The sequence below is a fragment of the Diceros bicornis genome, chromosome 31 (genome assembly GCF_020826845.1).
Source record: "Diceros bicornis minor isolate mBicDic1 chromosome 31, mDicBic1.mat.cur, whole genome shotgun sequence".
Lineage (NCBI taxonomy): Eukaryota > Metazoa > Chordata > Mammalia > Perissodactyla > Rhinocerotidae > Diceros > Diceros bicornis.
The window spans coordinates 21,201,461-21,345,639 of NC_080770.1; the positions used below are offsets into that span (position 1 = coordinate 21,201,461).

Here is a 144,179-nt window from a genome sequence, read left to right on the forward strand (position 1 = left end):
CTGGGACTTGTGTCTGGTTATAGGTCTAGAACAAAGGAGAGTGGTGGGGTGGGTCCTGAGGAGAATCGGCATTGTCTTTCATGGCAACTGCCTCAGGGGAGGCCATTGCAGTTTCCTCAGGCAATGCAAGGTTGATCCTTCAGAAACAGGGGGAGAAGTCACTTCCACTGGGAGTGGAAAGGCCTCTTCCACTAACAGAGACTCATCTTCTCTCTCTTCCATCTTCTCAATTTCCTCATCCACTCAGTCATCTAAGCCAGAACCTGGGTTTTGTTTAGTACTCTTCTTTCTCAAATCTTCATCCTATATCAAGTTCTTTTGTTTATAATTCCTAAATATTTCTTGAATCTTTCTCTATCTCTCCATGTTAGTTTGGGTTTCTTAGATGCAGACCCTGAGATGGCATTTTAGTGAAAGTGATTTATAAGGAGAAGAGTTGAGGGAAGCTGACTGTGGTAGTGTCGGGAGGAAGAGGGAGAATCTCCCTCTGCCGTTTTCCTTAAGGTTCTTATGGCTGGCCAAATAATTAACAAGACAGGCTAGCAGGAGAAAATAATACCAAGTTTAATAACATGTATACATGGGAGAAAGCAGGGACACTGCGTTGCTCAACACAATAGCAGAAATTCTCGTCTTAAATACCATGTTCAACCAAAGACAAGGAGGATGTTGGCAGTGGGGGGTGTCAGTTACAGGAGATGATCACTAAAGCACTGTAAACAAGAGTGAGGTTTATTATGCAGTTTTAAGGCCTCGCCTTCCACATTGATAAGTTTCTAGAAATGAGGTCATCCTCCCTCTTCCCAATACAGAGAGGGAGATACCTTTACAAATGGAGACTTCCCTTGTAAATGATTGTCTGGCAACTCCTCGCAGGGCCATCCAGAGAATGTGGCCAGAGAGACAGAACTTCTGATAAGATGGGCTTGTTGGTGGCTTTTCTATTGTAACCTCTATCCTACATTATCTTTATAGCCGTCATGATAATAACTCCTTCCTGAAACAGATCTTTTGTTTTAAATTCTTTAGGCAGTTTGGGAGGGGAAACTCAAATATTCTTCCTGAGTTCTCTGAGTCCTTATTGTCTTCAGCTCAAAATAATCCACATATCAGAGTGGTGCCTCCTAGGGTAGCTTGCCCTGAGCTCCATCAGTTGGAAAGGAAGGATGTGGTCTCAACTGGAGTCTGGCTTCAGCCTGGAGCCATGGGAACTCTGGAGGACACATTACACTACTGAGCTGATTCCACCTTGAGGCAAGGGCACCAGCCTTTTTTGCCCCTGCTCTGGTCATTCATTGGCTATTTTTGGGCCCTAAGATAGTGGGCATGTAGCTGGAAAAACCCGGGACCCTGTCACCATAGCCAAATCGATGAAGACAATGACAAGGGATCAAGGAGAAGAAAAATGGTTTAATTTTACTAGCAAAATGAGGCCGCGGTGGGCTCATGTCCCAAAATCCACAGTCCTCCTGAGGCATTAGGAGATGGCATTTTCAAAGGGGAATCCGTGGGAAAGAATGTACCCTTGGTGACTGTGATTATTTGTTGGAGGAGGGATCCCAGCTCTCTGGAGCCAAGCCAGCTGTTATCTCTATCTATAGCAGGAGATCTAGGGCTTCATCAATCAATCTTTCAGCATCACCCAAAATTAGGCCCTGGAAAGTGGAAGGAAACCGCTGCCAATAAATGCTTTGCAGTCCGGTGTCCTCCCATTAGCCTGCGTTTAGCCCAGATAAAGGCAGCTGGAAGTGTCCTCCATTTGTCTGTCCCTGTGATGAATGGTGGATTTGGCACCAGGAATCAGGAGTTGGGGAGCTTCGGCTTCTTGATAATTTCAAGATATCAGTCTACTTGTAACAAACCTCAAGAACTGGTAATTAGCCAGAATTTCAGTTTGTAGCCCCCAGGGCTTTTAACAATTTATTACCTCCATTGTCTGGTGGAATTCAGGGACACAAAGGCTAAAACAACCAATACCTACATGTGAATGTAACTTAGAGAAGCAGGGAAGAGGGAATGAGTGCTTTTGGTTTTAACCCCATCTATGCTGGGTTTAACGTAGGGGAACTGATATGGGGCGGCATCAAGAGAGAAGCTCCAAGGCTTTTTAGTTTTTCCCCTGTTACAGGCGTCATACCCCAGGTGAAGCAGCTTCAATTTTCCCTGGTGCAATTGTCCAGAGGAGATGAGCCTGTAAGCTGTTAGCAGCCCAAACACACAGCAGCTGGGGCCTAGGCGCCCTGGCCCAGTGAAGGGGATTTGTGCTGGATGCAGCAGTCTCCACCACACACTGCACCCTCACTGGCACCACCAGAGTTTAGGCCTCCATCTTTTCACATCAGATCATTACAAAACATCCTAACAGCTCTCCCGCTCCCTGTCCTGTCCTCTTCAATTCATTTCCCACACCATAGCTAGAGTCATCATTTTAAAACTCAAATCTAACTGCATCATTCACTAGCTTAAAAGACATTCCAATATTTTCCTCATGGTGTTTAGCATTAAGCCTTACCATGACTATGAGACCCTTCTTGATCTTCCCTGTTCCTGTCTCTCCAGCTTCATATCTTGCTATTTACCCTTTATAAGGTCAGTGTTCAGCACGTTGCCTGGCACACAGTGGGCATTCAATAAAGAACTGTTGAATGAATAGGTGAATTAACAACCACAGCTATATTGAATTGATTAGGTTTCCTGCATGCTTATTTTCACCTTCTGGCCTCTGTTATGTATTCTTTCTCCTAGGAATGCTCTCACACCAACGATGCCTATTCAGTCTGCTGGCTCTTTTTCATGCTTTGGATCCCAGTTTTTATGTCTTATCCCGGAATCTTTCCTGAACCCCTAGGGCTTTGTTGTGTGTCCCTCAAACATGCTTTCATACCACCCTCTGCCGCCTCTATCTTATCACTTATGACACTGTATTGTATCTTTAAGCTCTCTTCTGGGTGTCTCTCAATGGATATTAAGCTCTGTGAAGCCAAAACCCAGGTTCCTCTTTATTCACCACTGAAGCAGCAGCAACCGTCAAGGTGCCTGATACATTTCTTATGTTCAAAAATATTTATTGGTTAGTGAATGAAGGATGGAAGAAATAAATGGAATATATTTACCCTGACATTGTTTTTTGTGTAGATGGAGCTACACATTTTTAAAAAGAGCTTTTCATAATGAAATGTTACCAGAAAGTAAACCAATTAACAGAGAAATATAACAAAAACAGCCCACATGTATAAGATGATGCAATCTTGCTGAGCAGAGAGAATATCAAGGTAAACTATTCGCTTATTCACTGAGAATCCCAGTTTCAATTTCTTTCTCATGACACAGTTTAAGCAGAAGTAAAAACAAATTCTGGTTTCTCTAAGAGATCTGCCTAGAATTCTCCTCACAGCCTGGATCAGATAAAGCTAGGAAAAAAATTCCCTGGTCTCCAGTTGTTGGATTCCCAAGGGGAAGGGGAGGGAAATCCCAACTCACCAGGTCTCGGGATGACGCGGGCCCACAGACACAGAAGACCGAACTTGATGCAAACGCAAGAGGTTTATTGAACGGAGCTCCGGGTCGACTCGTGTCCCTCGCAGGAGACAGAGGGGTCGACCCCGAGCCTTAGGGGGCAAGTTCTTTTATAGGATTTGGGAGCATAAAGCGGGAAAAGGTTGGCGCGGTTTTACATGATTGGTTAATTCAAAACATTCAGACAGTTACATTTTATGGCGCGAATTGCTACGGCGCGAAACAGCTATCAAGGTGCACACACATGTCCCCATCTGGCCCCCCTCCACCCCGACCCTCCCAAACTTATCCCTCTGTAGCACTCCCTTGTTCTCAATTTTCTCTGAACAGTTTAGGGTGAGTCTTCCGCGAACAGAGTCAGTTGGGATCGATAGACTCTATTCATAGAAGACTCGCCCCAACTGCCCCTTAAGGTGTTAACATATTAAATTTTTAACATAATTTACATTCTTCATTCCCCACTTCTTCTTTTGTCCCTAGTTCTAATCTTAGAACTTAGTTTTCGGTGTCTACTATTAGTGGCTCATGGCGTGGGAGAGCTTGGTAATGGCGTTGGAGCATCATAGCATGCACTGCATTGACTCTTTTTCTTATGAAAGCAGTAATTCTATTGAAAACACACGGTCCAAAAACCAAAAGTAGAAAAAGAATTAACAAAGGCCCTGCTAGGGAGGATAGTAAGGACGTCACCCAGGGGGACTTAGTGAACCAGGATTCAAACCAGCTTTGTTGGGCCTCCCTGCTTCGCTGCCTCATGTCCAATCTCTTCTTTAATTTTTGCATTGAATCTCGGACTACTCCTGTGTGATCTGGGAGACGACTTGCCACGTGAGCAGTTGAGGAGCGTGGGGGTTAGGATTGGACGGTCTGTCTGCCGTCCCCACGACGCAAACGCAGCTTAAGAGGGTTATCAGTCTTTTCCACCTTCCAAAGATCTGCTGCATTCTGGGGTGCCTTCTTCACGTGTGTGGCGTGAACCCAAGAAGTTATACCGTCCACCTTGACTGCTGTGGGTGTAGTGAGGAGCACCACGTAGGGCCCCTTCCAACGTGGTTCTAGCGACCCCGTCCGATGTCGTCTCACAAGGACAGAGTCCCCAACCTGGAACTGGTGCGGTATGAGCAGATCACCAGGCTGGTAAGCCTCTTTTAGCTGGTTCCAGATGTCGCGCCTGACAGCCTCGAGTGCTTTCAAGCGGGCTGACAAAGGTATAGAAGGTACAATGTCAGGGTCATGTATCCCTATTTGTGCCAAAGGGGGAGGGGTTCCATAGAGGATCTCAAAGGGTGTAAGTTTTAAGGGTCCCTGTGGGGTGTTCCGGACGCGGAACAGGGCAAAGGGCAGGAGGGCTGTCCAGTCACTACCGCCGGTCTCCATAGACAATTTAGTTAGGGTCTCTTTAATTGTTCTATTCATCCTCTCTACCTGGCCTGAACTCTGGGGTCTATAAGCACAATGTAATTTCCAATTGATCCCCAGTTAACTGGCCAGTCCCTGACTTACCTGGGCAACGAATGCAGGACCGTTGTCAGATCCAATTACCTTTGGGATCCCGAATCTCGGGAGGATTTCTTCCAATATCTTCTTGGCTACTACAGAGGCAGTCTCTTTTCGGGTGGGGAAAGCCTCTACCCATCCCGAGAAGGTATCTACAAATACTAGAAGATATTTATTTCCATACCGGGCCGGTCTGATTTCAGTAAAGTCTATCTCCCAAAAGGCTCCTGGCCTATTTCCCCGGAGTCTGTGTCCCGTGCTGCATTTGGAAACTGCAGCGTTTGTGAGAGCGCAGGCTCTACAATTTTTATAAACTTCTTCAGCCGTTTTTTTCAAATCTGGTACCTGGTACGGGGAGGCCTCAATAATTTTAATTAGTTTCTGAGGGCTCAAGTGGGTTAGCCGGTGTAGATGTGATAGATATTCTCGCCCTTCTGCAACGGAAAGGACTTTCTCTTCTTTAGTTAGTTCCCCACCGGAGGCAGCTTTGCTGACCTTAGCTCCCTGGAGAGTCAGGACCATAGGTCCTAGTGCCGCCCGCTTGGCTAGGCGGTTCCCTTGAGCTATGGGGTCGGTGCCTTTCTGATGACCTGGGCCACAGTCTTATTTTCAGCTAACCTTAACGCCTGTGTCAGGGCGATAAGCTCAGCCTTTTGTGCAGAAGTCCCTTCCGGCAAGCGGCTTGCCCACAGAGTCTTTTTCCCGTCTACCACAGCCGCCCCAGCCATCCTCTTACCTTCTGCCATGAAGCTGCTGCCGCCGGTGTACCAATTAGGGGCTCCAGCCCATGGCTCATCTGGCAGATCGGGTCGGGTCATCTGCTTCGGGCAGTAGTGTGGCCGGGTTTAAGATGGCCGGTGGGGCGAAGGTAATTCTCTCAGTTAGGAGCAGACTTTGGTAGTGAGTCATCCGGGCGTTAGTCATCCATCGATCTGGAGGCTGTCTGATAATGCTTTCTAAGGCATGGGGGGCTACTACGGTTATCTGTTGGCCCAGAGTTAACTTATCTGTATCTTTTACCAGCTGGGCAGTGGCGGCGATTGCCCTTAAGCAGGAGGGCCATCCACTGGCTACCGGATCCAGTTTTTTTGATAGATATGCGACTGGGCGCTTCCAGGGCCCAAGGGCTTGAGTTAGGACTCCCCGGGCGATTCCCTTTCTTTCATCTACATACAAGGTGAAGGGCTTGGTCAAATCTGGTAGGGCCAACGCGGGTGCCTCTAATAATGCCCGTTTTAGAGTCTCAAAAGCCTTCTGGTGCTCTAGAGTCCAGACAAAGTTCCCACTTTCCTTAGTCAATGGGTACAGTGGAGCAGCCAGGGTAGCAAACCCTGGGATCCACAACCGGCAGAAACCGGCCATCCCCAGGAATTCCCTTACCTGGCGAGCGGAGGTTGGGGCCGGGATCTGAGTCACAGTCTTTTTCCGGGCGTCGGTTAACCACCTTTGGCCGTCTTTTAGTGTGTAGCCTAAGTAGACTACTTTCTCCTGGCACAATTGTGCCTTCTTCTTTGACGTCCGGTACCCCAACTCACCCAACTCGGCCAGGAGGCGCTTGGTTCCTTCCTCACAGTCTCCCGGGGTTTCCGCCGCCAACAGTAGATCATCTACATACTGTAAAAGAGTCACTTGAGGGTTTTTAACCCTATTGTCAGTCAAATCCCTGTGGAGGGCCTCATCGAACAGGGTGGGGGAGTTTTTAAACCCTTGAGGCAGTCTTGTCCAAGTCAGTTGTCCAGCGATCCCCATATCAGGGTCGCGCCACTCAAAAGCAAAAAGTAATTGGCTCTTTGGGTGCAGCCGCAGACAGAAGAATGCATCTTTGAGGTCCAGGACAGTATACCATTTCCGTGATGGGGGGAGGGAGCTGAGTAGGCTATATGGGTTTGGCACAGTAGGGTGTAAGTCCTGCACTCTCTTGTTCACTTCCCTCAAATCCTGGACCGGCCTATAATCAGCAGTTCCAGGCTTTTTTTACAGGCAGGAGAGGGGTGTTCCAAGGAGACCGGCAAGGAACCAGGCATTCTCTTGCCCAGTGTCCTCTCTCCTTACAATAGGCACATTGGTCCTTGTCTTAGGGCTGTCGTCTGCGCGAGCCTGGTCGTGGGGCGTTGCCCAGGTTCCCTGACTGCCTATGATCTGGCCCTGTCGCCTTTATCACTGCGGCCAGTATTTTGGTCAGTTTCTTCTCTTGTCTCCTATCTCTCTTATCTTCCCTCTCTTCAGCCTCCCTTCTCTCTCTCTCTCGCTTTTCCTCCTCACCCTCTCTTTTATGATACACCTTTTCAGCCTCCTTTACCACATCCCGCAAGTTGTAGTCCTGCAGCCCTTCTAGCCTTTGTAATCTCCTTTTTATATCTGGGGCAGACTGTCCAATAAAGGCCATAATGACAGAGGCCTTTTGCCCTTCCGAGGATGGGTCGAAGGGCGTATACCTGCGGTAAGCCTCCATCAATCGTTCTAGGAAAACGGAGGGAGGTTCAGTGGGCCCCTGCTGGATCTCTCTTACCTTAGCCAAATTGGTGGGCCGCCTTGCGGCCCCTCGGAGACCCGCCACTAGAGCCCGGCGATAAACGGACAGCGCCTCCCTACCTTCAGCCGTGTTATAGTCCCAATTGGGCCGGTTGTGCGGAAACCCTTCTTCCGCCTCAGCTATCGTTGCCGGCTGCCCGTTGGTGCCTCGGATATTCTTTCTTGCTTCCTGTGTGATTCTTTCTCTCTCCTCCGTGGTAAAGAGTGCCTGTAAGAGCTGTTGACAATCATCCCAAGTGGGCTGATGGGACTCTATCAGGGCGGTTAATCCGGCGGGGTTTTCTGAAAAGGGGGAATGGTTATTTTTCCAGTTATACAGGTCTGAGAAAGAGAAAGGCCAGTACTGGAGGGGTGACAGCTGGTTGGGCCCCGCAGGAGCTCCATACTCTCTTAGCGGGAGCGCCACCGTGGTATCAGGCCCGTCCGGAGTGGCTCCGCGGCGGCTTCGGGTTCCAGCGGAGGGACCCGAGCCAGTCGCCCTCCGTCCTGATTGCGATCCTGGAGCGGGGGAGGCGTAAGGGGGAGGCGAGAAAGGGGGCCATTCGGGAGGAGGCTCAATCTCAGGGTAGACCCCGGGGGGGGGGGGGGCCGAAGGGGTCTCCGACTCCGCTGTTCGAGTTGATTTCGATTTTTGCCGTGTCTCCGCATCCTGCAGCGCCAGGACTCGGGGGCTTAGTTTTTCTGCTTTTATTCATGGCTTAACCCACGGGAGTGGGTTCTGCACCAGATCCTGCCACACTGTAATATATGGTCGTTGGTCAGGATGGGACCCCGGTCTCTCCTGGAAAACAATAGCCCTCACCGCGAGGATAACAGTTAGATTAAACGTCCCCTCAGGGGGCCAACCCACATTGAGGGAGGGCCATTCAGAGGTGCAAAAAGTCTGCCAGCGCCCTTTCTTTATTTCTACCAATAAGTCGTGCGCTCTCGCTCGCACTTCAGTCCAGTGGTCTAGGGTCAAGGAAAGGGGGGTCGTCACAGTCTGTCCCATCCCGTCAAAGGAAGTCCACGTAACGAACAAAAACAGAACAATAAACACTAAAGACACACTAAAACACAGACAACCCTGCCCGGAAGGCGTCTCTACAAGCCAGCCGAAGGCGGCTTCAGACGGGAGGGGTTTCCGAGTCCTCCCCGGGAAAAGGTATCGCTCCTTTTCCCACCTGGAAGGGGGGTTGGTCAGGCTTTCCTGACTCCCCTTATCCCTTGGGGCGTCCCCCAGGGTTGCAGCCTGCAGTCCCTAGCACGTCTGCCACTGCAGCCGTTCGGTCCTCACGGCCCGAAGCGGCGGCTGCCCGATACTGAAACCAAAACAATAAAACAATACTTTGCGGCGCCGCACACACTCACCCACTCAGTCACTCAGGCCTACCTCCAAGGGGTCTTCGGAGTCTGGGGTTACCGCGTGGATCCCGGGCGAGCCCCCAAATGTTGGATTCCCAAGGGGAAGGGGAGGGAAATCCCAACTCACCAGGTCTCGGGATGACGCGGGCCCACAGACACAGAAGACCGAACTTGATGCAAACGCAAGAGGTTTATTGAACGGAGCTCCGGGTCGACTCGTGTCCCTCGCAGGAGACAGAGGGGTCGACCCCGAGCCTTAGGGGGCAAGTTCTTTTATAGGATTTGGGAGCATAAAGCGGGAAAAGGTTGGCGCGGTTTTACATGATTGGTTAATTCAAAACATTCAGACAGTTACATTTTATGGCGCGAATTGCTACGGCGCGAAACAGCTATCAAGGTGCACACACATGTCCCCATCTGGCCCCCCTCCACCCCGACCCTCCCAAACTTATCCCTCTGTAGCACTCCCTTGTTCTCAATTTTCTCTGAACAATTTAGGGTGAGTCTTCCGCGAACAGAGTCAGTTGGGATCGATAGACTCTATTCATAGAAGACTCGCCCCAACTGCCCCTTAAGGTGTTAACATATTAAATTTTTAACATAATTTACATTCTTCACAGTATTATTATTATTATTATTTTCTTTTTTTGTTGAGGAAGATTGGCCCTGAGCTAACATCTGTTGCCAATCTTCCTCTTTTATGCTTCAGGAAGGGTGTCCCTGAACTAACATCTGTGCCAATCTTCCACTATGTTGTATGTCGGACACTGCCACAGCATGGCTTGATGAGCAGTGTGTCAGTTCACTCCAGGGATCCGAACCCGCGAACCCCAGGCAGCCAAAGCAGAGTGCGTGAACTTAACCACTACACCACTGGGCCAGCCCCCAGAATTATTTATTGCTCTGTATTTTATTGACTTTTTTCATCATCCTTTATACTTGTATTTATTCTTTCAATTTTTATCATGTACCAGATGTTCTACTTGTAGAAACTATTGTTAGTTATCAGGGAAGTACTTATGGAGTATGAATGTATATTCAATAAAAGGAAATTCCTCTCTGACAGTAAGTTTTTTTTTTTATTTGAGTCATCACTTTTTCGGACAGGGGATCAGTGTAAGATGATGACAAGAGCAACACAAATGATTCTGAACCCTACATGGAAATTTGGAACATGATGTAACGTTTGTCACTTGCCTCTTAGAAGTTAAATGGCACATTGCTTTTAAATTGCTAAAGTATTTACATACCACAATATTCCATTCAACATGTTATTATCAATTATGATATATAAAAATGAGCAGAGTTATTAACAAAAATATTATTTTTATAGGTGATTAATATATATTATGCTATATAACATACATAGTATAATATATATTTTGTATATATGTGTGTGTGTCTATATATATATATATATATATATATAGTGCCATCAGCTCCGTCCCTAGCTGAATAAATGGTAACAATTATAGTTACCTTACCTTTCTATCACCATTGCCTGCTGGTGTGTCATAGCAGTGAAGAGCGTGTCTGAGAAAAATCAGTTAGATCCTGTTACTGGCTCTTCTGTGTGTCTGTTTTGATACCTTCCCCTTTCTGTATGCCTCCTCACCTGTAAAACGGGGATAATAGCAGTGCCTACCTCTTTGGATTGTCATAGAGATTACTGCTTGATACCCACGTACTTTGTTATATTTTGTTTTCTTTTTATCAGAATGAAAGCTTAGGAATCCATATACATGGATGAACCGGTAAAACTGAGCCCCATTTTGGTAGAATTTTCCAAATATGCAGAGGAACACTGGCTTAGATTTCTTTCCCTTTTCTTGCACTCATTTCTGCTCCTTTCAATGCAGAAGCCTGATTCAAAGCAGTCAATTTTTTTCTTTATCTCATAGGTATTCTTTGCTGAGATCATCTAAAATGTCATTTTGACCATTACCTCAGTTTAATCAAAGTTGGGCTTCAAACACATTTAACTGTCACCTGGAATAGCTTCCTTACTACAGAGTTTCCTAATGGCATTTTTCATCTGGGCATTTCTCAAGGTATAGATTAAGGGATTTAACATGGGGGTTATCATAGTATAGAATACAGCAACTGCTTTATCTATTGATAAAGTAGCTGCAGGTCTCATGTACACAAATATGCAGGGCACAAAGAATAAGGCAACCACTGTGATGTGGGAGACACAGGTGGAGAGTGCTTTGCGCCTCGCCTCCAAGCTGTGCGTCCTTAGAGAGCGCAGGATGACCACATAGGAGACCAACAAGAGGAGGAAGTTTAACACACAGATGAATCCACTATTAGCAGCAACGAAGAGCCCTAGAGTGTGGGTGTCAGTGCAGGCAAGATTGAGTAAAGGATTCAGATCACACATAAAGTGATCTATGATGTTAGGGCCACAGAAGGGTAGTTGGAAGATGAAGAGGATCTGTATGGTTGCATGAAGAAAGCCTCCGACCCACACTACTCCCATTAGCAAGCCACACACCTGCCGATTCATGATGATTGTGTAGTGCAAGGGCTTGCAGATGGCCACATAGCGGTCATAGGCCATCACAGTGAGCAGGATGACATCAGCACCTCCAAAGAAATGTTCCCCAAAGATTTGGGTCATACAACCGTTAAATAAGATGGTCTTCTTTTCATGGAGTGAATCTATGATCAGTTTGGGGGTATTGACAGTGGAATAGCAGGCATCAATAAAGGAGAGATAGGCCAAGAAAAAGTACATGGGGGACCCCAGTAATGGGGTGGCAGTGATGGTGACCACGATGAGCACATTTCCTACCACAGAAATGGTGTAGATGATAAAAAACACAACAAATATGATTTTCTGCATTTTTGGATTCTCTGTGAGCCCCAGTAGAACAAATTCTGTCACATTTGTATTCTCCATGGATTTTGTTATGGTTAATTATATTACCTGAAAAAAATCACTTTTTATTAATGCAACCTTGAATTTATTAAACTTGACCATCTAATAAATAATAAATTAATAGATTTTATTGAGTTGTGAATTCTTATAAGATTTTTTGACATAGGAAAATGTTCTGAGTTCTTGAAGATTACTTAAATTATATTCTGGGTAAAGATTCTCTTAAGAGTATAGACATGAGGATATTTGGAAAGTCAGAGGCAGGAGACCATGTGTGTGCACTTAATCTTCTGAGATGACTGAGAGCTTCACGTGAAATAGGAGATTGCACAGCCACTGGCAGTTAAGCTTGAAAAGGGAGGAAGAACATGGATGTAAATGCTATGAATGCAGAGCTGAGGAATTTTCCCTTTATTCTTAGGAAATGGGGAACCATGGAAGGTAATTGATAATATGAATGGAAGGATGCATCTCAATAATTTGAGAAAGGAGGAATCATGAATGTAACTCTAGTAAAAATGTTGGTGTATCTTGGATGAAGTAGACTGAGGTTTAGTAAGAGGATGGAAGCCAGAGAAAGGAACCCCAATATCAGACTATTTATAATAGTTGACATTAAGCGTGACAGGGCATTGGTGAAGAGACTATAATGAAAAGATACAGGAGAACTGTAAAAGAACTGATAACGCATATTGTCTCGTTGAACAACATTATAATAGCTAACAAATATACTTTTTAATGATTGATTGCTATGTGCATGGTTTGTGATTGCTGTGTGGTTGGTATTATTTCATCCATTTTGCAAATGACGAAACAATCTCAGAGACTAATGTTAATAACGATAATAGTAACTAAAATTTACCGAACACTTACTATGCTCTAAGTGTTTTTGCAGACATTTGGTTATTTAATCCTCACTAGAAACCTGTGAGTTTCTAGTGAGGAACCTTATTTTACACATTAGGAAATAAAAGCATAGAGAAGTTATGGATTCTGCCCAAGTTCAAGCAGATAATAAAGGGCAGAGCCAAGATTGGGCAGGTCAGATTATGCTTGTTAACTTCTCTTCCTGCAAATTCTTAATCCATGCCCTACATTGTTATGTTATAATAAACAATGTTGAAATAGTAATCTCTTTTTGATATGATCATGATAATTATAATTACTTTAATACTACTCAGAGGCAAGTGTATATGAAGCTATTACATCAACGCATACACACACACAGTAACATATTGGAATCCCCAAATATTAATAAAAATGTGGTATTGCTTTCATTGAAGGTCTCTTTTATCTTGGCCTCTCCCTCAGCCCCATTTCCTTTCTTCCCAATCTCTCTTCAGAGCATGCATCCCCAGACTCTTCTGCAAAATATTGAAAATGACTACCACATCGGTTAAGTGTGTTGGTTTGAGAATCAGAAAGACTGGACTGGAATCTAGCCTTTTCCACTTTCAACTTATTTTGCGTGAGGTATGTTACTTTGGCAACTTACATCCTTGCTTCCTCATCTATAAAGTGAAAATAATGATAACGACCTCACAGGTTATCACAATTGTTTGAAGAAATAATATGAACATATTCTCCACACTACTATGGACACACAAAGATTTTCATCTATTATTGTGATTGTGTATGTGCCTAGGAAAGAGGAAGAATTGGCATTTTGAAGATAGTATAGAGATATATTTCAGCATGCAATAAATTCAGGAAGATCCATCTCCAACTTCACTTTTAAAGAAGCCACAGAGACTCATCTTATCCATAGCAGTCAATCCTAGGAAAGGTGCTCCATGTTTGTGCTTGGACTAAATAGCGTATGATTTATGTCATTTAAAATTCATATTTATGTTTTTTCTGTGTGTGAAGTGTAGTTAAATTTTGTTTTCATTCTCAAAATTACTCTTGATTATTAAAAGAGGTGTCTCATGGCAAAAGAAGGGTGCCCGGTGTCAGAGAGCTGGATCCCACAATATGCTTAATCTATATGAGCCTCAAATTTTTCACCTGTCAAATTAGGTTAATGATATTTACCAATTAAATTTGAAGAATTGGAGTGAGGATGAAATTCTCTATTACTATAGTTGCAAAGTGTTGAAACATAATGATTACTATATACAAGAAGTAACAACCTTTAAGATGCATTAGCACTGTTGAAAACTCACCTTACAGTCTTAGATGGTCTTAATGATATTTGGTGATGTTCGGAAAAAATTCCGTCTTCAAACTGACCTCCTCTTGGGATAAGAAACTTTCAATATGAAAGATATGATACACTAGGAAAGACTTTTCAGATATTTCAATTTCAAATCAATAATTGTTAAGAAAGTGTTTTTACTAGTCTAAATCTTTCCGTCTAGCCTAAAGCCTCAAAAAGTTTTTACAGAACCCCTGGATTTGAATTTAGAGTAGATTCATTTGAAATACTATGAACAAATGGTCTTCTATGGATGGCTCTGGTCCCATAAGCAAAAGGCAGAAAGTGTGCAGGAAGTACATTCAAATGGGTCATTCCATCCATGATGAATCTTGCTCTGGAGATATAAACAATAAAAGATATTTTCACCTTGCACTACATGGATATTTAAAGAGGTTTTCATAAATTTTCAAGGACCTAGTCTTTTACTTGCTACTTTCTCTCTCAGGAATTCATTATCTCCTCTGATGGAAAGGCTTTGTCTTAGAAGCAGGTATTCTGGAGAGACCTGCTTGAGAAACACCCATTCATGAATGGGGAATTGTATTCCCTGCACTTGGAACCTAAACACGTGAAAATCCCCTTCCTCTATCTGAACCTGGGTTTCTAAGAAAGCTGAATGTCATGTGAATAGCAAGATGACATAATTCCACTGTGGAGTCTTGTGATGTAGTTAACCTATAGGCTTATGTCACAGACAGAACTTCTGTCTTATCAATATTGAACTTTTTCTGTAAACCCACTTTTGATTGCTTGAGAGCTAGAGCAGCAAGGGCATAAAGTTAATGATAGCCATTTTAAAGTACTTGCCTTCAAAAGCTGATTTTCACATTCATCAGAGAGCTATGGAAGTATAGAGAAACTCTAAATGGTTCCCAATGACTTATCTCTGGGGACTCATGTGATGGTCAGTATGGAATACCAGGCAGCATTAAAAATGTGGAGAGGTTTCTAAAACACAGGAAGAGAGTTCTAATTTCAAATGCAAAAATTATTCTACACTTACCATTTGGTATTGTTAGCTGTTTTCCTTTAAGTCGTTCTAGTAGGTGTATAGTGATAAATTGTTGTGGTTTTAGTTTGCTTTCCCTGATGACTAATGATGTTGAACATGTTTTTTATTGTTATTATTGGTCATTTGTATATTTTTTTTGAAATTTCTTTTCAAATTCTTTTCATAATTTAAAAATAGGAGTTCTGGCTTTCTTATTTCTAAACTGTGAGTGTTCTTCGTATATTCTGGATATAGGTCTTTGTCATATATATGTTTCATATATATAAATAAATATAAAATATACGTATATGACATCTGATGAGCAGAAGATTTAAAATAATAATAAGGTTCATTTTTCCAGTTTTTCTTATAGTTTATACTTATTGTACTGTGGGAGATCAAAATTGACCACCCTGAAATATCTCTCTTTATCTTGATTATTTTCTCTGACGGACATTTGACCTCCCCCACTAACTGCCTAAAGGAAATTAACTCTGGATATGGACAGACTGGCAGGGTCCTCACTAAGCCCATTCTTTTCAAAGTTCTGTTTACCAAATATTTACATTTGTAAGGGTATCTCCCTCTGTGTAGTAACAAGAGGGGGGGACGACCTTATCTGTGAAAACTCTTATCAGGACGGAAGGAGAGAACTTAAATCTACATACTCTTGATTACTGTGATTTCTGTGTCTCTGGCCACATTCTCTATTGGTGGCCCTGCAAAGCATTGTCTGACAAACATTTACATTTCCCTCTCCATGTGAATTGTCTTCTTCCCCTCTTAAATCCCAAACCCCCCGACCCCCAACATCCTCCTTTGTCTTTAGCTGAAGATAGTATTTAAGATGAGAATCTCTGCTATTGTGTTGAGAAACTCAGTTTCCCTGGTCTCTCCTTTGTATACATGTTATTGAACTTGGGATTATTTTCTCCTGCTAACCTCTCTTTTAATTATTTGGCCAGCCATAAGAACCTTAAGGGAAAGGACGGAGGGGGATTCTCTCTCTTCCCAGACAGTATCATATCTAATAAATATTGGTCTACCCCAGGATCAAAAAGATTTCTTCTGGAATTTCTATAGATGTAGATTTAGGATGAAGGCCTCTGACTCATTTTAAGTTAATTTTTTATACAATGCGAGAGAGTGGTTGAGAGTCATTTTTTCTCATATGGATATATAACTGATCCAGCATAATTTGTTGCAAATCCTATTCTTTTCCCATTGAATTACTTTGACATTTTTGTAAAAAAGTTATACAATTAGGTCTATTTCTGAACATTCTATTATGTTTCAATGATCTATATGTTTATCCTTATGTCAATACCACTCAGCACTGCTTATGGGAGCTTTATAGTAAGACAGGAATTTAGGTAGAGGTAGTACTCCGATTGTGTTTTTTTTTTTTTAGAGTGATTTGCTATTCCAAGTTCCTTTAAAATTGTCTATTTCTTTTTTTTCTTCATGGGGCATCATTCCTTTGTTTTTACTTCCAGGCTCCAAATCTTCAATTTTTACTTGCAGTGATGTCAGTGTTTCCCAGCCCAGTATTCACCCCCATGTGTTCCTTCAGTCTGAGAGATGACAAATATTTAATATATATTTTGCTTCAGATGGTAACCAGCCACTGCTGATCATATCCAAAATATGAGAAGGCATTTTTTGTAGTATATCAATAACATAAAAATGATTTAAGGATGAATAGCCATATCTTTACCAAAATAGCTTTTGGTATTTCTTCAAGTCATCTTTTAGTTGAATAGATAATATGCCTCACTTAGTATATTTCTATTTCTAGCAATATTTATTTATTTATTTGTAGCTTCATTTATTTATTTTTAAATAAATATTTTTTTAATGAGAGTAACATTGGTTTTTAACACTATATAAATTTCAGGTGTACATGATTATATTTCAATTTCCTTGTAGATACCTCATCTTCACCACCGAAAGACTAATTACCATCTGTCACCATACACGTGTGCCCTATTACCCCTTTTGCCCTTCTCACTCCTCTTTCCCCTCTGGTTCCAACCAATCTAATCTCTGTATCTAAGTGTTTGTTTGTTGTTGTTGTTTTATCTTTTACGAATGAGTGAAATCATAGGATATTTGACTTTCTTCCTCTGACTTATTTCACTTAGTATAATACCCACATGGTCCATCCATGTTGTCACAAATGACAGGATTTCACAATTTTTATGGCTGAGTGTTATTCCATTATGTATATATACCACATCTTCTTTATCCATTCATTCATTGATGCGGACTTAAGTTCTTTCCAAGTCTCGGCTATGTGAATAATGCTGCAGTGAGCATAGGGGTGCAAATATCTTCTTCACATTCATGTTTCCATGTTTTTTCGATAAATACCCAGAATTGGAATAGTTGGATCATATGGTACTTCTATTCTCAATTTTTTGAGCAATCTCCATACTCTTTTCCAAGTGGCTGCACCATGTTACATTCTGATCAGCAGGGTATGAAGTTTCCCTTTCTCCACATCTTCTCAAACACTTTTTTCATGTCTTCTTAATTATAACCATTCTAATGGGCATGAGGTGATATCTCATTGTAGTTTTGATTTGTATTTCTCTAATAATTAGTGACATTGAACATCTTTTCATGTGCCCATTGGTCATTTGTATATCTCCTTTGGAGAACTGTCTGTTCACATCCTTTGCCCTTTTTTTGTGTATGTGTGAGAAAGATTAGCCCTGAGCTAACATCCATCACCAATCTTCCTCTTTTTGCTGAGGAAGATTGGCCCTGGGCTAACATTTGTGCCCATCTTCCTCTACTTTATATATGGGACACTTGCCACAGCATGGCTTGATGAGCAGTGTATAGATCTGCATCCAGGATCAGAACGTGTGAACTCTGGGATGCCAAAGCAGGCGTTTTGGACATGCCTTTCTCAGTAAGCTTAATCATTTCTGGCTTTTGACTTAAAATGAATGACTTACGACTCTTTCTTTCACTTTAACACTTAGAGGCCATTGTATGGTTGTTAATTGGCCTAATTTCACTATTATTGTGTCTCAGGGAATAGGGGGGCCTGAGGTGAGGGAGAGAGATGGGGAAATGAGTGATTGGTGGAGGAGTCAGAACACATAGAACATTTATAGATTGTTTGCCATCTTACATGGGCAGAGTTTGTGGCACCTCCAAATAATTATGATAATAATATCAAAGATCACTGATCATAGATCACCATAATAAATATAACAATAATGAAAAAGTCTGAAATATTGTGACAATTACCAAATGTGACACAGAGACACAAAGTGAGCAAATGTTGTTGGAAAAATGGTGCCGATAGACATGCTCGATGTAGAATTGCCACAAATATTCAATTTGTAAAAAATGCAATATCTGCAAGTTCAATAAAACGAAGTGCAGTAAAATGAGGCGTGCCTGTACACATAGGAGAGTGGACATCCTTGTATTGCTCTGATTTTATGAGTGATGTTTTTTGTGGAGTGTAGCTGTTTGTTTGTTTAGTGACTTTTCTAAATTATATTTGCAAAAAACTGTATTCTCTGCCATGTGTGGTTTTTGAAGTGTCTTTTCTATTAACCTGGCGGTTAGCTAGTTATTTGACAGAGATATCCTTAAACAAGTTGACCAAGGAAAATAATAATAACATAGATATAGATCTGTCTGTTGTTGTGCTCAGCATTTTGTATAATGTCACTTCCTTAAAATATGTTGGCACTTTTTTAATGGTCTAATACATAATTTTGTAAATTTTCCATTTATAGATGCAAATCATGTGTCCTTTATTAGATATATAATTTTATGCATGCCTCTGTTTACTTTTAAATTGTTTTTTTCAGATCTTTTATATCTTTCTTGACTTATTGCCTGCATTACTGATTAATAATGAAAAAGGCGCATTGACATCTTCTGCTGTGGAAGTGGATTGATATTTCTCTTCATGTGGATTTACCTAACCTTGTTTCCTGCATTTTGAGTCTGTATTAGTAAGTGCATGTATGAGTCAAGGTCATGGAGCAAGGAGAAGACCGAGTAAAATGTCATCACTGAGAAGGAGTATTGTAAGAGACTATTTTCAAGATGTGGGGAGCTGTAGGAAAACCACAAGGTGTGCAGTACTCTGGGACAGGTAAGAGTTGAATATGTTAGGATACAGTGGGTGCACAAAAGGTGCAAGGAGCAGTGGAAATGAGCAATGCCAAAGGAAGAATATATCATAAAGTAAAATAAAACTTTGGAGGGAGCTTGCATGGACCCATGAGGGTCATCTGCTATGAACTAAGGACTATGATTTACTCAATCTGTTCTCTTTAGTTTCTACTGGCACTCCTCTCCCTCTCACTCAAGTGAGGACAGATGCAAAATAAATACAAACTAAAATAAGAGGAAAAAATGATAAAGCATTGTGGCATTTACCAATCCTAACCAGTACCCTAATACTAGACAACACCCAGTAACACAAAATAATGTAGAATTAGATTATAAAGAATTCAATATTTATTAAATACATCTTGTATTATGATAATTTCAGTCTTTGGGGAAATTATTCTACGAGAGGGGAGAGAGAGAAGAACAAATATCCAAAGTATTTCATCAGTGCTATCACATTACAGAAGTATTGAATCATTCCTGGGATAACCCTCAAGAGATAAATAATACAAGTCTCAAACCTGTCTACATCACCACTGTAATAGTATTGGCTTTATTTTTACGATTACAACTACACACATTGGCCGCTATAAAATGCCTGTGGGAGTTTTTCCCTCTGGTCCCACTTTTAATTCAAAGTATTCTCACCAATGCTTTCCTAAAAGTTTCCTTTGGATGGAAGATTCATTGGAGAGTCAGAGGTATTCCACATCTATTTATGGTTTCACAGCACAGTCACAGAAAACAAAAGGAATCAGCCTGAAATATCACCTTGACATTTCAAAGAAATACAAAATCTTGCAGAAGTGAGCATCCTGATGAGCATATGTATATATGTATTATATGTATACGTATGTATTAAAATTGGAAGAAAACAATTTGGATTTTGAGGAGTACTTTATTTTTTCTGAAATTTGAACTTCGTAAATTCAAATTATAAAGTTTAAATTCTTCTGAAATAAATTTCTTGGTGGTTATTTTCAAGAGAGGGTATTCAGGAAAATCAGAATGATAATTTGAGGACAAATTGAGGGTTTTAAGCCTTTTTTTGTATGTGTGAGAAGGCATTTAAACATAATGAAAAAAGTATGAGCTTTCGAATCAGACAGAAAAGGTTTGGATATAGTCCTTCCCCTTCATGCTTACTTTGTTCTTATTTGCAAAACAGAGACCATAACACAGTAATGCACACCTCACCAGGTCATGGTGAAGGCGAAATGCTTGGTAGATGAAAAGTATCTAGAAAAAGTGTCCAGAACATATTATTGCTTACTATGTGGTATCTAAATATTTTGCCCTAAACACATCAAATAATGAAGCACATAACTTTCAATTTCACAATGTTTCTTTATTATAGATGTGATAAATACTTAAAGAAACAGAAAAGTCATATCAACTTGCCCTGGATGAATTTTTATGCTATCCATATACTCTTATGTCCTTAGTCATAATTCCCACTTCCCAATAGTCTTATTTAAAAGTTTTTTTGTCCTTTGAAACTGTTGTTGAAATATCTTTTCAAACAGTCCTTTGCAGACTTTTCTCAAAGAATTTAAAGTTTAAAGGAGAGATTTTTGGAAGAAGCTCTTTAATTGAAAGGTATGTAAAAATGTGGACTCCAAATTCTTTACTCCAGAAACCCTCTGTATCTAAGCATATATATGGGTGAGTTGTGGGTATGTGAGTGTTAAGAGAAAGAGATTAGATGAGATAGAGAGAGATGGGACAGGGAGAGAAAAAGAAAGGAAAGAGGCACAGAGGTTTTTTTATGGATTAAACAAAAACCAGGAGGAAAATGATTTGAGGATGGGACAGCGGATATTTCCACAGGCAGTAGCTTTTTCAGAGGATTCTACGGGCACTGTGTTGAAGAACGGTTTTCTATATGGACCTGTGTTTTCCCAACTGATATTCAATCATTGTAAGGCAAGCAGCACTGGCCCAAATCCTAAGAGATGCTGAACTGTGCACCAATGTTCAGGAAACATTCTACACTAAGGTTGCACTTTTACAGTTTTGATTCTCTAGTTTTTCTACAGTTTTGTTACACAATTTTAATGAAAAGTTATTAGTTTTATTTATTCTTTAACTGATCAAATTCTTCCACATAAAAGAGACTAGGTTTGGATAGTCTTAATTTATACAAAAAGATGTTCATTGCTAGGCTCCATTTTGAACCCATAACAGACTTATACCAACACCCATGTTTCTTCCTTGTACTTACTGTATGTCTAATATGAGTTCTTCAACCTATTCCTTTGGCAAGAACATAAAATCCGCAGATAAAACAAATTAACTGATAAAAATGCTCATATCTATTTTCTTATACAACAGTTTGTTCCTCTCCAAACATTTTTGGGAGTACTGTTTTGTAGACTTGGCAAGTTAGAATTATAAGCCCTTTACATTGTATATTCTTTACATGAAGTTCATTTATTTTTCTCTTGGCATAAGGCAAAAAGATCCATATTATCAGTTCCACTTACCAGTTGAAGAAGGAGGATCAGCGAGAATGAATTGTTAGTGCTAACAGCAACAAAAAAAATTAACAGGACATGTGAGACTGGATGTTCATCTTCAATCATTAGGTGAGGGATCTGTTCACTGTATCATATTGTCCTCTCACTGATATCACTAAACAACAATTCATTGAAATTAACAATCTTTTAGGAAAACCATGACTTTGCTGTGGAGGACATTTGGCTAAAATGTCAACACATTCACCCTCTGCTCCTAGGTATATTACATCAACATGGTGGCACTATTCTAAACATGTGTTTACATAAGCAGGTCATTCTTTAATCACACAGCGTTCTTCAATATGTCAACAGAAAACAATCAGCTCTCTGAAGTGTTTCTAATGTTTCAACAGCAGCCTCTAATGTATCTTTAGAATAGTTAGAAGAAAGATGAAGTGTTTATATAATAGTAACCTCTGTTACTTTGCATATAGGAATATTCAGAGGCCCAGCACGTGTGCCTTCAGTTGCCCATTTCCTGCTCTCCATGTTCTGAATTTTGGCAAAATATGCCAAGAAGGAGAGTCATTGAAACTATTATCAACTAATCAAAACTATTTTTCTGCTATTATTCAAAGCCTTGATTTTGTTTTTATTTAAAAAATAAATGTTTAGTTTCACTGGATATATGGAATGTAGGTGTGTGATTGGGACTTTATACATAAATTATATGTAGCATAGTGGAGGGCAGCAACTTGCCTAACATTATACAGGTAGTTAATGGCAGAGATGGAGCAAGACCCCATATCTTTTCTAGAAGTGGAAAACAGCTGGAAGGCCATTTGATTAATGGATAATGTGGCATTGCTGTTAAGAGCATGGAAAACGGCATCAGATACAGGCTCATATCTTAGAGTGCTACTTAATATCTTAATGATTTGGTGGAATGAAGTGAGCCCACCCATTTTTCTTTCTCATATATGAAATGAGTATCAGAATTGTAACTAATGGGTTGTTATTAGTTAAATGCATACAAAATGTTTACAAAAGTTTCAGACATAAAATATGCTCTCATTGAATGTCATTTGAAATATAATGATGCTGTTAATCAGAAAAGGATTTAAAAGACTAAGTCTGTAATAAATCCTTTATGACCTAAATCTTTTTTTCAATTTTATTTATTTATTTATTTTGAGGAAGATCAGCCCTGAGCTAACATCCATGCTAATCTTCCTCTTTTTGCCGAGGAAGACCAGCTCTGAGCTAACATCTATTGCCAATCCTCCTCGTTTTTTTTTCCCCCAAAGCCCCAGTAGATAGTTGTATGTCATAGTTGCACATCCTTCTAGTTGCTGTATGTGGAACATGGCCTCAGCATGGCCGGAGAAGCGGTGCGTCGGTGCGCGCCCGGGATCCAAACCAGGGCCGCCAATAGCAGAGCACGCGCACTTAACCGCTAAGCCACGGGGCCGGCTCCTTTTTAAATTTTTTTTTTTATTTACTTTTTTTGTGTGTGTGTGAGGAAGAGCAGCCCTGAGCTCACCTCCATGCCAATTCTCCTCTTTTTGCTGAGGAAGACTGGCTCTCTAACATCCGTGACCATCTTCCTCCACTTTATGTGGGACACCGCCACAGCATGGCCTGACAAGTGGTGCATTGGTGCGTGCCGGGGATCCAAACCCCCGCCGCCAGCAGCAGAGTGCGCGCACTTAACCACTTAACCACTACGCCACTGGCCGGCCCCTTCAATGTTTAAATACTCCAAAACTTAAAAAACATTATCGAAAATGTACTGTGTTCTGTCCATTTCAGATGAGTTGAGTTTCTGCTGTCTACTCTAGACTCATCTCAACCTCATGGAAAACCAGAACAATGTCACAGAATTTGTTTTCATAGGGCTATGGGGAAATAAGCAAATAGAGCTACTGTTCTTTTTCTTTTTCCTGCTCTGTTACATGGCTGTCTTAATGGGGAACTTCATCATCTTACTCACGATCACCTGCAGCCATCTAATCCAACAACCAATGTACTACTTTCTCTGCCACCTTTCCCTCATGGACCTCTGCTACACCTCTACTGTGGTCCCTCGGCTGATCAGGGACTTAGCTGCAGCAAGAAAAAATATTTCCTATAACAACTGTATGACCCAGCTCTTCACTGCCCACTTGCTGGCTGCTGTGGAAATATTCATCTTGGTGTCCATGGCCTTTGACACCCCTGCAGTACATGGTCATCATGAACCGGCAGAGGTGTAACATGCTGATCATCATGGCCTGGATTGTGGGTTTTTGGCACTCTATTGCTCTACTTCTCATAATACTCAGTTTACCTTTCTGTGGTCCTAATCAGATAGACCATTACTTATGTGATGTGAAGCCTCTTTTGAAACTGGTTTGCAAAGATATTCATGTTGTTAATATCTTAATGATCGCAAATTCAGGGATGGTGGTGGTTGTAGTTTTTCTTGTCTTAGTAACTTCTTACATACTCATATTATATAATCTTAGGACACGCTCCTCTGCAGGGCGACGCAAAGCTCTCTCAACCTGTAGCTCTCACATAACGGTTGTAGTTTTGTTCTTTGTGCCCTGTATCTATATTTATGTTCTACCTGCTGGGAGTGAGAACAAGGATAAGGAAATCTCTGTGTTTTACACTGTGATTGCTCCCATGCTGAATCCTCTCATCTATACCTTGAGAAATATGGAGATGAAAATCGCCATGCAGAAGGTATGGTCTCAAATGGCACATTCAAAATTAAAGTAACTAAGATGATATTCATTGTGCTTTCAATCCTGTGTCCTCAGGGCGTTTATCATTCGAGATGTTATAGAAAGCATATAAACTTTCTTTGGGGAGTTAGATTAAATGACCTCTGACAAAATATGAGCCAAAGAAGCAAGTCACTGTTATTCAGAATGCAATCTGCACTTTGAAGTGTCCAACTAGTTCGGGGTGTGATTACATGAATTTGAGTAACACAGATGCCCCTCTAAAGCGGTAACTCCTCCTTTGTTTATCAGATATCTCCCAAAATAGGTCTGAGTTGAATTTGCTAATGTCAAAAGTCACTACACTGGAAGAAAATATGGTGTTATGGGGTCAGGGAGACCTGGGTGACTACCGACTCTGTACCATTTTATCTCTGTGTCTTGGCAATTTGCTTTAATTATATGAGCTTTCATTTTTAAAATATCTATGAAATGGGGTAAGATTATACTTCATAAAGATGTCATATTACTTTGGCTAACCCATGTGACGTTTCAGTATATGGCATACAGGAAACCCATGTTATGTCATTGTCCTTTTTCCTTACCTTGCTTCCTGTTTCCCTTTGCTTGGATTCTTTCATCCAGCTACACTGGACCCCACTACATTCTCCGAACATTCTTTAAAATCTCTCATCTCTGTGGTTTTCTTTCTGCTATCTCCTCTGCTTATACTGCACCCACCCTTAATTCACACTTCTGATGTTTTCTTATTCAGGAAGATTTTGCAGATCCATTAACAGAACAGAAGTATTTCTGATATCTATTCTGTATTTTTTATCGCTATGCAGCTAAACATTTACTGTATTTCAAATAAGCTTATGCCTGATACTAATGTTTCTTCTTCTATGCGTGAACTGTGTTTCTCCAGTTTGACTGAGCCAGAGGGTAATGTCCTGTATCTTTATTTTCCTTTTTATGTCTTTATTTTTTCACAATAACTCTGTACAAATTAAGATGGAAATAAACAGTTACTGAATTAAATTCAAAGGCACTATCTTTTCTTTTTATTTGACTATATACATTGTTCTCATATATCTAGAACTTCCTCTTATGCCATTAACAATCATGCATTAATAATAAGATAAGAAATATCAGAAAGGCTAAAATTTTAACATACATCCTTATGTAACTATCAGGGAGAGAATGAAATCCAGTAGACTCTCAGCCCTTTATAATGTCTTTTTCCTTGTTTATTTTATGCGATAAGGAGATACTACTATTTTTATTATTGTTTATCCCCATCTCCTATGAATCACCTAATCCAATCTTGGGAGTCTTCAGGAAAAATCCACCCCATCAGAAAGAATGCTATGCAACAAAACCAAAAAACCTTTTATTATCATTTGTTTTCTTTTCTCAGGGTCCATAAGATTTTATTAACAAAAAATATGAGGATATTATATAATAATCACACAAAAAAATATATTGAACTAAGATTAATTATCTGCTGCTAGGTGTTTTTTTCCAGGGGTCACTTTCCAGCCTGTGGCACAACGCCTCCTATCCTCAAAAATATCTGCAGGTAAATGTATAGAAGTATTTGATAAAATGTTTTGCTCAGCATGTGAGTGTAAACAGAGTATTTAATAGTAAGTTCTGGTTGTAAATGTGTAATTTAATAAATTCTATCCATTTATATAGAAATTTATTGGTGATTAAAAAATCCACCATTACTAAATTTTATTCGCTTTAACCTGCTAATGAACACTTATATTACACATGCACACTATTTTAGCCCCAGGACTGCCGGAAATTACCAGCTTGGAAGAAGCTTGGATGTCTTGGGTGAGGCCTAAGTGAACACTGGAGGCCAAAACCAGTTGTGAGGACACAGTGCTGTTTGACTTCCTGTCTCAGTCGCACTGTCCCAGTCTCTCACTCTCATCCTCAATCTTATGTCTTTCTCTAGGCATCCATTGAGGGGGCTGATTTAGTGCTTGGAGACTACTCTAGCATTCTCTTCAACAACTGCGAGACGCCTGTAACTATGGTGTCACATATCCTAGATATTTCAAAGCAATCTCTTTCTCTTTTAATTGTGAAAGAATTCCTCACATCCTGTTATTCAATGCATCCAACACCTCACATATTTATCTTTTTTTTTTTTTCTGGTGAGGTCAGTTAAGTTCTACACTCTTAGCAAATTTCAATTATATAATAGTGTTATCAACTATAGTCACCATGTTATACATTAGATCCTCAGACCTTATTCATCTTATAGCTGAACGTTTATACCTTTTACCAACCTCTCCCCATTTCCCTCAAACTCCCAGCCTCTGGCAACCAACCACCTTTCTACTTTCTGTTTCTTTGAGATTGACTTTTTTTCTTTTTTTTTTTAAGATTCCACATATAAGTGATTCATTATGCTGTTTTTCTTGCTCTATCTGCCTTATTTCACTTAGCATGATGCCCTCAAGGTGTATACTTGTTGTTGAAAATAGCAGCATTTTCTTCTTTCTCATGGGTGAATAATATTCATACATATATATAATACAGATCACGTCTTCTTTATCCATTCGTCCACTTAGGCTGTTTCTGTATTGTGGCTATTGTGCATAATGCTGCATAGAGATATCTTAATTTCAAATAGTTCCTTTCCTCTGTACCCAAATAATCATATTTCCCAAATCTTTTCGATTTTATTAAATATCTCTTAGACTAGCTGCTTCATCTGAAAGTGCACAAAATAGTCTTATCTTACTTCACATTCAGATGCTTTTACTGTAACGTGAGCTAAAGTCTGAATTGGGTCTGTAGCCGCAGGCCCTGCAGGACCAGTTCAACTGACCACGTCTCTTATCAACAGAGTGATTCAGAATTGCCTTTCAGAAAATCTGCAAAGTTAAGTAGCCAGGGCATGCACAAAAGAAGAAATCTTGACCTGAAATGACCACAGGACCAGTGATCCTCCTTCCCATGGAAGCCAAGGACCGGAACATGACTGGAATTTGAAATACAGACTCTTATCGGAAGAGAAGGGTCCTGCATTCAGGAAGATCTGGTGTTAAAATTCCTTCCCCACCTTATGAAAAATGTTTAGAACCTATCATAAAAGTTTAGAATCTCATCATAAATGTTTAGAACCCTGTCATAAATGTTTAAAACCTTACCATAAATGTTTGAATCCCACCAATCAAAACCTGTCCCATCAGCATTTCTCCATGCTAGCCTGTTCTCCCTGAGCTCTTAAATTTCACCCCAAATCCTGAGTCAGGGAGACAGATCTGAGGGTCCATGCTCCCTGTTCTCCCTGCAGATTGATCTCACACGATAAAGCTGGTCTCTTTTCCCAATGGCTGATGCCATAATTAATTTGCTTGTTTATGCACATTGGGCAAGTGAACCTCAGTTTTGTGCAGTAACAGGTCCATCATAAGGAAAATTTGACTATCAGCTAAATATAACAGAGGAAGTTGGAGGGTCTTTCTTAGGTATGGGCCTCAACATTTCAGTCCAGTTCTATGTTAGAGCCACAATGATTAGCATAGGTTCTCACATGCAGGTGGTTCTGAGGGGATGTGGTATGCTGATGCATTATGGTGAAGGAATTTAAGCTCTTGAGTCAGTAAGACCTGGTTATGACAGGTGTAGGGGACGAAGACAATTCCTCTATCCTCCTTTTCTATTCAGAAAAGGCCCTTCTGGCTGGTCTAAGAATTAAATTGACATGAGACAGAAAAAATAAAAGAACATAAAACAAAGTTTAATAACATGTAGACACGGGAGAAACCCAGGAAAGCTGAGTAACTTGCCAAAATGGCCAAAGCCACAACCTTAAATACCATCTTTAGCTAAAGACAAAGGAGGATGTTGGGAGTAGTTAGTTGGGACTTCAAATGGAAGACAATTTACATGGAGATGGAAATGCAAATGTTTGTTAAACAAGTGTTTGCCGGGCCACCTATAGACAATGTGACCAAAGAGACAGAACTTTGATAAAAATGGGCTTGCTGGTGCCTTTCTATCACACCTATTTTACATTATACTATAGTTATCTTATGGTATTAGCTCCTCCCTGGAACAGGCCTTCTATCTTAAATTCTTTTAGGCAGTTAGGAGGAAGGCCAAAGTTTATTTCAGAGTCTTTTGTTCTTAAAAATAATTAAGGCAAAGAGACACATTTTGGGGGTGGCCAATTCTGATCCCCCACATAGGCTATCTGCATGACTTTGAACAGAGTTCACACAAAGATTCTAGTTTAATTCTTGATATATAGTAAGTATCCTGTATGTGCTTGTAGCAGTTGCTTTTGTTTTTAGGCTTCTAGAGAATTTAAGTACCTTGTCCAGAGATGTTAAGTGGCATGGCTAGCAAGAGGTAATCAGGATCTATGACTTTCAAGTTTTTAAAAACTGTGCCACCTACCTGTCAATTAGCAACAGCAACAGTTCTGTTCTTAATAGTAACTTTAGAACGAAACTCAGGTGTTTTGTTCCCTCCCGAGCTGGAGCCACATACTGATAAGGAAATGGAGACGGAGATGTTGGTGATTTTCTCTCTGAAGGCAACTACGGGCTTAAATGGAACTTCTTTCCTGAGGAGCAGGGGTGTGCCTTGACTTCCCTTTTTCCTTAGAAAGAGGAAAAACCTTGGAAGCCCCTATTTGCCCTGCGCAGTGGCCCGGGTCCATTCACTGAATGTTCTCAAAATCTGCCAGTGGTCCCTTCCTTCACGTGAGCAAGTTCTTTCAGATTGTGTTGCCAAGCACTTTTAGCATTTTATTTTCCCTAAGTTCTTTAACTTTCCTTAACGTTTTGCTTACACTAATCTTATTTAGTTGTGCCTCCTCAAAATGTAAATTCTATGATAAATTTATGAAATACCCTATGTACAATGATATCACTGCACCACAATTGCACCTAAAACATGAGGATGGGCAAGACACCATATGTTTTCTTTAAACGTATTTCTTTTCTTCCAACTGCAAAAGCTTTGTTACTGTGTTGTCTTTCTTGAGGGCTCCTTCTTTGCTTGCAATTAGTTATTTATCAAATGCCTTCTTATTTCTCATGCAAATATGCTTTCTTCCATCTCTCCAGTTCATCCAAATAATGAAGCTACAACTGAATTCAGCTCTGAATCTAATTGGAGAGGGTTCACATAGAATCTTTAGGCCCATTGCAAGGAAGCTTCTGGTATGTGAGACTCTGCAGAAAGCCTGACTTGTCCAGTTTAATGAGATTCCTTCCCCATGTGCCTCATTCAAGTGGGTATGTCATAAGAAGACTGGCCTTAGAGATTTTGGTTTCTGATCCTGAAATAGCTATATAATCTCACATTAAGTCCAAGAATATTGGACTTAAATGTTGCACAATCTTTCCCTATTTGAGTCTAATTTGGTTATCTGCTTTTTGAAATTTATTGCAAACAAGGTCTGGAATGCTCTAAGTGCAAGTCATATGCTCACACAACATATTATTTCTCTAAAACCCTGTATGAATCCACATCTAATGATGCTAACTCTACGCCTAATTGGTGATACCTTGGGGCTAATAATACAATTTTATGGTATCATAAGTAAATACCTAAAAGTAGAATTGATGGAACATAGCTTATTGTGGCTTGAGTCAATATTGTCCAACTATATCTCAGTGTTTCTGTATATTTTTCAGACCACTACCAGCAATATAAGAGGTCCATTCTTCATATTGATAATTTGTTGTTCTTTTCCTCTCTCTCTTTTCTCTTAAATGATCTTGATAAAATTTTCTGAGTTTTATTAATCCTTTTAGAGAACCAAGCTTTGCGTTTTTTTATTCTCTGTTAAAGAATATTAGTTATGCCATCGATTCCTTTCCTTAATTTCTTATATTCTTATTTCCATGTTATTTGGATTGAATTTGCTTTTGTATTCCTAGACCTTGATTCCTGGGATACTTATAGATCATTGATTACCAAATTTATTTATTTATTTATTTATTTATTTATTTATTTATTTATTTATTTATGAGGAAGTTTGGCCCTGAGCTAACATCTGTGCCAGTCTTCCTCTATTTTGCATGTGGGAGGCCACCACAGCATGGCTTGATGAGCAGTGTGCAGGTCCATGCCTGGGATCTGAACCAGTGACTCCAGGTTGCTGAAATGGAACACACAAACTTAACCACTATGCTGTCAGCTGGCCTCCAAACATACTTATTTTTTAATGATAGAGGTGATAGCCTTACACGTTCTACAGATTTTAGAAGAATAATAAGAGATTATAATGAGCATATTAAGGCCAATATATTCAACAACTTAGATAGAGTAGACAAATTCTTTGAATTATATAAGCTGCCCAAGCACGTTAAAAATAAATAATAGACATTTCCAAAAGTCCCTTCTATTTTAAATAAATTTAATATATTATTTTGTCTCCTTACCCCCTGTCTAATTAGCTTCAATGGTGAAGTCTACCAAACATTAAAGAAAAATATTTATTCTACACAAACTCTTCTAAAGAAAATAGAAACAAAGATTTCTGAACTCATTCTATCAGTCCAACATTTCTCTGAGACTTACCATTTATGCTAGCTTATCTGTACATTCCTTAGAAATTTCTAATATAGACAATCACTTCACTGTGAATACAGACAGTCTTACTACTCCTACGCAACATGAGTGACTTTCATTTTAATGTGAGTTTAGCATGGTTTCAAGACATAAGATCAATATATAAAAATCAATCGCATAGTTTGTACCAGTAACTAACAAACAAAAATTGGATTGTTAAAATTCCATTCATAATAATATTAAAAATATAAAATACTTAAGAATAAATTAAACAAGATATAAGGAAGACATGTACACTGAAAACAAAATATTTGTTCGAAGAATATGTAACTGCAGGCCCTCCAGGACCAGTTCAACACACCCCAGCTTATCAACACAGTATTAATAGTTGTCTTTCAGGAACTGAGACCCCTTGTCCGATTCAGTCTGGTTGAGACCACCAACCCATCAACTGGGCCTGTGAAAATGCTCAATAAGTGACCTTTTGATGTCAAGGAGCTAAAATCTCCACCCTTAGATCTTGGTAATGCTACTATTTTGTGAACATGTGTCCTAGGAAAAGACATGAAGCTTGACCACACTTGCACAGATCATCAACTACCTCACTTCTCCTTACCTTCAATCATCTATCTTCACACGTCAGGCAGCCTTGCCCTTCATCCCATAAATTGTGCCCCAAGCCCTGGCTCAGGGAGACAGATCTGAGGGCACATACACTTGTCTCCTTGTAGATCAATCTTGCAAAATAAAGCTACATTTCTTTTCCCAAAATCTGATGTTACAATAATTGGCTTTTTCTGTATGCATGAGGCAAGAGAACCCCAATTTTGTGTGGTAACAAATATGAATGCCTTAATAAATAAAGAAAAACTGTGTTCACGGACAGACAACACAACATTATTAAAGTATGAATTCTCCACAACAGCATTTCTGGATTCAAGAATTCCCAAACAAAATATAAAAAGGCACATTTTTAGGATTTTTCAAGACTGATCTAAAATTTATATGGAAATGCAAAAGACCTATACTATTTTCTACAACTCTAAAAAACAAAGTTGGAGAACTTATACTATATGATTTCAAGTTATATTGTAAAGTTTCTGTGTTCAAAATGGTGTGCTATTTTCATAAAGACAGACAATAAGATCAATGAAGCAGACTGGAGAGTCTGGTAGTACATCTGCACATATAAGGTCAGCTAATCTCAACAACATCTGTAGTCAATTCACTGGAGAAAAAATTCATCTTTGCAACAAATTGTCATGGAAGTATTGGACATCTATACGTACCAAAACACAACAAAAAAGAAAAAACCTTTCATCTATATGTCACACATTGGACAATTTTATTAAAAGTGGATCTCACACTTACATGTAATATATAAAAGTATAAAACATTTAGAGTAAAACATAGGAGAAAATCTTTGTGACCTTGGATTAGAAAAAGAATTTAAAAATAGTACTGAAATTGTAGTTCATAACAAAAAATAAATGATAATTTGCAATTCACAAAAATTAAAACTATGCAGCAGAACTAGTATATGACCAAGGATGAATTCAAGAAACGTGGATGTAAATGCAAAACTTGTGTCTGCATCTAAGGGATGTCCTAGAGTGTGTTTGGCTAGGGAGATTAGAGATACAATCAGCTATCTCCTTCCTGTATCTCCTGTATCTCCTGTGGATTGATACAGGCTAACTTGAGTCAAGTTTGGTCAACATTGGATATAATATTGAAGTGGACAACCAGTAAAACACTGGGTTATGATATCCTTTAATGCCGAAGTGCTAAAATCTTTTCTCTACTCAGGGTTATTAAACTTTCAGAGCCTAGACGCAAGTACTAAATTTAGAGTAATCCATTTTTCTTGCTTCTGTTGCTTACTGGCTATTTGAGCTAATTACTTAACCTCTAGAATCTTCTGTGTTTTTATCTGCATAGTAAAGCTGATAACATTTGTCAAGATATGCATTATTATGAGTATTAAATAGTGTAAAGAACTTAAAACACCCAGTAGTGTCTCAATAAATTATTTTATTATTGTTTTGCTAAGTAGTATGATCCAAATCAGATTAGATACTATAAAATTTAATTCCTTGATGTTTTAAATGCATGAGAAAACTCTGTGTGGATTTGTACATAGTAGAGAGAGAGTAACTGAACTTTCAGTGTGTGCAGTTGAGGCTGAGTTCAAACAACCTGTGAATATCCAGTGACAGGAGAAAGAACCAAATGGTAAACACAATACACGATTTTTGATACTTTGAATCCTTCCATTTTGTGATTTTTCTTATATTTTAATTTTTCCTACCTGCCCAGATTACGGGAAAAAAGCGTTTATTCTTTTACCTTTTCTTTTTTTTTGTCTCTCATTACCCAACCATCTATTCCATCAATGTTAGCCCCTAACTACAAGTAACCTTGTACCAACTTTGATTTCACTTATCTATCTGCTATACGCACTAAGAATCCTGATAATTGCCCATGTAGGACTGTAAATGACAAGGTGTGGTTCTCTTTGTTCTACCTCGTCTGTGATTTTGCTGAAACCTAACTAATACTATTACAGGCTACATTAGATTCTGTCCTATTCTTCAGAAATCTGGATGAACACAGAGCACTCAGAGTTTCCTGAGCTGCTCAGACTATGGCCATTTGAGCCTCCAAGGAAATAGGGTCAGTTTTTTTCCAAATAGGCAAATGTGGAAAGTAAATACCCAGGAGCACCAAGTACATTATTGCGGACACTGGCTTAGCAACATTTGGCCAGGATTGGTTTAGAAATGCCTTTGGGAACATATTACTTAGAGCTTTCAAAGACCTACTAATTCTTGCATTGTCACTTAAGCTTATATTCTGTTCTACTGAACCAAATTTTCTTCGGACATAGGCATAAAATAGATGTTCTTAGGACCTAAATACTTGTGTTAACTTTTGCAGGAATTTAAAAATACTTTTGGTTTCTTTTTTATTTTGAGCTTTTACTAGGGTGTTAATTGGTGTTCAAAATTCCTTGCCTGCTTTCCTGAGGAATGAAGATCCACTTCTCCCTGCATCTCTGATAGTTTTAGTGAATATTTGAAGTCTACTTCCCTTGTAAATCTGTAGAAGGTTTAAAGTATCTTGAGATTTTTAAAACATTTTCAGAGAATTTACCTGGTTGTATTTGAGTTACTGGTTTGTAATTCTCTGCATTTTATTCCAGATTTTGGTACTGGGGGCGAAGTGGCAGAGCGAGTATCTGAGGGTGGAATGCTTCCTGATGCAGCCCAAAGTTAACCTGACAGCCGCTCAGATCTGACGGTTAGTCAATGAGTCATGTCATCTTGGTTTGGGACGGGTCCCGCCAACCATGTGCTGGCTTAATTTTCTGTTCTGTATATTTATTTTATATAGTTTCATTCTAAAGGCTATAACTTCTCTTGCAACATATGATAATTTGATTACTATAAAATGTTTTAGCAGATTTTAGTTTTAATTGTGCATTTTTTATAAGCAAAATTCCTATTAAGAACAATAGAGCTAATTAAAGAATTTTCAACTTGGCAGTGAATTTCATTGTGTCCCATTCTTGTGCTTATATACAATCCTCCATATTACAATTAAGAAATAGACCAGTTTATTCTTGAATATCTACAATAATGAAGAATTTCCTAAATTTCAGAACACCTGCCATCCTAAACTAGTTTTATTGGAATCAACTAAGATAAGTTTATAGTATGCTACATTCTGTTACACTAACAGAAAATTTGAATATGTGGTAAAAATTGTATTTAAATATGAGTGTCTATTCTTATACAGACAACATAACACAAAAAGCACACATAATTTTTACTCAATACTACTAGAGAAATAAAATAATTGTTTGAGTATATTTTTGTAATAAAAAAAGACTAATGATTAGTGTTAAGAAATGCCCTATGGTAACCAGTCTATCACCAAACTTACAGACTTTCACTAATAGATTGTTGAAATTGAAGTTTACATGATCACACTTACTAAATTCATGTCACAAATTTTTTTCTTTATTTTTCCATTGGATTTGTTGTATGTGTGTGCATGACAATTTGTGTAGTTGCTAAACAATTCGCTCAAGCAGGAAAAACTGTGAAAGGAAAATGACCACCTGTCTTGAACCACACATGTCACTGGGGTATTTCACATTGCTTCATGCATTCCTCATTCAATTTCTGAATTGCGCAATGATATCTTAACTGTATACTAAAGGAAAATGAGGCTTAAAGAGATTGAACGATTAGCTCAAGGATCACATTCGTCAGTTTATTTAGCATTCCTCAATGTTTCTACCTCTTTCTGTGTTGCCAACTGTTCTAACGACTTGTTCAACTGTTGCCTGGTATTCTTTATTTCATCAATTGTGACTACAACTTTTACATAGGAGGTTTCCTTAATATCACCATGTTGTTTTACGACCATAGTTCTCCTCAATTGACTTCCTTTCTACCTTTGCTAATAGCACTGATTATGTAACATGTTCCCTCAGATTACAGGATGGAGTGTGAGCTATTGTAGATCAAATGCCAATCATGATCTAGAAAACAAGAAAGAATCTTGACTTGAGGAATTTACTGTAGGAAAATTATTTCAAATGTTTTAGAATCAGAGAATTCTAATTCTAGAATTCTCTAGAATTCATGTTTATATTAAAAAATCCACTATTCTTTATGTACATAAATACTCAGAAGCACAAACTGGGTGTCTGGTAACCCATCATCTTGCATATTCTTTTCTACTCAGATGAGGATTCAAAGTAGTCTTTTCGTTACTGTCCTTCATGACATACTTCTGCCATCCTGTCAGCTCTCACGCATTAAATATTGCCCCCAATTAAAGGAGAAACAAAATGTGTGTCTTCTAACATTCACACAGAATTATTTTCCAATCCTGAGAAATTACTTAGAATCTCTTGATCTGCATCTCTTCTATTTAAAATCAGAGATTTGGATTAGTCAAGTGATTTCCACTTTTATATTGTTCAAAGTCTACTTATATAATAATTCTCTGTAAATCAATTTGTTTTATGTAAATAAGTGTTTCTGAATAGATATCATTATTTATACTTTATAAACAAACAATGAGTATCAGTTGCAATAAGTATATGACTGGTCATTGATCCTAGACTCCTAAAACATATCACCACTCTTTAGTTACATTTAACTGCTGGACACTGTCACTGATTTTGTTTTGTTATATGAAGCAGGATAGGAAGTCTTGCAGTGATACTGAAGCAAAGTAGGAACAAATTGAAAATTTCGAATTACTAATTTGGAAATTTGAATAGTAGTTTAAAATAGAATTGATGCCCTACAGGATGGACCATTTTTTAATGCCATATTTGTCAACTATTTGTCACCTAAAATCCTCTAAAAGACTGTAAATAACATAGATATTGAATTTGTGAGTCACTAGAGTTGATGGTTTCTAAATAATCTTGCAACAAAATAGTTTTTTTTTTTTAATAGACATCCGGGGCCCAGATATGACTGTCACATCAGATCCAGACTAAGGGAGAAGCTGTGCCAGCTTTTGCAAACCCACTAGGGTCAGATAATTCCTCATCAGTGGGTAAAACAGCTCCTGGATGTGGCTTCTCTCTGTGCTGCACTCATTTTGCTTGATTAAGTAATGTCTTAAGATTTACATTAGATACAAGAGATCCAAATTCCTGAATTTTTGATTTATTCATTATTGTGACAAATACCACTGAGTGCCAATTAACCACAAAGTTTGTTTTCAAGTTACCTTCTGTATCATCTCCTTTTGTTGACGATCATTCTTCAGATTGTATGTAAAATATGAAATTTTTGGCAAAAGCCATGACACATGCACAATTCAAATATACTTGCGAAATTTAACAATCTTATCTTTCCTTTATCAATTGCCATCACAAACTTCAATGCCAGTATATATTTTTAAATTGTCTTTAATAAATAAAAGGTAAATATGAGAAATGAATGAATTTATTGATTATTTTTCACAATTTCAGTCATGAATTGACATTCTTTCTTAATGTGTAGCTTTCACATTAATCCAACAGCAATTCCATTGGTTTAACATGACCCATTGACAACGTTTGATCATATAGCAAGAAGAGTATGCTCTACACAAATTAAAGTTCCGCAGTCCAAACTCTAGTGTTGAAACACGTTTGTATTTCTTCAGGATTTGTTCCCAGCTAAATCAGGGAATTTGATCGGATAATCTTAAAAGAAGAAAATTTTCCCTTATGTATAAGGCAAGCGCACTGAAAAATATACAAAAAAAACTTTTCTTATTTTAGGTCAATTAGACTAAATAGTATAATTTACTGTTGTTATCTAAATAACATAGTTAACAGTAATTGCTTTTTATTTTCAAGATGATATTTAAATATTTTAAGTAACTACCAATATGATTGAGTAAAATATATAATTATTCTCATTATTACCATTATAAAATTATTCCATGATAGATTTATAAAATGAGACATAATACTAAGAAAAAGCAGCTTAAAAATTGAGTGATTAATATTAATATTATATTCATGTAAATCTATTTTTTAGTAAATTTTATATTTTTGTGTTCATACTATTAATTTTTCACCTAAAGTTTTCTTTCTTTCTTTCAGAAACACAAGTCATTTGTGTGTAAGATACACCAAACTCAAATATATGGAAATCCAGAGAAACATCTCAGAATTCATTCTTCTAGGACTTTCTCATGACCATAACATAAAAATATTTTGCTTTGTGCTCTTCTTATTCTGTTATGTTGCCCTGTTGGTAGGAAACTTTCTGATCCTTATCTCTATTCGATGCAGTCCTCTTTATAACCAACCAATGTACTATTTCCTCAGCCACTTGTCCTTTATAGACATCTGCTATACCTCTACTGTTACACCCAAATTAATTGCTGACCTGCTAGTGGAAAGAAAAACCATTTCCTATGGTAATTGCATGTTACAGGTCTTTACCATGCACTTCTTTGGAGGTACAGAGATCTTTATTCTTACTGCCATGGCTTTTGATCGCTACGTTGCCATCTGCAAACCTCTCCACTACGTGGTTATCATGAACAAGACAAGATGTAATCTCCTAGTCTTGGCTGCTTGGGTTGGTGGGGCTGTTCATTCCTTTCCTCTATTTTCCATAGCAATGGTTTTGCCCTTCTATGGTCCTAATGAAATTGATCACTATTTTTGTGATATTTTTCCTTTGCTAAAAGTTGCCTGTACAGATACCTACGTCGCTGGTGTCCTTGTGATTACCTTTTCAGGTATGGTTGCCTTGGTTACCTTTGTTGTCTTATTTGTTTCTTATGGCATTATATTATTCACTTTAAGAAATCATTCAGCTGAGGGAAGACACAAAGCCCTCTCTACCTGCTGGTCTCATACCACTGTGGTTGTCTTATTTTTGGGGCCTATGGTCTTTATCTATCTTAGACCTCCCACCACTTTCCCTGAGGATAAAGTATTTGCACTATTTTACACCATCATTGCTCCTATGTTCAACCCTTTAATTTATACACTGAGAAATGCAGATATGAAAACTGTCATGAGAAAAGTTTGGTGTCAAACGTTGTTTTCAAAGGAAGGACACAATTAATTTGAAAAAGCTTACTGAATGAGTGACTTTGTGAAAGAAAAGGAGTAAACATGAAGAAAAAAAACAGGAACTATCTCGTAGATTTTATATACCATCACTGTCTTGAATGGAATGAATGAGAGAACTAGGACTACGAGTTTAAATAATAACTAAAATTCTAATTCTTGCAAACCAAAATTAAGTGGAAACTAAGTTAATTTTGTGGAGTATTAAGATGGTATATATAGGGTTACCTGCATGAAAAAATAATTGGGTCAAATCAAATAGGCAATGCTATATTGATCAGTGAATTATAAAAGAAAATATTTTTTAGCAATAAGTTTATTAAAAACTTTGGACTTAGGGGCCCGAGGTGATAGACATTCTGTGGTAGTGGAGAAGTTGAAATCTAAAATTAAAATAAATTTAAATTTCTGATAGAACATTCACACATACAACCTCTAGCGTCATTCAGAACTCAGTTGTGCAACAAAGAAATATTTAGAGTAGAATCTGTGTTAAAGTGGTTTCTGGAGGTCAACTCTCCTGACACCCCACTGAAATAAATAATAATAACTAGTGAAGACAGAGTAAGAATCTGTAATTCAGAATGCTGAAAATAAACTTAATGGTAATCCACCTATTGGCCAGAATTCAATAAATTTAAGTGTAGACAAACCCCTATCTGCCTAAAATTGATAAATAAATCGGTAGTCATTGGATCCAGAACCAAAAACCTTTCCTGATGCAATGAGAAAAAAACAAAAACAAAACAAAACAAAAAAGTACTAACATAAGACAAACAAGATGTGGTCTAAAAACACAGTAACAAACTCAAAAGCAAAATGCATTTTGGCTACACATAGATGTTTATAGCAGCTTTATTCTTAATTGCCATACCTTAGAAGCAACCAAGCTGCCCTTCAATAAGTGAATAGATAAAGTATCGTTCATCCATACTATGGAATATTATTCATCACAAAGAAATGAGCTATCAAGCTTTGAAAAGACATGAGGGAAGCTTAAATGCATGTTACAAAGTGAAAGAAGCCGATCTGAAAGGTCTACCTACTGTATAATTTCAGCTATCTGACATTCTGGAAAGGGCAAAACTATAGAGACAACAAAAAGATCAGCACATGCCAAGGGTTACGGAGGGAGGAGGGATGAATAGGCGGAGCACAGAGGACTTGTATGGCAGTGAAACTGTTCTGTATGTTACAAAAATTTTGGATACTGTTTTTATACACATCAAACCCCATAGATTGTACAACACCAAGAATGAATCCTAATGTAAATTATGAACTTGGAATATTAAAGATGTGTCAACGTAGATTCATTTGGTTGTTACAAGTGTACCACTTTGGAGAGGGAGGTTGTCTCTGTGTGGGGACAGGGGATGTATAAGGACTCGTACTTTTCACTCAATTTTGCTGTGAACCTAAAAATACTCTTAAAAATAAAGTTTATTAAATAAAAATGTTGTGGCAAAATGCATAAAGCAAATCATCTTGTAACTATAATTAAGAAGAGAAATCTGAGAAATATTTTCTAGAGAAACCAGAAGAAACTTTTATGGAAGGACTTTTGTGCATTAAGATCTCTTAAGATACACAACAAATATTACAATAGAGAAGGTATAGGTTGATGGAATTTTATAAGAAGGAAAATAAAATATTGAAAGAGTTTTAGAATATGAAAATGCAATGCAAGAGTTAAAAGTTCTGGAGGCACTGTGCAAAGAAGGATAAAGAGTAGAAAAAATAACGAAGGAGATAAAATCACGTAGAATTGTTACAGCAGAGAAGAATTGGACAAATTATTATCTCAACAGTTACTAATAAAGAAATGAAAATCTAGCCAAATTTAAATTTATCTTTTGAAAAACTATCACAAAGTATCAGTCTAAAAAAGGGAAGGTGTGCAAAATGATCAATTTTATTACCAGAAAATTTACCTTCCATTGTTTATGAAAGAGAAAAGTAAATTTTTCCCTTTTAAATAGGCTCAAAGCATAAAAAACATATGTAATTTTCTTGAAAAAATTTAAATATTGTTAATAAGAATTCAACATAATATCTCCTCTCTTTACTTGACTATCTGTACTGTTCTCACATATCTAGATCATCCCTCCATGTCATTCACAGTCGTGCATTAATAACAAAACAAGCGATGCCTGAAAGCCCCCAAAATTAACATGTATTCCTATGTAACTATGGGGAGGGCATGAAATCCAGCAGACAGCCCCATAATATCTTTTTTTAAGACTTTATTTTTTTTTGTAGCGGTTCTAGGTTCACCCTAAGTAGAGGAGAACGTAAAGAGATTCCCCCTACATTCCCTGCTCCTACACAAGCATAGCCTCCTCCATTATCAACCTCCCTCCCCAGAGTAGGACATTTATTACAAATGATGAATCTACGTTTGCACACCATAACCACCCAAAGTCTATAGTTACATCATGATTCACTTTTGTTGTTGTGTATTCTGTGGGTTTGGACAAATTTATGACACGTATCCACAACTATGGTATTGTACAGAGTGTTTTCGCTGCCCTAAAAATCACCTGTGCTCCTCCTATTCGTCCCTGCTCCCCATAGAATGTCTTTTTACTTATTTATTTTCTTCATTAAGGAGACACTACTATTCTAATTATCCTTTACCCCCCCCCCATTTTATAAATCACATAAACCAATCTCAGCTTTGTGTCTTGGCTCCCATTCCCAGGGTCCCTGCCCAGGCCCTGATGCAGAAGGGCTGAGTTGCATCCACACAGTACCTCTGAATGAGTCACTGCTGCCTCATATCCCGGGAGAGATCCAGGGAAAACCACAGATACAACACCGTTTGTCTTTAGTGTCGGGAACACTCTTTGATGTTTTACCTCTTAGAGCCTTTACACAGCTATCAATTTTTTTCTCCTGGAGCCATGGAATACCAGGGAAATACATTCTGTCCATTCTTAAGGAAATTAGCTCTGACCGGTTATACAGTGCTCTGTTTAATTTGGTTTAATGTACTATTTTTCCATGGAGTATTTAGATTTTATTTAGATAAAGAAAAATGTTCATGTATATATGTGCCTGTGTGTGTCAGATGTGGGTGTCTGTATGTGTATTGTATGAGGAGTGTGCTTCTGAGGAGGGCTCACAGGAAAGACACTTTCCATCAGAAGGTGTGCAATGAAACAAAACCATGAAACCTATTATCATTAGTTTTTTCCCCAAGGGGCCAAAAACTTTATTAGCTGAACATATGACTAAGTTATATTTAGGTCCACACCCATAATCTATTAAAGAAGATTAATTTTCTATTTGCTAGTCGTTATTTTTATTTTTTGTGTTTCTATTTATATTTTACATATCTGTTTTCTAGCATGTAGCACAATGTCTGACATCTGCAAAAATATCTGCCAAATAAATGTATGGTGAACTTAATCAGTTGTTTTATTCCACATATGATTAAAAGCACAGAATATTTTACAAATATTTATGTTGTAAATGCGTCATTAAAGAAATGTTACCCATTGCTATATCACTTTATTCAATATTTAAAAGTCTACCATTACTAAAACATATTAAAGGAATACTTTAACCTGCAGAGAAACTGGAGTTAAGTCCCAGAGTTGCAGAAATCGTCAGACTTGAAGAGCTTAGAAGTCTTCCATGCGGCCTGAAAGAAAGATCGGGAATCAAATGGGTTTGTGGTTTGTCATATATGGTCTTTATTATGTTGAGGTATTTTCCTTCTATACCCATTTTATTCAGAGTTTTTATCATAAATGGATACTGTATCTTGTCAAATGCTTTCTCTGCATCTATTGAGATGATCATGTGATTTTTATTCTTTATTTTGTTAATGTGGTGTATTACGTTGATTGATTTGCGAATGTTAAACCATCCCCGCATACCTGGAATAAATCCCACTTGATCATGGTGTATAATCTTTTTAACGTATTGTTGTATGCGATTTGCTCGTATTTTGTTGAGGATTTTTGCATCGATGTTCATCAGTGATATTGGCCTGTAATTTTCTTTTTTTTTTGTGTTGTCCTTGTCTGGTTTTGGTATCAGGTAATGTCAGCTTCGTAGAATGAGTTAGGGAGCTTCCCCTGCCTCCTCAATTTTTTGGAAGAGTTTGAGAAGGATAGGTATTAAGTCTTCTTTGAATGTTTGGTAGAATTCACCAGGGAAGCCGTCTGGTCCTGGACTTTTATTTTGGGGAGGTTTGTGATTACTGTTTCGATCTCCTTACTGGTGATTGGTCTATTCAAATTCTCTACTTCTTCTTGATCCAGTTTTGGAAGGTTGTATGATTCTAAGCATTTATCCATTTCTTCCAGATTGTCTAATTGGTTGGCATATAGCTTTTCATAGTATTCTCTTATAATCTTTTGTATTTCTGAGGTGTCTGTTGTAATTTCTTCTCTTTCATTTCTGATTTTACTTATTTGTGCCTTCTCTCTTTTTTTCTTGGTGAGTCTAGCTAAAGGTTTGTCAATTTTGTTGATCTTTTCAAGGAACCAGCTCTTGGTTTTATTAATTTTTTCTATTGTTTTTTTGGTCTCTATTTCATTTATTTCTGCTCTGATTTTTATGATTTCTCTTCTTCTACTGATTTGGGGCTTTGTTTGTTCTTCTTTTTTCAGTTCCTTTAGGTGCATTGTTAGATTGTTTATTTGAGATTTTTCTTGTTTGTTGAGATAGGCCTGTATCGCTATAAACTTCCCTCTTAGAACCGCTTTTGCTGTATCCCATAAATTCTGGCATTTTGTATTTTCATTTTCATTTGTCTCCAGGTATTTTTTGATTTCTTCTTTGATTTCTCCGTTAACCCAGTCGTTGTTCAGTAGCATTTTGTTTAATCTCCATGTATTTGTGGCTTTTCTGATTTTCTTCCTATAGTTGATTTCTAGTTTCATACCGTTGTGGTCAGAAAAGATGCTTGGTGTTATTTCAATCTTCTTAAATTTATGGAGACTTGTTTTGTGGCCTAATATGTGATCAATCCTGGAGAATGTTCCATGTGCATTTGAAAAGAACGTGTATTCTTCGGTTTTTGGATGGAATGCTCTGTATATATCTACTACGTCCATCTCTTCTAGTGTGTCTTTTAAGGCCAATGTTTCCTTATTGATCTTCTGTTTGGATGATCTGTCCGTTGGTGTAAGTGGAGTGTTAAATTCCCCTACTATTATTGTGTTACCGTCTATTTCTGTTTTTATGTCTGTTAAGAATTGCTTTATATATTTAGGTGCACCTACATTGGGTGCGTAGATATTTACAAGTGTTATATCCTCTTGTTGGATTGTTCCCTTGATCATTATGTAATGCCCTTCTTTGTCTTTTTTTACAGTTTTTGTTTTAAAGTCCATTTTGTCTGATATGAGTACTGCTACCCCAGCTTTCTTTTCATTGCCATTTGCGTGGCATATCTTTTTCCATCCCTTCACTTTCAGTTTGTGAGTGTCTTTAGGTCTGAAGTGTGTCTCTTGTATGCAGCGTATATATGGGTCTTGTTTTTTTATCCAGTCAGCCACCTTACGCCTTTTAATTGGAGCATTTAGTCCATTGACGTTTAAAGTAGCTATTGATAAGTATGTACTTACTGTCATTTTTTAACTTTTTTTTTTTCCTCAGTGTTTTAGTAGTCCTTCTCTGTTCCTTTCTTCTTCTATACAGAATTGATGGTCACTTTAGTTTGACCTCTGTCTGAAAGCTGTACTCTTTAACTACCCTCCTCCCTCCTTTTATGTTTTTGATATCATATGTAACCTCTTTTTTGTGCATTTGTATCCATTACGTTCTTATCATGGAAATAGATAATTTTTCCTATTTGTGGTCTTGTCTTTTCCCCTTAAATCAGTCCCTTTAACATTTCTTGTAGCACTGGTTGCTTGGTGACAAACTCCTTTAATTCTTGCTTGTCTGGGAAAATTTTGATCTCTCCTTCCATTTTGAATGATAACCTTGCTGGGTAGAGTATTCTTGGCTGTAAATTTCTTCCTTTTAGCACTTTAAATATATCATGCCATTCTCTTCTAGCCTGTAAGGTTTCTGCTGAGAAGTCAGCTGATAGCCTTATGGGGTTTCCTTTGTATGTAACTTGACATTCTCTTGCGGCTTTTAGGATTCTCTCCTTATCTTTAATTCTGGACATTTTGATTATGATGTGGCTTGGTGTGGGCCTCTTTGGGTTTATCTTGGTTGGGGCTCTCTGTGCTTCCTGTACCTGGATGTCTGTTTCCCTCCTTAGGTTAGGGAAGTTTTCATCTATTATTTCTTGAAATAGATTCTCTGCCCCCTTGTCTCGCTCTACTCCTTCCGGGACACCTATAACACGGATGTTAGTGCGCTTGATGTTGTCCCAGAGGTCCCTTAGACTGTCCTCACTCTTTTTAATTCTTTTCTCTTTTACCTGTTCACCTTGGGTAATTTCTTCTAGTCTTTCGTCCAGCTCACAGATCCATTCTTCTGTATCCTCTACTCTGCTTTTGAGTCCCTCTAATGAATTTTTCATTTCCAGTATTATATTCTTCATTTCTGATTGGTTCTTTTTTATATCTTCCATTTCTTTGTTGACATTCTCACTGAGTTCATCTATTCTTTTCCCCAGATCAGTGAGCATCCTTAACACTCTTAGTTTGAACTCTCTGTCGGGTAGGTTGCTCATTTCTGTTTCACTTAGTTCCTTTGCTGGGGTTTTGTCCTGTTCCGTTACTTGGAATGTATTCTTTTGCCTCCTCATTTTGCCTCTTTCCCTGTGCTTGTGTCTACGTATTAGGTAGGTCAGCTACGTCTCCTGCTCTTGGATAGGCGACCTTATGTAAGTGATGCCTTAGGAGACTTCCAGTGTGCTTCCCTCAGTTCTCGATGTTCCAGGAGTGACCCCTATGTGGGCTACGTGTGTCCTTCTGTTGTGGCCTGTTTGCTCTCCCTGTAGGCACCCAGGGAGTCCGAGTTATGCTCCTGGCCAGCTGTTGTAATGCTCAGCTGCTTGTAGTTGTTATGGGCCCTTCAGTCTCTTTATCAGGTGTGGGGAGCCCCAGCACAGTTGGCTGCAAGTTCTAATACCACATCTGTGTTGCAGTATTTCTTTTAAGTGAGTAGGCCTCCAGTGGGCAGGTTGTTAGGCTCTGGGCCTTACAATTGCTGTAAGCCTCTAGTCTATCAGGTCTCTTGTCAGCTCTCTGAGGATTGCAGCTGAGTGGGGCTGGCCTCAGGCACAGGAGCACCCAATTGTTTCAGTCTTTGGAAGGTGGGGCAAACCCCCATGTGGGTCTTTGAGAAGACAAGTCTTCTGCAGCTGACAAGCCCTGCCCCCCACAGGTCCACACACACAGTCAACACAGTCCTGCCCTGTGTGCACGCCCCGACCTCCCCAAGCGGAACCAGTCTCTCCACGGCTGGAGCCCCACACACTCAGCCACCACCCCACACTCTCCACCCGCTCCTTGTTCACACCCTGCCCCCCTCAAGTCGGCTCAGTTGCCAGGCTGCAGAGAGTCCAGTCACCAATCTATACAGGCCCACAAGTTGCCTGAGGGCTTGGTGTTGGGTGGGGCCAGTCTCTAGGGTGGGCTGCCTGCCCTGGCTGAGCTGGATTAAATCGGTGCTCTAGCGGGTGGGGCAGACCCTGGGCTAGCAGGCCTCAGGGAGAACTCCAATGGCGTCTGTGTCAGCACGCCCACACCAGGCCACAACAATGGCCGCCGCCAATGTCCCAGTCCCTGGAGAGGTCTCACCCCTCACTGAGATGCACTCAGGGCCTATTAGGTGAGTTTCTTTTCACCACAGCACTGTGCACCTTTCTTTCTGGTGAGTTTAGGATGCTTTCTGAAACGAGTGAGTTTGCGGGCGGGCCCTTTAAGGGCCAGTTTTAGTTTCTTTGTTAACCGGTTTTCTGGGGGTGCTCCCCAATGCTTTAGTAGCAGGCAAAGTCAGATATTATGCCGCTGGTGTCGATTGTGCTGGGTCCACAATATGCCCACAGCGGGGGCGCTCCCCGGCTCAGGGCCCCGCGCCTCCAGGGAGGCTGCGCACCTGTGGGCTGCTCCCCGGTGGCAGTGAAGCTGGCAGCTTGTGAAGGCGTTGTTTTTCCTCTCCAGAAGGGAGTCTCTGCCTCTTCCACCTCACTTAGGATTGTCCGTTGTTGCAGGAGTTCCTCTCATCCAGTTTCCAGTTCTGTCTCAGGGGTAATTTTTCCACCAGTAGTTGCAAATTGGCTGTGTCCACGGGAGGAGGTGAGTTCCGAGTCTGCTTATGCCGCCATCTTGACTTGAGATCCTGACTGTTCATTTTGGATGACAATGTTAAGTTAATCAGAAATAGGGAAAGTTGAAGAGGAAATTTAAGTAGGTATCCATTGAGAAGCCACGTATATGGTTATGGCAGAAAATGTATAACACGACAGTGCAGACATTATGAAGACATCTGGTCAAGGTTAATCATAAAAATTTTGACTCACAATTAAATAAGAATTTGATGGAACACATTGTTAATCATTCCGTGTCATTTTTCAGCAGGATCGAGACTCTAACAGCTTAAGTGAACACCGCATTGGGTTACCATCTACTGCAATGGTTCTGATATATGAAATCAAATAGTATCGGCTTGTTATCATTTTTGTTGATTGATGAAGAGATTCACACTATTCATACGCAGATACTTTTCCTTGACTTGCAGTTCAAGTCCTCTGTTGGTGGAGGAAAGAGATTCGATTAGTGAATTAAGAAACTTTGGGCTCAGAATACTTTTTAAGATTCTAAAATTTATTTTATTTGCTCAAAGTCAGTTTACTGAATTGCTTTTACTGATATTTAGATAATCATATCCACAGAATTTACAAAGAATCTTCACATTCCATTACTCTTTGAATATCTCAAAGATTGTATTTCTAAGACATGGTAGATTTCCCATTTTACTTCCAACAGATAAAATTTTTGGCACCCAACATAAATGCATATTGTAGTATAATGCAAAGAATACAGCTGATGTCCTAACTCTCCTCCTCATGAACCACATTTCTCAATGGAAGAGTCCTATCTAAACAATTCATGAGTTTAGGCAAAAGTATTTTCCTGGCAAAACATTAAAAAAAGAAATACATAACCCCCCAAAAAACAAAGGCTAAAGGAAACTTGACTTGCCAAATATAATATACTGAGTTGAGTGCAAAACGCTAATACAACGCTGCCTTCTACTCAGTCTTTTAATAAATGTGTCCCAGGTTTATTTGGTGCTTCATTAAAGTGTCTTGTTTTCATTGAATTAATTATAGGACTAAACATTCTTGTGTTTTAGAACATCAGCATATAAATTTCTCTAAATCACTGGAAATAGATAAACAGGAAGCAAATAACATTAAAATATTTCAAATTTTTACCTCAGGCTCTTGAAGACAGAGTCTTTCATTTTAAAATATTTGTCTATAAATGGATTTAAGGTAAAATATATTTGACTAATAAGAACAGCTTAAACTACACATTTGCATGTACACAATTAAACAATAATTAGCTAGGTGACTTACATTTATTTCTTTAATAAATTTTGAGTCTAAGAGAGTAAGAATGGTATCCTTCGCAAGGAATTATTGTATATATTACACTAGGCTTGGAAATGGGCATTACATAAATTTAAATATTTAATATTGTTGACTGATCAAAGGAATTCATATCTACTGAGGCAGACATTGATCACAATTTGCTGGAGAGTTAATGGAACTCACGTAGCATATGTTCACACAGTCTTATTAGAGAGTCATTTTATTTGTACACCTGATTTTTATTCTTTGAAACACTTGGATGATGTCAACAAAACCTAGTTAGTTCCCTGAATAGAGTATGACCATCACTCTTCTCAAGAAACACTTCTAAATATGGGCTTATGAATTATATCAGTTCAGGTGATTTATGTATTCTATCTACACTGGACCATGGTAAAAAGCCATAATGCCACTGTATTTATTCTCTTGGTACTTTCCCAAAACAAGATCATTGAAATCCTCTGCTTCGTATTATTTTTATTTCGACAAATTATTGTTTGGATAAGAAACTTGCTCATAATGATTTCTATCACAAGCAGTCAACTGTTTGAGCAACCTTTGTATTTCTGTCTTAAATCTCTCATTCGTTGAACTTTGCTACATATCCTCTATGACACCCAAACTAATGACTGACTTATTAGCAGAAAGGAAGACCACTTCCTATAGTAACTACATGACACAGCTATTTACCACCCTTTTCTTTGGAGGCTTTGACATCTTTATCCTCACAGGGATGGCCTATGACTGCTATGTGGCCATCTGCAAGCCCCTGCCCTACAGCATCATCATGAGCAGACAAAGGTGTAATGCAATCATCATAGCCTGCTGTACTGGGGGATTTATACACTCCATCAGTCAGTTTCTTCTCACCATCTTCTTACCGTTCTGTGGCCACAATGAGCTAGATCACTATTTCTGCAATGTGTTCATCCTTTGCTGAAATTGGCCTATTCTAATACACACATAATAGGTCTCTTAGTCATTGCTAATTCAGGCCTAATTGCTTTGGTGAATTTTGCTGTCTTGATGTTGTCTTATTTTATTATATTGTACAACATCAGGGCATATTCTTTGGAAAGTTGCAGCAAAGCTCTTTCCACTTGCAGTTCTCATGTAACAGTCGTAGTCCTGTTTTTTCACCTGCGTTGTTCATTTGCATTAGACTAGCCACCACTTTCCCAGAAGATACAGTGTTTTCTCTTTTCTACACCATAATTGCCCCCATATTCAACCTTCTGATCTATACTCTGAGAAATATGGAGATGAAGGATGCCTTGAGGAAAGTCTTGTATCATCATATACTCTTGGAAGAAAAATAACTTTTCTGAAGCTTTTCTGATTTTCATGCCATGGTTCAATGAAACCATCACTTGAATAAGATCCATTCTCATCATCTCCTGGCCTTACTGCTTGGGGAAATTAAGCTGGCAAGCGGGAAGTATATCCCTTCTTTTTTTAATGCTTCTGCATTGACACCTCATCAAAAGATTGAGTGTTATTCTTATTCATACTCTCCTCCACCTGATTTAATCATTATGAATTGTGCTCACATGATATGAAATAACCAGATGATATTTTAAATATAAAGGATTATATCACCTATTTGGCATTGTATTGAAAAAAGATAAAATAGTTAAGGCATTCTTCATGCCATAAAATGCTAAGAAGCAGAATAAAATATTACCTTCAATTTTTAAGCTTTTTACTCAACTATAAATACAGAAAATTGCACATATCATGCATATACAGCTCATGCCTGGTCACAAACTGAGGAATATCCTGTAATTAGCAACCAGATTAGGACACACAAATCACCATGACACCGGAAGTCCTCCTCACATCTCCTTATAATAACTACCTTCCAAAGTGAATCAGTATGTTCATCTCTACAAGTGATTAAATTTACCTATTTTTGGATTTTGTGGAAAAACAGCAATGCAGATTGTACCCTTGACTGTCTGTCTTCTCGTTATTATGTTTGTGAGATTCATTCCTCATGTTTTATCTATTTTCTGATTGTTTTCATTGATCTATAGCATCTCATTTTGTGAACATGTGACAATTGATCCATTCTCTTGTTGGTAGACATTTAGGTGCTTTCCCATTTAGGGCTAGTATGAGTAGCAGATCTTCAAACGTTTTGAAACATGTCTTTTGGTAAATATATATCATCTATTGATATGCGCCTTTTACAAAAGATGCACCTAATCCCTAGGACATGAAAAAATTGAAACTAAAAGGATAAAAAAGAGCAGGCAAATGCATTAGCATTTGAAGCAGTGATACATGTATATATATATCACTGGTATATAAGTGATAACTTGCTTCAACTCCATGAGCCTTCTTTTATTATTTAAGCTTCAAATTTTAGATAAGTGAATGGTTCAAAAGGATATTTTACCACAATACACCTCTTAGAATTGCCAAAATATGGACACTGACACCAACAAATGCTGGTGAGGATGTGGAGCAACAGGAACTCTCATTCACGGCTGGTGGGAATGCAAAATGGTACAGCCTCTTTGGAAGACAGTTTGGCAGTTTCTCACAAAACCAAACATACTCTTACCATACAATCCAGCAGTCTTGCTCCTTGGTATTTACCCAAAGGAGTTGAACACTTATGTCCACACAAAAACTGGCACACGGATATTTACAGCAGCTTTATTCACAATTGTCAAAACCTGGAAGCAGCCAAGATGTCCTTCAGTAGGTTAAAGGACAGATAAACTTTGCTACATCAGACAATGGAGTATGCTTCAGTGCTAAAAAGAAATGAGCTATCAGGCCACGAAAAGAAATGGAAGAACATTTCAGTGTTTTCCCCATGGTACTTAGCATTAAGCTTTAACACAATTGAGAGACCCTTATTGATGTTCCCAGTTCCTACCTTTCCAGTTTCATATCTTACTAATTAGCCTTCTACAAGCCCAGTGTCCAGCTTGTAACCTGACACACAGTGGGGACTCAATATATAATTACTGCATGAAAGGATGAATTCATAGCCACAGCCATATTGAATTGGTTAGGTTTCCTGCATGCTCTTTTTCACCTCTTGGCCTTTGTATGTAGTCCCCCTCCTAGGAATGCTTTCATTTCAACATACGCCTATTCACACTGATGATTCGTTTTCATCCTTTGTGCCCCATTTTTGATGCCTTTCCATCTAGGAAGCATTCTTGATCCTCCAGGTTTTCATTGTGTGTCCCACAAACACGCTTTCATAGCACCCTGTGCTTCCAGTATCTTACCATTTATAACAATGTGTTGTAATTTTCTGTTCTCTTCTTGGAGTCTCTCAATGGATCTTAAACTCTCTGAAGGCATGACCTGGTGTCTTTTTATTCACCACCTCAGCGACTGTCAATGTGCCTGATCTATTCTTTGGGATCAAGATGTATGTTGATTACTGAATGAAGGATGAAAGGAATGAATAGAATATATTTATCCTAAAATTGCTTTGTGTGTAGACAGACCTACATATTTTTAAATACAGCTTCTCATAATGAAATGTTACCAAATACTAAAGTGTTTAACATAGAAATATAACATAAACTGCCCACATTCATAAGATGATGTGACCTTGTTGAAAGCAAGGGCAATATCAAAGTAAACTATTTGCTCATACAGTAAGAATCTGTTTCAATTTCTTTCTCATTCCCTAGCTTAAGCAAGACTAAAAACAAATTCTGGCTTCCATAAGAAATCTGCCTAGAATTCTTCTCAGAGCCTGAATCCATAAGGGTAGAGAAAAAATCTCTTTTCTCCAGTACTATTTTTTCATCCTATATTTTAGTGACTTTATTCATCTTCTTTTCTGCATTTATACATTCATTAAATATTTCTTATGTAGCAAACATTTTCCTGCTTGGAGAAACTATTGTTAGCAAGTAGGCAAGTACTTTATGGAGTATGACAGTTTATTTAATAGAAACTCCTGTCTGACATTAAATTTTTCTTTATTTGAGTCATCACACTTTCTGATGGGTTATCATCCCAAGATGGTGCCATGAGCAAAGTCAAATGATTCTGAAGCCTACATGTATGTGGAAACATGGTGTAATCTTTGTTACTTACCCCACAGAAGTTCAATGACCCATTACTTTTATAACTCTAAAGTATTTAGATACTAAAATGTCGCAGGGAACATATTACTATCAATTAGGATAAGTAAAAATGAGCAGAGTTATTAATGTAAAATTATTAGAATTTAGTGATAGATAATATACATATATAGTGTGCCCAGCATAGTCCCTGCCTCAATAAATGATAACTAGTTTAATTATCTTACTTTTCTATCATCATTACCTAGCAGTGAATTATGGCAATTAAGAGCATGGTCTAAGAAATCAGTTAGATTCTGGTTACTGGCTCTTCAGGATACCAATTTTGATGAGTTCCTCTTTCTGTCTGTTTCCTCACTTGTAAAAAAGGGGTAATAGCAGTGCCTGCTACTGGATTGTTATACAATTACTGCATAACACTTTATTATTTCTTATATTTTTATTAGAAGGAAATCGTATGGGTCCATATACATGGACAAACTAATAAAATTAAGTCCCAATTTGGTAGATTTTTCTAAATATGCAAAGATAGCTCCTGGGTTGGATTTCCTCATATTCTGGCAACTGTTTTTGCTCTGCTCAATGTAGAATATAAGATTCATAGCAGTTAATTTTCTTCTTTATCCCATAAGTATTCTTGCTGAGGTAATCCAAAGTGTCCTTTTGACCATTGACACAGTTGACTCAATTTTGGGCTGCAAACATATTTATTTGTCACCTGAAATAGTTTTCCTACTACACAATTTCTTCATGGCATTTTTCATCTGGTCATTTCTCAGGGTATAGATTAAGGGATTTAACATGGGGGTTATCACAGTGTAAAATACAGCAACTGTTTTGTCAACAGATAAAGTATCTGGGGGTCTCAGGTACTCAAATATGCAGGGCACAAAGACCAAGACGACCAGTGTGATGTGAGAGACACAGGTAGAGAGGGCTTTGCGTCTCACCTCCAAGCTGTGGGTCCTTAGGGAGCGCAGGATGACCACATAGGAGATCAACACGATGAGGAAGTTTAACACACAGATGAATCCACTGTTGGCAGCAACAAAGAGCCCTAGAGTGTGAGTATCAGTGCAGGCAAGATTGAGCAAAGGATTCAGATCACACATGAAGTGATCTATGATGTTAGGGCCACAGAAGGGTAATCGAAAGATGAAGAGGATCTGTATGATTGCATGAAGATATCCTCCCACCCATGCCACTCCCATTAGTAGGCCACACACCCACGCATTCATGATGGTTGTGTAGTGTAAGGGCTTGCAGATGGCCACATAGCGGTCATAGGCCATCACAGTGAGCAGGATGACATGAGCACCTCCAAAGAAATGTTCCCCAAAGATTTGGGTCATACACCCATTAAATAAGATGGTCTTCTTTTCATGGAGTGAATCTATGATCAGTTTTGGGGTATTGACAGAGGAATAGCAGGCATCAATAAAGGAGAGACAGGCCAGGAAAAAGTACAAGGGGGACCTCAATGACGGACTGGCAGTGATGGTCACCACGGCGAGCACATTTCCTACCATAGAAATGATGTAGATGACAAGAAACACAGCCAATATGATTTTCTGTATCTTTGAATTCTCTGTGAGCCCCAGTAGAACAAACTCTGTCACGTTGTTCATATTCTCTATGTATTTCATATTGTGTTAATTACATTATCTGAAAAGATCTTTTTATTAATGTAATCATGAATTCATTAAACTTATCCAATCTAATAAATATTAAATGTGACAATTCTTTTGAGTTGTAAATTCTTGTGAGGTTTTTTTGAAATAAAAAAAGGGTTCTGAGTTCTTGAAGGATACTCAAATTACCTCTTGGTTCAAGATTCTGTTAAAGATATAGACATGGAGATATTTTGGAAACACATAGGAGACCATGTGTACACACTTAATCATCTGAGATGACTAAGAACTTAACTTAAAGGAGTAGATCACACACATTGTCGCAACTAGGCTAGAGAAGGGAGGTAGAATACGGATATAAAGAATATGATTGCATAGCTAAGGGGTTTTCCTTTTATCCTCAGGAAAAGGCGAACCGTGGAAGGTAAGTGAGAACACAAGTGGGAGGATAAAGAGGAATTTGAGGAGGAGGCAATTGTGGATATTGCTCTAATAAAGATCTTTGTGTGTCTTGGATGAAGTGGGCTGAGGTTCAGTGAGGGGGTTGAAGGCAGACACAGGAACCTCAGTAAGGAAATTACACATGAAGTTAACATAAATAGAGTATTGCTGATGGGAATGTAAAGAAAGTATACTTGAGCTTCTACAAAAGAATTTGTATGCTTGTTGACTAAATCTAATAACTTTACAATAGCTAAAATATATACTTTTTAGTGATTGGTTGCTATGTACATGACATAGTAGCAAGTGCATTGCACACCTGATGCCATTTAATACTGATAACAACCTGTGTGGTTGGTATTAACTCATCCATTTTGCATATGAGGAAACAATCTCAGAGACTTATGTTGAGATTAAGTATAATGATGATAATATTAACAGAACTGAACACTTAGTGTGCTATAAGTGTTTTTGAGGACATTTGCTGATTTAATCCCCACTACAAACCTCTGAGATGATTACCATTACCATTTTTATGCTTATTTTACACATTAAGCAATAGAAGCATAGTGAAGTAAGGATCCTGCCCAAGATCAAGCAGCTATTAAAGGGTAGGGCTAGGATTAGATTTATTTTTTCTTTTTTCTCTCCAAATTCTAAAACTATGCCCTATATTGTTATAAATAACAATATTGAACTTTTATCTCCTTTTCATATGATTCTAATAATTATAATTACTTTACTACTCCTTCAGAGGCAAGAACTGATGAAGACTTTTCATCAGCCGATATACACACATGCACAAACATACCACACACCACACACAAACACCCTGCACATAGCGATGTGTTTGACCTTCCAAATATCAAGTAAAATGTGGCTGCATTCATAGAAAGTATTTTTGTCTCGACTTTCCCTCAGATACAGTTCACCGTTATCCAATCCCCCTGCAGACATGGGCCCCCAGATTCTTCCTCAGTTTTTAAAATGACTACCGCAGTGGTTAAGTGTTTGGTTTAAGAATCAGAAAGACCAGACCAGAATCCTAATTCTTCCACTTGCAACTTGCTCTATCTGGGGTATATTTTTTGGCACCTAACGTGGTTGTTTCCTCATCTATAAAGCCAGAATAATAATATCCACCTCTTGAGATTTTATGAGAATTAATCAAGGAAACAAGTGTCAACATATTCTCCACCCTGCTGTAGACACACATAAGACTTTCATCTATTTTTGTGACAGTGTGTGCACCAACGAGATAGGAAGAATTGACGTTTTGAGCACTAATACAGAGAAATATTTAACCATGCAATAAGCTCAGCAAGAATTATCTCCAACATTACTTTTAAAGAAGCCTCAGAGACTCATCTTATCCACAGCAGTTGAGCCCAGAAAGGGTGCTCCATGTTCGTGCTTAAACTAAATAGCTGAAGATTTATGTCATTTAATATTCATATTTATGTCTTTTCTGTATTTAAATTTTGTTTTCGTCTTCACGATTAGTCTTGATTATTAAAGGAGGTGTCTCATGGCAAAAGGGTGCCCGGTGTCAGAGAGCTGGGTCCTACAATATGCTTAATTTCTATGAGCCTCAAATTTTTTGCCTCTCAAATTAGGTTAATGATATTTACCAACTATCTTTTGAAGAATGGATTAGGATAAAATGCTCTATTACTATATTATGAAAGTGTTGAAATATAGCCATTACTATATAGGGAGTAACAATCTTTAATAAGTATCAGTGCTATTGAAAAACTTACCTGATACTCTTAGAGATTTCAGTGATATTACGGGGGTGTTTGAAACAATTCCATAGTCAAATTGACCTCCTCTTGTAATAAGTTCTCTTTCAATACATAAGATAAGACACATTTGGAAGGAAACTAGTCAGATAATTCAATATCAAATCAACAGTTGTTAAGAAACTAATTTTATAAGTCTAAATCTTTCCTTCTAGATTGAAGCCTCAAAACATTTTCACACAAAACTTGGGACTGAATTTAGAATAGATTCATTTGAAACTCTATGGAAAAATGCTCTTCTATAGATGGCTCTGGTCCCATAGGCAAGTGGCAGAAAGAGTGGAGGAAACATTCAAATTGGTTATTCTACCTGTGATGAATCTTGCTCTGGAGATACAAACAACAAAAGACACTGCATGGATATTTAAAGAGGTTCCTATAAAGGTCCAAAGACCTTATCTTGTAGTTGCTGTTTTCTCTCCCAGGAATTAATTATCTCTGTTGATCGAAAGGCTTTGTCATAGAAGCAGGTATTCTGGAGAGACATGTTTGAGAAACAACCATTCATGAATGAGGAATTGTATTCCCTGTGCTTTGAACCTAAACATGTGAAAGTCTCCTTTCTCTATCTGAACCTGGGTTTCTAAGAAAGCTGAATTTCACATGAATAGCAAGTTGGCAGAATTCCAGTGTGAAATATTGAACCTGTGAATTCATGTCACAGAGAGAACTTTTGTCTTCTCATCAATATTAAACCTTTTCTGGGACCCACTACTGATTGCTCAAGAACTAAAGCAGTAAGGGCATAAAAATAATGACATCTATTTTAAGTACTTGACTCCAAAAGCAATTTTTCACATTCATCAGAGGGTTATGAAAGTAGACAGAAAATCTAAAATGCTCCCAATTAGCTGTCTCTGGTACTGTGTGATGATCAGTATGGAATACTAGGCAGCACTAAAAATTTGAGGTGATATCTAAAACACAACCATGGGGTTCCACGTGTTTTACATCCTTATCACTTGGTTTTGTTAGCTATTTTCCTTTTAGTCATTCTAGGAGGTATATAACGGTAAATTATTGTGGTTTGAATTTGCTTTCCCTGATCATTAATCATGTTGAGTATTTTTAAATTTTCATGTTATTGTTGGCCATTTGCATTTCTTCTTTTGTGAAATTCTTATTTGATTCCTTTACACAATTTCAAAATAGTCCTGAGTTTCTTATTACTAAGTTTTAAGTGTTCTTTACATATTCTAGATATAGATCTTTTGTCATATCAATGTTTTATAAATATATATAATATGTTGTATAAAGTTGTATATATAAATGTATACATATACATGTATTCATATACATGTATTCATATACATGTATTCGTATACATTTATATATAAATTTTTTAAGTACTTTAAAATTTTATATGTAAAATTTTTCCTGGTCCGTGGATTGTCTTTTCATATTTAAAATTGTGACATCTGAGAAACAGAAATTTTAAAATTTTGAAAAGGTCTAATTTTTTAAAATCTTTTGTATTATTCATGCTTAATGTGTCATGTCTAATGAGCACTGGTCTACCCCAAGGTCCAAAAAAGTTTCTTCTGGAATTTTTATAGATTTAACTTTAACATGCAGATTTTTGGGTCTCTGCCTCATTTTGCGTTATTTGTTATATATGGTGTGACATAGTGATTGAGGTTCTTGTTTTTCTCATAGGGACATCCAAGTGATCCAGCATAATTTGTTGAAAAGTCTGTTCTTTACCCATTGAATTACCTTGACATCCTTATAACAATTCATATATATTTAGGTCTTTCTGGATGTCTATTATTTTTCAATAATGTATATGTTTATCCTTATGTCAACGCCACACGACATTGACTATGGGAGCTTTACAGTAATTCTTGAATTTAGCTAAAGTATGTACTCAAAATGTGTTCTATTTTTGAGAGTGATTTCTTTTCCGTGTTCCTTATATGCAAGATTAAATTTGAATATAATTTTCAGAATAAGATTGTCAATTTCTCCAAATATCCTGTTGGGATTTTTATTGGAATTGCATTGAAATGGTAAAAATTTGAATCATTTAATCCATCCACATGGCATATTTTTCCATTTTTTTATACATTTAATTTCTCTCAGCAATATTTTCTGATTCTATATATAGTTTTTGAACACATTTTTAAAATTTATCCCTCAAATTTCATTTTCTAAATAGTATTTTAAATAGCATTATGTTTCTTTTTATTTATTTAATTTTTACTGTGGTAATATTGGTTTATAACATTATATAAATTTTGGGTGTACATCATTATATTTCAATTTCTGTGTAGCTTACATCATGTTCATCACCAAAGACTAATTACAATCTATTGCTGCACACATGTGCCTAATGATCCCTTTCACCCTCCTCCCTCCCCCTTCCCCTCCGGTAACCACCAAACCAATCTCGGTCTCTATGTGTTTGTTTGTTGTTCTTTTTATCTTCTATTTATGAGTGAGATCATATGGTGTTTGATTTTCTTCCTATGACTTATTTTGCTTAGCATAATACCCTCAAGGTCCACCAACATTATGTTTCTATTTTCAATTTCTAATTGTTGCTATTATAGAAATACATTTGATTTTGTATTTACATTTTATCCTGTGATCTTGCTAAATTAACTGATTAGTCCTTAGATTTTTTTGTAGAGCATTTAACATTTTCTACATATACAATCGTGCCATCTGCCTAAAAATCAATTTTTTGCAATTTTACTTCTTCCTTTATAGTCTATTTCCCGTATCTCTTTTCCTTACCTTATTGCAATGTGTGGAACCTAGGGTACAATGCAGAACAGGAATGGTGGGTGGACAAGTCTTGTCTTATTTCTAATCATTGAGAAAGAGTATTCACCATTAAGTGTGATGCTAGTTGTAGTTTTATACAGATGTTCTTTATCAGGTTGAGCAAGTTCCTTTATATTCTTCACTTGCTAAAAGATATTTTAAATATCACATATCTAAATTGAAATTTATCAGTGTTCATGCGTCTATTGAAGTTATTGTGTGATTTCTCCTCTAGTTTGTTATTTTAGTGAATTACATTGATTGAGTTTTCAATGTTAAACCAGACTTTCATTCCTGGAATAAACTGTACATGGGCATGGTGAATTACTATTTTTTTTAAAGATTGATGGATTTCATTTACTGCTATTTTGTTTAATATCTTTGTGCATATGTTCATAAGGGATATTTGTCATTTTCTTTCTTATAATGTGACGGCTAATAGGCAATGCTGTTTTCATATAGTGAATTGTGTAGTCTTTGCTTTTGTCTGAAAGAATTTGTGTAGAATTTGTATTATTTACTTTATATTTTTTAGAATTCAAAAGTAAATTCACTGGACCTGGATTTATTTTGGGGATGGATTTAACTACAAATTTAATTTCTTTAACTGATATGAGACTTCAGTTTTTCTTTTCTTTTTCCCTCAGATTTTAAATATTTTTACAAGCAATTGGTTTGTAAGTTGTAGAATTTATTGGCCTTACCTCTTCATAAAATTTCTTACTAGCCCATTAATATGTAGAATCTATAGTGCTGTATGCTCTTTCATTCTTGGTGTGAGTAATTGGTCTCTTCTCTCTCTCTTTTCCTCCCTCCCTCTCCCCCTCCTCATTATTCTAGCTAAGTTCTATCACCTTTCTGGATCTTTTCAAAGAACGAGCTTTTGTTTCATTGATTTTTGTGTTTTTGTTTGTTGTTTGTTTTCTTTTCTATTTCATTTATTCTTTTATCCTTATTATTTACTATCTTCTACTTACTTTCTGTTTAATTTTCTAGGTTGATAGGTCAAAACCTTTATAATTGAGCGTAGACGTTATTCCTTTTTCTCCAAATTTTCCTGTAAGGAATTTTACTGCTTCCCAGAAATTCAAATACGTTATGAATTCCATTTCATTTATTTCAAAAATTTTTATTAGTTATGTGATTTTTTTTAAATTGAGGTAAATTCACATAACATACAATTCATCATTTTAACCATTTATTAATGTAAAACCAGTTGGCTTTTAGTACATTCACCATGTTGTGTAATTATTGCAACTATCTAACTGCAGAACATTTCATTCATTCTTAAAAAACACACATCTTGGTTAGAGAATGCACAAGATGAACTGAAGCATCTTGTAGTGCTGGAAAGCAAGGAAGTTCTAAAACACACACAAACTCACACATTGATGAGTACGTGCCAAAAGGACACAGGAGCCAACTGAAAGAACCTCCAATGGCAAAGGTGAGAAAAACTTGAGCAACAAGTTAAATAACACAGAATTGAAATGTAATTCAAAGTATAAAATAAATATCCTTGAGTTCATACTGATGTCAATAATTAAATAAATAGATAATAAGTAGGAGAGAATAGACAAACCTCCCATGAAACATAATTCCAAATGATTATGTAGATACTTTGCACTCAAAGAGTTATGAAATAACTCTTCACCTCTTAGTGTAGGCTGTACATAGTGACTACCTTACAAAGAATACAGTGTGGAATGGGGGAAAAATAGTAACTTTACAGAGGAGAAATATGACAAGGATTACCTTAGCCAGGTGATCAAGGTTAACATCAAAAATGATGTCATATTGATAGTATATACACTGATACGATGTGTTCAAATGGCACTTTACCTCTGTGGTCTTTCCTGCAGAAACTCATAATCCCAGTCTAATCATGAGTAAAATAACATAAGAACTCAAACTGAGGGCTTTTGTGCAAAATGTCTGACTACTACTCCTCAAAACTATCAAGGTCATCAAAAACAAGGAAAATGAGTCTTTCTTTGACTTGATGACAGTCATCACTGTCTGGAGCTGCCAAAGAAAACATGACAATTAAATGTAACGCAGTATCTAGGATAAGATTCTGGAAAACTAAAAAGGCATTAGGTAAAAACTAAGGAAGCTGAGTAAAGTATGGCTTTTAGTTCAAAATAATGTTTTAACATTGATTAATTAGCAGACAAATGTACCATACTAATGTAAGATGATTACAGGGGAAACTGAGTGAGAGGTATGTGGAAACTCTGTGTATTATTTTCACAACTTCCCTGTAAATATACACCTGTTATAAATTATAGAGATAATTAAAAATGAATGACTCATTTCACTTAAAGCAATGTCCTCAAAGTTCGTCTCTGTTGTAGCATGTGAAATAATTTCCTTCATATTAATGCTGAAAAGTATTCCATTGCATGCATGTATCACATTTTTTTATCTATTCATGTATCAATGGACACTGTGTTTCTTATATGTTTTGGTTAATGTGAATAATCCTGTTATTAACATGAGTATACAAATATCTCTATGATTCCCTGCTTTCAATTATTTGTGGTATATAACCAGAAGTGGAATGCTGGATCATACGGTAATTCTTTTGTAATGTTTTAAAGAATTTCATACTGTTTTTGATAGTGGCTGCAGCATTTGATGATTCCATGAGCTGTGCACAAGAGTGATTAGTGATTCTGGGCGTCTTTCCATGTGCTTATTGACCATTTGTATATCTTCTTTGCAGAAATTGTATTCAAGCCCTTTGCCCATTTTTGAAACTGGTTATTTGTTGTTGACTTGTAACAGTTCTTTATATATTCTGGATATTAACCAGTTAGATATTTATTTGCAAATGTTTCCTCCCATTCTGTGAGTTGCCTTTTCACCTTGTGGGTTACATCCTTTGATGCTTAGAAATTTTTAAGTTTGAGGTAGTCCAATTTATCTATTTTTTCTTCTGTTACTTGTGCTTCTGGTACGGTGTTCAAGAAACCGTTGCCTAATCTAATGTTATGAATGTTTTCCTCGATATTTTCTTCTCAGCTTTTTATCAGTTTAGCTATTTCATTTAGGTATTTGATCCATTTTGAGTTAATTTTTATACATGGCGTAAGTTGAGTATCCAAGTTCACTCTTTCACATGTGGACATCCAGTTTTCCCAAAGCCATTTTTTGTAAAAACTGTCTTTTCTCTCATTGGATGGTCTTGGAACCTTTGTATAAATAGGCATCACATGACAATGTATGTGATGCTTTATTTCTGGACTCTATTGTATTCTATTGATATATATGCTTGTCTTCATGCCAGTACCACACTGTTTTGATTAGTGTGGTGTTACAGTAAGTTTTGAAATCAGGAAGTTTAAGACCTCCAAATTTGTTCTTTTTCAGGATTGTATTGTCTATGGGGTCTTTCGAGATTTCTTATGAATTTTGGGATGGAATTTTCTGTATCTGCAAAAAATGCCATTTGGGTTTTTATAGGGATTATGTTGAATGTGTGTCTCTTTGGGTAGCAGTATTGAGATCGTAACTATGTTAAGTCTTTCAATCTCTCAACACATGATAACATGTTATCTTTCCATTTACTGATGTTAGAGTTCTCCAGAGGAACGGAATCAATAGTATGTGTGTGCATGTGTCTATGCATATATATATGAAGAGATTTAATATAAGAATTGCCTCATGAGATTATTGAAGCTGGAAAGTGCAAAATCTGTAGAGTCAACGTCCAAGTTTGAATCCAAGGGCCAGAAACAACTGTAAAAGCAGAATATTTGCTTGTTTATTAAAATCCTCCTCTTCTTGTCACCCTTTGGTGAACATTCACATGGGACACACATATCTTCATGTTTTCTGCCTATCCTGAGGGTTATATCCACATACTTCTTTCCCAAATTTTCTTGTCACCGATCTTTAAATCAAGTTCCTTGCAGTCCATGACCATTCAACAAACCATTGGCCACAACCCATGAATATAAGCATACATCTGGCAATTTCTCCTTCCAGCAAAGTGCACAACCGGGTGCATTAGCCACTGGAAGAATTCCTCTTCAACACTTTCCTTCAGGGACATTCCAGAAAGAAGCTATAGTGCTGTGGCTATCCACATTCTGGTCATGACTGAATATCATCTAAGAACTATCTGGAAACCAGTCCTAAGTCTTTTCTTCCTCTGTCAACTGACCGTAGGGAACTCCCATGAGGTCATAGATGCAGCCTGGGAGAGGGATGGCGTTGTGGTAGGAGTGGATTCCTTGGGCATTAGGGCCACTTCTGCATGTAATTTTCCTTCAAGGACTACTTGAGTCCGATCAAGCATATATGTTCCCATTTGATGATGGGAAGTTGTGCACACGCAACTTTATCACTTTATGAGTCAGATGATACCAATTCATGAAAGGCAGCTCAGGCTGCCTAGTAACTCAGTGGTCCATGGTTAAGCATTTAGTCTCTACTAAGGCCCACTAGCAGGCCAAGAGCTGATTCTCAAAAAGGAGAAGAGTAATCTGTAGAGGATAGGAGGACTTTCCTCTGAAATCCTAAGGGCCTGCTTAGAATTCACCTATAGGTGACCGTCCAAAGTCTCCAACAGCATCCCTAACTGACACTAACACTTCAAGTAACATTGATTCTGATGTATCATGTTTCCCAAGTGACAGTGCAGCTTGCACAGAAGCCTTGTTCTGTTGTAGAGCCTTCTCTTTTTCTGGGCCCCACTCACAACTAGCAGCTTTTCAGGTCACTTGAAAAAATGGGCTAGAGTAACACACCCAAGTGAAGAATATGTTGCCACCAAACCCTGAGGCCCACTAGGCATTGTATTTCTTTTTTGGTTGTAGAAGGGGTCAAATTGAACAAGTAATACTTCACATTAAAAGCATTATCTTGACATGACCCACACCACTGGAACATAGAAATTCACTGAGAAAGAAGTCCCCTGAATTTTAGTTGGATTTATATCTTATCCTATGACACAAAAATGTATTACCAGGAAGTTTACAGTAATTGTTACTTCTTGCTCACTAGGTTCAGTCAGCATAAATGCTTCGGTGTAATAGATCAGTGTGTTATCTCGTGGAATGGAAAGGCAATCAGGATCCTTATGAACAAAATTATAACATAAGGCTGTAGAGTTGATATACCGCTGAGTTAGGACAGTGAAGGTGGACTACTGGCCTTGCCAGCTATAAGCAAACTGTTTCTGGTGGTCCTTATTAACAGGTATGGAAAAGAAAAAGCACTTTCCAAATCACTAGCTACATGCCAGGTCCCAGAAGATGTGTGAATTTGCTCAAGGAATGAAATCACATCTGGTACGGCAGCTGCAATTGGAGTCTCCATCTGTTTAATATTATAGTAATTCACCATCATTCTCCAAAATCCATCTAAATTCTGCACAGGCCAAATAGAAGAGCTGAATGTATATGTGGTGGGAATCACCACTCTTGCATCTTTCAAGCTCTTGATGGTGGCTCTAATCTCTGTAATTCTTCCAGGAATGTGGTACTGCTTTTGGTTTACTATTTTCCTAGGTAGAGACAGTACCAGTGGCTTCCACTTGGCCTTTCCCTGCATAATAGCCCTCACTCCACAGGTCAGAGAACCAATGTGGGGATTTGGTCAGGTACTAAGTATGTCTATTCCAATTATACTTTCCGGAACTGGGGAAATAATCACTGGTTGGTTTTGGGGACCAATTGCCCCCACTGTGGAATAGACTTAGCTAGAACTTCATTAACCACCTGACCTCTGTAAGCTCCTACTCTGACTGGTGAACCATAGAGATGTTTTGGGTCTCCTGGAATCTGTTTCACTTCAGAGCCAGTGTCCAGTAGTTCTTGAAAGGTTTAATTATTTCCTTTTCCTTAATGCAGTTACTCTGGTAAAGGCTGTAGATCCCTTTGGGGAAAACTTGGAGGAAGATTATTAATATTTAAACTTTTGGCAGTGTACCAGTGTCCTTCCTCAAGGTTACCTGTCTTCCCCTTCATTCAATGAGTTCTGAGTCTGTAAACTGGCTCATGTCTGGAAATTTATTGAGAGGGCATGACTTTCCATTTTTCTGATTGAAGTTAGTCTTTTGTTTATCTAACCTTGAACTTTTCAGCTGATATAGATTAAGTAAGAATCCAGTAGACTTCCTCTCTATTTCCCTTCTAGGAAAACCATGATCAACTAGTCAATGCCAAAGGGCTGCTGGAATCAAATTATTATGCTTGCTGTGTTGACTCTGCTGTCCATTATGATAATCATGCCCACCTTGCTCTTGGGGGTTGAGTGCCACCACTTGGCCCATGTTACATGGGATTAAATTGTTCCCATTGCATTTAGGTTTCCCAGTTTAGTGACCATAGTTCCCAATATAAGTTCTGGTCTACAGAAGACAGTGATCACAGAGTTCTTCAATGATGCCAGAGATTCCTTCACAAATTCATTTCTCGCAGTCTTCCTGAAAAGTACTTCTTCTGGACCCTCCCAGTGAGAGTGAGCAGGTCTTAAATGAGGAATCCACTCTAACATTCCAATCTCCATAAGCCTTTGAATCCCTTCATTTACATTAAACCAAGGCAGGTCTGGCTTTTTAATTTACTCATCGTGGACCACCTTTTCGGTTCATGTTTCAGCCAACCAATCAAGCACACTATTAGAGTTTTACCTAACTCCCCAAGGGGCAGCATTAAGTGAAGAGTCTCTGCTTAGTGAGCCCATACCAATAAATTCAGCCTGATCCAACTTCACCTTCCTTCAACCATTATTCCATACCTTAATATCCATCCCCACACATTTTGCCCAGTTTTCTGTCTAGATGAATTAGCTCAAATCGTTCTTTTGGAGTGTAGTGCATCAATTTGTAGGTTCCACTTTGTACTTCACTTTAGAGGCCTGCTGAGACATGAATTCAGTAATAGGTCTAGAAGTAAAGAGGGTGGTGGGGGTGAGTCCTGAGGAGAATCAGCATTGCCTTTTATGGCAACTGCCTCAGGGAAGGTCATTACAGTTTCCTCAGGCTGTGCAGTGTTAATCCTTCAGATAGTTGAGGAGAGGCTGCTTCCACAGGGGATGGAGAAGTTTCTTCCACTAACAAAGAAGACTCATCCTTTGCTTCTTCTTCTCAGTTTCCTCATCTATTTAGTGATCTAAGCCATACCTGAGTTCTATTCATGACTCTTCTCTCTCTAATCTTCATCCACTATCAAGTTCTTTTGTTGATAATTCCTAAATAACTCTTGAATCTTTCTCTATCTCTCCATGTTTGTGTACCCTAGATGCAAACTCTGAGATCGAGATTTTTGTGAAAGTGATTTATAATGAGAAGGAGTTGAGAGAAGCTGACTGTGGTAGGGGGAAAAAGGATGTGGTCTCAGCTGGAGTCTGGTTTCAGGCTGGATCCATGAGAGCTCTGGAGTATACATTATACTACAGAACTGGTTCCACCTTGAGGCAAGGGGACTGGCCTTTTTTACCACTATGCCAGTCAGACATTTATCTGTGGTGGGCACTGGGGTGGTGGGCATAATACTTGAGGTGAGACAGCTTCTTTTTCTCAGGCATGATTGTCAAGAGAAGGGTGGTGCTGTGAGCTGTTAGCTGACTAGACACACAGCAGCTGTGGCCTGTGTGCACTAGACCAGTGAAAGGAATTTGTGCTGGATGCAGCAGTGTCCACCATATACTGCATCCTCACTGGCAACACCAGAGTTCAGGCCTCTATCTTGTCACATCCAAATCATTACAGTAACTCGTTACTGCTCTTCTGCTATCAATCTTGTCCCCTTCAATGCATTTCCCATACTGTAGCTAGAGTTATCATTCTAAAACTCAAATATAACTGCATGACTCACTAGTTTGAGAAATATTTCAATGTTTTCCCCATGGAACTTAGCATTAAGCTTTAAAATACTTATGAGACACTCTTGATCTTTCCTGTTCCTATCTCTCCAGTTTCATATCTTACTATTTAGTCTTTGGAAACTCAGTGCCAAGAATGTTGCCTGGCATACAGTGGAGATTCAATAAATAATAACTGAATGAAAGGATGGATTGATACCCACAGCCATACTGAATTGATTTGGTTTCCTGCATGCTCTTTTTTACCTCTGGGACTCTGCTATGTATTCCCTCTGCTAGAAATACTCTCAACTCAATTCATGCCTACGAGCTGTGCTGATTCATTTTCATCCTTTGGGTCCCATTTTTGATGCCGTTTCATGTAGGAAGCCTTTCCTGATACCTCATGTTTGTTATTTGTCCCACAAACATGCTTTCATACCACCCTTGCTTCCACTATCTTATTGCTTATAACACTGTGTTGTAATTTTCTGCTCTTTTCTGGGAGTCTCTCAGTGGATCTCAAGCTCTGCAAAAGCATGACCTGGTGTCTCTTTATTCATCACTGAAGCAATGTACCTGATATATTCCTAGGGCTCAAAAATGTTGATTAATGGATGAAGGACGGAAGGAATGAATGGAATACACTTATCTTGAAATTCCTTTGTGTGCAGGTGTAGCTACATTTTTTTAAAAACACCTTTTCATAATGAAATATTACCAAAATTAAACTGATGAACAGAGAAATATAACACAAACAATCCACATTCATAAGCTGATGAAATCTTGCTGAGAGCAAGGAGAATATCAAGGTAAATTATTTGTTCATTAGATGACAATATCAATTTCAGTTGTTTTCTCATTCTTCAGTTGAAGCAAGAATAAAAACAAATCATTGTTTCCCAAGGATCTATAAAGAATTATCAGAGTCTAAAACAGGTACAGGTAGAAAGAAAAATTCCCTAGTCTCCGGTACTATTCAGCTCTACATTTTATTGACTTTATTCATCTTTTGTTATATCTTTATTCATTTACTAACTACTGTGAGTGCACCAGACATTAAGCTGCCTTGTAAAAACTATTTTTGGTAATTAGGCAAGTACCTTATAGAGGATGACTGTTCAATAAATAGAAATTCCCATCTGAAAGTAAAATGTTCTTTTATTTGTTCATCACTCGGATGGGTTAGCATCCTAATAATGGCGACATGAACAAACAAAATGATTCTGAAGCCTACAAGGAAATCTGGAAACATGGTGTAATCTTTGTTACTTACTACTCAGAGACTAAATGGCCCATTGCTTTTATAGCCCTACAGTAGTTATGTAACATAATGGTATATGAAACATATTACTATCAACTATGATGTATAAAAATGAGCAGAATTATTAATGAAAAATTATTATCTTTTAGTTATATATAATGAACTAATATATACAGTGTGCCCATCACAGTCTGTGGCACAATAAGTAGTAGCTAGTTTAATTATCTTACCTTTCTATCCACATTACCTGGCAGTGTATCTGCAGTTAAGGGCATGGTCTGAGAAATCAGTTAGATCTGGCTACTGGTTTTTCCATACGTCTCTTTTGATGCCTTCCCCTATCAGTCAGTTTCCTCACTTATAAGGTGGGGATAGTAACAGTGCCTACCTCTATGGGTTGTTATAGATTACTGTTTAGTACCAAAATATTTTCTTATTTCTTATTTTTTCATTAGAAGGAAAGCCTGTGGATCAATATGTGTGGACGAAGCTAGTAAAACTGAAGTCCCAATTTGTTAGACTTTTCCAAGCATGCCAACAGTTACCCTGGGTTGGTTTTCTCTCTTTTCTTGAACCATTTCTGCTCCCCTCAATGCAGAATCTGTGATTCATAGCAGTTAACTATCTTCTTTATCCTATAAGTGTTGCTTGCTGAGATCATCCAAAATGACCTTTTGACCACTGACTCAGTTGAATCAATGTCGGTCTCCAAACACATTTATTTCTCATCTGAAACAGCTTCCCGACTACACAATTTCCTAATGGCATTTTTCATCTGGCCATTTCTCAAGGTATAGATTAAGGCATTTACATGGGGGTTATCATAGTATAGAATACAGCAACTGCTTTGTCAATCGATAAATTAGCTGCAGGTCTCATGTATATAAATATGCAGGGCACAAAGAATAAAATGACCACGGTGATGTGGGAGACACAGGTGGAGAGTGCTTTGTGCCTTGCTTCCAAGCTGTAGGTCCTTAGGGAGTGCAGGATAACCACATAGGAGACCATCAAGAGTAAGAAGTTTAACACACAGATTAATCCACTGTTGGCAGCGAAAATGAGCCCTAGAGTGTGGGTATCAGTGCAGGCAAGATTGAGCAAAGGATTCAGATCACACATAAAGTGATCTATGACATTGGGACCACAGAAGGGTAATTGAAAGTTGAAGAGCATCTGTATGTTTGAGTGAACAAAGGCTCCCACCCACACCACTCTCATTAGCAGGCCACACATCCTCCAGTTCATGATGGCTGTGTAGTGCAAGGGCTTGCAGATGGCCACATAGCGGTCATAGGCCATCACAGTGAGCAGGATGATCTCAGCACCTCCAAAGAAATGTTCTCCAAAGATTTGTGTCATACATCCATGAAATAGGATGGTCTTCTTTTCACAGAGTGAATCCACGATCAGTTTGGGGGTACTGACAGAAGAATAGCAGGTATCAATAAATGAGAGATAGGAGAGGAAAAAGTACATGGGGGACCCTGATAATGGGCTGGCGGTGATGGTGACCACGATGAGCACATTTCCTACCATAGAAATGATGTAGATGACAAGAAACACAGCAAATATGATTTTCTGCATCTTTGGATTCTCTGTGAGCCCCAGTAGAACAAACTCTGTCACGTTGTTCATATTCTGCATTTATTTCATATCGTGTTAATTATGTTACCTGAAAAAAATGACTTTTTATTAATGTAACCTTAAATTCATTAAACTTATCCTTTCTAATAAATATTAAATGTGTGAATTCTATTGAGTTGTAAATTTTTATGTGTTTTTTTTGAGATAAAAGAAAAGTTTCTGAGTTCTTGACTGTTACTCAACTTGTCTCCCAGGTGAAGATTCTGTTAAGTGTATGGACATGAGGATCTTTTTTAAACACACGGACATAATTTGCATGTACTTAATCATCTAGATGACTAAGAATCTAGTGTGGAGTAGTGGATCCCACACAGAGTGGCAGCAAAGCAAGAAAAGAGAGGTGAAACATGGATGTAAATGATATGACTGCAGAGCTGAGGGGATTTCCCTTTATCCTCAGGAAATAGGGAGGCACGGAAGGTAACTGAGAATGTGAAGGAAGGACAAGGAGGGATTTGAGGAGGGGGATCACGGATATTGCTCTGGTAAAGATCTCTGTGTGCTTGGATGAAGTGGGCTGAGGTTCAGGAGGGGATGAAAGCAGGTAGGAGATATTTATAATAGTTGACATGAGCAGGAACATCACATTGCTGATGGGAACGCAAAGTCTACAGGAGCTACTATAAGAGAACCCATATGCTTGTTGAGCAAATCTAATCACTTTATAATAGCTAAAAATACACGCTTTTTAATGATTGACTGCTATGTACATGACACAGTAGCAGTGCTTCGCACACATGATTTAATACTGACAACAACCTGTGTGGTTGGTATTTATTTCCTCGATTTTACAGATGAGAAAGTAGTCCCAGAGACATGTTGAGATTAATTATAATAGTTAGAGTGATAATAAACCTGAACACTCAGTGTTTTCAAAGACATTTGCTGATTTAATCCCCGCTGCAAACCTGCGAGATGATTACCATTATCATTTTTATGCTTATTTTACACCCCAGGAAATAGAAGCACAGAGAAGTTAAGGATCCTGCACATGATCAAGCAGTTCATAAAGGGCAGGGCCAGGATTAGTTTAACATATTTTCCCTTCAAATTCTAAATCCATGCCTTATATTGTTATAACTAATAATATTGAACTACTGATCTCCTTTTTATATCATTCTAGTAATTATAATGACTTTAATATCACTACAGAGGCAAGCATATATGAAGCATTTTTATCAGCATAAACACACGCATAGACACACACACACCACACACACACACACGTAGACACAGTGATGTTTTGTCTTCCAAGTATCAAGTACAATGTGGTACTGCATTCATTGAAAGTATTTTTATCTCAACTTCTCCCTCAAATACAGTTCACCCTTCTCCAATCCCTCTGCAGATATGGGCCCCCAGACTCTTCTGCAAAATGCTGAAAATGACTACCACTATGGTTAAGTGTTTCTGTTTAAGAATCAGAAAGAACAGACCAGAATCCTAATTCTTCCAATTACATCTTCTTTCATCTGGAGTACATTTTTTGACAACTTACGTGTTTGTTTCCTAATCTATACAGCGAGAGTAATAATGTCCAACTCATGAGTTTTTATGAGAATTAATTAGGGAAACATGTGTGAACATATTCTCCTCAGTGCTGTAGACACATAAGACTTTCATCAATTTTTGTGACTGTGTATGCACCTAGGAGATAAAAAAAATTGACATTTTGAGCAATAATACAGAGAAATATTTAACCATGCAATACGCTCAGCAAGAATCCTCGCTAATTTTGCTTTTAAAGAAGCCACAGAGACTCATATTGTCTACAGCAGTTGATCCCACGAAGGGTGATCCATGTTCGTGCTCAGACTAAAAAGCTGACGATTTATGCCATTCAAAATTCTTATTTATGTAATATCTTTTGAGAAGTGTATTTAAATTTCATTTTCATTCTCATAATTAGTCTTGATTGGGAGGTGTCTCATGGCAAAAGCATGGTGTCTCATGTTAGAGCTCGGTCCTACCATCTGCTTAATTTCTATGAGCCTCAAATTTTCCACCTGTCAAATTAGGTTAATGATATTTACAAGCTATCTTTTGAGGAAAACGTTGAGGATGAAATACTCTATTACTATATTTGAAAAGTGTTGAAACATACAATCACTATATATGTAAAGTAACAATCTTTAATATCTTATTAAAGCTTATTGATAATAAGTGCTTACTTATTATCAGCACTATTTAAAAACTTACCTTATAGTGTTAGATGATCCTAATGATATTTGGAGTTGTTCAAAATAGTCCCATATTCAAACTGACCTCTTCTTGCACTAAGTCCTCTTTCAATATGAAAGAGAGGACACACTTGGAAAGAGACTTTTCAGATAATTAAATAACAAATCAACAGGTGTTTAAAAAATGTTTTTATAATTCTAAATCTTTCTATCTAGATTAAAGCCTCAAAATATTTTCACACAAAACTGGGGACTGAATTTAGAGTGGATTCATTTGAAACATTATGGAGAATTGGTCCTCTATAGATGGCTCTGGTCCATTGGCAAGAAGCAGAAAGTGTGGAGGTAACACGTCCAAATGGGTCATTCGAGCCATCAAGAATCTTACTCTGGAGATGTAAACAACAAAAGACACTTTCACCCTGCACTGCATGGATATTTAAAGAGGTTTCCATAAAGATTCACGGACGTTTTCTTGTATCTGCTACTTTTTCTCCCAGGAATTAATTATTTCCTTTGATGGAAAGGCTTTGTCTTAGAAGCAGGTATTCTGGAGAGAAATGTTTGAGGAACACTCATTCATGAATGGGAAATTGTATTCCCTGCCCTTAGAAACTCAACATGTGAAAGTCTCCTTTCTCTATCTGAACCTGGGTTTCTAAGAAAGCTGAATGCCATGTGAATATCAAGGTGGCATAATTCCAGTGTGGGGACCTGTGATGTAGTTTCCTTGGTGACTCATGTCAGAGGTTGAATATCTGTCTTCTCATCAATATTAAACCTTTTCTGGAAACCTGCTCTTGATTGCTTGAGAGCTAGAGCAATGAAGGCATAAGATCAATGGCATCTAGTTTAAAGTACTTGACTCTAAAAGCTGTTTTTGATACTCCTCAGAGGGTTATGGAAGTAGACAGAAACTCTAAAAGGCTCCTGATTAGTTACCTCTGGGACTCATGTGATGGTTATTGTGGAATACCAGGCAGCATCGAAATGAGGGGAGAAATCTAAAACACAAGAAGGGTGTTCAGTTGTTCCACATCTTTGTCACTTGGTATAGTTAGTTATTTTCTTTTTGGTCGTTCTAAGATGTATGTAGTGATAAATTATGGTAGTTCTAATTTGCTTTCTGTGGTCACTAGTGATGTTGTGTTTTATTTCTTAATTTTCACGTTATTATTGGCCATTTGTATATCTTCTTTTGTGAACCCGTTCAATTCCTTTGCACATATAAAAATAGTCCTGAGTTTCTTATTACTAAGTTGTAAGTGTTCTTTAAATATTATAGATGCAGGTCTTTTGTCATATATATGTTTTATAAATACATATAAATATAAAATATATTTTATGAAATTTTATACATAAATGTGTATATAATACACATTTTTATGTATACAAATATATAATTTTTATATACTTTAAAATTTTATATCTAAAATATTCTCATAACCCACAAATTGTCTTTTCATTTAAAAAAAAATTGTGATGTCTGAGGAGCAGAAGTTTTAAAAATTGGAAAAGGTCCAATTGTTTATTTTTCTTATTGTTCATGCTTAATGTGTCACATCAAATGAACACTGATCTACCTCAAGGTCAAAAAATGATTCTTCTAGAATTCTTATAGATTTAGCTTTAAATGTAGGTTTTTAGGTCTCTGACTCATTTTGACTTAATTTTGGTATATCATGTGATATAGTGGTTGATGTTCATTTTTTTTTTGTCACATGGATGTTCAATTGATTGAGCCTAATTTGTTGAAAAGTCTATTTTTTAGCCACTGAATTACTTTGACATTTTTGTAAGAAATTCATATAGTTAGGTCTTTCTAGATGCTCTATTATTTTTCAATGTTTATGTTTATCTTTATGTCAATGCCATACAGCATTGATTATGGAAGGTTTATAGTAAGAGTTAAATTTAGGTAGAGGAAGTACTCAAACTGTTTTTTTTTTTTTTTGAGAATGATTTTCTTCTCCATGTTCCTTTAAATTTTCATACAAATTTTAGAATTAGGTTGTCAATTTCTCCAACTATCCTGTTGGGATTTTTATTGGAATTTAATTGACATTCTAAACTTGAAATGGTACAAATATTGAGTGATTTAATCCATCGAAATGTCATATCTGTCCATTTCTTTATAGATTTAATTTCTCTCAGCAATATCTTCTTTTTTCATATATAGATTGTGAACATGTTTTTAAAATTTATCCCTCAAATTTCATTTTTTCAATAGTATTTTAAATAGCATTATGTTTCTATTTTTAATTTCTAATTGTGGCTCTTATAGAAATATATTTGATTTTTTGTATCTACATTGTATCCTGTGGCCTTGCTAAATTAACTGATTAGTTCTATTAGATTTTTTTGTAGAGCACTTAACATTTTCTACCTATATAATCATGCCATCTGCATACAAATATAGTCTTATAATTTTGCTTCTTCCTTTATAATCTGTATTTTTCTTATTTCTTTTTCTTAGCTTATTGCAATGTCTACAATCTAGGGTACAATGCAGAACAGAAATGGCGAGTGGACCAGCCTTGTCTTGTTTCTAATAATTGAGAGATAATATTTACCATTATGTATGATGGTAGTTTTAGGTTTTATACAGATTTTCTTTATCAGATTGAGCAAATTCCTTTATATTCTCCATTTGCTAAAGATTTATCTAAAATATCATATATCTAACTTAATTTTTTTAAAATTTTTATGCATCTCTTGAAATGATTGTGTGATTCTTCTCCTTTATTCTGTTAATTTAGTGAATTACATTGATTTTTGAATGTTGAACCAGACTTTTATTCCTGGAATAAAATGCAAAAGGTCATGGTGAATTATTATTTAAAAAAAAAAAAATTGGCGGATTTCATTTACTGGTATTTTATGTTCATAAGGGATATTTGTCATTTTCTTCCTTGTAATGTGACTTGGCCTTTAGGCAATGCTGGCTTCATGTAACGAATGGTATACTGTTCTCGGCTCTTTCCTCAGAAAGCATTTGTATTATTTACTTTTAAAATATTTTGTGGAATTCAAAAGTAAATTCATTGGGCCTGGATTTATTTTTGGAAGGATTTACCTATAAATTTAATTTCTTTAACTGTTATAAGATTATTCAGGTTTTCTTTTCTTTTTCTGTCAGAATTTTTAATATTTTTATAAAAATTGGTTTGTAAGTTGCAAAATTTATTGGCTTTAATTTGTTCACAATATTTCTTACTGTCCTGCTAATATGTAGAATATGTAAGTTTATGTTCTTTCCTTCTTGATACTCATAATTTGTCTCTTTTCTCTCTCTCCCCCCTCTTTCTTTTCCTCCCTCCTTCTCCACCTCCTCATTATTCTAGCCACGGCTCTATCAATTTTATGGATCTTTTAAAAAAATCAGCTTTTTGTTTCATTAATTTTTCCACTGTATTTTTCATTTTATATTTCACTGATTTGTTTCTTATCCTTACGATTTCCTGTCTTCTACTTACTTTCTGATAAATTTCATCTCATTTTTCTAGCTCTAGAGATCAAAACATTTATCATTGATTTTAGACATCATTTCTTCTTAGAATATGAATATATGTCCCCAAATTTTCCTCTAAAGCTTTTACTGCTTCCCAGAAATTCAGACATGTTATGAATTCAATTTCATTTATTTCAAAATTTATTATTAATTTTGTGATTTTTTAAAAATTGAGGTAAATTTGCATAACACACTTATTATTTTAACTATTTAGTAACGTACAATCCGTTAGCATTTAGTACATTCACCATATTGTGAAATCATTGCAACTATCTAATGCATGATATTTTCACAACAATTAAGTAGTCGTTTACCATTTTCCCCTCCCTCTAGCACCAGGAAAATACTAATCTGATTTCTCTTTCTATGGATTTGCTTATTCTGAGCATTTCATATACATAGAACCATACAATGCATGGACTTTTAAGTCTTCTTTCACTTAGCTTGTTTTAAAGTTTCATTCTTATTGTAGCATGTATCAGTACTTCATTTCTTTTTATGGTGGAATAGCATTCTGTTATATGGATATACTGCATTTTGGTTACCCATTCATCACAACAGAAATTTGTGTTGTTTGGGCTATTGTGAATAGTGCTTCTAGGAACATTTGTATACAAGTTTGTTTGAACATCTGTTTGTGTCTTTTGGGTAAATATCCAGGAGATGAATTGCTGGGTCATATGGTAATTCTTTAACTTTTTGAGGAACTCAACTGCTTACCCAAAACTCACCTCATTTTACATTCCCATTGGCAATGTATGAGTTTTCCAGTTACTCCACATCTTGCAAACCTCTGTTAATTTCTTTCTTTCTTTTCTTATAAAGACCTTCCAGTGGATGTGAAGAGGTATGTTATTTTCATTTTGATTTGCATTTCCCTACATACTGCTGATGTTAAGCATATTTTCATATGCTTGAGAGCCATCTATATATCTTATTTGGAGAAATGTCTATTAAAATCCTTTACATGTTTTTTAATTGTGTTGTTTGTTTTTGTTGTTGAGTTGTAGTTGTTCTTTATATATTCTGAATATGTGACCCTTATCAGGTATATGATTTGCAGATATTTTTTCCCTTTCCTTGGGTTGACTTCCATTTTCTTGATAGTATCCTTTGATGCACAGCAGTTTCTAATTTTGATGGAGTCCAATTTTTCTTTTGCGTGTGTGTGTGTGAGGAAGACTGGCCCTGAGCTAACGTAAGTTGCCAGTCCTCCTCTTTTTGCTTGAGGATGATTGTCCCTGAGCTAACATCTGTGCCAATCTTCCTCTACTTTGTATAAAGGATGCAGCTGCAGCACAGCTTGATGAGCAGTGTGCAGGTCCATGCCCAGGATCCAAACCCATGAACCCCGGGCTAACGAAGTGGAGCATGTGAACTTAGCCACTATGGCACCAGGCCAGCCCCAATTTATCTTTTTTGTTGTTGTTGTCACTCATGTTTTGCTGCTATATTTAAGTAACCATTGCCTAATATAAAGCCATGAAGATTTTCCCCTAGGTTTTCTTCTAAGAAACTTAGGCTTAACCTTCACTTTCTGCTTTCACTGAGCCTAAAGTTCAATGGTGGTAAAAATTTAGTGTTTTCTTGAACTTTTCTGAGCACGTACCCAGCCCTGAGCAGACGCATGGTTTTCTAGAGTCCCTGTATACACAAGAGATTTTCAAAGTCCTTACTTTCCTATATATCTCCTTCCCCAGCCTCTCTCTTTCCAGATTTTTTAATCTCGCTGTTGCTTTCCTTATTTTATCCCTTGCATTAGACAGTTGTGGCCAGTATATTTCCTTTAGATTATTTTGACAGAAATTTCTCTGGAGAGCACTCCAGCCCTGAGAAGTTTCCAAAGCAGATGAAGCAAAGTCAAGCCCCTGAAACAATTTTTCAGGGAGCCACCACAAAATTAAAAACACACAATCACAACTCTTTGAGATGAAGGTCTGGCACGAGCAAGCTGCATGAGGAATGTGTTCCACCATCTCTGTGGCTGCCACTGAACTGGGAAATGGGAAATGGTAGGTGAGCAAATTAAAATGCCACAATATTCTCTTTCCAAAATTTATCAGCCTCTTTCTTCATTAAGCATTCCCCTGGTTGTTGCAGCTTCTTGATAGGTTCCATAGTCTTGTAACTTTGGAAAAAGTTTAGCAATAATTTACATAACTAAACATACACCTACCGTATAACCTAGACATTCCATTTTTAGCCATTTACCCAAGAATAATAAAAGCATATGTATATAGAAAGACTTGTACATGAATGTTAATAATAACTTTATCAGTAATAGCCAAAAATTGTAAATAATCCAAAAGTCTACTAGTAGGTAAATTAGTAAGCGAATTGTGGCATAGCCACTCAATGGAACACTACACAACAAATTATTAAAAAGTCTTAGTTACTTGATATTTTATTCTCTAATACTAGTGAAAATTGTGTCTATTTTAGTTACATTTCTTATTGTTTGTTGATGGTATATGAACATATAGTTGACTTTTGTATCTTAATCTTGTGGTCAGACACTATGCTGCTCTACTATTTTTAATAATATCTTTAAATCTTCAATTTTTTTAAGTGAATTGTCACTTCATCAGCGAATAATGACAGCTCTATTTCCTTCTCCCATTTATTATGTATCAGATTTTTGTCTCATTGTGCTGGGTAAGACTTGCTTTACAATGTTGAATGAAAGTGGTGATAGGAACGAATATTATTTTCTCATTCCTGATTTTAAAGAGAATGTGTCTAATTTAATCTCTTGAGGATAATGTTTTAAGTAGGGTTCTTAATAAATACTTCTTTTAGTGTTAAGCAAGTTCCTGCATATTTTAGAGTTTTAATATTGATAAACATTTAACATGATAAACATCTATATTTATCACATACTTCTGCACATATTGAAATAATTATTTGCTTTTCACTATTTATTTCTAATTTGGTAGATATATTTATCAAGTTTCTAATAATAAACCATTCTAGAATATCTGAGATAAAACTAATTTGGTAATGGAACATTGATTTTTTTATGCAAAGTTAAAGTACATTTGCTAATATAATGTTAAGGCTTTTTATAGTCTCAATTTCAGAGAGAAAAGAGTCAGTGATTAATTATATTTCCTTTTAACAATAGTCTTGCAAAATGAAGTAATGATGGTTTACTTATTACTCTTCAATGGGAGACTTTATATAAGAGTACGATTACCTATTTTGGAAAAATATGGTAAAATTTAATAAATTCATTTGGACTTGGTACTTCTTTTATGGAATTATTTTGTTTAATTCTGTTTCTTACCAGTTACAGACTGGATAGGTTTTGTAATTCTTCTTGTGTCAGTTTTGGTACCATTTTTTCTAGAAACATCTTTTTTATCTACATTTTCAAAATTATTGACATTTAGTTGTTGATAATATTGTATAGTTTTCTCTTTATCTCTATATTTATCAGTAGTTATGTCTCCCTTCATTAATATTGTCTGTGTTTCTGTTTTATTTTTTGTGACCCAAAATATTTAAAATTTATCTATTTAATATGTTTTTATCAAAGTTTTACCCAACTTTTGCCTTTGTTGCTCTTGTGTATTTTTTGTATTTTTTTCATAATTTCTACTATAGTTTTCCTTATGTCTTTACTTCTTAGTTCTCTACTCTCTTTTCTTCTAAAGATGGAACCTCTTTCAGCTTTTCTTCATTTCTACTGTATATATTAAGGTTATAATTTTCTTTAAAAGGACTACTATTGCTTTCTTCCAGAAGATTTGACAGGTAGTATATTCCTTATAGTTCAATTACTGGTAGTTTTTAAAATTCCCAGTACAATTTATTTCTGAACACATTAGATATTTAGTAGATACAATTTTAATTTCCAAATGTTGTGTATTTGTGTATATCCATATCTATATATATCTCTTTATCTGTATATCAGCATATGGAGAGAAACAATAAGTATAAATTTTTATGAATGAGCACTCAACCAGTGGCCCAGTCCATCATAAGACCTGTTTTAATCTGTTGCCGTGACTAAGTTTATTTCTTTTTACAGTACCTCTCAAATCTTCTTAGTTTTTTACAGGTCTAAATTCAGCATCTATCATGAAATTTTTTACTTTTTTTTATTATATTATGTGTCCAAATTTAATTTATTTGCTTTATTCATTATTTTTATGAGTGTTTCAATATGTTTGCTTAAGGCACAAGGAGACATTGAGACATAAATAAATAAAAAATGGAGGGTAAACATTTGCCACAAATTAGAAATTATTTCAAATTTCATGTTTACTATTAAATACCAGGGATTTAGAAAGTGAGCTCAGGAAGCTCCAAGTCATAGCTGAAACTTTCAACAGAATTCTTGTGATATATATTCTTGAGTGTCCTTTACCCTGTTTTCAAGTAACAAAAGAGAGAAATAAATGACTGTTAACATTTATTGTATCTAGCCTTCTGCCAAACAGTGGACAGATTGTTTTATGTACCTTATCACATATATTCAAGTAATAGCAAAGTCAATAGCAAAAGTTAAGTACCAAAATGATAAAATGTGTTTATGATGCATATGCCAGACAAAAGCACAATTTCATCAAATACAAATATATTTCATTCTTCAGTCTTGAACAACACAGGTGTGGCGTAGGGAATGTATAAGATGAGCTGGAGGATCTAGTAGTGCTGTAAAGTAAGTTCTAAAAGACACATACACACACACACAAACACACACACATGTAGTGATGAAGATGTAACAAAGGGACACAGGAACAAAATGAAAGAAACGCTAATGGCACAGGTGGAAAAAATCTGAGCATCAAATTAAATAACACAGAATTGAAATATAACTCAAAGAATAAAATAAATATCCATGAGTCCATAATGATGTAAATAATTGAATAAATAAATAATATATAGGAAAGAATAGACAAACCTCCCATGAGAAATAATTCCAAATGATTATGTAGATATTTTGCCTTCAAAGAGTTATAGAATAACATCTACCTCTTAAGTGTGGTCTGTACATAGTGACTTCATTACAAAGAATAAATTGTAGAGTGCAGGAGAAACAGTAACTTTACAGAGGAGAAATGTGACAAACATTACCTTAGCTCCGTGATCAAAGTTAATATCAAATGTAATAAGTCATGTTGATAGTATGTACCTTCTGATACGATGTGTTGAAATGGCACTTTACCTCTGTGGTCTTTCTATCAAAAATCCATATTCTCAGTCTAATCATGAGTAAAATAGCAGAAGAACCCAAATTGAGGGCTTTTGTGCAAAATGTCTGTCTACTATTCCTCAAAACTATCAAAGTCATCAAAAACAAGGATAATGAGATAAATTGTCACTGCCTGGAGCTGCCAGAGAAAACATGATGATTAGATACAATGTAGTATCCTGAATAGGATTACTGGAGAAGGAAAATGCTTTAGGTAAAAACAGAAACCTCAAAAAAGTATGGGTTTTAATTCAAAATAGTGTATTAACATTGATCAATTAGCTGTCACAAATGTACCATAGATAAACCTGCTTTAAAATATGAAGTTAATTAAAAATGAATGGTTTATTTCACTTAAAGCAATGTCCTCAAAGTTCATCCCTGTTGTAGCATGTGAAAGAATTTCCTTCATGTTAACACTGAATAATATTCCATTGCATGTATATATCACTTATTGCTTATTCATGTGTTGATGGACAATGGGATTTTTTAAATGTTTTGGCTAATGTGAATAGTGTTGTTATTAGCATGAGTGTACAAGTATGTCTATGACTTCCTGCTTTAAACTCTTTTGGGTATATAACCAGAAGTGGAAATACTGGATCATTTCATATTTCTGTATTTAATTATTAAAGAATGCCATACTGTCTTTCATAGTGGCTGCACCATTTTGCATTTTGATGATCAGTGTTTAAGTGTGATTAGTGATTCTGGGCATCTTGTCATGTGCCATTGTTATATCTTCTATTGAATATAAATGTCTATTCAGGTCCTTTGCCCATTTTTTAATCAGGTTATTTGTTATTGAGTTGTAGCAGCTCTTTATATATTCTGGTTATTACCATCTTATCAGATATTTCTTTGCAAGTGTTTCCTCTCGTTCCATGGGTTGCCTTTTCACTTTATGTCCTTTGATACATAAAAGTTTTTAATTTTGATGTAGTCCAATAAACCTATTTTTTTTCTTCTGTTGCCTGTGCTTCTGGCATCATAATCAAGACATCATTGCCTAATCTAATATTCTGAATCTTTTCCTTTGTGTTTTCTTCTAAGATTTTTATTGTTTTAGGTGTTTCATTTAGTTATTTGATCCATTTTGAGTTATTTTTGGTATATGGCGAAAACTGAGTATCCAAATTCATCCTTTTGCATGTGGACATTTTGTTTTCCCACAATCGTTTGTTGAAAAAACTGTCCTTTCTTCCATTAAACTGTCTTGGCCTCTTTGTAGAAAGTCATGTGACCATATACATGATAGTTTATTTCTGGATTCTATTCTATTCCATTGGTCTATATCCCTGTTTTCATGCCAGTACCACATTGTTTTGATTGCTGTATTCTTACAGTAAGTTTTGAAATCAGGAAATGTGAGATCTCCAAATTTGTTCTTTTTCATCAGACAGGAAGAGCTGATGTTCCAGTTCAAAGGCTCTCGGGCAAGAGAATTTTCTCCTTTTCAGGGAACGTCAGTCTTTTCTTGTTGTTAGGCTTCAACTAATTGGATGAGGCCCACTTACAATAGTGAGGGCAATCTGATTTATTCCACTTACCAGTTCAAATGTTAATATCATCCAGAAAAATTCCACAGACATGATACAAAATAATGGTCAGGAAAACATCTGTGCATCCATGGCCTAGTCAAATTAATACATAAAATTAACTATCACAAGTCAATTGCTTGTCAATTTAGCACTATATGCCTCTCCTTAAACCATATTTAATCTGCAATTAAAAACAATAACAGGGACATAATTCCAACTAACATGGCAGAACTATCCTGAGTACAACTGGAAATGCACTAAGTCTTTCCCCAGAAGTTGAAGTAAAGATGTTGAGTGATGTTTACTCTTCTACTTGATATCCTGTAACTAAATACTATGATGGAAAATTAACAATATTTAAATACTACGATCTAAAGTCAACATGCCTTATATTTTATGATAAAGTAATAAGAGAGGAAAGAAAACAGATATTTGCTTAATATATATGTATATATAAAGTATACACACAAATATATTTATAAATAAGGAGGAAATACTCATGACAATTACAGTCCTCATTTCTGTAACTAGTCATATGTTTGTAGTTGGTATTTATAACTACATTCTGAATCCCCTGTGCCTTCAGAGAGCACCTCAGCTAGTTGTCATTGTTTAACACTGAGGTGACACAAACCTTCATTCCTGAAGTTTCTGGACCATTAGTGGTTCTGTCTGGACTGGATTGTTGTAATTTTCCATTGATATTAATCACCAGACATGATAATACTAAGAGATGCCTTAAAGGATTTTCTGTATTCCAGACGTATTTTTTACAATCTCCATTGTGGAGTATTAGCCCAATTTCCCATTGGTAGTCAGGGTCCATCATCCTAGTCGGGACAGTAACTCTCTACTTTGTCTCCTGATTCAGAGGCTTGAGGAGCCCCAAATGGTTGCGTGGCAGTGAATCATCATTGTGAAACATTTCTCCCTTTGGAACTGAAACTTCTAGGCCAGCAGATCATAAAAATATGGGAAAAGGAAGCAAAAATTTTGCTAATGGGTCACTAAAGGATAAAGTAAGTGGTCCCACGACCATTTCTATCCTTTGATTACAGACTGTGAATCCTGGCTATGGGAGAAACACCACCATATAATGGATGCTGATTCAGAGCATATACAGTCTTCTAGAGAATGGAAGACCTTTGCCCCATGCTTCAAGGTATTGCTACCTAGCTGGAACTGTAACTGATTTTTTAAAAGGCCATTCCAACATTCCATCAGTCCAGCTGCTTCAGGAAGGTGGGGAACATGGTAACATCAGTGAATTCCATGAGCATTGGCTCATTGCTGCATTTCTCTTACTGTGAAGTGAGTTCCTTGATCAGAAGCAATCCTGTGTGTAATACCAAGATGGTAGATAAGGCAATCTATAGTGCATGGATGATTGGCAAAAATATCGCATGCAGTGAAGGCAAATTCATATCCAGATTATGTATGTATGCCAGTGAGAACAAATACTGCCCCTTCCATGATGGAAGTGGTCCAATGTAATCAACCTGCGATCAGACTGATCACTTCGTGTGGTGACATATTGTGGATCCAGTGTTGGTCTCTGCTGCTGGAAGATTGGACACTCAATGGTGGTCATAGTCAGATCTGTCTTGGTAAATGAAAGGCCGTTTTGTTGAGCCTATGCATATCCACTATGCCTGTCACCATAGCTACGTTGTTTTTGAACCAATAGGTTGATGACAGAGGTGGCTGGGGAAAAAGATTGATTGTTATACAAGAATGGGCCATCCTACTCACTCGTTTATTATAATTATTCCCTGCTTGTCACCCTTTGGTGAGCATTCACCTGGGACACAATCGTCTTCATTTTTTTTTGCCCATTCAGAGAGTTATATCCACATACTCCTTTCCCAAATTTCCTTGTCACCAATCTTCAAATCATGTTCTTTCCAGTCTTTGAACATTCAGCCAAACACTTGGACATGGCCCATAAATTGGTATATAATCATACATCTGGCCATTTCTCCTTCCAAGCCAAGTCCACAACCAGGTACACTACTTCAAGTTCTAGCCACTGGAAGAATTTCTCTTCACCACTATCCTTAAGGGATGTTCCAGAAAGGGGCTCTAGTGCAGCAGCTGTCCACTATTGGGTGGTGCCTGCATATCATTGCAGCACTATCTGGAAGCCAGGCCCAAGTCCTTTCTCCCTCTGTCATAGGAGCTTCCTATGAGGTCATAGATGCAGTCTGGGAGAGGGAAGACACTGAAGTAGGAGTGGATTCCCTGGGCACCTGGGCCATTTCATGTAATTTTCCTTCAGAGACTACTTGAGCCCAATCAAGTACACACACTCCATTTGACGATGGAGTGCTGCTGTGCCCACCATTATTACTTCATGGGTCAGATAACACCAAGTTCATGACAGGCAGCTCAGGATGCTTAGTAACTTGATAGCCCGAGGCTAAGCATTTAGTCTCTACTAAGGTGCCGTAGCACACCAAAAGCTGATTCTCAAAAGGAGAATAATTATCTGCAGAGGATGGTAGAACTTTCCTTTGAAATCTTAAGGGCTTTCGCTGCAATTCACCTATATGGGCTTTCCAAAGTCTTCAACAGCATCCCTATCTGCCACTAACACTTTAAGTATCGTTGGATCTGCTGTATTATATTTCCCAAGTGACAGACCAGCTTTTACAGCAGCCTGGTTCTGTCGTAGAATCTTCTCTTCTTCTGGGCCCTACACACAACTAGCAGCTTTTCAGGTCACTTGGAAAAATGGGCTAGAGTAACACCCAAATGAGGAATATGTTGCCTACAAACTTGGCCTTTCCCACCATAATAGCCCACACTCCATGGGTCAGAGAACCAGTGTAGGGATTTTGCCAGTTGCTGAGTATGTCCACTCCAATTTTACTTTCTGGTGCTGGGGAAATACTCACTGGTTGGGTTTGGGCTCCACTGCCCCCACTGTGGAATAGACTTGAGCTAAAACTCTGTTGACCACCTGACCTCCGTAAGCTCCTACTCTGACTCGTGGACCACAGAGGTTTTTTGGGTCTCCTGGAATCTGTTTCACTACAGAGCCAGTGTCTAGTAGTTCCTGAAAGTTCTGATAATTTCCTTTTCTTTAATGCGCAGTCACTCTGATAAAGGCTGTAGATCCCTTTGGGGAAGGCTGAGAGAAAGATTAACATATCAACTTTTGGCACTGCACCAGGGTCCTTCCTCCAGGGTACCTGCCTTTCCCTTCTTTCAATAGGTTCTGAATCTATAAACAGGCTCATGTCTGGAGTTTGATTGAGAATACATGACTTCCTGTTTTTCTGATTCAAACTAGACTTGTGTTTACTTAACCTTTCAGCTGACACAGATCAATTAATATTTGAGTAGGCTTCCTCTCTATTTCCCCTCTAGGAACACCATGATCAACTAGCCAATGCCAAAGTGCTGCTGGAATCAAATTATTATGGTTGCTGTGTTGACTCTTCTGTCCATTATGATAATCATGCCCACCTTGCCTTTGAGGGTTGAGTGCCACCACTTGGCCCCTGGTACTGGGGATTAAATCGCTCCCATTGTGTTTAGGTTTCCCAGTCTAGTGACCATAGTTCCCACTCTAAGTTCTGGTCTACAGAAGACAGCGATCACAGAGCTCCCCTCCCAAATCTCTTTCTCACAGTTTTCCAGAAAGGTATTTCTTCTGGACCGTCCCAGTGAGAGTGAACAGGTCTTAAATGATAAGTCCACTCTAACATTCCAATCTCCACAAGATTTTGAATCCCTTCTTCTACATTAAACTAAGGCAGGTCTGACATTTTAATTTACTCACTGAGGGCCACCTTTTGGTTCATGTTTCAGCCAACCAACCAAGCAAACTATTAGAGTTTTTCCTAATTCCCCAAGCTGCAGCATTAAATGAAGAATCTCTGCTTATATCAATAAATTCAGCCTGATCCAACTTTCTGTTCCTTCCACCGTTATCCCATACCTTAATTTCCATCCTCACGTATGATACCTAGTTTTCTGTCCGTATAAATTAAACAACTCAAGTAGTTCTTTTGGAGTGTGGTGCATCTACCTGTGGTCACACTTTGTACCTCACCATTAGAAGCCTGCTGGGATATGAGTTCAGTTATAGGTCTAGAAACAAAGAGGGTAGTGGATTGAGTCCTGAGGAGAATCAGCATTGCCTTTTATGCTGACTGCCTCAGGGGAGGCCATTACAGTTTTTTCACACTGTACAAGGTTAGTACTTCAAGCTAAAAGGGAAATGCTGCTTCCACAGGGGATAGAAAGGCCTCTTCCTCTAACAAAGACTCATCCCTTCGTTTCATCTTCTCTGTAGCCTTACCCTTCCAGTGACCTAAGTCAGAACATGGGTTTCATCCATGACTCCTCTCTCTCTAATCTTCATCCACTATCAAGTTCTTTTGTTTATAACTCCTAAATATTTCTTGAACCTTTCCCTATCTTTCCATGTTAGTTTGGGTACCCTAGATGCAGACCCTCAGATGGGATTCTTATGAAAGTGATTTATAATGAGAAGGGTATAGAAAAGTTGACTACGGCAGGAAAGAAAGGATGTGTTCTCAACTGGAGTCTGGCTTTAGGCTGGAGCCATGGGAGCTCTGGAGTACACATTGTACTACAGAACTGGTTCCACCTTGAGGCAAGGGGACTGGCCATTTTTACCCCCACTTCAGTCAGTCATTGATCACTGGTGGGCAGTGGGATGGTGGGCATAATACCTCAGATAAACAGCTTCTGTTTTCTCAGGTTTGATTGTCAACAGAAGGATGGGGCTGTGAGCTGTGAGCTGTTAGCTGCCTAGGCACACAGCTGCTGAAGGTGGGAGCCCTAGTACGGTGAAAGGAATTTGTGCTGCATGCAGCAGTGTCCACCACATACCACATCCTCACTGGCACCATAATTTCACATCCAATCACTACAAAATCTCCTAACTGCTCTTCTGCTATCAGTTTTGTCCCCTTCAATGCATTTCCTATGCTGTAGCTAGAGTTATCATTCTATAACTCAAATCTATCTGCACCACTCAGTGGTTTAAAATGCCTTTCAATGTTTACCCCATGGTACTTAGCATTGAGCCTGAACGTGATTACGAGACCCTTCTTGATCTTTCCTCTTCCTATTTCTCTAGTTTCATATCTCACTATTTACCCTTTTAGAAGGTCAGTGTCCAGCATGTTGCCTGGCACACAGTGGGGATTCGATAAATAATCACTGAATGAAAGGATGTATTATAAGTCACGATGACATTGAATTGATTACCCTTCCCACATACTCTTTTTCACCTCTTGGCCTTTGTTATGTATTCCCTCTGCTAGGAATGCTCTCATCCTAATTCATGCTTATTCACTTTGCTGATTTATTTTCATCCTTTGTGTCCCATTCTTTATGTCTTTTCATCTAGGAATTGTTGTGCGTCCCTCAAACATTCTCTTATAGCACCCAGTGATTCCACTATCTTCTCATTTATAGCACGGTGTTGTCATTTTCTGCTCCCTTCTGGGACTCTCTCAATGGATCTTAAGCTCTGTGGAGGCATGCCCTGTTATCTGTTTATTCACCACTGAAGCACCAGAAGCTTTCAATGTACCTGATACATTCCTTTGACTCAAAAACTTTTGTTGATTAACGAACGTACAACAGAAAGAAAGAATGGACTAAATTTATCCTGAAACGCTTTTTGTGTAGATGTAGCTACAATTTTTAAAAAACAGCTTTTCATAATTAAATGTTACCAAAAAGTAAAATGAGTAACAGAGAACTATAACACAAACAGTCCACACTCATAAGCTGATGAAAACGTGCTGACAGCAGGGAGAATATCAAGGTCAACCATTTGCTAATTAGATGGCAATCTCAGTTTCAATTTCTTTCTCATTCCCAAGCTTAAGCAAGAATAAAAATCAATAATGGTTTTACAAGGATCTAGAAAGAATTCTCAGAGTCTGAAACAGATAAAGGTAGAAAAAAATTCCCTAGTCTCTAATACTATTCATTTGCTCTGCATTTTATTGAATTTATTCATCTTTCACTATACTTTTATTCATTTATTTAATATTTCTTGTGCATCAGACATTATGCTACCTTGTGGAAACTACTGTTGGTAAGCAGGCAAGTACTTTATAGAGGATGACTTTCTATTTAATAAATAGAAATTCCTGTCTGAAAGTAAAATATTCTTTTATTTGGGTCATCATGCTTTCTGATGGGTTAGCAGCCTAAGACTGAAGACATGATCCTGAACCCACAAAGAAATTTAGAAACATGATATATTCTTTGTTATTTACCCCTGAAATGCTAAGTGGCCCATTGCTTTTATTACGCTATGGTAGTTACATACCATAATGTAGTAGGCAACATATCATCACCAATTATGATGTCTAAAAATGAGCAGAATTATTAATGAAATATTATTAGAATTAGTTACAGATAATGAACTAATATATATAGTGTGCCCAGCATAGTCCCTGGCTCAAAATGATAACTAGTTTAATTATCTTACCTTTCTATCAAGAAATGATGAAGACTTTTGTCTATTTTTTTTCCAAGAATTTTATAGTTTTAGCTTTACTTTTTGGTTTGATCCACTTCGAGTTAATTTTTGTAGATAGTGTGAAGTAGGGGTCCAAATTCATTCTTTTGTATTTGGATACCAGTTTCCCAGCTCCATTGGTTGAGGACTATTAGTTTTCTACTGAATGATCTTGACAATCTTGCCAAAACGCAGTTGACAATAGATGTATGTGTTGATGTCTGGACTCTCAATTCTATTCCATTTATCTATATGCATCTCCTTATGCCAGAACCACATTGTTTTAATTACTATAGCTTTCAGTAAGGTCATAGATCAGGAAACATGAGTCCTTGAAACTTGTTCTTCTATTCTCAAGAGTGTTTGGCATTTGGGGTTGCATGAAATGCTATATAAATATTAGAATCAATTTTCCCTTTCTGTCAAAAAAGGCTATTGATATCCTGATAGGGAAAGCATTGAATCTGTAGATCACTTTGGGGACTATTGTTATCTTAATTATATTGCCTTCTAATCCATGAAGATGGGATGTTTTCTATTTATTGAGGTCTACTTTAATTTCTTTCAAAAATGTTTTGACTTTTAATGTAAAAAGTTTTTCATCTCCTTGGTTAAATTTATCTTTAATTATTTTATTCTATACAATTCTATTATAAAGGGAATAGTTTACTTAATTCTATCTTCAGTTTTTTTGTTGCTAGTTTACAGAAATACAACTGGTGTTTGCATGTTTATCTTATATCCTACTACTTTGCTGAACTTGTTTAATAACTCTAATATTTATAAAGTATAGATTTTCTATATATAAGATCATAACATTTGTGAATAGAGATAATTTTCTTGCTTTCTTTCTAATTTGGATGCCTATTACCTGTCTTTTTAACCTAATTTCTCTAGCAAGAATTTCTAGTAAAATGTTGAATATAAATAGTAAGAGTGGACATCCTTGTATTCTTCTAACTTTATGAGGGAAGCTTTTTATGGGATATAGTGGTTTGTTTGTTTAGTGACTTTTCTATTTTTTTTGTAAAACTGTATTCTTTGTCATGTTGGTTATTGAAGTGTCTCTTGTATTAGTTTAGTGGTCAGCTAGTTATTTGACAGAGATATCCTTAAACAAATAAATAAATAATATACCATTCACTTCTTTGCAATTGGCCCTCTGTTGGAGCACTTCTTGAATACTTAGCCAGGCTATTTAAAACACAACCTTAACCATAACTTCCTTCTTTCACCAATATAAAGATAAGTGGTGGTAAATGTTTATTGTCTTCTTGAAATTTTCTGAGAATGCATCGAGCCCTGAGAGTATGAATGGTTGTCTAGAGTCCCTGTTATATACAAGAGTTTTTCAAAGCCCTGATTCTTCCTATGTATCTCCTTCCCCAGCCCCATTCTTTTCAGGTTATTCAGACTTTCTGCTGTTTTCCTTGTCTTACCCCTTGCATCAGGCAGTTGTGGCCTGCATGTATATATATATATTTTTGAATGGATGATTTCATTTATTGTGCCTTTGATTTTGGTTAATCAGATGTATTTATAATTTTTATTGTGGTAATGTTGGTTTATAACGTATAAATTTCAGGTATACATCATTATACTTCTACTTCTGCATAAGTATATTTGACTTTAGATGGTTTTGACAAAATCTGCCCTGGAGGTCACTCCAGCCCTGAGAAACTTGCAAGGCAGGTAAAAACAAGTCAAACCAGTGAATCACTTTTCCAGGGAGCCACTACCAAGTTCAAAACACACAATCATAGTTGTTTGAGATTGAGGTCTGTATTGTTCCCTCTGGTACTTGCAAACAACGTGAGGAATGTGGGACATCCTCATCATGGCTACCACTGAGCTGGGAAGTGGAAAATGGTAGGTGAGTAAATTAAAATGCCACAATGTTGTCTTTATCAACTTTTTTCTTTATTAAGCATTCCCCTGGTTGTTATAGCTTCTTGATAAGATTCCATAGTTCTGAAAATTTGGGAAACAGTTTAGCAGTAATTTAAATAGCTAAATATACACTTACCTTTTGACCTAGACATTCCATTGATATTTATCAAGAATAATAAAAGTGTACATACATACAAAGACTTGTACATGAATGCTAATAACAGATTTATTTGCAATAGCTGGAAACCGTAAATAATCCAAAAGTCTACCAATAGGTAAATGGGTAAGCAAATTGTGGCACAGCCAAACAATGGAATACTACACATCAAATTATAGAAAATTCTTAGTTACTCAATAGTCTATTCTCTAGTGCTAGTGTAAATTACAACTATTTTAATTACGTCTTATTGCTTGTTGATGGCAGATGGACATGTGATTGAATTTTGTATATTAATCTTGTGCTCAGACACTATGCTGCTCTATTTCTAAAAATATGTATAAAATCTTTATGAATGATCATGTCATCTGAAAATAATGTCAGTTCTATTTCCTCTTTTCCATTTCTTTTGTACCGGATTTTTGTCTCATTGTGCTGGTTAAGACTTGCATTACAATGTTGAGTGATAACGGTAGCAGAAATGAGCATCTTTCTCTCATTCTTGATTTTGAAGAGAATGTATCTAACTTAACCTGTTTAGGGTAATGTTTTATGTGGGGTTTTTAATAAATTCTATTTGTGTTAAGCGAGTTTCTTTATATTAATAAACTTTTTAAATTTTTGATAGTGATAAACGTTTATCACATGCTTTTTCTGCATATTTTGAAATAATTATTTGGTTTTTCACTTTTAGTTGCCAATTTGGTAGATATATTTATCAAGATTCTAACAATAAACCATTCTAGAATATCTGAGATAAATTCTATTTGGTAATGGAACAATAATTTTTATACAAAGTTAGAGTAGGTTTGCAAGTATTTTTTAAGACATTTTACAGTCTCAATTTTGAAGGGAAAAGGACCAGTAATTAATGGTATTTCCTTGTTATAATAGTTGTATTCTTGCAAAATAATGATAGTTTGCTTTTTACTTTTCTAAGGCAGACTTTGTATAAAAAAGTAGTATTATCTATTCTGGAAAAATATGGTAAAATTTTATAAATGCATTTTGGCTTAATATTTCTTTTATGCAATTATTTTTAATTAATTCTGTTTCTTACTAGTTATAGACTAGATAACTTTTGTAATTCTTCTTAAATCACTTTTGGTAACAATTTTTTCTAGAAATATCTTTACTTGGTTTACAATTTCAAATTTATTGGCATTTAGTTATTCATAACATTTTATAGTTTTATTAATTTCTTTATTTGTCAGTAGCTATATCCCCCTTCATTAATATTTATTCGTCTTTTTTTTAATATTGATCCATATTGCTCAAAGTTTCTTTATTATGATAGGTTTTTTTCCAAGATGCAATTTTTGAATTTGTTGCTCTTTTGTTTTTTTGTTGTTGTTGTTTCTCTTTCATTTACTTCTCCTATGATTTTTCTTATGTCTTTTCTTTTTATTTCTCTATAATCTCCTGTCTTCTAAAGATAGAATTCTTTTCAGATTTTCTTTTCTTCTAATGTAAATAGTAAGGTTATAATTTTCTTTAAAAGTGCTGCAATTACTGCATCTTATAAAGTTTGATATGTAGTATGTTCCTTATATTTCAATCATAGGTGGTTTTAAAATTCCAGTATGATTTTTTTTAACAAATTAGCTATTTTGCAGGATATAGTTATAATTTCCTGATATCGTGTATGTGTTTTTATCTATATCTATCTATATCTAAACCAAAGTCGATATCTGTACCTAGATACAGATCTAGATATATATTTTGTTGTGTTCAGATTTTTGTATATAATCACTTCTTTAAAATATGTTGAGGCTCTTTTAAAGATCTAATAATTAACTTTGTAAATATCCTAACTATGCATGCAAATAATATGTAGTCTTTGTTAAAATACAATTTTATACATGCCTCTATACACTTTTAAATTGTCTTGTTCAGATCTTTTATATCCTTTCTGATTTCTTGCCTGCTTTACTCATCGATAATGAAAGAAGAGCATTGAAATCTGCCACTGTGAACGTGGATGGATATTTTCCTTCTTATTAGATATTTGATATCTAATTTATCCAATTAGATAAATTTGGATTTATCTAATTTTGTTTCACGTATTTTAAGGCTATATTATTAAGTACATGTATGAGTCAGGATCATTGAGCAAGGGGAATACTGAGTCACGTGCCGTAATTTAAGGGGAATACTGTGAGAGATTATTCTCAAGATGTGGTAGTTGTAGGGAAACCGCAGGGAAGGCGATACACCGGGACTAGCGGGAGTTGAGTGTGTTAGAGCACAGTGGACATCTGCAAGGCCAAACGGAGTGGAAATGAGCAAGAAAAACAGAAAAAAAATATATTATAAAATAAACTTTGGAGGGACCTTGCACGGACCCAAGAGGATCATCTGCTATGAACTAAGTACTACAATTGACTCAAACTGTTCCTTTAGGCTCAACTGACACGCCTCTTCCTCACTCACTCAACAGGGGAAAAATACAAAACAAATATGAACTAAAATAAGGTGAAAAATATGCAATATGACATTTCCCTGTTCTAACCAGTACCCTAATACTAGATGATACTCAGTAACACAGAACAGTGGACATGTCTTCTATGTATGCAATGGTTGTAATTAAATATTGAGATACGATTTCCAAATCTCCATCATAATGGCAATGATTCTATGTTGATGAGGAAAATATTACTCTTTTGTAGCTCTCTTAAGATATTGATTTAATTGGATGATAAAGAATTCAATATCTTACATATATATATATAAAACCGTGGTAAACATCAGCAAGTTCAATCTTAGAGGAAATTATTCTAGGGCAGTAGAGACATAGAAAAACAAATATCCATAATATTTAATCAGTGCTATCCCATTACAGAAGTATTGAATCATTCCTGTGATTACTTTCATGAGATAAATAATAGAAGTAAGCCTCAAACCCCTCTATATGACCATTGTAATAGCATTAGCTTTATTTCTACAATTATAATAACCACACACACACTGGCTGTTGTAAAATGCTTGTGGGATTTTTTCCCTCTGGTCCCCCTTGTGCCTTTTAATTCAAGGTATTCCCAGAAATGTTTTCCTAAAAGGTTCCTTTGAATGGAAGACTCATGGGACAGTCAGAGTCTTTCCACCTTTATTTGCAGTTTCATAACATGGTCTCAGAAAAATAAGAGGAATCAGCCTGAAGAATTACCTTGACATTCCAAAGAAATGTAAAATCTTGCAGCAGTGAGTATAATAATTTATATATATGTGGAGAAAATAATTGGGATTTTGAAAAACTCTTCATTTTATATAAAAATTTGATCATAGTAATTCAAATTTTTGTTTACTTTTTTCTGGAATAATTTTGTTAGTGGTTATTTTCAAAAGAGGGCATTCAGGAAAATCGGATGATAATTTGAGGGCAAATTGAGGGTTTTAAGCTTATATTTGTATTTCTGAGAAGATCTTTAAGCATAATTTGAAAAGTATGAGCTTCCCAATCATACAGAAGTGGTTTAGATATGGACCTTCCCCTTATTACTTGTGTAACCCTTGGGTTCTACTTTCATTATTTCCAAAACAGGCTCAATAATACAATAATCATAACTCTTCAAGTCATGGTGAAGATGAAAAGATTGGTAAATGGGAAGTATTTAGTATAGTGCTTAGAACATATCATTATTTAGTATATGATATCTAAACATTTTACTCTAAATGCATCAAATAACGAAGCCCATAACTTTCAATTTCATGATGTTTCTTTATTATAGATGTGATAAACAGTTAAAGACAGAGAAAAATCATCTCAAGTTACCCTTAATGGATTTTTACACCCTCCATATACTCCATGTACTTAGTCATAAATCCCACTTCCCAAGAATCTTATTTCAGTGTTTTTTTTCCTTTCAAACTCTAGTTGACATGTCTTTGCAAACAATTCCTCACAGAGGTTTTTCTCAAAGAATGTCAAGTTTAAAGGAGATATTTTTGGGAGACACTCTTCAACTGAAAGATGTGTGAAAAGGTGGACTCAATATTTTCACTCCAAAAACCCTTTGTGTCTAAACATATATGTGGATAGAGTGTGTGTGTGCGTGTGTGTGTGTAGGAGAGAGAATGTGAGAGAGAGAGAGAAAAGGGAGAGAGAAAGAAAGGAAAGAGAGAAAGAAAAGAAAGAGTCTCAGGAGAGACTTTATGGATTAAAAGAAGACCAGAAGGAAAATGATCTGCAGATGGGACTGGGGAATATTTATGCATAAGGTAGGTTGGTCAGAGGATTTCTAGTAGAGACTCTCTGGACACTGCTTTGAAGGATCTTTTTCCATATTAGTCTGTATTTTCCCAACTGATGTTCAGTCATTGTAATTTAGGCAGCACTGCCCCAAATGTTAAGAGATGCTGAGGCTTGCACCAATGTTCAGGAAACATTCTAAACCAAAAGTTGCATTATCCAGTTTTTCTACAGTTTTGTACTATGATTTTAACGAAAAGTTATCTTTAGATTTCTTCATATCTTTTGATCAGATTCTTCCACATAAATAAAAACTAGGTTTGAATATTTTCAATTTATACATAAAAAGTACTTTGCTGAACTCCACTTTGACCCCAGTACAAACTTATACTGACTCCAATGTTTCTTCCTTAAACTTGATGTAGTTTAATGAGTTCTTCAACCAATCCTCTCATGGCAGAATACAAAAATCCACAGGTAAAACCAATTAATTGATGAAAATGCCGATATCTATTTTCTTATACAATAATTTGGCCCTCTCTAAATATTTTTGGGAGTAGCATTCTGTGGAGTTGACAAGTTAGAATATAAGCCCTTTATGTTGAATATTCTTTGCATGAACATTATTTATTTTACTCTTGGCACAAGACAAATAGATCCAGTATTGTTAGTTCCACTTACTAGTTGAAGAAAGAGGCTCAAAGAGGATGAACTGCTCAGCGCTAACAAGAAAAAACTAACAGGACATGTGAGACTAGATGCTCATCTTCATGATAATTAGGTGAGGGATCTGCCCACTACATCATATTGTTCTCCTATTGGTACCATTGAAACAATTCATTGAAATTAACAGTCTTTAAGGAAAGAAACATGATTTTGCTGTGGAGTATATTTGGCATTTGGTTACGGGTAAAAGGTGGTGGTTTCAACATATTCACTCTCTGCTCCTAGCTGTACTGCATCAAAATGGCAGCACTGTTCTAAATGTAAGCTGAAATAAGAAGGTCATTCTTCAATCATACTGAGCTCTTCAACATGTCAACAGAAAACAACTAGCTCTCTCAAGTGTTTCTAACGTTTCAACAGTGACCTCTGAAATGTGTCATTAGAATAATTAGCAAAAAGGTGAAGCTTTTATTTAATAATAACCTCTGTTCCTGTGTTCAGATGCCCAGCATTGTGCCTCCACTTCCCTCTGTCCAGCCTCTCCGTGTTCTGAATCTTGAACAAACATGCCAAGAAAGAGAGTCACCAAGACTATTTTCACCTAATTCAGCTATGCTCCGCTATGATTAAGAACCTTTATTTATTTTTATTTCAAGAATATTTAGTTTCACAGGATGTATGGAATGTTTGTGTGTGATTAAAACTTTATACATAAATTACATGTAGCATAGAGAAGAGGAGGGACTTGTTTAAAGTTATACAGGTAGTTAATGGCGGGGAAGGAGATCTTTTATAGAGGTGGACAATGGCTGGAATTTGGTCAGTGGATAATGTAGATAGTTCCCAAGAACATGAAATCTGGCATCACATACAGGTTCATCTTAGGTTGCTACTTAATATATGAAAGAATTGGTGTAATTAACTGAAGTCTCCCATTTTTTCCCCATATTAAAAATGAGTATGAGAATATTAACTTTTGGATTGTTGTGAATTAAATGCATGCAAAATTTACAAAAGTTCCAGATATAAAATATGTTTTTATTAAAAATCATTATGGATGTAATGATGGTTTTATTATAAAATGGATTTGAGATTCAGTCTAATAAATCCCGTATGACCAAATCTTTTCTTCATGTATAAATCTCTCCAAAACTTAAAAAGTGCTATTGAAGATGTATTATGTTCTGTCCATTTCAGATGAATTGAGTTTCTGCTGTGTACTCATAACTCAACTCAACCTCATGGAAAATCAGAACAATGTCACAGAATTTGTGTTCATGGGGCTGTGGGGAAATAAGCAAATAGAGCTGCTGTTCTTTATCTTGTTCCTGCTCTGTTACCTGGCAGTTTTAACGGGGAACTTTATCATCTTACTCACAATCATCTGCAGCCATCTAATCCAACAACCAGTGTACTACTTTCTCTGCCACCTTTCCCTCATGGACCTCTGCTACACCTCCACTGTGGTCCCCCGGCTGATCAGGGACTTAGCGGCAGCAAGAAAAAATATTTCCTATAAAAACTGTATGACCCAGCTCTTCACTGCCCACTTGCTAGCGGGTGTGGAGACATTCATCTTGGTGTCCATGGCCTTTGACCGCTATGTTGCCATTGTCAAGCCCCTACACTATGTGGTCATCGTGAACCGGCAGAGGTGTAACATGCTGATTGTCATGGCCTGGGTTGTGGGTTTTTGGCACTCTGCTGCTCTGCTGCTCATGGTACTCAGTTTACCTTTCTGTGGTCCTAATCAGATCGATCACTACATATGTGATGTGAAGCCTCTTTTGAAACTGGTGTGCCAAGATATTCATGTTGTTGGTATCTTAGTGATTGCTAATTCAGGGATTGTAGTAGTTGTTATTTTTCTTGTCCTAATAGCGTCTTACATTCTCATATTATATAATCTTAGGACATACTCCTCTGCAGGGCAACACAAAGCTCTCTCAACCTGTAGCTCTCACATAATGGTTGTAGTTTTATTTTTTGTGCCGTGTATCTATACTTATGTTCTACCTGCTGGGAGTGAGAACAAGGATAAGGAAATCTCTGTGTTTTACACTGTGATTGCCCCCATACTGAATCCTCTCATCTATACTCTGAGAAATATGGAGATGAAAATCACAATGCAGAAGGTATGGTCTCAAATGGCACATTCAAAATTAAAGTAACTAAGATGATATGCATTGTGCATTTGATCCTGTGTCTTAGGGCATTTATCACTTGAGATTTTATAGAAAGCATATAAGCTTTCTTTGGGGAGTTGGCCTAAATGACCTCTGACAATCTATGAGCCCTAGAATCAAGTCACTGTGATTTATAATGCAATCTCCACTTTAAAGGGTCAAACTAGTTCCAGGTGTGACTACTTCAATTTGAAGAATGCAAGAAATATCCTTTGAAAACACATCTCTGATCATATCATTTTCCTCTCTAAAAATTGATATGGAACTCTACTTTCCTTGAAATAAAGTCAAACTTTCTCACTTGTTTATCAGAAACTTCCAAAATTGATCTGATTCTAACTTGCTCATCTCAGAAGTCACCGCACTGGAAGAAATTATGCTGTTACAATGATACGCTTTGGGGTCAGGGAGAAATGAGTGATATTGACTCTAGTTTTTATCTCTGTATCTTGGCAATTTACTTTAACTATATGCATCTCCATTTTTTAAATGTCTTTAAAATGATGTAGTGATACTTCATAAAGATAGAATATTACTTTGGCTAACACACATGAAGTTTTAGCATGGCGTATGGTGTACAGGAAACTCATGTAGGTCATTTTCTCTTTCTCTACATTTTTTCCTGTGTTTCCCTTTGCTTGGATGTTTTCATCTAGCTACACTGAACCCCTCTACATTCTCCAAATATTCTCTAAAATCTCTCACCTCTATGGTTTTATTTCTACTATTTCCTCTGTTTACAATGTCCCCATCCTTATGCTTCAGTGTCTATTTCCTACATACAATTCATGCTTCTGTTGTTTTACTATTCAGGAAGATTTTGCAGATCCATCAACAGACCAGAAGTATTTCTGAAACCTGCCCTGTATTTTTATTGCTATTCAGCTGTACATTTACTCTATTTCAAATAGTCCTTTGCCCTATAATAGGTTTCATCTTACAAACTGTGTTTTTTCAGTTTGAGCCAGAAGATTATGTGCTATATCTTTGTTTTTCTTTGTATCTCTCTTACTTCTAGCAATAAAGCCAGTACAAATCAAGATGTAAATAAACAGTTACTGAATTACATTCAAAGACACTACCTTCTCTTTTTATTTGACTGAATACATTGCTCTCATATATCTAGAACTTCCACTTTTTGTCTTTAACAATCATGCATTAATAATAAAATAAGTAGCATCAGAAAGGCAAAAAATTTAACATAAATATCATGTGTCTATCAGGGAGGAAATGAGATCAAGCAGACTCTCAGCCCCCTATGATGTCTTTTAATCTATTTATTTTCCGCATTAAGCAGGCACTCCTATTTGAATTATTGTTTACTTCCTTGTCCACTGAATCCCACAACCCGATCTCAGCTCTGTGCTTTGGTTCCCATTTGTCCAGACATTTCTCTCTGCCTGGGCACTTGTCTTCTCAGCACAATGACTGCGTTGCTTCCACACAGAGTTTCCTTCATTGAGTTACTCCTGCCCTGCAGCCAAACACAAAATCCAGGAAAAACCATAGAGATAGTAGTGTTTGTCTTGAGGGCCAGACACCCTTCTTTTAGTGTTTTAACCTTTAAAAACTTTCACACATCTAATATTTTTTTTTTGGTTCTCCTGGATCCATGCAAATCTCTGGTATAAAATGAGAAAACATTCGTCCATTCCCTAGGAAATTAGCTTTGGCAAATTATTCACAGTCCTGTTTGATCTGGTTTAATGTAGAATGTTTCCAAAGAGTATTTGGATTTTTTTTCAGTAAAGAAAGAGGGTGTGTATAAGTGTGCCTGCGTATGTGTGAGGGTTGTGTTGTGTGTATATGGTATGGGGGGTTTTGTGAGTTTTGTGGACAGGTCACAGGGATTTCCCATGCCATCAGAAAGAATGCTATGCAACAAAACTACAAACACACAAAAATATTATTTGTTTTCTTTTCTCAAGTGTCTACAAGATTTTTGACAAAAATCTAATGATATTATATAATAAGCTCACAGAATATACTGAACTAAGATTGGTTGTCTACTGGCTATGTGCTGTTTCTAAGTCTGACTTTCCAGCCTAAAGCACAATGTGTAAAATCTTTAAAAAATTGTCAAGTTAATGTATTTTCCTCAGCATGTGAGTGCACACAGAGTATTTAAGACGTACTTATGGTAGTAAATGTGTAATTTAATACATTATCTATTTACACAGAGATTTATTGATAATTTAAAAATCCACCTTTACTAAATGTTATTAAAGGAACACCTTAATCCGTTAATGAGCATCCACATTACATAGGCACACTATTTAAGCCCCAGGGTTGTCAGAAAACATCGAACTGGAAGAAGACTAGAAGATGTGACTGGGGCCTAATGGAGAGATTGGAGACCATAGTTAGCCATGGGTCATGTAGTTCTATGTGACTTCCTGCCTCACTCACACTCTCTCCATCCCTCACTCTTTCTTCAACCTTACACCTGTCTCTAGGCATCCATTGAGATCGCTGATTTAGATGCTTGTAGGCTATTCTAGTATTCTCTTCAACACAAGAGAGAGAGGCCTATGATTATGGTGTCACATAGCCTAGATATTTTAAAGCAACTTTAGTTTCAAACAGGTCTTCCTTTTCTCTATACCTAAATCATCAACTTTCCTAGAGCATTTTGATTTTATTAAATATCTCTTAGAGTAGCTGGTTCATCTGAAACTGCACAAAAATAGTCTTATTTCACTTCAAGTTCTGATATTTTTACTGCACAATGAGTCATAATCTGAATTGGGTACACCACAAGGAAAAGTAGTCTAGAGCTAAATATTTCAGAGGAGGATGGAGGGACTTTGTGAGGCTTTGAGCCTCCCCATCTCTGTCCAGTTCATATATTAGAGCCGCAGTGATTAGAATATGTTCTCACATGCAAGTGGTTCTCAAGGGATGTGTTGTGCCAGGTGCATTATGGTGGCCAGGAATCAAGGCTTTCACGTCAGTAAGACCTGTTTATGGTAGGCTAGCTGAGTGGCTTTGAACATATCTAAACATGCGGTTTCTAGTTTGATTCTTGCTATAAACTAGGTGTCCCATGTGTGGTTGTAGTCGTTGCTCTTGTTATGAGGATTTTATCAAATGTATGTCCCTTCTCCAGAGATCTTAAGCAGCGTGGCTAGTAAGGGGTTCTGTCCAGTCTCTCTGAGTTTGAAGTTTCAAGTTTTTAAAAGCTGTGCTGCCTACGTGTCCTTTAGCAGAAGCAAAAGTCTGTTCTTAATCATAAGTTAATAAAAGAAGCACTGGTGTTGGGTTCTTGCCTCAGCTTTCCACTGATTGATGGGGAAAGGGAGATGGAGATGGTGATTTTCTCTCTGAAGGTAACTGTGAGGTTGACTGGAGCTTCTTTGCTGAGGAGCAAGGATGTGTCCTGACTTCACTTTTTCCTTAGAAGAAAGAAAGAAACTTGGAAGCCCCTGTTTGCCTGCTCAGAGTCCTGGCTTCCTTCACTGAACATCCTCAAGTTCAGCCAGTGGTCCCCTCCTTCACACACACAAGTTCTTTCTGACTGAATTCTCGAGCACTGTTAGCATTCTATGCTCCCCAAATTCTTTAACTTCAATGTTTTATTTTCACTAATCTTATGTAGTTCTGCCCCTAAATGTTGTAAATTCTAAAATTCTTTGTAAATTTATGAGATATCATAATATAATGATTTCACTGTGCCACAATTAACCTAAAACATGAGGATGGGCAGGACACCATATGTTTTCCTTAAATATATTTTTCTTCCAACTGCAAAAGCTTTGTTACTGTATTAACACTTTCTTGAAGGCTCCTTCTTGCTTACAATCAGTTTTTTTTCAAGTTGCTTCTTATTCTCCGTACAAATATGCTTTCTTCAGGCTCTCTGTTTAGTTTATGCAAATAACCAAGCTATAATTGAATTCATTTCTGAATCCAACTTGAAGGATTTTGCACACGAATCTTTAGGCGCATTGCAAGCAGGTTTCTGGTGTGTTATACTCTCTTAAATCCTGACCTGTCCACTTTGTTGAAATTAATGCCCCCTGTGCCTGAACAAGTGGGTACATGTTGTAAGAAGACCAGCCTTAGTGTTTTTGGTTTCTGCTGCTGAAATGGCTGTTAAATCTCACGTTAAGTCCAAAGAAAATTTATTTGCCCTACTTGAACTGAATTTGAGCGTTTTGTCTTTGATGTTTATTACAAACAAGGTTTGGGCACTTTAAGTGTGAGCCATATGCTCATTTGACATATTGCTTCTCTAAGACCAGATATAATTCCACGTCTAATGATGTTATATCCACATCTAATTGATGAAACCGTGGTGTTAGTCATGCAATTTTGTGGTACTTTAAATTAATATCTAGAATTACTATTGCTGGAAAATAGCTTATGGTACCTTGAGTAGATATTGTCAACCTGTATTTCAAAGTTTTTGTACAAATTTACACTACAATCAGCAATAAATGACTTCCATTCCTCATATTGGTGATTTGTGTGTTTTTTTCCTCTCTGTTCTCTCTTGATTGATCTTGATAGAGTTTTCTGAGTTTATTAATCCTTTCAGAGAATTAACGTTTAGCTTTTTTTCCTATTTGCTATTTAGGACTGTTAGTTATGTCAGTGATTTCTTTCCTTAATTTATTATATCATTATCTCCATATTATTTGGATTCAGTTTTTTTTTCCTATAACTTAATTCTTAGGATACTTATAAATAATTGATTACTAAACATAGTTGTTTTTAATAATAGAGATGATATCATTACACATTTTGCAGATTTTAAAAGGATAATAAAGGATATAGTGATCGTATTAAGGCCAATAAATTCAACACATTAGATAGAAGGGATATATTTTTTGAATGATATAAACTACTGAAGCTTATTGCAAAATAAATATAGATATTCTCAGTACTCCTTTATATCTTAAAGATTTAATTTATTGTTTTGTCTCTACACCCCCAGTCTAGATAACTTCACTGGTGAATTCTACCAAACACTAAAGAAAAAGACAATACTTATTCTACACAAACACTTATAAAGATAGAACAGAAGTGAATACATATGAACTCATTCTAGTAGTCCAGCATTTCTCTGATACTTATAAATTACCTTGGCTTTATTATACATTCCTTAGAATTTTCTATATAACAATTATTTCACTGTGAAAAAAGACATTCTAGTACTCGTGTTGAAGTTGAGTGACTTTCATTTTAATGTGAGCTTAGCATGGTTACAGTATATAAGATCAATATATAAAAATTAATTGCGTAGTTTTTCCTAGACACTAACAAGCAGATATTGAATTTGTGAAATTCCATTTATAATAGCATCAAAAATAAAAAATACAGATAAATGTGACAAGATATGAGCAAGACATATGCTGAAAACTAAAAACCATGTTGAGAGAGTATAAAGACCTTAATTTATAGGTTGATATATTATGTTTATGGACCAGATAACTCTACATTATCACAATACAAATTCTCTACAAATGACTTTCTAGATTCAAGCAATCCCAAACAAAATATGAACAGGCATGTATTTAGAATTTCTAAACTGATCTGAAATGGAAATGGAAATGCAAAGGACCTAAATTAATTCCCACAACTTTAAAACACAACAAAGTTGAGGTTGGCCCCATGGCATAGTGGTTAAGTTCAGTGGACTCCACTTCAGCGGCCAAGGTTTGTGGGTTCAGATCATGGGCGTGGACCTACACCCATTCATCAGCCATGCTGTGGTGGTGACCCACATATATAGTGGAGGAAGCAAAAAAAGAGGAAGATTGGCAACAGATGTTAGCCCAGAGCTAATCTTCCTCGGGAAAAGAAATAAATAAAACTAAATAAAAAATAGAACAAAGTTGGAAAACTTACAGTATCTGATTTCAAGGTATATTATAGAGCTTTAGTGTTCAAAATGGTGTGGTGTTTTCATAAAGATGTACAAGCAGATCAATGGACCAGACTAGAGAGTCCAGAATTAGACTGGTACATATTGGTCAACCAATTCTGAACAAAGGTCTGATAACTTAGTGGAGGAAATAGCCTTTACAACAAATGGTAGTGGATGTGTTGAACATCCACATGTACCAAGAGCAACAACACAAAAAACCTTTCATCTATACACCACATCTTGTACCAGTTTAATTCAAAGTGGATCTTAGATCTATATATAACATGCAAATGTATAAAACATTTAGAATAAACATAAGAGAAGATATTTGTGACCTTGGATTAGAAAAAACTGTTTAAATACAATACCATCTGTGTGGTTATTAAAAAAAAAAGATAAAATGTACATCATCAAAATGAAAACTTTTGCAGCAGAACAGTTTATATGTCCAGGGGTGAATTCAAGATTTGGGGATATAAATGCAATACCTGTATGTGTTTCTAAGGGATGTTCAAGTGTGTGTTTATTGAAGGAGGAGATTAGAGATATGACCAGCTATCTTCATCTGTGGATTGACACCAGCAAGCTTGAGTAAAGTTTGGTCAACACTGGGCATAATGTTGAAGTGGACAAGCAATGAAACACTGGGTTTTGATATCTTCTACGCTGAAGTGCTGGATCCTTCATTTACTCAGAGTTACTAAGCTTTCAAAGACTGGAAACAAGCACTAAACTTAGAAATATCCATTTTCTCACTTCTGTTGCTTACTGGCTGTTTAAGCTAGTTATTTAACCTCTAGAATATTTTGTGTTCTTATATGCATAATAAAGGTCATAATACTTATGTCAAAATATGCATTATAGTGAGTATTAAATTATATAATGAATTTAAATACCAACCAATAATCTCTCAATAAATTATTGTTATTATTTTGCTAAGTAGTGTGATCCAAATCAGATTAGATACTATAAAATTTGATTTCCTGATGTGTTAAACACAAGAACAAACTTTATGTGTGGATTTGTGTATGGTAGAGAGAGAGAGACTAACTGAACTTCAGTGTGAATATTCAGTGATGGGAGAAAGAACTGAATGGTAAACATAGTAAAAGCTTTACTGTAACTTTGAGTACTTCCTTTCTCTGATTTTTCCATATATTTTTACTTTTCCTCCCTGCCAAGCTTATGGGGAAAATAATGTTTATTCTTTTATCTTTCCTTTTCTTTGTCTCCCATCCCTCAACCATCTATTTCATCAATGTTAGTCCCTAAAAACGAGTAACTTGGTGCAAATTATGATGTCACAGGTCAGTGATTTTATTGATCTATCTACTCTACACACGTAAGATCTTGATAATGATTCATTCTCGGACTGTAAATGCCCGTGTTTGGTTCTCTTTGTCCTACCTCATCTCAGATTTTCTAAACGCTAACCTAATACTATCACAGGCTATATTAGTTTGCCTCCTATTCTTCAGAAAGCTAGAAGAGCACAGAGCAGTCTGTTTCCTATAATGGTTTTGGGTCTCCAGGAAAATAGAGCCTGAGGCAAGACAAGGCAAATGTGGAAAGCAAATGCCCAAGTGCACTAGGGACATTACCTTGGACAGTGGTTTAACTATATTTGCCCAGGACCTGTTTTGAAACACCTTTGGGAAATTAATTACTTTCACCTTTCAGAGACCTATTAATTCTTGTATTTCACTTAGGTATATATTGTTCTTCCGAATCAAATTTTCTTCAGGCATAGGCATAAAATAGACAATTCTTAGGACCTAGAAACTTGTGTTGGCTTTTGCAGAAATTTAAAAAAGCTTTTTGTTTATTTTTTGGTATGAGCTAGTATTGAGATGTTAAATCGGCATTCAAAATCCTGGCCTGCTTTCCTGAGGCATAAAAATGCAGTTCTTACATCACAGAAAGTTTTAGTAAATGTTTGAAGTCTATTTCCCTTGTAAACCTGTAGAAGATTTAAGATGTGCTGGTATTTTCAAAATATTTTCAGAGAGTTAATCTGGATGTATTTGGTTTACTAGTTTACAATTCTGTGCATTTTATTGCAGATTTTGCTGCTGTAGATGAATTGGCATAGTATCTGGGGGTGGAATTTTTCCTGATGCAGCTAAAAAAACTAACCTGACAGCCACTCAGATCTGATGGCAGTGAATTACCCATGGCAGCTTGGTTTGGGAAGGGTCCCATCAGCCACGTGCTTGGCTAATTATATGATTTTTATATTTGTTCTATATACTTTCTATAACTCCTTTTGTAGCCTATAGTAATTTGATTATTATAAAAGTGTTTTAGCGTATTTTAGTTTTAATTATGTATCATTTAAAAGCAAAATTTCATTAGGGATAATGAAGTTAAAACATTCTCAAATTGGTAGTGAATTTCACTGTGCCCCACACTTGTGCTTACATGCAATCCTCCATAGTACTGTTAAGAAATAGCACAGTTTACACTTAAATATCTACAAATATGAAGAGTTTTCTCTATTTCAAAACACGTGCCATCTTAAAATAGCCTAGTTTCATCTGAGTCAACTAAGGTAAGTTTATACCGTTCTGCATTCTGATACATTAAAAGAAAATTTGAATATGTGGTGGAAACTTTAAATATAAGAGATTGTATTCTTATGCAAATAGCTAAATAAAAGGGCACCCAGGATTTTTATTCAGTACTATCAAAGAAGAAACGTAATTATTTGACTATACTTTTATAGTGCAAAAATTCCAGGTAGTTTTAATGTTAAATATTCCCTAGGAGGACCAATCTACTATCAAAGTAACTTAAATGTTTCACTAACAGATACTGACATTAAAGATTATCTAATCAGTTATTAAATTCATGTTGTAAATTTTTTTCTTTATTATTCCATTTAACTTCATTGTATATATGTGCATGACACTTTTTGTGATTCTAAACTACTCACTCAAAGAGGAAAGAGCTTGATAGTCTTTATTTCATCAACTGTAACTTCAACTTTTTCATAGGAGTCCTCCTCAATATCTCTGTGATCAAAATGTTATTTTTATGACAATATTCTCCTCAACTGACCTTTCTCTTTTACTTCTGCTAACAGCAGTGATCCTATAACAAGTTCACTCAGATTACAGGATGGATTTTAAGAACTATTGTAGATTAAATGCCAGTGATGATCTAGAAAACAAGCAAGGATCCTGATTTAAGCAATTTACATTTTTATAAAACTGAAGGAAAATTATTTCAAATGTTTTAGAATCAGAGAATTCTAGTATACATGTTTATATTAAATACTCCATATCTCTTTACATATATAAATACTTAGAAAGACAGACTGGGTGTTCTGGTAAACTATCATCTTTCATATTCTTTTCTACTTGGGTAGGGATTCAAAATAGACTTTTCATTGCTGTCCTTCGTGACATCTTCTGCCATCCCTCTCAGCTCTCATGCATTAAATGTAGTCCCAGATTGAGAAAGAATCAGGACTTTTGTCTTCTAACATTCACAGTGTATTATTTTCTAATCCTGAGAAATACTTAGATTCTCTTGATCTGAGTCTCTTCTATTTAAAATCAGAGATTTGGATTAGTCAAGTGATTTCTACCTTTAAATTGTTCACAGTCAATTTATATAATAATTCTCTGTAAATCAATTTGTTTTAGGTAAATCAATACATTTGAAAAATTAACATAATTCCATCTCATAAGAAAAGAGTTAGTATTAGCTCTAATAATAAGAAGATAGGTCTATGATCCCTACTCCCCTAAAATTTTTCAATACTCTTTAGTTATTGTTAACTGCTGAACACTCTGTCACTGATAATTATTCTTCAAACAATAAAAACAAACTGAAAATTTCTCCCTTGCAAAGTTAGAGAATTGAATAATAATTTAAAATAGAATTGATATCCTATAGTACCTTTTTTAAATGCCTACCTTTTTGACATCTATAATAGACTTCAAGAGTATAAATAACATGGATACTGATTTTAAGGATCATATAGTTGATGATTTCTAAATAACTTTGCTACAAAAACGTTCTTTATTTTAAAAATAGACGTCTAGGGGCCCAGATATGAGTGTCACATCAGATCCAGACAAAGGTAGAAGGTGTACTAGCTTTTGCAAACCAAATGGAGTCAGATAATTCCTCATCAATGAGTTAAATACCTCCTGGAAGTGCTTTCTCTTTATTCTTCAGTCATTTTTCACTGATTAAATAATGTCTTAAGACTATACGTTAGATACAAAATATGTAAATCCATGAATTTTTCATTTATTCATTATTGCAACAAATACCACTGAGTGCTAACTAATCACAAAGTTTCTCTAAAGTTACCTTCTGTAACATCTCCTTTAATTGATGTTAGTTCCTTAGATTATATATAAAACACATGAAATTTCTAGCAAAAGCCATGACATATGCACAATTCAAACAACTTGGGCAATTTAATGATTTTTATCTACCCTTTAACACTTGCCATCACAAACTTCAATGGCAGTATATATTTTTTAATTGTCTTTAATACATGAAATGTAAATATGAGAAAAGAATGAATTTGCTGACTATTGTTCACAATTTTGGTCATTAGTTGACATTCTTTTGCTGGATAGTTTTTAACCATTCTTTGCTTTTGAATACAGCAGCAATTACATTGATTTAGCACGACCCATTGAAAATGGTTAATCACATCGCAAAGAAGAGTATGCTGTACACAAATTAAAATTCAGCAATTCAGGCTGGGGTGTTCAAACATGTTTCATTTCCTGAGGATTTACTCCCAGATAATTCAGGATATTTGTCCAGATAATGGTAGAAAAAGAAAGATGACCTTATGTATAAAGCACACACAATTAAAATACAAGCAAAAAAGCATGTTTTACTTTGATGAATTTTTAAATATATTTTGTTATCTAAATAACATAATTAACTAATAAATAGTTTTTAATTTTCAAAATATCACTGAAATATTTTAAATCATTACTGGTAAAATATATAATTGTTCCCATTATTCCCATGATAAAATTATTCCACAATAGATTCATCAAATACTAATGAAACTAATGAAAATGATAAAGATGCTTAATTTAATACATCAAGAATAACTAATATTCTATTCATATCAACTTATTTTTTAGTAAATTTTATATTATTGTGATCATACTGTTAGTTTTTCACCAAAATTTATGTTTTCTTTCTTTCAGATACATAATTCATTTGCATATAACATACACCAAACTCAAACATATGGAAAGCCAGAGAAACATCTCAGAATTTATTCTTCTAGGTCTTTCTTATGACCAAAGTACACAGACATTTTGCTTTGTGCTCTTCTTATTCTGTTATGTTGCCCTGTTGGTAGGAAACCTTCTGATCCTTATCTCCATTCGATGCAGTCGTCTTTATAACCAGCCAATGTACTATTTCCTCAGCCATTTATCTTCAATGGACATCTGCTATACTTCTAGTGTTACCCCCAAATTAATTGCTGACTTGCTAGGGGGGACAAAAACTATTTCCTATGGTAGTTGCATGTTACAGCTCTTTGCCATGCACTTCTTTGGCAGTATTGAGGTCTTCATTCTTACTGCTATGGCTTTTGATCGCTATGTTGCCATCTGCAAACCTCTCCACTACATGATTATCATGAACAGGACAAAATGTGATCTCCTACTTCTGGCTGCTTGGGCTGGTGGGGCTGTCCACTCCTTTCCTCAATTATCTATGGCAATCCAGTTGCCATTTTGTGGTCCTAATGAAATTGATCACTATTTTTGTGATATCTTCCCTTTACTAAAAATTGCTTGTACTGATACCTACATCATTGGTGCCCTGGGGGTTGCCAATTCAGGTATATTTAGCTTAGTTGCCTTTGTTGTCTTATTTGTTTCTTATGTCTTTATACTATTTACTTTACGAAATCACTCAGCTGAGGAAAGGCGCAAAGCCCTCTCTACTTGTGGGTCTCATATCACTATGGTCATCCTATTTTTTGTGCCTACAATCTTTATCTACCTTAGACCTCCTACTACTTTCCCTGAGGACAAAATATTTGCGCTATTTTATACCATCATTGCTCCTATGTTCAATCCCTTAATTTATACATTAAGAAATACAGAGATGAAAAACACCATGAGAAAAGTTTGGTGTCAGATATTATTTTCAAAGGAAGCCCACAATTAATTTGAAGAAGCTTATAGCTAAGCATCTTTATAAAAGAAAAAGACTTTATGCAAATGAAAAAGTGAAGAACTAGCTCATAGATTTTATATTCCATCACTACCTTGAAGGGAATGAATGAGAGAAATAGCACTTAGAAATTTAAAGGAATGACTAAACAAATACTAATTTTCACACACCAAAGTTAATGAGAAACTTAGTTAACTTTATAGAGTAGAGTCATAAGATGGTGTAGGGAGGGTTACCTGCAAGGAAAAACCATCTGGGCCAAAGTAAATAAGGCAATGCCATATTAATTAATGAATTACAATGAATTACAATTTTATTGATAATTTTATTAAAAACTCTGTGGTTGGGCAGCCTGGTGGTGTAGTGGTTAAATTCATGCACTCTGCTTCAATGGCCTGGGGTTCGCAGGTTCACATCCTGGGTGTGGATCTACACCACTACACCACTCATCAAGCCATGCTGTGGCGGTGACCTACATACAAAAAGTAGAGGAAGATTGGCAACAGATGTAAGCTCAGGGCCAATCTTCTTCAGCAAAAAACAAACAAACAAAATCTCTGGGTTTAGGAGCCAGATGGCATAGTAATACATATTCTGTGGTAGTGGAGAAGTTGAAATCTATAACTAAAATAATATCTTTACATTTCTGATAGAACATTCACATATACATCCTTTAGTTGCATTCAGAAATCAGTTTTGCAACAAAGAAATCAGTGTAGTAGAGCTTGTCTTAAAGTGATTCCTGGGAGTCAATCCTCCTGACTTCACACTGAAAAATATTAATAACTAATAAAGACAGATCAAAAATCCACATTTCAAAATGCTGAAAACATAATTACTATTATTCCACCTATTGATTAGAATTTAAGAACACTTCTCATAAAACTTAGGGAACTGAATAATAAAATGTAAGTGTCAATAATACCCTATCTGCCTAAAATTGACAAGTAAATGGCAAGTCACTGGATCGACGACCAAAGACCTTTCGTGCTGTAATGACAAAAAACATAGGAAAAGACAAATAAGATGGTCTAAAAACAAACCAACCAACAAAAAAAGCAAATGCGTTTTGGCTGCACATGGATGTTTATAGCAGCTTTTTTCATAATTGCCAACCTTGGAAGCAACTATGCTATTCTTCAGTAGGTGAATAGAAAAGTAAACCGTGCTACATCCAGACAGTGGAATATTATTCAGTACTAAAAAGAAATGAGTGATCAAACCATGAAAAGGAAACTTAAATGCGTATTACTGAGTGAAAGAAGCCAATCTGAAAATGCTGCCCATTGAATGCTTTCAACTATATGACATTCTAGAAAAGCCAAACTATACAGACACCAAACAGATAAGTGGATGCCAAACACTGGGGGAAGGGATGGATGAACAGGTGGAGCAAGGATTTTTAGGGGAGTGAACCTTTTCTATATGTTACTCCAATTGTGTATACATGTAGCTATACATGTCAAAACTCATAGACTGTACAACCCCCAGGGTGAACAGTAATGTAAACTATGAATTTGGTTCATCAAGTTGTGTCAATGTATGTTTCTTTGATTGTAACAAATGTCCCACTCTGGTGTAGGAGGTTGTCCCTGTGTGGGGTCAGGGGGTATATGGGAACTCTCTGTACTTTTGGTTCAATTTTGCTGTGAACCTAAAAGTGCTTTAAAAAATAAAGTTTATTAATTAAAAATATACATTGTGGCACAGTAGATATATCAAGTCACCTTGTAACTGGAATGAAGAAGAGAGCTCTGAGAAAGATTTTCTAGAGAAAACAGAAGAAAATTTTAAGAAAAGTCTTTTTTCCATATTTAATAGAATTTAAAATAAGTTCTCTAAAGAAACACAGCAAATATCAAAAGACAGAAGGGAGCAGATAACAGGATTTTATGAGAAGGCAGATGGTGAAAGTACTGAAAGAGTTTTGGAATATGTAACAACAATGCAGTAACACACTCATTCTAGACGCACTGTACACAAAGATGTAAAGAGCAGAAAATGATGCAGGAGGTAAAATTAAGTAGAGCTTTTGGAGTAGACAGGAATTAAACAAATTACTACCTCAGCAATTACTAATATAGAAATAAAAATATTGTGTGATTTAATTTTTTAAGAGACATTCTGTGATGTTTAATTACTTAGGTGGAGCAAATAAAACCATCACTAAAAATGAAATGGAAGATCAGATATTTAAACGATAGATTCGTTTTATTTTATTATTATTTTTTTACTGAGGAAGATTCGCCCTGAGCTAACATCTGTTGCCAATCTTCCTCTATTTCGTATGTGGGATGCCGCCACAGCATGACCACTGACAAGTGGTGTAGGTCCATGCCCAGAAACCCAACCTGGGCTGATGAAGTGGAGAATGCTGAAATAAACCGCTAGGTCACTGGGGCTGACCCGAAAAATAGATTCATTTTAAAGGACTCTTTTAAAAGGTAATGATTATTTGTTTCCATTATTGTGTTTTCTTAATAACGTGAATTTATCATTTAGAACATTATTAATGATCAAAATTATTATTTGAAAACAATGTTGACTTAGTACCAATGAACTTTTCTAAAAAAATCTAAAACACAAATTCCACTTTAATGAGACTTTAGCATTCAATAATACCAACAGCTTTCACAGAAATTACTCAGGACTTCTTACTTATAGTAATTGTCATTTTTAATAACCTGAGAGCATTTTTTTTAATTGAGCTACAACTGACATGCTACACTGTTAGTTTAAGTGTACAACATAATGATCTGACGTATGTATGCATTATGAAATGATTACCACAATAAGTCTAGTTAACATCCATCGTCACACATAGTTACAATTTTTTTTCTTGTGATGAGAACTTTTTTTTTTTTTTTTTTGCTGAAGAAGATTTGCCCTGAGCTAACATCTGTTGCCAATCTTCCTCTATTTTGTATGTGGGTTGCCAACACAAGATGGCCACTGATGAGTGGTGTAGGTCTGTGCCTGGGAACCGAAGCTGGGCCACCAAAGCAGAGCACACTAAACTTAACCACTAGACCACAGGGCCAGCCCCAATGAGAACTCCTAAGATCTACTCTCTTAAAAACTTTCAAATATGCAATGCAGTATTACTAACTATAGTCACCGTGCTGTACATTACCTCCCCAGGACTTACTTATTTTATAACTGGAATCTGTACCTTTATCTACCCCCTACTCCAAGACCTCTAGCAATCACCAATCTGCTCTGTTTACGTATGAATTCAGGTCTGGTTTTATTTGCTTGTTTTAGATTCTACATATAAGTGAGATCATACAGTGCCTGTCTTTCTCTGTCTGACTTATTTCCCTTAGCATAATGCCCTCAGGGTCCAGCCATGTTGTTGCAAATGGCAAGATTTCCTTCTTTTTTGTGGCTGAATATTATTGCACTTTATATATTATTTCTATAATAATAGTAATAATAGGAATGGAAATAGTGTAATAGGAATAATATATATAATTCATTTGTGTGTGTTAATATGTGTATATATGTCATATTTTCTCTCTCCATACATCTATTTATGGACCTTAGCTTGTTTCCGCATCTTGGCTATTGTGAATAATGCTGTAACGATGTGGGAGTACATGTATCTCTTGAGGTAGTGACTTTATTTATTATTTCTTAAGTTCCAGGATCCGATATAGAATACCATGTTGCATAAAGTTGTCTTGTCTCTCTATTACTCTCCTCTGGTCTTTGACAGTTCCTCACTCTTTCCTTGGTTTTCGTGTCATTGATAGTCTTGTGCAGTAATGGTCAGGTTACCTGTAGATTGTCCCCAATCTGAGTTATGTTTTTTTGGAAATAATACCACAGAGGTGAAGAGTCAGTCTTGTCACATCATATTCACTTGACATCCCTAGTGAGGTTAAACATTATCAATTGGTTAAGGTGGTGTTTGCCGTATTTGTCCACAGTAAAGATGCTATAGTTCCCTTTCCTAACTTTGGAAGGGAGACACTAAATCTAGCTCACCCTCCAGGGATATGGGTGGGGATGAAGCTTTACCTTCTATGGTGCTAGTATTTGCACATATATGGAATTATTCTGTAAGAGATATTTGTCTCTACTCTCATTTATTTATTCACCCATTCATTCATTTATGTCAATATAGACATATCTATATTTATTTTATACTTTAGGCTTTAATCCAGTGGTATGTTACTTATTTTGTTGCTCAATTTATTCCAACTTTGGACATTGGGAGCGTGTTCAGGTTGGTCCCGGCGTCCTTTTGACATGTCCACATTCTGCTATTTCTTTGAGAACTTACTGACTTCATAGTACTACAAGATGTTCAAGGCTCGTCTTCCGTTTTCCCAGCCTCAGTCCTAGAATCATCCATTTTTCCTAAGAATCCTGTTTCCTTTTTTTTGGAGAAGGATATTTAGAAACAAAGATATAGGAAGTGGACGTGCTGGGTATGTTTGTTGCTACTGCAGGGTCATTATTTCTATACCTCCCAACAGAAAGAACTAGGTAAAATAGGTAAGTACATAAACATTTGTGTGCACAAATACTTATAATTGCTTCTGTATCTATCTGTGTGTGTGTGCATATTAAGCTAAATATGAGTTTATTCTAAAATTGTTAGTAATTTCTATCTCTAAACCAGTAACACAGGGTTCATTCCAGCCATTATTTCCACCATAGACCATCCAACCTTTTTCTTGTCTTTAATTGCTCTAAAGATAACTGACTGTTTAAATCAATAACAGTAATAACACATTCTTTGTTTATAGTGAATGGAAATCTGAAATGTATGACAACAGGGACATAAGCAATGAGGGGGGGAACTGGGGGTATTTTGTTATAAGATTCTTTTGCTACGTGGGAAGCCGGCTAACATTATTTGAAGATATAATCATATAACTTAAGAGTACACTGTAAATCCTCAGGGAAACCATTATAAATGTTTTCAAAACAGGTATAAATAATATTCTTGGGCAGTGGAATTTATGACTAAGGTCATGAGAGTATACGGATAGTGTAAAAATCCATCAAGGGCCATTTGATATGATTTTTCTTTTGTTTAATTATTTATCACATCTACAATAAAAAAACATTGTGGAATTGAATGTTATGGGCTTATCTGAGGTATTTAGAGGAAAATGTTTAGATACCATATATAAGTAATTATATGTTCTAGTCACTATACTAAATGCTTTTCATTTACCAACCATTTCATCTTCACCATCACAAGATGAGATATATATTATTCTATTATTGTCCCTGTTTTACAAAGAAGAAAACTAGAACCCAAGGTTACACAAGTACTAACAGGAAGGTCTATATCTAAGCCGTTTCTGTATGATTTGGAAGCTCATACGTTTTTTATTATGCTTAAGTGTCTTCTCACAAGTACAAATAAAGGCTTTAAACTTTCAGTTTGCCCTCAAATTATCATCCAGAATTTCCTGAATGTCCTCTGTGGGAAAAAAACACCAGGAAAACTGATCCAGAAGAATTTAAACTTAAAAATTTGAATGACTAAGATCAAGTTTTTACATAAAATAATTGTTGGAATTCCCAATTATTTTATCCCAATTTTAACCATAATGGTCATTTCTACAAGGCTTTACATTTCTTTGGAATGTCAGATTATCCTTCAGGAAGGTACCTTTTATTTTTCGGTGACTGTGCTATGAAACAGCAAACAGATGTGTAATGCCTCTGACTCCACGAGTCTTCCATCCAAAAGAACCTTTTAGGAAAGCATTACTGGGAATACCTTGAATTAACACAAGAGGGACTGGAGGGCAAAACTCCCATAGGCATTTTACAGCAGCCAATGTGTGTGGTTTTAATTGCAGAAATAAAGCCAATGCTGTTAGAGTGGACATATTCATGGGCTTAAGCCTTACTTGTATTATTTATCTCTTGAGAGTTCTCACAGGAATGATTCAATACTTCTATAATGCGATGGCACTGATGAAATATTATGGATATATGTTTTTCTATCTCTCTCCTCTCCTAGAATAAGTTCCTCAAAGACTGAAGTTACCGATGTTTACCATGAGACATAATATACTTAATAAACGGTGAAATTTTTATTATCCAATCATAAAAATATGCTAAGAGAGTATCAGAAGAGTAATCCCACTGAAAGAAAATACTGAGGGCCATTTTTACGTCTGAAAGGAAATGACAGCACAGAGCATAAGAAAGACCTGAAGAGTATTGTGAAAATTATATATGCTTTGTAAATATAAAGGAACATGAGCTATTAAAACAATAACAATAATAATGTGTTGGACTTTATAACATGTGTAGAAATAAAAGACACAGCAGCCAGAGCTAGAAAGGTAGAGAGTTGAGTTAAATTGTTTTAATGATCTTTCATTTTAGGATTACAGTAAAGTAATTACTTTAAAGTGGACTGTAATAAGTCAAAGATGCATATTTTAGTATCTAGGGGAACCATAGTAACAAAAAAGTGAGAGAAAAGGTTAACAAAAGAGAAAAAATAGAATAGAAGAATTGCATCATTAAAAAGAAATTAGGAAAAGAAAAATTCAAAACAATGGGAAAATTGACAACAGTAGAAAAAAATTCACTTTGTCAATAAACATATTAAAATGCAATAAAAATTTAGTGAGCATTAATATGATCCTAATCTTAGGATTTTGCTCTACATAATGTACTTAAATATGTGTTAAAACTTTTGAATAATTGCTTTGTGCAGTGAAAACATTTTAATAAGAAAAATGAATCAATATAAAGCAACTTCACTTATATTTTGGACTCAATGCTCATTAATTAACAGGTAATCAGTGTCACACTGACTAAAAGGAGAAGACAAAATACTATGCCTCATTAAATGAATAGATTTTAAATATAAAAGCACACATGAGTAGAAAGTAAAAAAAAAAGGAAACTATGTACATATAATCACCAAAAGAAAGTCATATTAACATCACACATTGCAGTTTTTAAGGCAATACACATTCCTAGAGACAAAGAGGGTGATTTCAAACTGACAAAAGAGTTAATTCAATCGTAATATCCTCAGGATCCATGATTTGGTCTATCTCTACCTTTCCAGGTATCTTTGCCTGGGATCCAGACACAAGTCCCCTTAGCGGCACAGTCCGTAATAAAGGCAGGGCTGGCTCTTTATCTAGAAATTTTGCTTTCTTTCTTGTTTCACATCTGTGGAGGCCAGCTTTGCCATCCCTGGATTCTAAGTTTCAGTCTGGGTCAAAGAGAAAAGCATACCGTGTTCATTCAGAGTAAGATAAGTTATTAGGTGTAAAATGTAGAATTATGAAAAAAATCATTGCTACTATCTAGTGAATCTCTAACTCTGTTGAATAAAATTGATTGGGGTATTGTCATCCAAAATGATAATAAATGTGGAAAAAAAATCTCTTTTCACAGATGTTCAGTGAAGTGAAAGATAGAAAACTACCTAAAATTCCAGCAATAAAGGAATGGCTAAAAAAAATTGTACTTTACAAGGTGCAATATTTATTATATAACTACCAAAAATATGTTCTGTCACAATTTTACAACAGTTTGAGAAATGTGTATATTATGAAATAAAGTGAAAAAGAAGGAGAATAGAAAATTGTTGGTCTAACAGGATATTCTGTAAAAATGTAAAAAATGTTACCAAAATAAAATACAATAAAAAGTCAGTTTTTCTCTCAGAAAAAACAAAACAAACAAACAAAACTCCTAAATGGCTAATACCATTGAATGTTAAAGAAAATTTGTTTTCACAATATTTTATTATGAAATTTTTCAGGCATACAACAAAGTTTGCAAATGAATACATCTGTGTAACCTAAATACCTATCCGATATAGAAATTTCCATCACCCCAGAAATTTTCCACATGCTGCTTCCTAGACAATCCCCACGTCCTAAACCAATATAGGCAATTGCTGTTTTATTTTTCTACCACATATTACTTTAGCCTGTTCTAGCCTTCATATAAATGAACCCATAATGTTTGTATTATTTTATGTAAGACTTCTTTCCTCAGCAAAATATTTTGCAATTTATCAATGCCGTTGTGGATCAGTTGTTCATTCCTTTTTTTTTTTTTTTGGTCAGGAAGATTATCCCTGAGTTGACATCTGTTACCAATCCTCTTCTTTTCTTTGCTCAGGAAGATTGACCCTGGGATAACATCCATGCCCATTTTCCTCTAGTGGGACGCCTGCCACAGAATGGCTCGATAAGTGGTGCGTAGGTCCATGCTCAGGATCTGAACTGGCGAACCCTGGGCCACCAAAGTGGAGAGTGTGAACTTAACCACTACACCACTGGACTGGCTCCCAAAATAATCTTTCAAGTCAAAAATGGTCAACTGAGAAAAAGAAGGACAATATATAATGATAAAAGGATCAACTCATCAAGAATACTTAATAATTATAAATATACATGCACCCAAAATCAGAGCATCTAAATATATAAAAATACATATCAATATAACTGAAGGGAGAAAGAATGATCAATATAATAATATTAGGTCACTTCAGTACCCCAATTTCCATAAGAGATAGAACATTTAGGCAGAAATTCAACATGGAAACAGTGGACTTGAATAACATTATAAACCAAATGGACCTAACAGACATATACAGAATATTCCACCCAAACAGCAGAATACACATTCTTCTCAAGCACACACAGAACTTTCTCCAGGAGAGATCACATATTAGACCACAAAACAAGTCTTAATATATTTAGAGAAATTCAAGTCATTCCATGTATCTTTTACAACCACAGTGTTATGAGACTAGAAATTAATAACAGAAGGAGAATTGGAAAATTCATAAATATGTGGAAGTTAAGCAACACAATCCAAACAACCAATGGGTCAAAGAAAAAAATCAAAAGGTAAATTGGAAAATATTTGGAGACAAATGAAAACGACAGCACAACATACCAAACGTATGGGATGCAGCAAAAACTGCACTAAGAGGGAAGTTTATAGCCTTAAACACCTACGTCACAAAAGAAGGAAGATCGCAAATAAAAGCAATCTAATTTTACACCTTAAGGAACTAGAAAAGAACAAACCAAGCCCAAAGTTAGCAGAAGAAGGAAAATAATAAATATTAAAGCAGAAATACATAACATAGAGACTAGCAAAACCATAGAAAAGTTGATGAAACTGAGAGGTGCTTCTTTGAAACGATAAGCAAATTTGACAAATCTTTATAAACTAAGAAAATAGAGATATGACACAAAAAATTAAATTAAAAATGAAAGAGGAGAATTTACAATTGATGCCACAGAAATAAAATGATCATAAGAGACTATGTCCTAAGAACAATTATATGTTGACAATTTGGATAACCTAGAAGAAATTAAGAAATTTCTTAAAACATACACACTACTAATATTGAATCATAAAGACATAGAAAATCAGAACAGACCAATAAGGAGAAAGGGGATTGGATCAATAGTCAAAATCTTCCAAGAAAGAAAAGCCCGTGACCAGATGGCTTCTCTAGCGAATTCTACCAAACATTTAAAAAATAATTAATAGCAACACTTCTCAAACTCTTCCAAAAAAAATAAATAAATAAGGAAGGAACACTTTCAAACTCATTTAATGAGAACTGCATTACTTTAACACCATATCCCAGCAAAGACACCACAAATAAAAAAAAAGAAAAAGAAAAAGAAAAGGAAACTATTGGCAAACATTAGTGTAGACCTGGAACTCTCTATTCTGCCTCCGAGTCTGTATATCTTCCATAATGAGCTGTCTGTTTAAGTCTTTTGACCATTTTTGATTCAAGTTGTTCATTTTGTTATTGTTGAGCTTAAAGATTTCTTTGTATGCATATTTTTGATAACAATTTTTGATCATATGAGTCTTTTACAAATATTTTTTCCCAGTCTGTGGCTAATCTTCTCATCCCCTTGACATTATCTTTCACAGAGCAGAAGATTTAATAGTAATGAGATCCATTTTATCAATTATTTCTATCATGTGTTGTTCCTTTGGTTTTGTGTTAAAAAGTCATTGCCACACACAAAGTCATCTAGAGTTTCTCTTATGTCATTTTCTAGGAGTTAAGTTTTGAGTTTTACATTTAGGTCTAGGATTCATTTCTAAGTTAATTTTTGGGAAGAGTGAAATATCTGTCTACATTCATTTTCATTGTTTTGCAAGTGGATATACACTTGTTCCACTACCGTTTGTTGAAAACGCTATCTTTGCTCCACTGTATTGCCTTTGCTGCTTTGTCACAGATCAGTTGACTTGTCTAAGTCTGTCTCTGGGCTCTATTCTTTTCCATTGATCTAGTTGCCTTTTCTTTTCCCAACACTGCACTGTCTTGATTACTACTTTACAGCAGTTTTAAAGTCAGGTAGTGTCAGTCCCTCAACTTTGTTTTTCTCCTTCAATTTTGAGTTGGCTATTCTGAATCTTTGACTGTAAAATTAGTTTGTCAAAATCCACAAAACAAATTTCCGGGATTTTGATTAGGATTGTGCTCAAACTATAGATCAGTTTGAGAAGAACTTATGTCTTGACAATATTGAAGCTTCCTTAACCATGAACATGGAGTATCTCACCATTTATTTAGTTCTTTGATTTCTTTCATTAGGTGTTTCATAGTTTTCCTCATATAGATGTTGTACGTATTTTCTTATATTTATGCCAAAGTATTCCATTTTTGTGGGATGCTATTGTAAATGGGAATGTGCCTTTAATTTCAAATTCCATTTGTTCATTGCTTGTATACAGGAAAGTGATTGACTTTTGTACATTAATCTATATCTTGCAACCTTGCTATCAGTTATAGTTTTTTTTGGTCAATTTATTCATCACAATTCCATTGTCTGTCAATTTAGCACCTTTATGCATCTCCTTAAACCATACTTAATCTCCAAATAAAGAAAATACAAGGCCATAAGTCCACCTAACATGACACAACTATCCTGTGTACAACTGAAAACACACCAAGTCTTTCCACAGAAGGGGAGGTAAAGTTCTTGAGTGATTCTTACTTTTCTACTTGATATCCTGTAAGTTAAATGCTGTTCCATCTTCTCAGTTTCCTGATCCATCCAGTGGTCTAAGCCAGAATCTGGGTTTCATCCATAACTCTTCTCTCTCTAGTTTTCAACCACTATTAAGTTCTTTTTTATAACTCCTAAACATTTCTTGTACCTCTCTCTATCTCTCCATGTTATTTTTGGTTCCCTAGATGTAGACAACGAGATGAGGATTTTTATTAAAGTGATTTATATCAAGAAGGGGCTGAGGGAATCTGACTGTGGTAGGAAGAAGAAGGATGTAGTCTCAATTAAAGTCTGGCCTCAGCCTGGAGCCAAGGGAGCACTGGAGTATACATTGTACTACAGAACTGGTTCCACCTTGAGGCAAGGGGACCAGTCTTTTTTCCCCAGTGACAGTCAGTCCCTGATCACTGCTGGGCCCTGGGATGATGGGCATTATACCCCAGGTGAGACAGCTTTCATTTTCTTAGGTATGATGGTCCAGGGGAGGGTGGGGTTGTGAGCTGTTAGTTGCCTGGACACACAGCAGCTGGGTCCTGGCTGTACTGGCCCAGTGAAGGGGATTTGAGCTGGATGCAACTGTGTCCACAACATTCTACATCCTATTGGCACGACAAAAGTTCAGTCCTCCATCTTTTCACACCCAAATAATTACAAGGACTTCCTAACTAATGTTAGCAAGAAGGCAAATGCTTTGTGGAGTATACCCACTTATATAATAAATAGAAATTCCTGTCTAACATTAAAATGTTCTTTTATTTGAGTCATCACTCTTCCTCATGGGTTAGCAGCCTAAGATGGTACATAAGCAATACCAAAAGGTTGTAAAGTCTACAGGGAAATTTGGAAACATGATCTAGTATTTGTTACTTTCCCCTCAGAGTTTCAATGATCTATTGCTTTTATAGCCCTAAAGTAGTTAGACATCATAGTGTTACAGAGAACATATTACCCTCAACTGTGATAAATAAAAATGAATAGAATTAATAATGAAAAATTATTAGAATTTAGTTATAGATAATGAACTAATATATAGTATGCCCAGCACAGTCTGTGGCTCAATAAGTAGTAACTAGTTTAATTACCTTACCTTTCTACCATCATTGCCTGGCAGTGTATCATAGCATTTAGAGCACGGTCTGAGAAATCAGTTAGGTTCTGGTTGTTGCTTTTCAATGTATCTGTTTTGATGACTTCTTCTTTTTGTCAGTTTCCTCACATGTAAAACAGTTTCTACCTCTTTGGATTGTTACAGAGATTACTGCTCAAAACCAATATATGTTATTATTTCTTATATTTTTATTGGAGAGAAAGCCTTTGAATCCATATACACGGATGAAACTAGTAAAACTAAGCCTAATTTGGTAAATTTTTCCAAATATGAAAAGAGTGGTTCTGGGTTAGGTTTGCTCATTTTCTTGAACTTATTTCTGCTCCTCTCAATGTGGAATCTATGTTTCATAGCAGTTAATCTTTGTCTTTATCCCATAAGGATTCCTTGCTGAGTTCATACAAAAAATCCTTTTGATCTTTTCCTTGGTTAAATCAATGTTGGTCTCCAGGCACATTTATTTGTCACCTGAAATAACTTTCTTACTACACAATTTCCTAATGGCATTTTTCATCTGGGCATTTCTCAAGGTATAGATTAAGGGATTAACATGGGGGTTATCATAGTATAGGATACAACAACTGCTTTGTCTATTGATAAAGTAGCTGCAGGTCTCATGTGCTCACATATGCAGGGCACACAGAATAAGACGACCACTGTGATGTGGGAGAAACAGGTGGAGAGGGCTTTGCGCCTCGTCTCCAAGCTGTGCGTCCTTAGAGAGCACAGGATGACCACATAGGAGACCAGCAAGAGGAGGAAGTTTAACATACAGATGAAACCTCTGTTGGCTGAAACGAAGAGTCCTAGAGTGTGGGTATCAGAGCAGACAAGATTGAGCAAAGGATTCAGGTCACACATAAAGTGATCTATGATGTTAGGGCCACAGAAAGATAATCGGAAGATGAAGAGGATCTGTATGGTTGCATGAAGAAAGCCTCCCATCCATGCCACTCCCACTAGCAGGCCACAAACCCTCCAGTTCATGATGATTGTGTAGTGCAAGGGCTTGCAGATGGCCACATAGCGGTCATACGCCATCACAGTGAGCAGGATGATTTCAGCACCTCCAAAGAAATGTTCTCCAAAGATTTGGGTCATACATCCATTGAATAGGATGGTCTTATTTTCACAGAGTGAATCTACAATCAGTTTAGGGGTACTGACAGAGGAATAGCAGGCATCAATAAAGGAGAGAGAGGCGAGGAAAAAGTACATGGGGGATCCCAATGATGGGCTTGCAGTGATGGTGACCATGATGAGGACATTTCCTACAATAGAAATGATATAAATGACGAAAAACACAGCAAATATGATTTTCTGCATCTTCAGATCCTCTGTGAGTCCCAGTAGAAGAAACTCTGTCACATTATTCATATTTTCTATGTCTTTCATGTGATGGTTAATTACATTACCTGAAAAGAAAACAATTGTTGTTAATGTAAACTTGAATTCATTAAACTTATCCATTCTAATAAATATTAAGTGAGCGTGAATTACATTGCATTATGAATTCTTATGAGATTTTTTATGAGATAGAAAAAAAAGTCAGAGTTTTTGAGGATTACTCAAATTGCCTCCCTGGTGAAGATTCTGGTAAGAGTATAGACATGAGAATCTACTGTAAATGAATAGGTAGGAGAACACGTGTGTACACTCAATCGTCTGAGATGACTAAGAGCCTAACTTGAAGTAGTAGATCACATGCAGAGTGGCAGGTAAGCAAGAAAAGGGAGGTAAAACAGGGAGGTAAAGGATGTGAATGCAAAGGTAAGGGATTTTCCCTTTATTTTTAAGAAATAGGAAACCATGGAGAGTAATTGAGAATATGAGTGGAAGGATGAAGAGGAATTTGAGGAAGGGGAATCATTTACACTGCTGTAGCAAAGATCTTTGTGTGTCTTGGATAAAGTGGCCTGAGGTTCATTAAGGGCATGGAAGCCAGACACAGTAACAGGGCATTGGTGAAGGGAGTGTAAGGAAAGTACACTGTAGCTACTGTAAAAGAATTCATTTACTTGTTGTCTACATCCAATAATCAGATAGATAACAGCTAATAATACGTGCTTTTTAATGATTGATGGCTATGTGCATGGCACAGAAGTAAGTGCTTTGTACCTATGATCCCATTTACTCCTGATAACAATCTGCGTGGTTGGTATTGTTTCATCCATTTTGCAGGTAAGGAAACAATCTCAGAGACTTATGTTGATAATGATAGAAACAATTATAATAATAAATAAAAGTGAATATTTAGTTTGCTTTAAGTGTTTTTGCAGACATCTGCCTTTTTAATCCTTACTACAAACCTATGATATGATTACCACTCTCATTTTTATACTTATTTTATACATCAGGAAATAGAAGCATAGAGAAGTTAAGGCTCCTGCCCAAGACCAAGCAGCTAATAAAAGGCAGAGCCAAGATTAGGTCAAGATATATGTTAACTCTTTTTATCCTGTAAACTCTTAACCCATGCCCTACATTGTTACAATTAACAATGTTGAATTACTAATCTCTTTTTTATATGACCTTAATAATTATAATTACTTTAATACTTTTTCAGATGCAAGTGTATATGAAGCAGTCTCATCAGCCAGACACACACACGTGCACCGACACACACACACATACACAATGCCATGTTTGAACTCCCAAAGATCAAATATTGCACTCATTGGAAGTGTTTTTATTTTGACTTTTCCCTCAGATACAGTTCTCCCTTCTCCAATCCCCTTCCAAAGCATGGACCCCCAGACTCTTCTGCAAAATGTTGCAAATGGCTACCACAGTGATTAAGTGTATTCGTTTGAAAACCAGAAAGACCAGACTACAATCCTGATTCTTCCACTTGCAACATCTTTTATCCAGTGTGCATACTTCTTTCCTCACGTATAAAGAGAGAATAGTAATGTCCACTTCACAAGTTTTATGGTAATTGTTTAAGGGAACATATATGAGTATAACCAAGGCAGTGCTGTAGACACACGTAGGGTTTTCATCTATTTCTGTGACTATGTATGCTCTTAGGAGATAAGAAGAACTGACATTATGAATAAAAAAACAAAGAAAGATTTAACCATGCAATAAGCTCAAGATGAATCATCCCGAATTTTACTTTTAAAGAAACTGCACAGACTCATCCATAGCACTTAATCCCAGGAAGGGAGCTCCATGTTCGTGCTTGGACAAAAGAGCTGATGATTTACGTCATTTAATATTAATATTTATGTCTTCTGTGTGTGCAGTGTATTTAAAATTTGTTTTCATTCTCATGATTAGTCTTGGTTACTAAAGGAGGTGCCTCATTGCAAAAGTATGGTGTCTCTTGTCAGAGAGCTGAGTCCTACTATCTGCTTAATTTTGATGAGTCTCAAATTTTTCGTCTGTCAAATTAGGTTAATGATATTTACCAACTATCTTTTGAAGAATTGGAGTGAGCATGAAATGTATTACTATATTAGAAAAGTGTTGAAACATAATGATTACTATATATGAAAAGTACCAATCTTTGATAAGCATCACCATTATTGAAAAACTTACCTTATAGTCTTAGATGATCTTGATATTTGTGGGTGTGCAGAAAAAAATCCATTTTCAAATTGAGCTCATCTTGGGATAGGTAATTTTCAATATGAAATATATGACATGCTGAGAAAGAGACTATTCAGACAATTTAATATCAAATCAATAGTTGATAAGTGTTTTCACAAGTCTAATTCTTTCCTTTTAGCCTAAAGCTTCAAAATATTTTGACCGCAAACCTTGAATTCGAATTTTGAATGGATTCATTTGAAACACTGTGAGGAAATATCTTTTATAAGTGGCTCTGTTCCGTTTGAAAAAGGCATCAAGTGTGGAGGAAACACATTCAAATGGGTCATTCCACCTATGATGAATCTTGTTCTGGAGACATGCACAAAAAGAGACATTTTCACCTTGCGCTGCATGGATATTTAAAGAGGTTTCCGTAAAGATTCAGGGACCTTGTCTTGTATCTGCTACTTTCCCCCCCAGGAATTAATTATCTCCTTTGATAGAAAAGCTTTGTCTTAGAAGCAGGTATTCTCCGATAGCTGTTTTTCACATTCCTCAGAGGGCTATAGAAGTAGACAGAAACTCTAAAAGTCTCCTGATAGCTATCTCTGGGTCTCAGGTGATGACCGATATGGAATATCAGGGAGCATTAGAACGGGGAGGGACAACGAAAACAGAACAGAGTTCCAGCTTGTTCCACGTCCTTGTCATTGATGTGGTTAGTTATTTTCCTTTTAGTCATTCTAGGAGGTGTGTAGTGGTGAATTATCATGGTTTTAATTTGCTTTCCCTGATTACTAATGAAGTTGAGCATTTTTAAAATTTTCATGTTATTATTGGCCATTTGTATATCTTATTTCTTGAAGTTTCTGTTCAAGTTCTTTGCACAATAAGTATTCTTTACATATTCTAGATACAGATCTTTTCTCATATGTATGTTTTATATATATAAACATAAAAATACATATTTATTTACAAAATTTTGTATACAAATTTATAAATAATATTTTTGTATTTGTTAAAAATGTATATATGCAAAAATATATGAAATTATATATATGTATTTTATTATTTATTTTATTTATACATAAATATATATATATAAAGTTTACTATTTAAAATATTATATATGTATATAATATTTTCCTAGTCTGTGGATAGCCTTTTCAATTCTTAAACAGTGACATCAGATGAGCAGAAGATTTAAAATTTGGGCAAGGTCCAATTTGTAATTTTTTCTTATGGTTCTTGCTTATTGAGCCATATGTAATAAATAGTGATATACCTCAAAGTCAAAAGTATTTCTTCTAGAATATTTATAGATTTAACTTTAACATGTAGATTTTTAGGTCTCTGACTCGTAAGTTAATTTTTGTGTATGGTGTGAGGTAATGGTTGATGTTCATTTTTTTCCAGATGCATATCCACTCATGCAGCACAATTTGTTGAAAAGTCTATGCTTTCCCCGTTGAAATATCTTGAATCTTTATAAAAATTCATATAGTTAGTCTATATCTGGAAGGCCTATTATATTTCAATGATTTACATGTTTATCCTTATGTAAACAGCACACAGTATGGACTGTGGTAGCTTTATAGTTAAGTCTTGAATTTAGGTAAAATAAGTACTCAAACTGTGTTCTTATTTTTTAGAATAATTTGCTATTCCGGGTTTCTTTAAAATTTGTATATTTCTATAAATATCAGAATAGGTTGTCAAAGTCTCCAAAAACATTGTTTTGTTTTTACCAGATTGCATTGAAATTCAAAAAGTAATATGGTAAAAATATTGAGTCTTTTAATCCATCGACATAACATATCTCTCCATTTACTTATATATTTAGTTTTTCTCAGCAAATTTTTCTGGTTTTCATCTGCGGGTTAGGACCTCTACAAATACATATTTTTAAAATATATTTTAAAAATTTATCCCTCAAATTTTGTGTTTTTAAATAGTATTTTGCATAAAATTTTGTTCTAATTTAAATTTCTAATTGTTACTATTATAGAAATGCATTTGATTTTTTATATTGACATGATATCTTGCGAACTTGCTAAATTTATCAGACCTATCAGATTTTTTGTAGAAGCACTTAATATTTTTTACCTCTTACCACATTCATGCTATCTGCACTAAATATAGTTTTACAATTTTGCTTCTTCCTTTCTAATACGTATGTGTTTCATTTCTTTTTCTTACCTTGTTGCAATGGCTGGGATGTAGAGCACAATACAGAAGGAAAGTGGCGAGTGGGCAGCCTTGTACTGTTTCCAGTCTTAGACAGTATTCACCATTATGTGTGATGGTAGTTGCAGGGTTTAAACATGTGCCTTTTCATCAGGTTGAGCAATTTCCTTTATATTCTTCACTTGCTAAAAATTTTTAATGTAATATCATATATATAAATTAAATTTATCAATTTTATTCATTTATTAAAATGATCTTGTGATTCTTCTTTTTATTGTATTAGTTCAGTGAATTACGTTTATTGATTTTTAAATGTTAAACCAGCCTTTTTTTCCTGGGATAAATTCCATATGGTCATGGAGAATTATTATTTAAAAAAAAATTGATGGATTTTATTTACGGGTATTTTGTTTAATATCTTGGTGCCCATATTCATAAGGAATATTTGTCATTTTCTTTCTGATAACGTGACGACATTTAAGCAATGTTGGCTTCATAGACTGAATTGCAAAATGTTCTCTTCTCTGTTTTCTGAAAGACTTTGAGTAGAATTTGTATTATTATTATTTTTTAATGTTTTGTGGAATCCGATATTGCATTAATTGGGCCTAGAGTAATTTTTGAGAAAGATTTTAACTTCAAATTTAATTTCTTTAACTGATACAGGATTATAGATTTGCCATTTCTTTTTCAGTCAGATTTTGTAATATTTTTCGAAAATATTGGTTAGTTTTTTTTGTTTGTTTTATTTTGACTTGCAGTATTCATTCTCATCCTATATTACTTATTCTTCCTTTTCTTTTTTTAAAAATCATTTTATTGAGGTCATGTTTGCTTTTAACATTCTGTACGTCTCAGGTGAACATTATGATATTTCAGTTTGTGTATAGTCTGCATCATGTTCACCTTCAATAGAGTAGTTTTATTTCGTCACCATACATATGTGCCCTTTTAACTTTTTTGCCCTCCCCCATCCCCATCCCCTCTGGTAACCAGCAATCTGTTCTCCTAATCTATGTGTGTGTTTGTTTATCTTCCAAATAAATGAAATCATACAATATTTGCCTCTCTCTGCCTGACTTATTTCACTTAACATAATACCCTCAGGGTCCATCCATGTTGTCACAAATGGCAAAGGTTTGTCTTTTTTATGGCTGAGGAGTATTCCACTGAATATATATGCTACATTTTTATCCCTTCATCCACCAATGGGCACTTGAATTGCTTCCACACCTTGGCTATTGTGAATAATGCAGAGATGAACATACGGGTACGTATACATTTTTGAACTATTGATTTCACGTTCTTGGATAAATACCCAGTCGTGTAATAGCTGGATTATACTATATTTTTATTTTTTATTTTTTGAGAAATCTCCATACTCTTTCCCACAGTAGCTACACCAGTTTGCATTCCCACCAGCAGTGTGTGAGGGTCTGCTTTTCTCCACAACCTCTCCAACACTTGTTATTGCTTGTCTTTTTAATTATAGCCATTCTCACAGGTATGATGTGATATTTCATTGTAGTTTTAATTTTACACTTCCCTAATAACTAGTGATGTTGAACATCTTTTCATGTACCAGTTGGCCATCTGTATATCTTCTTTGGAAAAATGTTCATATCTTCTGCCCATTTTTTGATCAGGTTGGTCTTTTGTTGTTGTTGAGTTATAGAAGTTCTTTGTATATTTTGGAGATAACCTCTTATCAGATATATGATTTACAAATATTTTCTCCCAGTTTGTGGGCTGTCTTTTCACTTTCTTGATGGTTTCCTTTGTTGTGCAGAAGCTTTTTGATCTGATGTAGTCCCATTTCTTTTTTTTTTTTTCTTTTCTTTCCCTTCCCTAAGTAGACATGGTATTTGAAAATATACAGCTAAGATTGATATCCAGAAGTGTACTGCCTAAAATTTCTTCTAGAAGTTTTATGCTTTCAGATCTTACATTCAAGTCTTTAATCCATTTTGAGTTAATTTTTGTGTATGGTGTAAGATAACGGTCTACCTTCATTCTTTTGCATGTGGCTGTCCAGTTTTCCCCAAGACCACTTATTAAAGAGATTTTTCTTTCTCCATTGTATGTTCTTGGGTAATTTGTCAAAGATTAGCTGTCCATAGATGTGAGGTTTTATTTCTGGCTCTCAGTTATGTTCCATTGATCTGAGTGTCTGTTTTTCCACCAGCACAATACTATTTTTATTACTATAGCTTTGTAGTATATTTTAAAATCAGGAATTGTGATGCCTCCAGCTTTGTCATTTTTTTCAGGATGGCTTTGATTATTCAGGGTCTTTTTTTTGTTTCACATAAATTTTAAGATGCTTTGTTCTATTTCTGTGAAGAATGTCATTGAAATTCTGATTGGGACATATTAAATCTGTAGATTGCTTTAGGTAATATGGACTTTTTAACTATGCTTATTCTTCCAATCCATGAGCATGGAACATCTTTCTATTTCCTTATGTCTTCTTCAATTTCTTTCAACGATTTCTTCTAGTTTTCAGTGTATAGGTTTTTCACCACCTTGGTTAAATTTACTCCTAGGCATTTTATTCTTTTTGTTGCAATTGTAAATGAGATTGTGTTCTTGATTTCTCTTTCTACTAGTTCATATAGAAATGCAATAGATTTTTGCATGTTGATTTTATACCCTGCAAATTTCCTGTATTCATTAATTATTTGCAATAATTTCTTGGTGGATTCTTTAGGGTTTTCTATGTATAGAATCATGTCATCTGCAAATAGTGAGAGTTTTACTTCTTCCATTCCAATTTAAATCCCTTTTATTTCTTTTTCTTGCCTAATTGCTCTGGCTAAAACTTCTTCTACCATGTTGAATAAGATTGATGAGAGTGGGCACCCTTGTCTTATTCCTGTTCTCAGAGGAATAGCTTTTATTTTTTCACTATTGGGTATGATGTTGACTGTGGGTTTGTTACATATGGCCTTTGTCATGTTGAGGTACTTTCCTTCTACACCCATTTTATTAAGAGTTTTTATCATAAATGGATGTTGGATGTTGTCAAATGCTTCTCTGCATCTATGGAGATCATCATGTTATTTCTATTCTTCATATTATTAATGTGGTATATCACATTGATTGATTTGTGGATGTTGAACCATCCCAGCATCCCTGGAATAAATCCCACTTGATTGTGGCATATGATCCTTTTAATGTATTGTAGTGTTTGATTTGCTAATATTTTGTTCATGATTGTTTTTTGATCTGTGTTCATCAGCATATATCGGCCTGTAATTTTCTTTTTTTCTTGTCCTTGTCTGGTTTTGGTATCAGGGTAATGTTTGACTTGTAAAAGTAATTAGGAAGAGTCCCATTATATTCAATTTTTTAGAATAATTTAAGAAGGATATAAATTAAATCTTCTTTGCATGTTTGGTAGAATTCTCTAGAGAAGCAATCCAGCCCTGGAATCCCATTTTTTTGGGAAGTTTTTGATTACTGTTTTAATCTCTTTGCTTGTGATTGGTCTATTCAGATTCTCTATTTCTTCTTGATTCTGTTTTGGGAGGTTGTATGATTCTAAGAGTTTTTGCAGTTCTTCTAGTTTACCAAGTTTGTTGGTGTATAGCTTTTCATAGTATTCTCTTATAATCCTTTGTATTTCTGTGATGTCTATTGTAATTTCTCCTCTTTTTTTTTTAGGAGGATTGGCCCTGTGCTAACATCTGTTGCCAATCTTCCTCTTTTTCTTTTTTTTTTCCTCCCCAAAGTCCCAGTACATATTTGTGTATCATAGTTGTAGAGTTGTAGCTCTTCTATATGGAACGCCACCTCAGCATGGCTTAATGAGCGATGAGTAGGTCCACACCCAGGATCCAAACCAGCGAACTCCAGGCCACAGAAGCAGAACATGTGAACTTAACTGCTATGCCACCAGACCGAGCCCTTTCCTCTCATTTCTGATTTTATTTGAGTCTTCTCTCTTTTTTTTCTAGTGAGTCTGGCTAAGGGTTTGTCAATTTTGTTTATCTTCTCAAAGAACCAGCTCTTGGTTTCATTAATCCTTTCTATTGTTTCCTTAGTCTCTGTTTTATTTATTTCTGCTCTGATTTTTATTCTTTCTTTTCTTCTACATACTTTGGGCTTTGTTTTTTCTTGTTTTTCTCATTATTTTAGATATAGAGTAAGCTTATTTATATGAGATTTTTCTTGTTTTTTGAGGTAGGCCTTTATTGCTATAAATTTCCCTCTTAGTACCACTTTTGCTGCTTCCCATATGTTTTGGTATGTTGAGTTTTCCCTTTTCTCCAGGTTTTTTGATCTCTCCTTTGATTTCTTCATTGATCCAATAGTCGTTCAGTAGCAAGTTGTTTAGTCTCCACCTGTTTGTAACTTTTCCAGCTGATTTCTTGTAGTTGATTTCTAGTTCATACCATTGTGGTCAGAAAAGATGCTTCATATGATTTCAATCTTCTTAAATTTATTGAGACTGCTTTGTTTCTCAACATATGGGTCTATCTTTGAAAATATTTCATGTGCACTTGGGAAGAATGTGCATTCTGCTGTTTTTGGATAGAATGTTTTATATACATATAAAGTCCATCTGGTTTAGTGTATCATTTAAGGCCACTGTTTCCTTGTTGAATTTCTGTCTGAATGATCTATCCATTGACGTAAGTGAGGTATTAAAGTCTCCTAATATCATTGTGTTACTGTCATTTTCTCCTTTTAGGTGTGTTAACAGACCTGCTCCACATACTTTGGTGCTTCCGTGCTAGGTGCATATATATTATTAAGTGTTATGTCTACTTATTGGAATGTCTCTTTTATCGTTATATAATGCCCATCTTTCTCCCTTGTTATCTTTTTCGTCTTGAAGTCTATTTTTTCTGATACAGTTATGGCTACTCTTGCTTTCTTTTGGTTGCGATTTGCTTGCAGTATCATTTTCCACTCCTTCTCTCTGAGCGTCCATTTGTCTTTAGATCCGAGATGTGTTTCCTGGAGGCAGCATACTTTTGGGTCTTGTTTTTCAATCCACCCAGCCACTCTGAGTCTTTTGATTGGTGAATTCAATTCATTTATATTTAGAGTGATTATTGATATATGAGGGCTTAATACTGTCATTTTATCTTTTGTTTTCTGATTGTTCTCTATTTTCATTGTTTCTTTTTCCTTGTATTTCTGACAGTCAGTTCAGTTTGGTGGTTTTCTGTGATGTTTTTATCAGCATTCTCTTTATTTATACTTTGTGACTCTGCTCTGATTTCTTGTTTTGTGGTTACTACAAGGTTTGTATGAAAGAGCACATAGATAAGATAGTCCATTTTCTGATAGCCTCTTATCTCCATTAGCTTATGAGATTCCATCCTTTTCCTTTTACCCTTCTATATTTTTGTTGTCACAAATTACTCTTTCTTGTGTTGTATATAAGTTTGTGACCAAACTGATGTGTTTATAGTTATTTTTGATGCCTTCTTTCCTTTTATCGTTTATGTTATAATTAAATGTTTACTAACCTATTCTGATATAGAGCTGCAATTTTCTGATTTTTTTCTGTCTATTTATTTCCTTGCTCAAAGCTTTGTAAACCTTTGTCTTTTTGTTTCAGGTAGGAGGGATTCTTTCAACATTTCTTGTAAGGCAGGCCTAGTGGTGGTGAGCTCCATTAACTTTTGTTTGTCTGGGAAAGCTTTTATTTCTCTGTCATATCTGAAGGATAATTTTGCTGGATAGAGTATTCTTGGCTGATAGTTTTTGTCTTTCAGTATTTTGAATATATCATTCCACTTTCTCCTAGCTTGCAGGGTTTCACCTGAGAAATCCAGTGAAAGCCTGATGAGGGTTCCATTGTAGGTTATATTTTCTCTCTGGCTGCCCTTAATATTTTCTTTTTCATTGACTTTTGATAATTTTATTATTACATGCCTTGGAGAAGGTCTTTTTGCACTGAGGCAATTAGGAGTTCTCTTAGCTTTAGGTACTTGCTTGTCCAGTTCCTTCCCCAGGTTTGGGAAGTTCTTAGCTATTATTTTTTTGAAAAAGCTCTCTGCTCCTTTCTCCCTCACTTCTCCTTCTGGGATACCTATTATTCTTACATTACTTCTCCTAATTGAGTCATATATTCCTCATAGAATTTCTTCATTTTAAAAAAAATCTTAATTCTCTCTCCTCCTCCGTGTGAATCATTTCTTGATTTCTATCTTCAAGCTCTTTAATTCTCTCTTCCATATGGTCTGCTCTATTTTTTTTAATTTTATTTATTTATTTATTTTTTTGTGAGGAAGATCAGCCTTGAGCTAACATCTGCCAGTCCTCTTTTCTTGTTGAGGAAGACTGGCCCTGGGCTAACATCCATGCCCATCTTCCTCTACTTTACATGGGACGCCACCACAGCATGGCTTGACAAGCGGTGTGTCAGTGCACGCCTGGGATCCGAACTGGTGAACCCTGGGCCGCTGCAGCAGAGTGCCTGCACTTAACCACTTGTGCCACTGGGCCGGCCCCCTGGTCTGCTCTATTGTTAATGCTTTCTATTTTATTTTTCATCTCAGTAATTGTGTTCTTCATCTCCAGCATTTCTACTTTTTTGTTTGTTTGTTTGTTTCCATCTCTTTGGTGAACTACTCCTTCTGTTCATTAATTTTATTCCTGATCTCGTTGAACTGCCTCTCTGAGTTTTCTTATTACTCATTGGGTTTCTTCAGGACAGCTATTTTGAAGTCTCTGTCAGTTAGATTGTAATCTTCTGTGACTTCAGGTTCTGGAGAGTTGTCCTTCTCCTTCTGTTCTGCTGTGTTATTGTAGTTCTTCATGATACTTGTTGAATTGATCCTCTGCTGGTGCATGTGTGGTAGTAACCACATTTCTTATTTGGGTTTGGCTTTGGCTACTTTGGTTCTGAGCTGTTTCTGGTTGTATTTGAGTGCCTGCACTTTCCACCTTCCACTGACTCTGCCAGAGGCATCATCAATGCCCTCCTTGTGCCACTTGTGCCTCTGTGGTTGCTGGTGCCTTGCTGCTTTAGATGTCACTGCAGTCTCAGGTGTTGCCAGCAGGGTCACCTGGCTGCAAGCACTTCTGCTGCTTCTGGGGTTGCCTGGGTCTCATGTTTCAACACTTGCTCTCTGTGGGGTCTCCACGGTCACACGTGCTGCTGCCCTATGCTCCAAATGTCTGATGCTCCTGGGTTATATTGGGGTGCTGGCAGCACCACAGCCAGGGGTGCTGGGTTCACAGGTGTTGCTCTTGCTGTCAGGGATCCAGGTTCTTATATGTAGCCCCTGCTGCTGGTAGAGCCAGTGGCATGGGTGTCACCACTGGGGCTGAGTCTCAGGTTCTGCTGTGGTTCCTGAAACCTCAGGTCACAGGTGCCACTTGCCACTGCTGGGGGAGGAGAAGGGGCTAATCTGTAAGTGTTGTTGCTGCTCCTGTAGTCTCTGGTCACTGGTGTGTGCCGGTGTGTTTTTTGAGACCTCATGTCAGGGCACACTTCTACTGCTTGAGAAATTCACATTTTGGTTGTTGTCCCCACTGCTGGAGAGACCAATGCCACAGCCAGGGGCGGAGGAGGGGGCTGGGTCACTGACACCACTATGTGTCCTGAAGCATCAGGATGTGTGCATCACTCACCACCATTGGGGGGGCAGGAGCCACAGCTTCTGGTTACTGGCACTGGCATACACTGGTCGTGTGCTCTGAAACCTCATATCAGGGCACTCTGCCCCCATCAGGGAAATTCACATCTTGAGTGTTGTCCCCACTGCTGGAAATACCAGCACCACTGCCAGAGACAGGGTCACTGGCACCACTCTGTGTCCTGAAGCCTCAGGACATGTGTGCCACTTGCCACCACTAAAGGGGGCAGGGGCCAAGCCACGAGTGCAGTGTTTGCCCTTGCAACCTGTGGTCACTGGTATGTGTGCTAGTTTGAGGATCTGCATTTTTGGTTACCACCACTGAGGGAGGGAGGGGGGCTACTCCCCTTATTCTATTGCCCCCTAGAAGTCCAGTCTGCCCACCGTCAGATGTGTAGATGCATGGATCACTCTGGTGTTCTGGTGCACAGGGAGTCCGTTTTTGGTTACTGGATGTCTGACTGGTTGTGATTTAGAGGGGAGAGACAAAGAGAATGACGCACTCAGTCATGATGCTGATGTCACTCCTGAAAATATTGGTTTTTAAGTTCTTAAATTTACTCAATTTAATTTGTTCATAGTATTTCCTACTATCCTGCTAATGTCTGTAGAATCTGTAATGCTGTAGCTATTTCACTCTTGGTATGAGGAATTTGCCTATTTTTTCTCCTTTTTCCCCTCTCCTGTATTTCCTCTCTCTCCCTCTCCTCATTATTTTAGCAAAGACTTTATCAGTTTTGTTGATCTTTTCAAAGAATCCACTTTTTGTTTCATTGATTTTTCCATTGATTTTTTATTTTCTAATTCACTGATTTCTTTTCTTATCTTTATTATTTCCCATCTTTTATTTACTTTCTGCTTAATGTTCTTTTATTTTTCTAGATCTATTGGTCAAAGCCTTTGGTCATTGATTTTAAATGTTTCTTTGATTTTTTTTGTTGTTGTTGTTAAGAAGATTGGCCATGAGCTGATACCTGTTGTCAATGTTCCTCTTTTTGCTTGAGGAAGATTGTCTCTGAGCTACATCTGTGCCAATCTTCCTCCATTTTCTATGCTGCATGCCGCCACAGAGTGGGCTTGGTGAGTGGTGCATAGGTCTGCATCCAGGATCTGAACCCATGAATCCTGGGCAGCCAAAGTGGAGCGTGTGAATGTAACCATTACGCTGCCAGGCCAGCCCCTAAATATTTCTTTTTAGACTATGTACATATATCCAAATTCCCTATGAAGACTTTCATTGCTTCTGAGAAATTCAAATATGTTGTGAATTCCATTTTATGTATTTCAAAAAGTTTTTAGTTTGTTTTCTGAATTCTTTCTTTAATTGAGGTAAAATTCACTTAATGTAAAATTTATCATTTTAACAATTTAAAATGTACAGTCTATTGGCTTTTGGAGCTTTTACATATTGGGAAATCATTGTAAATGTCTAATTTTAGAACATTTTCATCACCCCACTCCAATGAAGCAGTAAATTACCATTTCCCCCTCTCCCTAGCATCTGAAACCACTAATCTGTTTTCTGTTCATATGGATTTACTTTTCTGGACATTTAATATACATATTACCAAACAACGTGTTGTCTTTAGTCACTTATTTTGCTAAGCGTGTTTTCATGGGTCATCCATGTTGTAACACGTGTAAAGTACTTCGTTCCTTTTTATGATGGAATAATAGTCTACTCTATGGGTATACCACAAATTTGTTGTCCATTCATCAGTTGGCAGAAATTTGTTTTGTTTGGACTATTATGAATACTGCTGCTGGGAACATTTGCATACAAGTTTGTTTGAACATCTGTTTACATATTTTAGATATATATATAGGGGAGGAATTGCTGGGTCTTGTGGTGATACTATGTTTACTCTTTTGAGGAACTGCAACTGTTTACTCCCAGTTCTACACCATTTTACAATCCCATCACCAATGTCCATGTTTTCCAATTGCACCATATTGTGCCAAAACTTGAGAATTTCTTTTCTTTTTCTGTATTATAGCCATCCAGTGGATGTGAAGTGGTTTCTCATTTTGTTTTGATTTGCATTTCCCTAATGACTACTGATGTTAAGTATAGTTTCATATGTTTGTTAGCCATTTGTATATCTTATTTGGAGAAATGTCTATTCAAATCCTTACACATTTTTTAATTAGTTGTTGGACTCTTTGTTGAGTTGTGAGTGTGCTTTACATGTTCTCAATGCAAGACGCTTATTGGATATGTGGTTTGCAAATATTTTATCCCAGTGTGTGGGTTTACTTTCACTTTCTCAATAATATACTTTGATGCACAAGAGTTTTTAATTTTGTTACAGTCCAATTTATCTCTCTTTTTTCCTTGTGCTTTTGTTGACGTATTTAAGAAACCACAGCCTAATCCAAGGTCATGAATTTTGCCTAATGCTTTCTTCTAAGAGACTCCACCTTAGCCTTCACTTCCTGCTTTCACAGAGCCTAAAGGTCAGTGGGTGATGAAAATTTAGTGTCTTGAACTTTTCTGAACATGTATCCAGCCCTGGTGATACGCATGGTGTTCTAGATTCCCTGGTACACACAGGAGTTTTTCAAAGCCTTTTTCCTGCCCCTTGTCTCCTCCCTCAGCCACATTCCTCCGAGGTTTTTCAATCTCTCTAAGGCCTTCCTTATCTTATCCTTTGTTTCAGGCTCTTGTGGTCAGTATATTTTCCTTTAAGTGGTTTTGGTAAAAACTTCCCTGGAAGTCATTCTAGTAGAGAAATTTCCAAGCCACATGAAGCAAAGTTCAGCCAGTGAGCCAATTCTTCAGGGAGTCACCATAAAATTCAAAACACACAATCACAATTCTTTGAGATTAAGGTCTGCATTGTTCACTCTGGCACCAGCAAGGTACATGAGGAATGTGGGCCACCATCCATTGCTGCCACTGAGCTGGGACTTGGGAAATGGTAAGTTAAAATGCCACAATGTTCTCTTTCCAAAATTTATTAACTTATTTCTTCACTAAGCATTTCCCTGGCTGTTGTAGCTTCTTGATTAGGTTCCATAATCCTGAAACTTTGGGAAACAGTTTAGCAGTAATTTGAATAGCTAAACATACACCTACCATATGACCCAGACTTTCCATTTTTAGGTATTTACCAAAGAATAATAAAAGCTTATGTATATACAAAGACTTATACATGAACATTAATAACAGCTTTATTTGTTACAGCCAAAATCTGTAAATAATCCAAAACTCTACCAATGGGCAAATGAGTAAGCAAATTGTGGCATAGCCAAACAATGGAATACTACATAGAAAATTATCAGAAATTTTAGTTACTTGATATTCTATTCTCTAATACTGTAAATTGTCTCTATTTTAATTGCATTTCTTATTGTTAGTTGATGGTATACAAAATTGTAAGTGAATTTTGTACATTAATCTTATATCAGAGACTATGCTGCTGTACTATTTCTAATAAAATCTATAAAAGTTTTGGATTTTCTATGTGAATGTGCATTTCATCTGCAAATAATGTCAGTCTGTTTCCTCCTTTCCATTTCTTATGTATCAGATTTTTGTCTTATTGTGCTGATTAAGACCTGTATCACAATGTTGAATGAAAGTAGTGATAGGAATGAATATTTTTCTCTCATTTTTGATTTTAAAGGGAATGTGTATAACTTAATCCCTTTTGGTTAGTGTTTTATGTAGGATTTTTAATAAATATTATGTTTCAGTGTTATGAAACTTTCTTAATATTATTAATATACTTGGGAGTATTAATATGTTAATCACTTAATGTGATAAGCATTTAAGTTGATTACATATTTTTATAGATATATTAAAATAATCACTTATTTTTCCTTTTAATTTCTAATTTTATAAATATGTTTATCAAGATTATAATAATAAACAATTCTAGAATATCTGGGATAAATTTGACTTGGTAATGGACCATTAATTTTTGTAGAAAGTTAGAGTAAGTTTGTTAATATTTTGTTGTCTCAATTTTTTTTTACAGTCTCAACTTTTGAGGCAAAAGGATCAGTAATTAATTGTATTTCCTTGTAACAATAGTCTTGCAAAAGAAAGAAATGATAGTTTGCTTTTTATTCTTCAATGGAAGATTTTGTATAGAAATAGGATTATCTATTTTGGAAAAATATAGTAAAATTTTGTAAATCCTTCTGGTCTGGTATTTCTCTAATGGAATTATCTTTAATTAATCATTTTTCTTACTAGTTATAGACTAGACAGGTTTTATAATTCTTCCTGAGTCACTTTTGGTAATAATTTTTTCTAGAAACACCTTTTTGTCTGCATTTTCAAAATTACTGGCTTTTAATTGTTGGTATTTTATAGTTCTTTAATCTCCTTTTTAATCTGTAGTTATATATGCCCTCATTAGTATTATTTATTTGCCTTTCTTCTTTTTTTGATCCACGTTTCTCAAAGTTCAACTATTCTGATAAGGTTTATTTCAAAGATCCAAATTTTGATTTTGTTCCTCTTTTCTTTGTACATTTTTCCCCATTAATTTCTACTATGATTTCTACTATGATTTTCCTAATTTCTTTTCTTCATGGTTCTCTAAACTGTCTTGTCTTCTAAACATAGAATCCTTTTCAGGTTTTCTTTTTTCCTAATGTAAAGGTTAGAATTTTTTTAAAAACACCACTATTGCTGCATGCTATAATCTTTGACATATAGTATGGTCCTTTTAGTTCAATTATAGGTTTTAAAATTTTCTAGTATGATTTATTTCTTAACAAATTAGATATTTAGCAGGGTATAGTTTTAATTTTCAAAAATTGTATATGTGTGTATATCTATATCTATATCTATCTGTATCTATTTCTAGATTTACACATAACTTTTATTGTGCTCAGAGTTTTGTATAATATCACTTCTTTAAAATATGTTGACCTAAAGCAATCCTGAGAAAGAAAGAACAAAACTGAAGGCGTCACGCTCTTTGATTTTAAAGTATACCGCAAAGCTTTAGTAATCAAAACAGCATGGTGTGGCCAGAAAAACAGACACACAGACCCATGGAACAGAATAGAGAGCCCAGAATTAAATGAAAACATTTATATATAGCTAATATTTGACACAGGAGCCAGAAATATACGATGGAGAAAAAAAATATTTTTCAATAAATGAGATTGATGGGGCCAGCCTGGTAGCCTAGTGGTTAAGTTTGTGTGCTCCGCTTTGGCGGCCTGGGGTTCACTGGTTCTGATCCCAGGTGCAGACCTACACACCGCTCATCAAGCCATGCTGTGGCAGCATCCCACGTACAAAGTAAAGGAGGATTGGCACAGATGTTAACTCAGGCACAATATTCCTCAAGCAAAAAGAGGAAGATTGGCAACAGATGTTAGCTCAGGGCCAATTTTCCTTACCAAAAAAATAATAATAAAAATAAAATAAATGGGATTGTGAAAACTGGGAAGCCACATGCAAAAGAATTAAACTAGACCACTATCTTACACCATGTACAAAACTTAATGTAAAATGGATTAAAGACTTGAATGTAAGACCTGAAACCATAAAACTCCTAGAGGAAAACATAGACAGTATGCTCTTTGACATCAGTCTTAGCAAGGAAACAAACCACCACCAACAAAAAAAGACAGCCTACCAATTGAGAGAAGATATTTGCAAATCACATGTCTAATAAGAGATTAATATTCAAAAAATATAAGGAACTCATACAACTGAAGAACAACAACAACAAAAAAAACTCAATTAAAAGATGGACAGAGGATCTAAACAGACATTTTTCCGAAGAAGACATACAGATGGCCAACGGGCATATAAAAAGATGTTCCACTTCACAAATTATTAGGGAGATGCAAAACAAAACCACAATGAGATATCACTTCATGCCTGTCAGAATGGCTATTATTAAAAAGACAAGAAATGAAAAGTGTTGGAGAGGATGTGGAGAAAAGCTAACACTCATAGACTGCTGGTGGAAATGTAAACTGGTGCAGCCACTATGGAAAACAGTATGGAGATTCCTTAAAAAATTGAAAGTAAAACTACCATAGGACCCAGGTATTTCACTTCTGGGTCTTTATCCAAAGAACATGAAAACACTAATTCCAAAAGATATATGTGCTCCTATGTTCATTGCAGCACTATTCACAATAGTCAAAACTTGGAAAAAACCTAATTGCCCATCAACAGATCAATGGATAAGGAAGATGTGGTATATATATATAAATATACAATGGACTACTACTTAGCCATAAAAAAGATGAAATCTTTCCACTTGCAACAACATTGATGGACTTGGATGATATTGTGATAAGCAAAATAAGTCAGATGGAGATAGCAAAATACCATATGATTTCAGTCACTTGTGGAAGATAACACAACAGCAACAACAAAGCAGCACATCTATACAGAGAATAGATTGGTGATTTACCGGAAGGGAAGAGGCACTTGGGGTGGGTGAAAGGGGTAAAATGGCACATACCCACAGTGAGGGATGGCAACTAGACTTTTGATGATGAACACGATGTAGTCTATACTATATTCGAAATATAATGATGTACATCTGAAATTCATATAATGCTATAAACTAATGTTACCTCAATTAAAAATAAATAAATAGTTAAATAAGTAAAATAAAATATTTTGAGGCCTTTTTAATGATTTAATGATTAATTTTGTAATATTCTATATGTGCATGCAAAGAATATATCTTCTTTGTTAGGTGTATAATTTTATATATGCTTCTGTATACTTTTAAATTGTGTTATTGAGATCTTTTGTATCCTTCTTGAGTTAATTCCTGAGTTACATATCAGTAGTTGAAAAAGGAACATTATAATATCCCGCTATGCAGTTGAAATTTTACTATTCTTCATGTAGATTTATCTTTGTTCCAGCGTTTTGAGACTATCTTAAGTGCACATATGAGTCAGAATCACGAAGCAAGGAGAAGACTGAGTCCAATGCCACGACTCAAGGTGATATGGTAAGAGATTATTTTCAATGTGTGGGGAACTGTCAGAAAACCACAAGGTATGCAATACCCTGGGGCCAGTAGGAGTTGAGTATGTTAGAGTACAATGCATGTCAAGAAAGGCAAACAGAGTGGAAACAAGTAGTTAAAATATAAAATAAAATAAACTTTGGAGGGACCTTGTATGGACCCATGAGGATCATCTGCTATGAACTACGGGCTATGATTTACTCAACCTGTTCCCTTTAGATTCCGCTGACCCTCCTCTCCCTCTCACCCAAGAGGGGAAAAAAGACAAAACAAAGCAAAACAAGTACAAGCTAAAATAAGAAAGAAAAACGATTATGCATTGTGGCATTTCCCAATTCTAACCAGTACTCAAATACTAGATGATACCAAATATCACGAAATGGTGTACGTGGCTTCTAAGTTTCCAGCTAGTGTAATTAAATATTGAGAAATTACTTCCAAATCTCCATCATAATGCCAATGATGTTAGGTTGATGAGGAAAATATTATTACTCTTCTGAGGCTCTCAGCATAGTTTTATAGTTGAATAATAAAGATTTCAATATTTATTAAATATATATTATGTACTTCAGTCTTTGAGGAAATTATTCTGAGAGAGAAGAGAGATAGAAAAACAAATATCCATAATATTTCATCAGCGCTATAATATTACAGACTATTGAACCATTCCTGTGATAACTCTCAAGAGATTAAAGGAAGTAAGTAAGTCTCACACTCATCTATATGCCCACTATAATAGTATTGGCTTTATTTTTATAATTACAACCACACACATTGGCTGCCGTAAAATGCTTGTGGGATTTTTGCCCTCTGGTCCCACTTGTGATTTTAATTCAAAGTATTCCCAGCAATGCTTTCCTAAAAGGTTATTTTGCATGGAAGAATCATGGTGGGGTCAGAGGCTTTCCACATCTATTTGCTGTTTCATAGCACAGTCTCAGAAAAATTAAAGGAACCAGCCTGAAGGATCACCTGATATTCCAAAGAAATGTAAAATCTTGCAGAAGGGAGCATTATGATTAGTTATATGTATATGTATTTAAATTGCTATAAAGTAATTGGAATTTTGAACAACTATTTTGTATAACATTTTGACTTCAGTAATTCCAAATTTTAACTTGAATTCTTCCAGATTAATTTTCTTGTTGGTTATTTTCAAGAGAGGGCATTCAAGAAAATCTGGATAATAATTTGAGGGCAAATGGAAGATTTTAAGCCTTTATTTGTATTTGTGAGAAGACATTTAAAAATAATGAAAAACGTATGGGCTTCCAAATCATACAGAAAATGTTTAGATACAGATTTTCTCTTAGAACTTGTGTAACCTTGGGTTCTACTTTCCTTCTTTGCAAAACAGGGACAATAATATAATAATATATACTTCATCAGGTCATAGTGAGGATTAAATGGTTGACAAGTGAGAAGTATTTAGTATACTGCCTAGAACATATAATTACTTATAAATGGTATCTAAACATTTTACTCTAAATACTTCAAGTAATGAAGGCCATAACTTTCAATTTCAAAATTTTTCTTTACTGTACATGTGATAGTTAAAGAAACAGAAAAATCATTTCAAATTGCCCGTAATGGATTTTTACACTATCCATGTACTCTCAATTCTTTAGTCATAAATCCCACTTCCCAAGAATCTTACTTCAACGTTTTTTTTTCTTTCAAACTGTACTTGATATGCCTTTGAAAACAATTCTTCACAGAGATTTTTCTCAAAGAATGTAAAGCTTAAAGGAGAGATTTTTGTGAGACACTATTCAACTGAAAGGTATGTGATAAGGTGGACTCAATATTCTTCACCCCAAAATCCCTGTGTATCTAAATATATATGTGTGTAGGGTTTGTGTGTGTGTGTGTGTGTGTGTGTGTGTGTGTGGAGACAGAGAGAGAGAGGGTGAGAGAGAGGACAGGGAGAGAGAGAACAGGGAGAGAAAGAAAGGAAAGAATCTCAGGGAGATTTTATGGATTAAAAGGAGACCAGAAGTAAAATGATCTGAGGATGGGACTGGGGGACATGTCTGTATGAAGTAGCTTGTTCCCAGGATTTCTAGTAGAGAGTCTATGGGCACTGCTTTGAAGGATCTTTTCTGTGTTAGTCTGTATTTTCCCAACTGATGTTCAATCATTGTAATTTAGGCAGCACTGGCCCAAATGTTAAGAGATGCTGAGGCTTGCACCAATGTTCAGGAAACATTCTAAACCAAAAGTTGCACTTTCTAAGTTTTGATTCTCTAATTTTTCTACAGTTTGTACTATGATTTTAAA

At 36.2% G+C, this 144,179-nt stretch overlaps 8 protein-coding genes and 1 pseudogene across 8 annotated transcripts; 5 read left to right on the forward strand and 4 right to left on the reverse strand.

Annotated features, from left to right (window-relative positions):
* Positions 1-6,650: 6,650 nt before the first annotated feature.
* LOC131395121 (olfactory receptor 4C46-like) lies at positions 6,651-13,493 on the reverse strand (the record flags this gene model as incomplete). The annotated part of the gene is made up of 3 exons (XM_058526913.1): positions 13,480-13,493; positions 10,900-11,783; positions 6,651-6,658 (listed from the first exon to the last, which is right to left on the reverse strand). Coding segments are annotated over exons 1-3 (906 nt in total), but the record flags the coding sequence as incomplete, so codon positions are not given.
* A 9,935-nt stretch (positions 13,494-23,428) lies between these two features.
* Positions 23,429-24,338, forward strand: LOC131395789 (olfactory receptor 4P4-like). Its single transcript, XM_058527609.1, is given in 2 exon segments — positions 23,429-23,784; positions 23,786-24,338. Coding segments are annotated over 2 exon segments (909 nt in total).
* A 13,171-nt stretch (positions 24,339-37,509) lies between these two features.
* On the forward strand, positions 37,510-38,445 carry LOC131395790 (olfactory receptor 4P4-like). The gene has a single exon (XM_058527611.1). The coding sequence runs from the start codon at positions 37,510-37,512 to the stop codon at positions 38,443-38,445; it is 936 nt and encodes a 311-aa protein (XP_058383594.1).
* A 9,912-nt stretch (positions 38,446-48,357) lies between these two features.
* Positions 48,358-49,286, forward strand: LOC131395436 (olfactory receptor 4P4-like; annotated as a pseudogene).
* Positions 49,287-52,738: 3,452 nt separating this feature from the next.
* LOC131395791 (olfactory receptor 4C46-like) lies at positions 52,739-53,677 on the reverse strand. Its single transcript, XM_058527612.1, has one exon. The coding sequence runs from the start codon at positions 53,675-53,677 to the stop codon at positions 52,739-52,741; it is 939 nt and encodes a 312-aa protein (XP_058383595.1).
* A 14,883-nt stretch (positions 53,678-68,560) lies between these two features.
* LOC131395792 (olfactory receptor 4C46-like) lies at positions 68,561-69,400 on the reverse strand. The gene has a single exon (XM_058527613.1). The coding sequence runs from the start codon at positions 69,398-69,400 to the stop codon at positions 68,561-68,563; it is 840 nt and encodes a 279-aa protein (XP_058383596.1).
* Positions 69,401-96,492: 27,092 nt separating this feature from the next.
* On the forward strand, positions 96,493-97,422 carry LOC131395793 (olfactory receptor 4P4-like). The gene has a single exon (XM_058527614.1). It carries the CDS (start codon positions 96,493-96,495, stop codon positions 97,420-97,422), a length of 930 nt encoding a protein of 309 aa, XP_058383597.1.
* Positions 97,423-108,544: 11,122 nt separating this feature from the next.
* LOC131395794 (olfactory receptor 4P4-like) lies at positions 108,545-109,480 on the forward strand. Its single transcript, XM_058527615.1, has one exon. It carries the CDS (start codon positions 108,545-108,547, stop codon positions 109,478-109,480), a length of 936 nt encoding a protein of 311 aa, XP_058383598.1.
* Positions 109,481-122,140: 12,660 nt separating this feature from the next.
* Positions 122,141-122,998, reverse strand: LOC131395795 (olfactory receptor 4C46-like). The gene has a single exon (XM_058527616.1). It carries the CDS (start codon positions 122,996-122,998, stop codon positions 122,141-122,143), a length of 858 nt encoding a protein of 285 aa, XP_058383599.1.
* Between the last annotated feature and the right edge of the window lie 21,181 nt (positions 122,999-144,179).

Bases quoted from the DNA above. Each gene is read 5' to 3' on its own strand.
- LOC131395795 (XM_058527616.1), bottom strand. From the start codon at position 122,998: ATGAAAGACATAGAAAATATGAATAATGTGACAGAGTTTCTTCTACTG.
- LOC131395793 (XM_058527614.1), top strand. From the start codon at position 96,493: ATGGAAAATCAGAACAATGTCACAGAATTTGTGTTCATGGGGCTGTGG.
- LOC131395790 (XM_058527611.1), top strand. From the start codon at position 37,510: ATGGAAATCCAGAGAAACATCTCAGAATTCATTCTTCTAGGACTTTCT.
- LOC131395794 (XM_058527615.1), top strand. From the start codon at position 108,545: ATGGAAAGCCAGAGAAACATCTCAGAATTTATTCTTCTAGGTCTTTCT.
- LOC131395792 (XM_058527613.1), bottom strand. From the start codon at position 69,400: ATGCAGAATATGAACAACGTGACAGAGTTTGTTCTACTGGGGCTCACA.
- LOC131395791 (XM_058527612.1), bottom strand. From the start codon at position 53,677: ATGAAATACATAGAGAATATGAACAACGTGACAGAGTTTGTTCTACTG.